This window comes from Poecile atricapillus, chromosome 1 (genome assembly GCF_030490865.1).
Source record: "Poecile atricapillus isolate bPoeAtr1 chromosome 1, bPoeAtr1.hap1, whole genome shotgun sequence".
Classification (NCBI taxonomy): Eukaryota; Metazoa; Chordata; class Aves; order Passeriformes; family Paridae; genus Poecile; species Poecile atricapillus.
The window spans coordinates 178,671,380-178,800,306 of NC_081249.1; the positions used below are offsets into that span (position 1 = coordinate 178,671,380).

Genomic DNA, 128,927 nt, shown 5'->3' on the forward strand with positions numbered 1-128,927 from the left:
GACAAAGACTCTCCTAAATCCCAAAGCTTACAAGGTCTTCCAGCACAGCCCAAACCCAAGGCCATTCCAACACATCATCAAAGATTTTTGGTGCAAGAAGTACCAAGAAAGGGTGGAATCACCCTTGCTCTATTATTGACGTGTTCTCAAACCCTGGCTTGGTATCAGGGAGTTGAGCCAGGGGATATTTAGCTTCAGGACTGGTTCTGACTGAAGTTCAAGCTCAAACCACTCTAATTCTGATTAGAATTAGTCCAGCATCATTTAAAGCCCAGGTTTGGCTGGGCTGTGGTTCAAAATAAAAAGCCCCCACTCCATGTTGTGCTTCCTGTGGAACGTGGCTGCTCCTGCAGCGCATGGGATCCGTGGGATGTAGAGGTGGATTTGTGGGCCACTTGTCTGTGAAGGAAGGACTGTGCAGTTTTTGTTTAGTCTGGTTATAAATGTCATACGATATATATCCTTCACCATTTCCTCGTAAGACCACTTCACTAATGGATATCTGCACCAGGAAACTTCTGTGGCTAGACAGCCAAAATTTTACCTTCTTCACTTTCAGCCCTTCCTTATAACACTGTAATTCCTCAGGATTTATGTCATTCCAATATTTGTTTCATTCTCCCCCAGTTGCTGCTCGCCAAGCCAGTGATATTTCATTTATTTTAATCTTTCTTCCAGAAATTCCATTTTTCCAAGCAGAACCTTGGTGCTGGTTTTTTTTTTTATTCCCCTGATGTTTATCTCATTTGCCAAGGGAAGGCTAAGGCACTATTGCATTATATTCCAAGTGAAAATTATTTTATTAGTGCAGTGCACCGGGCTAAGAGAAGAACTTGTCTTAAGCAAAAGTGAACACCCGCCTTGCCTTTTAACTTTGGTAACTGTGACATAAGAACTGAAACTGCTGCATCTGGTTAGATTCTAAAAAAAAAAGAAAAAAAAAACCAAAAAAGAATTAAATTGAGATATTAAATTGAGAGAGTTGGGGTTTTTTGGTCTTGCTGAAACTACTCATATATAAGCACCAGCAGTGTCATGTCACACAGACAGATCTATTTTTTGTGGAATAACCAAAAGGTCTTTTTTTTCAGGAACACGTGGATCAGTTACAGGCATTCTCCACTCGTTTCCATTTATACTTTTGTGTATAAAGAATTTAAACTCCAAGTTGTGCTGCCCTGAGTGGAGGGGAACACTGGCTGAATAAACCTGACAAACTGTTACATCAGACCCACAACAGGCAATTACTAATTATTGAGGGAAATTGCTTCATACATCAGTCGATACATCATGTTGTAATTATTTTAACATTAAAGGGGGAAAGATCAGTTTGGATAGGTGTGCAGCCGTGTTAATAAATTATTTTTGGGTGCTCCATTTGCATCAGCCTTTCCTCAGGGGATAAGATTTCTCTCTGAATTTTGCTGAAATATTGCCCAATACACCTATGCTTGCAAAGTATTTGGCTGGTGAAAGAGAAGGGAGAAGTCAAAAATTGGTTATGCTTTTTAGCAGTTTTTAAAATAACTTATAGCATTTAAAAAAATTACTAACAGAATTTGAAGAAATAAAGAAATCTCTCCATAAAACTGATTTTCTTTGCATGGCTAATTTTGCTCACTGGAAACTGAGTTTTCTGTAAGACACATTTGTTTTCTGGAAGCAGTACATTGATTCTGTGACAGACTTGGGGAAAATAACAAAACAGGTAAAACAACATCATGTAGGTCTCTTTTAAGACACAAAAAAATTATAATTTTTAGCACTTCTTTGAAACAGGTTTTGGTTTTTTTTCAGAAACTCTAAAATCCACATTTCCTTTTTTTGTCAGAAACAGAGAACAGTCAGGAAAACTCATGTTTTAAGTTGGATGCAAATTCCTGGATGGATTCTCCTCAAAAAACTGTACTGATAAGGAAGGACATCAACAACCTTTACATAGTGATAAAATGAACTAAATGACTTTATCCTTTCTTCTGTAAATAGGATGTGATTTGGGGCTCACACTTGGGAACAGTGTAACTCCCACCAAGATGAATATCCCTGTTAAGGAAGAAGACCTGGAATTCCACAGCAGGCAAAGGAGATTCCTTTCCAGGGAGGTTCTTGGTTTGTGGCATCTTGGTGCAGCACAACCGGGCTCCAGGTGTGACAAGGGACCTCAGAGTTTCCCCTGGGGTTGGCTCAGGGTGGGCGATGCCTGAACACCTCCCCAGCCCTGCTTTCCACATCTGCCCAGAGCTGTGTGTCTGATTTTCCATCTCTTCCACCCTTGGGAATGCAGCCATTTATCCTCCTGCTGCAGGAGGCTCCTGGGGAAGGAGCCCTACACACAGCCCCAGCCCCACACGCTCCCCCGGCCCCTCACCCCACACCACAATTTCTCCATCATCTTTCTGCCCCTCCCTTTCAGCTCTGTTCCCCTTTCATCTCCCATTTCTCCTCCCTCACGGGCTACCTTTGATTTTCAAATGCTCATATTCCAGTCCCTCCTTCTCTGGTGGAAACTTTAACAAATGCACCAACATCTGCTACAGTTAGTCATCACACTTAATGTACAGGATATTCCAGCTGGCTTCACTCTCCTTTTATTATGTATTGGAAAGAGGTTTCATCTGTGCTCCTCTGGCTTGGCCAGACACACACCCAGACTCACCTCCACGTGGTGTGGACACAGCTGGGCTACCATGGGGTGTCCCTTGGCCACCTGCCCATGGTTTCCCCCAGTCCAGCACCCCACCCGCTCTCCTGTCACCCACAGTGGGACGTGTTTGGGTTGTAAGGTCCTTCTCTGGGGAGGTGTGATGTCCCGTGAAGGCAGCCCGAGTTTGAGCAGCAGTAGAGAGAGATACCCACTGTTCCAGCAATTCCTGGTGGCTGGAGATGGCACCAGCCTGCCTGGCAAGAGCTTGGGGTTGGGTATGGAAGCTTCTGATGCCTGCAGGCTTTCCAGGGAAATCATTAAAAGCTCATGTTAGCAGGAAATCCGTCTCTTCCCAAATCTGAGGGCAGAACAACCGCTCTCCATCCCTGACCCAGAGAAGATGCTCCATGTATGCACAAAAGAGACACAAATTGGAAGAAACTCCTGTCCAAAGGCCTCATTTCATGGAAAAAAATGAGCAAGAATGACACCTCACAGGGACTTTATCCACAGCAGACTGAGAACAGAAAAGCTGCACAACTGCATTGTTGGGACCTGGGGTCACCTGAAGGATCAGGCAGGTGAGGGCAGCTGGGTAGAGAGGAGAACAAATAAATACCTTCAATTAAAAAAAAAAGAAAAAAGAAAAAAAAAAGAAAAAAGAATTTATTAAAAATCTGGTGTTTGGGTTAAAAAAACCAACATATGCTTCCCCTTTTTGTCCAGCACGTGTTCACCAGTGTTCTTACAGCACCGTGGTTAAGCACTGGCAGCCATGGAAAGGCTGTACGAATTTTGTTCAAAAAACCAAGTTACTAAAGGAAATTTCCCCAAGAGCAGCATGCAAAAATTAAAACACAAGAAGGCACTGAGGATTTCAAGACTTCAAGGTGCACGTCCTGACGTGAGGCCTGGCTGGAGAACAAGCAACTGCAGAGTGTTTGAATGACATTGGTCCCATCAGGTGTGCGCTGAAGAAAAACACAACAGCAACACACTGAGGCCATGAACACCCCAAAAAGGGGCTTGCAGCTGGCTTCACACATGATTTCTGTCCTTGGGAGTTTCCAGCTAATTCCCTTTGCAAGACGAGCGGTTTATTTGCTTTCCTAGATAAATATGGACCCACGTCATGCACTTGTTCCCCCGACAACACTTTACAAAAGGAGCATTTTTCTCGAGTGTTTGATCGTCCTTAGAAAAGAAATAGCAGATGGTTAACACAGTTGTCGGCTTTCTCTAATTGTAGGTGAAATCCCCAGGTCAGGAGGATTTCCAGCTGCTAATGGATTTTCCTCATTTTGGTGTGAAATCAGTAAGCGTAGGAACTGTGCTGCCAAACTCTGCTCTATGCCTCGGTTTAGGGTCTCTAAATGTTATCCTGGGTAAATAAAAACTGTGGTTTATACTAGATTTGATGGCAAATCTGTATATTCCTGCTGAAAAACAAATTTTCAGTCATATTTCCTTTCATTGCCCATGAATTTCCCATCTCCTTCAGAGACCAGCAGGTTACCCTGGCACAGGGTGCCCAGAGAAGCTGTGGCTGCCCCTGGATCCCTGGAAGTGCCCAAGGCAAGGCTGGATGAGGCTTGGAATAACCTGGGATGGTGGAAAGTCTGTAAAGGGTGGGACTGGATGGGTTTTAAGGTCCTTTCCAACACAAACCATTCCGGGATTCCATGATAAAATCAAAGACAAGGGTGATGTAAAAGCAGCATTTTTAGTTACTAGATACAATTAAACCTGCTGAAAATGAGTAGATAAGAGACAGACTCATAAAACTGTTAAGGTTGGAAAAGACCTTCAGGATAATCAAGTCCAGCCATCACTGCAACACCACCCCCATGTTCACAATTAAAACATGTCCTCAAGTGCCACATCCACATGTGTTTTGAACACTTCCAGGGATGGTGACTGCAACACTGCCCAGTCTGTTTTAATGTTTTAAATTTCATAAATTTCTTTCCATGACAATTTTTTTTTCCTAACAGCCAATCTAAACTTCCTCTGGTACAGCCTGAGGCCGTTTCCCTTGTCCTGTCCCTGTTCCCTGGGAGCAGAGCCTGATCCCCCCTTGGGTGTCCCCTCCTGCCAGGGACTTGTGCAGAGCCAGAAGGTCCCTCCTGAGCCTCCTTTTCTCCAGGCTAAAACATGTGGTGGGGTCCCTGTGAGGTCTGGGCTCACATCCTGGATCTGTGCTGGGATTTGGGGTGCAATGGAGGGGTACAAAGGAGGAATTTCTTGTCTGAGCTCAGACTGATGTGCAGAAGGCAGCTGGAAGAAATCCCATTTCTTTATTCCAGAAGACTGAGACTGTGGGACAACAAAATGATGGAGCTTATCCATGTGATGGATGAGAAAGAAATCCAAGTGGAATCCATTTAAAGTTGAGCTTGATAACTCCCCATTTGAAATATTGACAATAAGTGGAGGAGTCATTCCATTTAGTGAGAGTGACATCATCACAAATGGAGCTTGGGATGAGCTCCATAAATTTCCCTGCTTGCTGCAGGTGACAGACATTGTCTTCTAGGAAATGGAGGGTGTTCAGGGAAGCCGTAAATAACTCCTGCACTGCTATAACCACAAAGATTGACATGACAAAATATAAAAGAATCCAGAGCAAAATCATTGGGAAATGGCTGATTTACCCATGAAGAATTCTAGATATTCCATCAAAAGAGTGAAAAGTATTTGAAACAGATCATGGCAAAGAAGATCTTCCAACTCATTGAAATTCAAAAGCGAGAATAATTTCCATGTGGCTAAAATGATATGGTAAAATAAAGAGAATTCCACCAGAAGAAAGATTTATCTGTTCCTGAACTCATCTATACTATGAACATCGTCTGACACTTGAAATTTGGTAATTGTCTGGCAATCATTCAGTTTATTTTGGAAAATTCAGGATATTATTAATTCAAGTGTCCTGTAGTAGTGCCTCAGGTGTCATGATGAGTTTCACTTAATTTTCTGTTTTAATTTGGTGCTGGAATATGTGAATAAATGCAAGGAGAGTTTTCTCTTTAGTTCACAGCACATTTGAAAATAGGTTGCTGACTTAATGCTGTGTAGACAAAATGGATCTATTTTTTAAAAATAATCTTAATATGCTTCATCTATATCACTACCTAAAGTCTGGTATGTGGTAGGAGAAATCACAAGAATATGGAGATTTCTAATTTTTTTTAAAAAAAATGGAAGCTGATAAAACATGTGACAAGTGTTGATGTGAATCTGCCACTATACAGGTTGAATTTAGCCTTGCTCCCCTGCAAAAACAAACATTTAATCTTACACACAAGGAAACCGTGCTTATTTAAAAATATAAAAAGACTGCAAAACTTAGCACAGTGGTGTGAATTTCTTCTTTTAATAAAAACAACCCAGCGAGATCTGGGAGAGTGGCAAACCCAGGCAGCTTTGGGCCAGATGACCTCTGGAAGTGTCTCCCAACCCAAACTATTCAATTCCAGGTTTGGAGGGGCAGCAGAACGGGCTTGGTCATTTTCTGGTGTAAATCAGCTGCTGATCTGCACCAGCTCCTGCCTCCTCCCTGCACTGCCATTGTCTGCATGGACACGCTGTAATTTAAGCCAGCATGTTACTGTAATTAAAAAAATACACAAATGACAGAATTTAACTCAAACCCCACCATCCTTCATGGTTTACATTTCCTACAGAGGGAGTTAACTGGTAAGATGTACATGTTTATTGGTTTCCTTCTTTGTGCTTTAACAAGTATTTTTCTCTTTGATGATCTAAACCATATGTCGAGGTACTTTGGAGGATTATTTTATCAGTTTCTCTGCAGTATGAGAGAAATACCAGGGCACAGCCCATAGGTTTGCACACATCCAGGCCACTAAATCATCCCTCGTTCCCGAGCAGCCCAGCTGCCATATTGATAAATAGTCCATGTCACATTAATTTAATTCTGAATCACTCTGAGACATCGTTTTGTTACAAATATAAATTTTGTGGTGTAATGGAATGTGTTAAGCCTTTAACAAATGAACATTTAATGGCCGCTCATGAAAAAACATAAATAATCAGGAATAAAATTAGCGGGGTTGGTAATGAGAGGAAGGAGCAGCGTGGCCTGGCCCTGGGAGCTGGGATAGGTGGGAGCAGCATCCATGTTTATTCCTTCCCCTTGAAATGCCTAAACTTGACATATCAACTTCTTTAAACAAACTAAAATCTAAAAAAATCATCTGCTACACCATTTTTGGTAATAACTGAACATACCTGTCCTTCCCTTGCTTCCTCTCTACCTTTATTACAGTGTACATTCTATTCTATATTATGTTAATATGCATTATTATAATACTTACCAATTGATTCTATTATGTTATTGCATTATTATTATTATATTATTATTTAGGGATATGGTTTAGTGGTGGGCTTGGCCATGCTGGGTTAATTGTTGGGCTTAACAAACTTTGAGGGCTCTTCCAACTTAGATGATTCTATGATTTTACAATTCCATCCTGCCTTTTAGTTATTCACTTCCACTGAACCCCGCCAAAGTCAGAAAAAAATTAATATTCTCATTTTACATATATAAATACATATATAGGTATTTACTCTCTTTTTCACTGAATAACCTGTATCAATTATTTTTTATAATTGAATAATTATTATTTTTTATTGAATTCTTGCAGCCAGTACCTGTTAGAGCAGCAGATCTCCAGCTTCACTGGACTTATCCACACACCATTTTTTGGGGAAGCCACAACCTCAGCGTGCAGGAATGGGAATCCATTGGTCCCTGGGTCAACTCGAGGGCAAGATGTTAAGCACAAAGGTGTTGCCTGATAAGTGGCAGTCACTGGAAAGAAGTTTTAGCATCTGTGACTGTAGGCAGTGTGTGGAATTCAGCCAAAAGGCTCTCTTTAAATATCAAAAAAGTATCCCTAAAATTGCAAGCCTTTGGAGACCACGGCGCTGCACAAAGTGCCAAGAAAAACAACACGTAGTGCATAAATCTGGAACAATCACTTACTCCAGCCAGGAAGGGACCCAACGACAAAACACTTACCTAAATGCTTTTTATTTGCATTAACATTTATTCAGGAATGATCCAAAAGCCTCGGTCACTTTGCCTTTATGTGTGTGTGTGCGCATTCAGGGTTCCTGCATGGCTCCTGGATGGGAATTCCCATCTGTGCGATGGTGGGGCTGGTCAGACTCATCACTTCTGGGGACAGGAAAAATGGACAAAAAAGGGGACATTAAATCACCCCTTGGTTTCTCTGCTACTTCCCTTCCCACTAGGGATGGCAATTTGCATGTGGCTGAATCCATTCCCTGGCCTTAAACCCGAACATCTGAATGCTGAGGGGACCCCTCTTGGTTTTTAATTCATAATGATTAAAATTCACATGTGTTTGAGTTGGAAATCACCCCAGTTCTAATTCCAGCCTCTGGTACTGTCCTTCTCTGCACTGATCTGGCCAGAAAGGTGGTCCTGGTCCTGGTGAACACCCCCAGCTCCTGCTCTGTGTTTTCCTCACTGGAAGCACGGGATGGTGATACGTTCTCAAGCTCCACTGTAAATCAGCAAATCTCTCTCCCAAGGATTTGCTCACGATTTGAAAATCTGACTTGAAACAATCCCCTTTCCCCCAGGGCACCATATGCAACTTCAATATATTGGTGGCGAAGGAAAATATGCTGCGCTTGGCGTTTACAATTCCCACTCTAATTTACCAGACAGGTGTTTCTGAGGAACAGCTCATCTGGCAAGGAGAAGGAGGGTCACTAGGGTTGGAGATTATTTTTTTCCTCCCTCGTATTTTCATTAAGGGGGCAGGCTTGCAAACAGTTGGTAGAAGGAATTGCTCTGGGGAATGCTGTGCCCCCACATGAATGGAGGGTCAGGAGAAGATGGCAATGCTCGCTCAGAGAGGGCCCAGCCAAAATTCCTGATTTTGTATGAAAAAGCTCCCTCATTATCAGAGGTGACCAGTAAACCAGACTGGCTCCAGCGAGCACCAGGATCTTGCCCTTCCCCAGAGAAGCAGCCATTTCTTGAGACTTTCTCCGGGATGAGCAACAACTTTACTGGTCCTGAAACTTGTGACTTACATTCCCTGTCAGCCAGCCAGCAATTTCTTCCTTAGAGAGAAAAAAAGAAAAAGAAGAAAAGAACAAGAAGAAGAAAAAAATTCAGCTAAACTAAATGAATCCTGCTCTGAGAGCTAAATATGGTCAGGACATCTGTGACCTCCCCCGACTTCACCCTGGCTGAGCGAGGACAATAGCTGCCATGTGCCACCCTTTGTTGCTGAGCCTGGAAAAAGATTCCTAATCCCAGAATAACGCACGCGTGCACCCATGCACGTAGGCACACACACAAACACACACATGCCAGTGCTGCTGAAACTTGGATTTCTCATCCAACAGGGAAGAGCTGGCAGCAGGGCAGCGTTGGAGGGATGAAAGAGCCCCCCCTTTGCTCCATAAAACCCGTGTGTACACCAGGGGTTTCCTTTCGTCTACAGATGTCCGTTCCTAGTGTTACAAGGTGCAAATTCCGAGGTTGGGCAGGCGCTGGGAGCTGTGTTCTCGTGTTGAAATGCCGGTATGTGGTCCGCGTGCCTCTGATCTCCAGAGTTTCCTAGCATGACATCTTTCATCATCATCATCAAGCCAGAGGACTTGCGGATACATGTGGCCACCAGATTCCCTTCCAGCAGGAAGACGGGCCGCGTCCTTCACCTCCCTTCTCTCCTCCGTCCTTTAAAGCTGCTCTTTCCCGACTTTGCGGGATACCTGGGCTCACAGCACCGAGCCAAAAGCTCCTCTGTTAAGGGCTGGAAGGAGGTGGTTGGGGCCAGCACAGCTCTAACCTCTCCCTGCTTCTTTGAAGGGAACTGGTGAAGGTCTCCCCGCCATCCCCTGCTGCTCGGCTGGGCTCGTCTTGCCCCATGTCAGGAAACGTGGTGGCCTTTTCCTTGGTTTTTTTGGAAGGAAGTGGTTAACTCTTCCTTCACCGCCCCACGATGGGATTCATTTGCAAATGCCCTCTTCAATCAAGAGCAAGGCGACCACAGAGATGGTTTGTGTGGGAGGGAAGCAGCCTCACTGGGAAGCCTGTGGAGAGCGGCCGTGACCGCCTGCAGCGAGGGCCCCCTACCATGGGCACTCCCTGTTAAAGCCATCTCAGCCACCCCACTGCTCCTGGTCCCACAGGTGCAGGGTTCCCTGTGTGGGAGATCTCCCTCCAGGGCTATCACTTGCATTTGGGGGATGTTTCTGATTCACATCAAAGTGAAAGCTGCAGCAAGCATGCGTCAAGTCAGCTTTGGCAGGACTCGTGGCCCTCCCTTAATTTTTTTTTTTTTCTCCCCTTCCTTTTTCTTGTTGCTGCTCAGCCCTGCAGAATGTAATTAGAAAATGAGCCATTTATAAAACAAATGTTTCCGGGAGAAACTCCCCTGAACACCCATGTCATAAATTTATTGAACACAGCGTCTGAGAGCGTTCAGGATCCAAAATTTCCTTGGGGCTCACCCTTATCCATTATTCTGTCACTGCTTCAGCTGGGCGGTGACATTTTACTGGCGGCACCCTGTTCCCCTCCAAAAGAATTTGGTCTTTTGGCTGTTCTGCTCAACCCTTGGTGTCCTCCATCTGCTAAAACCATGGTGGGGATGCAGTGAGCCCGGGACTGCTTGGTTTATCTCTCACTCCCCTTCCCAGAACATCCAAAGGGACAGAGAGGGATGATGCTCCCCTCCACCCCACATAATGGTGGCATTTCAAGGGCTGAGCAAAGCAGTGTGACTTTCCCAGCTGGGATGTCCTCTCCTTTTAAAAATGCCCCTAGCTTTTGCTCAAGGTAAACACTCTAGGCTGGAACATCCCGTATTTCACCCTCTGCTGGGGCCAGTTTTGCCCAACGCCTCAGTTCCCACTGGAGCACCATATAACTCGCCAGAATTTCCAACACATTCTACAAAGTGCTTTGAGATCCCTGCCAGCTCCCTCTCTGGTCCTCTGGCGCAGTCCAAGAGACAGATATTAATCTTAACAGCTATATGCTGGCCGGGCCACGGTTGCCTAAGAGATTCTCCCTGAATTTATTTATTTGGATTTATTCAAAAGAGCATAAAAAGGAACACTCCTCCCAGACTCCAGGCTCACCAGCCATAAATTACAGAAACAACTACAATGAAACCACCCACAGCACCTCCCGCCCCTGACACGACTGTTTTCCTCCAACACCCAGCTCTGCAGCGGCAGCGTCCAGCTTCTCTGCGAGCCTCAGCATTCCTGCCTGGAGATGTTGACTGCAGGTGGCCCAAGGATTGCTGCTTTGGGAAGCCCCATCCTCACTCTGTCTTCAGAGCTGCTGGGGCAGCATTTATGTGAGAAGTGGAAGAAGCTGTTGATGTGATTTCCAGAGGACAGGATGATTCCCCAGGACTTTTAGAAGTCCCCATGGACAAAGCAAGAGGGAATTCACGTAAGACACGGTTGGCCAGAGAGACTTCAAGAGGTCCAATCCCTGCGGGTCTTCTCATCCACCAGTCTGTCCAGACACATGGCTAAATAACTTGTTCTTGAAAACCTCCAGTGATGGAGTTTCCACCTCCTCCCACACTAGGAATCCTGGTTCTCGCCCTTGGAAAACGTTTCCCAAAGTCTGACCTTGGTCACCCTTGCCCTTAGCCTAATCACTTTATCTGCTGGCCCAAGCAGACACAGAAGAACTGCTTCCTATCTCCCATCCAGTGGGGAAATCCAAAATACTTGAAGGCTGTTATCATATTTTCCCTCCGTTTTCTCCTCTCTAGACTAAACAACCCCACATTTCTCAGTGTCTCCTTGCAGGTCATGTTTTCTAGAGCTCTGTTCCCCTTTGTTCTTCCCCTCTGGATCCTCTCCAAGGGCTCCACATCTTTTCTCAAGTGTGGTGCCAAAAGCTGGATTCAATATCCAGCCGAGGTCTTCCTGGAGCTGTGCGGAGCAGATGGATAACTTTGCATGTCTTCCTGCAAGCCTGATGTGTGTTTTGCTCACAAAAGGCAGAGCACTGCTGGCTCCTCTTCAGCCCATGGTACCCTGTGCCCTCCTCCAGTGCACCCCAGCCCCAGACAGGGGCTGTTCTTATCAGCAGGGTCCCCTCTGATTGAAGGGTTTTTGGAGCTTTTTGCTGCTCGTGCTGAGCTTTGGCACTTTCAGCAATGTGGGAGCAATCCCTGGAGGTTTGAGTGTCCCAGGGCCATGCTCCTGCTGAGGGAAGGAAGACAGCCTTTAAGCATAACGTCATGGATTCCCATCAAACATTCCTTGGAACAGCCTGGTTTAGTGGAAGGTGTCCCCCCGTTGCAGGGGGTTGAACAAGATAGTCTTAAGGTCCCTTCCAACTCAAACCAGTTTTTTGCTTCAAAACCCAAAAAGATTTGGCCCAATAGGGTAAGAATTCTCCCAGGCCTTGTTTCCTTCCCTGGTGCAGCTGTACCCAAATCCCAGAGACATGCTATGGATGTTATGCTGGCTTGATTTTTGAGGCTGTGCTCATCTGGTCCATGTTTTCCTTGCCATGCCAACACATATTAAGGACAGACCTCAGCCCTGGAATGTGGAGACCCCTTGGATTCTGTCTGTTCTTCCCTTCAGGCCTGTCCTTGCCATAGAGAGCAGTGAATAAGGAGTGATGGGATGGCCACCATTGGCTGGGAACACTGATCTCTAGGCCCAGATGCCCAGGGAAGTTCACATCTGGGATCAGAGCACAAGATGAAGTTCTTGCACTTGCTATGATGGACTCCACCACATTTAGGGACCAAACTGAAGGAGTCACAGGGCGCATCAATTGTACATGGCCACATGGTCTGGAAAATTACGGAATGACAAAATAGTTTAGGTTGGAAAATACCTGAAGATCATGAAGTCCAACCCATTATCTGATAAAAACAAGTCCACTCGGTCTGAAAGGAGCATCAGGAGGCCCCTAATCCAACCTCTGAGCTCAACTCAGACCTTTATCCAGTTAGTCTTAAAAACTTCCAAGGATGGAGACTGCACAACCACCTTGGGTCACTCACTCCAATGGTTGACTCTTCTCATCATGAGGAAGGTTCTTCTCTGTATCAAAAAATTATATTTGTGGATCACAGTGTATTCTGTGTGTAATTTATTCAGTCCTCAAACCTAGACACAGGCCTAAATGAATCCTAAGACCTCAGTTTTAGCTCTACTGACCCTTCTGCTGCCATTTTAATTCCCTTTTATGTGATTTAGTGACAGGTGGGGATGTGCACAGTGCAGTGGGATCCAAGTCACCAGGACAGCAGAAAGATGAAGCAAAGAGAGAGCACTGAAGGGAGCAGGTGCCCGTTCTTCCACAGTGAGGTCTGGTCTTGGAGAGGGTCTTTGGATTTTGGGGCCCTGAGCAACTTGATCAAGTAGGTGGCACCCTTGACCATGGTAGGGGGATTGTAACAAGATGATCTTTATGGTCTCTTCTAAGCCAAACTGTTCTGTGATTCCATCATTTTGTTGCAATTTTGAAAAATAAGCAGTCTTAAACAGAGATCCAGGCTGAAGTGGAAGCTGCAGGTGGAGTAACACCATTACAGAGATGTTGGACTCATCCCAAGCCCCAGGAGCTAGGGTCAGAAAAATCAGAATTAAATTGCAATGGGAAAGAAATCCAAACCAGTCCAGGGTGTGTTCATTCAGGATATTCTTTCTTTAACTCTGCCCTACAGTCAAGAAATAATGACGCAGTTATAATTCGAGCATGGTTGTGTTTGTAGCCCTTGATTAGATTCAACTAATTAGATTCAACAAAGATTTTTCTTTCTCTCTTCTGTTTTCCTTTATGCTCTTCTAAGTTACAGTATCATTTTGGGTAGATGAAGGCTGCCAAACAGTTAATAAACCAACCAGCAAATTCTCATAAAGATCAGCTTATTCTGCCATGTGCTGTTCCCAGAGCTCTGGGGAGGTGGGGCAGGGCAGGAACAACCTCCACCTTGCTGACAGCATTGTCTAAATCCCCTGGATTTGTGTCTGGGTTTAGTGATGGACCCAGGAAGAGAAATTTTTATTTTTTTTTTTTTTTGCTGCTATGTGATGTTATGATCCATTTTTGGTATCAGAGTCCAAGGAGCTTCGGGCTGGAAATCCCAGCTCCACCGGAACCAAATACAGAAATCACCTGATCCTGTCCAACCAAGGTCTTACCTTGTTGAAATTAAAAGGCAAAACATGTTCCATAAGATAGAAAGGAAAGTGGTACTGTCTCAAGAAAGCCTCTTAAGCAAGTGTGGCTGCACTTTTTATTCCAGAGAAAGGGGAAGTTCAGGAGAAAATAAAAAGTGTTTTGCATGGTTGATCAAAGACATCTGGAAGATTTAGAAGAAAATCCAGCAAGCTGCTGCAATTGATAAAAAAAGATTAGTGCAGAGCAATTTTTTTGGAGATAGCCAGGAAACAGCAGAATACCAGAGAGCAGAGAAAGGGATCCACCCTGAGGTGTCCTGTCCATATCCATGACTGACTCCAACAAATCCAGGAATATCCTGAGCTGGAAGGGACTCACAAGAATCACGAGTCTGACTCATGGCCCTGCACAGGACATCCCACCATATGCCTGAGAGCCTTGTCCAAACACTCCTTGAATTCCATCAGCCTTGGGGCTGTGATCATTCCCTGGGGAGGCTGTTCCAGTGCCCAACACCCTCTGGTCCAAATCTGATGAGAACTCCACCAGGACAGAGTCCAAACCCAAGCACTAAGGAAAGTCTGGAGACCCCCTGGGAATCAGAGAGTAGCTTAATGCACTGAATGGCACAGCAGTAGATCCATGATGCAGAATGGGCAGTCATCAATGCAAGATAAACTAATTATGGGGGTCAGAAAGAAGCTGAACTGATATAAATTAAGGTTTTTGGTCTCGCTGAAAGGTGCAATGGCCACAAGGTTTCAACTGAGGACTCACAGGAAGAAATGTTAGATTTCCTAAATGGCCAGTTAAGGTTTTAGAGGATGGAGTCCACCAAGAAGTAGGAGAGGGGCTGAAAGGATGAATTCAGCAGGGACAGAAATGGGAGAAATGCCACACTTGCCAAGGAAATTCCAGGAGCAGTGATGGCAACAGCAGCACTGGCTCCAGCTTTCTCAGCTACTTCTCTAACTTGGGAAAGGAGAAAAAAGGGGGGAAGATGTTCTTAGAAGAAGGGAAGGCTTGGCACTGATGGGGCTGTGGACTCCTCACCCGAAACTCCCTAAAACGGTGACACTCGCTCAAACCACAGCAGTTTTTAATTCTGGTCTTGATTGCAAAATTTTGAGTCTTGAAAGTGATCTCAGGCTTCACACCTTATCTGAGAAAAGTTTTCAAACAAACACTGAAATTCTCAGTCACGTGACTCCAATAACTGAGATATAAGGGTAGGTGTTGAGAACTCCTTGATTCCCCTGGATCATGCATCTTATGATCAGATTAATAAAGGACGAATGGATTTAGGTGCTGGCTCGAGGCCAATTTTCATTAATATTTGTGGATGTGAATGTTGTGGCTGCCCCATCCCTGAAAAATGTTGAATGCCAGGCTGGATGGGCTTGGAGCAACCTGGGATAGTGGAAGGTGTCTCTGCCTGTGGCAGGGGGTGGGACTGGATGGGAGCTTTAAGGTCCCTTCCAACCTGAACCATTGTGGGATTCTGTGACTCCATGAACATATCCACACCCAGCCTTACTAAAACGTGTTCAGAAGGGAGAGAGGGTTGGCAGTCCCCAAACAACAGTGGGCAGGAAGAGATGAAGCTGGCACAGATTAACTGAGCTGCTTTTCCCAGAAAGAGCAGCAAGGGAGATTCTCAGCCAGGAGCAGCCACAAAGGGACACAGGGTCCTCCCTGGATGAGAGGGTGAATGCAAACAAGAGAATGTGCAAACACATTCCTCTGTGCATCCCTCACCTACAGCTGGGCTCGAGGAGGTGGCCAGCTCGCCGCCGAAGGGAAGGGTGTGTTTGTGCAGCATCCCAGCTTCCATGTGGGCCATCCCAGAGCCAAACTACTGTTTGATTAATCAATCCTTCGATCCAGCTCCCTGCCTCCCTCCGCGTGCAAGGAGCACGATCCGAACAGCACGCACTGCTGGCCTTCAAGGGCTGGCTGAGGCAGCTCCTGATAGCGCTGTTTATACAGCTTCCCGATGGAAACAATGTGGATTTTATTAAATGATCCCATTAGTGTTTCTCCATGCTGTCATTGCAGACTTCAAACGATGATTTATGTTGGCTCGTAGGTCTTTGTCCTCGCACCGAGAGCGGCATCCAAGGACAAAGTGTTCCGGGACAGGGCGGTGGGAGTCCTGCTGCTCTGGCTGCGCGGCCGTGCCGGGGTCTGAGCCCCCTGTGCCACACGCCAGGCAACAAAGGGGACCTCTGGCCAGCCAAGGACAGTGACACGAGGCACAGGGACACCTGGGACCGTCCTTCGTGGTGTCAGTCTCCCACAAGGGTGGCGTAAAGGGAGACAGGCACAGCCCATGGAGACACAACCACAGGCAAGTTTTTTATGCTATTTGAAGTGGAACGGATCCTTTTATCCCAGAAAAATTGCACCTGCTTGTCACCTGCTGGTTATTAGCCCTAAGAATTGCATTTATACTGCCAGGCTGTTTTTCCCCCCTGTTTTTGCCATTTTTCTACCCCATCATTCCCTGGCTGAGTCTATCCCCCAAACCAATGCTGGTTTTCACCTCAGGAGTGAAGCAAATAATCCACTCAGCAGAGAAAACACAGCTATGGAGTGGAGGACTGTCTCCTTTGGGACATAAAAGCCACAGACATCCACACTTGGACAAAGCAAGCTGTGGCAATGCCAGGAGTGACTGTGCAGTCAGTATGGATGGAGCCAGGAGTGTGTTCCCCAGGGAATCCTTTACATGAGCTTTGAGAGGTGTCAAAAATGCAAAGCCCGTTCTTTTCAGAGTACTCCCCTGTGTTGCTGTGCTGTGTGCTGAGTTTGTGCTGAGGTTGTGGGAATGAGGCAATCCTGAGATGTATCTTCCCATACTAAAAAAATCCAAGGTTTTTGCTGGCAGGCACCACTTTTGTGTGCGTGTGTGTGCGTGTCTGAGGGCTTTGCTCTCAAAGCTCACCCTCAAGATCCACCAGGTGACTTGGTCACTTTCTCTGCCAAGTGAGCAGAGGGCTCAATGCCCTCATGCTCATCACCTCTGGGTGAGGGGGGTCCCCAAAACACATCCAGCAACTCCATGGCCCCATGAGCTGCTGAAAAATCAGGCAAGAAACTCTGAAGCTGCTTTTTATGCACCTGGGATGGCTGAGTGAGCCTGCTCTTCACCCTCCTGTTTAAACACAACCTCTGCCCTCAGCTGCAGCGAGTGTTTCACTCTGTGGGAGTCTCCCAGGGAAGATCTTCCTCTTTGGGAAGCTGCAGTTGGAGTGGATGTTGTGAAGAGGTTCAAACCTCCTCTCTCTCACCCATGTAAGGTCACTGTAACCACTGTAAAACAGAGCTTTCAAGTTTTTGGAGCCCAGCGTGTGACTTTCCCACTGTTTTTGTCAGCACCTGCACACACCAAATGTTTCTGTGCCTTAAAACAGCATTACTGAGAGCTGAGTGATGTTGTAGAGAGGATTTGGGGAGAGCCTGTGCAGGATAGCAAAAGTGCAGCTCAGTTTGTAGCATATTTTTGGTTTAAAAATCATCAAATGCTGAAAGAAAAAGTCAGAATTAAACCAAACAAAAATGCATCTTATCATCCACAGCTAAATCTAAGATCCTGCAGCATCAAGAAGCATTCCTTGTCCCGCTTTAGAAAGATCACATCTCTGGCCTAAAACCCTGCTCGTTTCTTTTTTATTTCTTCATCTTTTTTTTTTTTTTAATTCTCCTCAGGACTTCAGTTTGTCAAGCCATCATCCAGCCAGGCAGGATTTGACATGCAGAGCACTGCAACAAACCAAAGCAAACTCCAGGAGCTTGTGGCAATGCCCAGAGCAGCTCTTCAGGGACTGGCTCGTGAGGACTGGGGTGGGGCTGTCACCTTGAAGAGGACAGGCACCAGCACATGGCTGCTCTGCTTTCCCTCTGTGCTGGCCACTCAACTGGGTGATGCATTTCTTCTGCTGGCTGCAGAGAATGAGGGTCCAAAATTTGGCAGCAGTAACAAGAAAATGGAACAGTCTTGCCTTTTTTCAGGGTGAGGGATGATGTGTCTGGATTTTAGCAGCAATTAAAAGACCACCAGGCCAGCACATCTCCTGCCACCCCAGTGGGAAATGGTGGAATGAAATCCCAAGTCTCAGGTGTCCACATGGACATGCTCGAGCAGGGAAAAAAATCAGAGAATTCCAGAACAGTTTGGGTGGGAAGGGACCTTAAAGATCATCTCATTCCACCCCTGCCATGGGCAGGGACACCTTCCACTATCTCAGGTTGCTCCAAGCTCCTTCCAGCCTGGCCTTGGACACTTCCAGGGATCCAGGGGCAGCCACAGCTTCTCTGGGCACCCTCTCCCAAAAGCTGTATCCAAAAAGGTCACAGAGGTGTCCACATGCACTTTGCAGGTCAATCCCTCACTTGGGCAAGGAGATGAGCTCCTCTCCGGTGGCTCTTGCAGAGAAATGTTTCCCCCAAAACAGCATAAGCACTGCCTGTGTTACTACAGGCTAGAGAAACCCCTAAACCAGCGAAATACAGCTGAAGGGAAGAATATATCGGGAAGGGAATCATATGGCTGGCTGGGAAACGCAGGGCTTTGAAAGGGGATGGGGCGGGACAGGAAGAACATTCCTTTCTCACTACAAAAGCCTCGATCCGCTTGGGGAACATCCGCCGAGGCCGCCCGCTCGCAGCCCGTGGCCGGCAGCGCTGCTCCTGCCGCCGGCAGATGCTGCGCCGTGCGGCCGCAGCTTCACGCCAGACCACCACCATGGATGGAGAGGGATGAGGTGCCAGGAAAGCGGCGGCCTCAGCCCCAGATGCTCCAGAGATCGCCTCGTGTGTCGGGTGCAGGTGGCTGCAAGGCAGCAGGGTCAGCTCGCCCTGTGGCCACCGCTGGGCTTCGCGCACGGAGGAGGAGGGAGAGGGGAGCGCGCTGCTGCAGGGGTTTGTTCTGCAGTTCCATGCGGTGCTCACTTCCCTCTTCCCTCGGAAAATGGGGAGAACTGCGGTTGTTTCGTGCTTTCAGCTCAACCCGGGCTCTACAGCCCCTTCCCCACCTGGCTGAGGGGCACAGAGGATTGGCACCAGCCTCACAGTAGGGCTCCTTTCCACCACCCTCTTACTCATCCCCCTGTTCCTGCATCTGCTTTGCCACACTGTTTAATTAATTTGTCTGTTCTTCCCCAAATTTCTGAATTACTGTCAAAACCAGGGCTTTTGTATACATGGAAGTGAAGGATTAAACCCCTCTTCTGCATCTCAGGCTGACAAAGTCATTACTTGGGATGTCAAGGCAAACCCAAATGACCAGATGAGAATAGGAACTGCTGAGCCGGCGCCTGGCTCCCCCTTAAGCAGCACAACCCCCTGCACTGACTTCTGCAGGCACCCAAAACAGGGGACCAGCCCTGCTCCCCCACTGCTGCATGTAATGCCACCAAAATTGGCATCAGGATACACCCCATCCTGCAGTGGGTTGTTTTCTTCTTATTTACAAAGAGCTGGCTCTTCCTTTTGATAATTATCAGCCACTCTTTGAAGTAATTTATCTCCACAGATGTTTGCTGCTGCCTGAGGACATGTTACTGTCCCAAATTGCTGCATGGACACCCATGAAGAGTCACAGTAGGGAAGCAAGACCACTGCCTCCTCCCTGGCACTAAACCACATGGGAAAGGTCTCTGCTCCTGCCTAAACCGGGACAAAACTCCCAAGTGCCAAGAGAATTTGTGTCCTGCAGGAACAATATTGAGTGAGCTCTTCTTGTTGAGAAAGCATTCGTGTCCTGAGCCCCAGAAAACCCTGAGGGGGGAAAAGAGCCTGATTGCAGCAGGGATGGGAGCAGGGTTTCATGGATCAACACCACCTGGGGCTGAGCTGGGTCCAGCATCCCCAGAGCTCCGTCTTTTCCACATCTGGAAAAAGGCACTGCAGAAGATGCAACAGCTGCCAGTGGGGATGGAGGCAGAGCACATCTCATCCTTGGCAGGCAACAGGTAGGATGCAGAATTTCTCCTTTTATTTTCTCATCCTGACCAGAAAGGAGGGTTTTTGGAGCTAGTGGGAGAGGCGTGATAGTTGAAATCAACAGGCTGCTCTGCACGTTACCTGGTAAACAAACTGTGCTCTGAGAAAGAAAGGCCTGTTTATAAAAGCTCCTCTTGACATTTGCCTCCTCAAACATAGCAAAACATGTGCTAGGAATAGATGCATGAATGATCGAGTCTGTTTTGAGTCTCCTCTCTTCAACAACCAAGGAAATCCCTATGTACAAACATTTAAACTGGAACATCTGGAGCACAGTAATTTTATCTTGAAGATCCACATCAAACAAACCTGCAGCTCAGCCCAAGAAGATCTACAAATACTTCCCCAAGGAGACCCCAGTCTTACAACTTGGGTATCACGAGACCTGATTTGAAAGAAAAATAATTCAGCATCTCTTTATCCACACCTGACAAGTATTCCTTAAGAAGGCATTAGCATGAAATTATTGCTCTTAGTCAAACCCAAAGTGAAAGAAATTTGTCCCAATTATCTGCTGCAGGCCTTGAAATACCTGCTTTTTAAATTTACAAGCCAGAAAACCCCATGCATCATTTGCAGGCAGAACTTTACCCAAGAAATCTCACTTTGGTTGCACTTCTTCTGTGCAGCTGAACTGCTAAAATAAGCACCCAGCCATATATAGCACAGTACGTTGGCACTCACAGCGGTGGGGAACGACTGGATTCAATTTTCCATGGAAGATGACAATTAAAATTGCTTTCTTTGGTATATCCCATCCTTTCTGTTGTTTTTTCTGTTCCCTCCAAGCACAGAGTAAATTTAGGACTCCGAGCTCCTTTTCCTTCAAAATCTCACTTGCAGTTTCCATCTTATTAAAGACATGACTTAACTTTAATGTGTGTAACATAAACGGTATCGTAAAGAGGAAGAATTAAAACAGCATGGGAACATTGGTAGTTTCAAGAAGGGGGGAAATGGCACAGCTTCTTTCCTTTTGGGTTGTTGTTGTTTACCTTAGTGGATAAACCTCGGCGTTCTCACTCCTGCCAAACACTTTGCCTTGCCTTGCAATAATTGGGAATTCCACGTTTTGCAAAGTTGTTACATTATATCCACAAATAATCCGTCCTGTCAAGTCCATCTCGTCCATCGAAGATAAAGTTGGAGCTGAGTCACTGCAGACATCTGGAGAAGGTTCATTACTTGTAATTGCGAGCCCCTCTGTTAATGCACCCCATGAGAAAGGAGCTGACAGGCTGCATATTTCTGCAAACTGTTCCCAGAAAGAACCAATTTCCTGACTTCCATGTGGTGTCAATAATATAGGCATGAGATGGAGCAGTGCTTATGAAATATTAAATCTGCTTACAGGACCCAGCTATAAGCAAATTCAGACCACCTGGGAGATGGAGGTTTGCACTGGGTATGTGGAGTTTGGCACTCACCTGGTACATGAGATGGGCTCTAATCTACACATTTTGGCTTATTTACCACAAAACTTCCTGACAGTAGTGGAGGAGGAAGGGAGAAAAAAAGGTAGAGGGTGGAGGGGGTAAAACACATTTCTTCACGTTTAGGACTCAAACCTTTCAAATCACTGACATTATTAAATTTACTATCACATGCAGCCAGAGATCTTATTATTCATCGGCAAAAAAAACCCTGATATTTCATGGCTTTTGAGTTAGATCATTTTGGTTCATGCCAATGAAAACAAAGCATTAGTGTTTTGATGTTTTAATATAATGATTTAATTCTCTCATTGATATTAGAATCCAGAAACACAACAAACACGAAGACCCCTTCAAAATCCTTGAGTCAAGAGCAAAGGCTCTTAAATCACTTCAGCACTCTGACCTCCTGTTTCACAGAGTGTATTTTATGCCAGGGACTTGGAGAAGAAGGGGTCCTTCCCAAACGTGCAGCATGACAGTGCTAACCTGCCTTCGGCGAGCTCGCCTGTGTAAATTGAAAAACATCTGGGCTCTTTTTGCTGGCAAAAGCAGCAGGTCCTTGACCTCAGAGCAGAGCCATCAGCTTGAGCTGCAAACGGAGCCTTTTCAACAATTCACCTCCAATTTTCCACCCTCTGGGGACTGCTACCCAGGAGGAAACCCAGCACCCATGGGCTGGGAGCAGACATGGAGATATGGGCATGGGGACAAAGAAATTTTAATGGCATTAGTCCATCACCTATGTTTTACTTCCCAGTGTTCAGGGCTGGGGATGAAAAATGGTCTCCATTTTCTTCAGCAGGAAATAAAAGACAGTTTTCCTTCAAGGAAGATGAAGGGAAGAAGCAGAGCAGGAACAGGCCTTCAGCAGAGCAACAGGAAGATGCCAGCAAGCCTAAAGAGGACATTTTGCTCTGTGCTACAATAGAAAATCATAAAATCTTAAGATGATAATCATGGAATGGGTTGGAAGGAACATCTCATTCCAACCCCTTACCATGGGCAGGGACACCTTCCACTATCCCAGGTTGTTCCAAGCCCCATCCAACCTGGAGTGAAACACTTGCAGAGATGGGGCAGCCACAGCTTCTCTGGGCAACCTGTGCCAGGGCCTCCCCATCCTCACAGAGAATTTCTTCCTAAAACCTAATTTAACCCTGCCCTCTGTCAGTGTGAAGCCAAGAATGTGGGTAAAACATTACATGGGACTTAGCAGAAACACCTTCCAGGAGGAGAAGCTCTCTGAAATGACGGGGACAGGCCCCAGAGGTGGTGGCAGATGGGAGATGCACGTAATGCTGCAGGCCAAGAGCTGGGACATATAGTGGGTAGATGCAGAACCAGGCCAGGCTGGCATCTTTGGACCAGCCTTGTCACATCCACCCTGTTCCTGGGAGGCCACAGGGAGCACCCCTTCCCTGGTGGTGAGCTCCTCTGCTGGGGCACAGCACAGGACACGGAGGTGTGGATGCACGTAGGCCTTCCCATCTATTCATTTCATGTGTCAGGGAAGGGGCTATTTTTGGGTTGCAGCCTCTTTGCTGCAGCCAGGATCTGTCAGCGAGACGTGACATACAGTGCTGTGGGACAGCTCTGCTCCCTGTGCTCCCCTCACACAGCAGGAATGTCTCTTGTTTTCTCTCCTCCAGACCATGTCGGAGCTGAGAGCATCCAGCCGGGACGGCTCAAGGCACAGGGAAATCAGGCAGCTTCCCAAAGCAGCCAGGGCCTCCCTGCCTGTGCTGGAACACCGCTGGGCTCCTGCCACTGAAGGAGGGCTGGGAATGAGCATCCATCACTTCCTGCACCAGCAGCCACCAGGGCAGCACATGAAGATCTTCTCCCACTCCCTTTCCTCGCCCTGACTCTCCTCCTGGAGACCAACAGGCACAGATTGAGAAGCTCTGAGCTGGATTTGTCCCTTGCCACACTGCTTAGACCTAAAGGTCTGGTGCTGCATGGTGGGTTTTTTTGGGTTTTCTCCCATGTCCATGTCCTTCATCCTCCATCCATAGGTGATTTCTGGATGTAAAGAATAGAGTGTATTTGTGATGATCAAGGCAAAATCTCTCCCACATCACATAGGCTGAGCCTGGGGTTGGACCCTTGTTACCACTGAAGATGAATAGATCACACGGACACAGGTCGAGGTGTGGTGAAAGAAAGAGAAAGTTTGGTTTTCCTCCCAGGATTTATAGGCTCCTGACCACAGCCAGGGATTGGATGGTCAGGATAACACTTTCTCACTGCACTGGCCATGAGAGATGCCCATCACAAGACGTGTAACAGAAAGAATGTACACATATCTATGTTTACAGTTACTATCCTGGGAAAGTCCTTAGAAAACTATGTTAGCAAGCTCAAAAGCTGAGTTTTCAGGGCGACAGACCCTATTCTTGGCCTGGTAAAGCTGGGCTAGACAGAGCTGGGCTGAGCTGGTGCAGGACCTTGTCCAGCCCCTGCCTCTGGCTGTGCACAGGATCAGGCACAGCTGAGGCTTTGCTGGGGCATTCTGGTCCCATGGGTTTGAGGTGATACTGGAGTGAGCACCTGCAGCTCTGTAGTCACTGAGATGCTCTTCTTGCTTGCCTCATCCCTGGCTTTCCACAGACATTCTGCTGACATCATCCAAGACCTGCAGAGAATGGCACTTGCTGGGTTTATCCACTGAAGTCTTCACTTTTTCTATAGTCGTCTCAATCCAAATGACCAAAGTGTTCCCTAAAACTGGATTTCTTTCCATACTTGCCTTCACCCTCTTGCCACCACATTTTCCCAGCAGGACACAGGTGATTCTCCCAGCCTTGCCTCCAGCCCTTGGCCGCTCAGCAGGGCTGTGTCTACCCAGGCCTCAAAACCAAACACTTCTGCTCCAAATTCCATCTGAGGTGGTGATGCCTCCTACAAAGCAGAGTTTTATCTGCTGAGGACCAGCATTGCTGCCTGAAATCTTGAATGGGTGCAACATACTCATGGAAACAGTCTGTCTCAGCCTGTATCAAGCCAAAGGTAAAAAGCACAGGAGCATGGCTTTGCCTCATTTCTGTTTTTAAAATCAAAACATGTACAAGCAGAATTGCTTTTACCCAACAGGGAAGCTCTGGCCATGACCTCTGTCACCTTCTGTGTCTGTGCACTGCCTGTCTCCCATCCCCTGCTGGTCACTAAAGAACCTGAGCCTGTGACTCCCACATCTCAAAAAGGAGATTCAGCATTTACATCTCATTGCAGGTGCCACATTGGTAACATTTGATATGTCATGCTTCTCATGCAGTGGGTGTCCTGCACTACCTAAACAAGATGATTTAAAAATGCTAATAAAATAAACAAGAAAGGTTCTTTACGTTCCTCAAAATAATAATCATCATCATCACATTCTGATTTAATGCAAGGTGGAATCTGTTGCTCCTGAGAGCAAAGATTCATGGCTGGAATAAAGAGTGTTCAGCCCAGCTGTTTCTACTATGAGACCATATTTCATCCTCCCTGAAAGTCCTTCATGTTTCCACAGACAACTGTCCTTGCACAGCCCAATAAATTCCATCACCTCAGCTGGCCAAACAACCACCATGGTCAGGTGGGGTCTGACCAGCTTCCAGGATCCCAGCCAACTTCAGGAACTTCATTTTACACCTCCTCTTCTTCCAGTGAATACCCAACACCATCATAATTATGCATCATTGGCCTGGCCAGCACAGGGCTAATTTTTGCACCAGCCAGGAGGAGCTGCTCTGCCTGGATGTTTATCTCAGTCTCAACACTGTGACCCCAAATCCCTCAGTTCTGGCCCCATCCTTCCTGGTGCCGAGCATAGTAAGTTGTGTAGACAAAAACAGGGAGGGAATCTTGCCAGCCATTTATCACCTCAGCAACAAGAACTTGGTAACAGGCTGTTATCTTTAACAGAAAGCAGCAGCAGAAAGGAGACACCAGATCAGCAGCCCCAGGTCATGCCCCTGGTGGGTGTCCTGACCAGTTATCAGTGTCTGCAGCTCTCCAGGAGCTGAGGGGACAGGGATGCTCCTCACCACCTGCAGATCATCTTACCCATGCACCCAAAACCACAGCCAGCTGTGTGCTCCTGCCCACCAGCACAAGCCAAAGAATAGAGTGGGGTTCTTGGGGAGGTGTCCTCTGCAGGGCCAGGAGTTGGACAATCCTTGTGGGACCTTTCCAACCAAGGGTATTTTGTGATTGTCAGGCTTTGGCCAGCCCAGGTTTGAGCCACCTCCCTGATCCATGCTGATTTATCCCAGAACAGGCCTTCCCTCTGTCCACCCTCCCAGTGCAAGGAATGTGTTGCATCAACCCCAGCCCCGCTGCTTTGTGTCTGATGGATCATGGTGACCTTTTCAACATATTTCTTGGAGTATTATAAAACATTATCTGACAAAAAACAAAAAAAAAAAACAAAACCAAAAAAACCCAACAATAAACCAGCCCAAACCAAAGCAATTTGGCCTTTTGTTCCAGTTTATCCTGCACCAAACTCCATAGATGGCAACTCTGAACATTTCCCAGACCTTCACAGTAGAGCTTGGAAGTGTCTCTCTGATTTATCGGTTGTTTCATGACACATGCATTTCTCCTATATAATCCCAGTGTTTTGCTTATAAGCCATATTATAACTGTGAATCAATCTTCTTTATTTGAACATGCAGGACAGATTCACACATCATTTCACCATTAACTAGGATAGACTCAGCCTTGCAGATCTTTCAGGTTTCAAGCCTGGCTGTGTTGTTTCAGTTCTTTGCTGCTGCCTGTGTTTTGTGGGGGGGAGGAAAAAGAAAAAAAAAAAATTAAAAAGCCAGACTTCAGGGCTTTCTGTTGCAGCTTGAAGAAGAACACAGGTTGTTTCATCACTGGTTGTGAGACATGTGTTACCCGGCTCATTAATTCACAACAGTTCTTGTTTTCTCTGCCTTTTTCATGCTGATGTGATACATTTGTGAAGTCCAGGGTTGTACTGCAAGTGATTAATGCTGCAGTAAAGTCTAACAAACTGAGATTCCAACAAAAAAAGTGTGAAAAATGTAATCTCTAAAGTTCTGAAAGCTCACATATGACAAAACCCATAAATCAACCCAGAAGCAGTCATTATGGTGAGTTACTAACTAGATTATACAGCTGCATTTGTCATAATTTCCCATTACGTAGAGAATAAACCTATCAGGCTGATTTATAGCAGAGGGCTCCACAATATGGGAACTGGGACCTGTGCTGTTCTATGGAAAACGATGAGAAATGTGTCTGCTCAAGTGCTGAATGGAAAAGGAAGGAGGGGAGATAACTATCATTAGAGGGCACTGATTTAGGGACAAAGACTTCAGAGAGGAGTCAAGCTTACACACATGGGATGGCAGGAAGAGCAGCCACCAACCTGTCCCAACACCACCAGCAGCACCAGAATGCATTTTCCACAGGTGGGGAGAAGAGATGAGATACGAGGTCTTTTGAGGGAACCAAAGTCGGTCATGGGGAAATCACAGAATCCTAGAATGGTCTGGGTCAGAAGGAATATTAAAAACTATCTCATTCCAACCCCTGACATGGGCCAGGACAAACTGAGCAGCTGAATGCCTGGCTACTCAGGGGATACTCAAGGGTTTGGATTCCATGACCGTGGCTCTACCTTGGAGCAGCTGGGTCTGTTGGGAGCAGATGGCATCCACCTGACCTCAGACCACAGGCAAAAGGATGAGCAGTTGTGGGACTCAGCAAGGCAAGGGACATCACTGCACACCAGGCCTCTGACAAGAGCAGCAGTGGCCTCCTCTCGATGGCCTCCCTGGTGCAGCAGCCACTGAGGACCATGGCAGCTACACAGACGCTTTTTGCTCTGCAATCCCTTTGTACTCAAAGGCCATGTGGGGCATTTCACCTGGGCTGGCAGGTCTGGCCACACAGGGAACAGGCAAGAGGCACTGCTGTTGTGACCTCCATGTGTTCACTGGGGATACAATGAAGATTCTGTTCACCCCAAACACTGCCTGGGCCCTGGCACTGGAAATCTGAACTTCTTGGAAATGCAGGAGACTCTGTTGGCAGTGGGAGTAACCCACAGAGAAATTCCCATCTGCAGCTGCTCATCCTTAGGAAATCTCTCTTTGGAATCAATGTCCTCTTCCGCTGGTACAGCAGAAACACAGGCACTGCACTGGTGCCCACACAGCAGAGACACACGGGCTCCTACAGCACTGCATCCCTCACGGCTGATGCTGAGGTTACATCAGCACACACTCTGCAACCAAACAGCTCCATGGAGGATAAAACCAGAGGGGTTTGTGCCACAGCAGATCCCTTCCGAGGGAAAGCTGTTCTTTATTCCTGCATACAGGTGTCCCATACAACATGGAGCACGTGAATGAACTTTGACACCAGATTCTTTCCCCTTGCTTGACTGTTCCCATACAACATGAGCAGCCAATCCCTGCTAATACACAAATGCTTCTGTTGTGCAAAGCAGCTCAAATGCTCTGCCAGAACCGACCCTCTGCTGCTTCTTGATCTAAAGGAGCTTGGAGGTGATCTGGCTGCAGCTCCTTATCCTTATCTATGGTGTCCAAGAATGGGAGGGTTTCACAGGGGTGTTAGAAGCGCTGCATACAGGAAGAATCAAACAGGAAAAAATTGAACAATGCTGACCCAGTCCACTGGTAGAAAAACCAGCGCCATCCCAACAGCACCTCTGGTGCTCTCCTAGTTGATATTATGGATCCTATTTGGCATTATTGGCTCTATTCTTTTGTCTCTGACACCAGGTCAGCAGGGGCTTCTGCCTGCTTTGTGAAGGGAGCCCCTGGGGCCCATTCCCTCCCCGAGGGGCTGCACTTGGCGGCTGCCGGGGCTTTCACGGCCGGGCCCACTGGGAGCCCTGGAACTGGGCTGGGGACAAAGGGTGGGGCTGGCCCGGCTGTGATGCCTCTGGCCCGTGTGACATCAGGGGAACGGGTCACAATGGGGGCAGCTAGAAAAGACCCTGGCAGGTGATGCTGGCCCAGCACAGCCTGGGCAAGTGCTGAGTGCACTCGTGGCAGGGCTGGGCTGGGCCAAGGCTGGGACACGAGCTCCACACCTGGGCCTGCCTTGTCCCCCTGCATCCAGGGCCAGCCCCTGGTGCCAGCGCCTTGGGAAGGGCACGGGGCTGCTGCTGCTGCTGCTGGCCCACTGGGACAGGCCTTGCTGCCTGCCAGCTGTCTGGGACAGCCCTCTGCTTCCTGCCCTCACATCCCTGCGCCTCTGGGCCTCACTTCAGCCCCCTGGCTCGCCCCACTGACACGCCTGTCAGTCTCCTCCTGCAGACCATGGAGCGCAGATCAGTCCTTGGCCTGGTGACGCTGCTCCTCCTCGTGTTCCCCCAGCCCGTACAGAACGGTTTGGATGAGGATGCGAAGCTGAGCGCAGAGGACCTGGAGCAGGCTACCCCAGAGCCCCCTGAGCCTGGCTGGGGACCCCTGCTCACGGCGGCCTTGCAGCAGGGACCCTTCTGGGCTGCTGGTGAACTTCTGCTTCTGCCTTTAGGGCTGTGGGTGAGACGCAGAAGAGCAGCCGTGAGGCTGAGAGCAGCGGCCCACAGAGCCCAGGCAGAGGCGAGAAGGCGCAGGAGAGAAATCGAGGCGAGAAGGCTTCGGTTACGGAGGACAGTCAGGGACTTGAGGGAAATGTGGAGGACCATGATAATGCTAAAGAAGAAAATGGCCAGGCTGATTCGAATGACTCAGACTGTGAGCAGGAAGGTGCAGGTAAGCTGGGCAGGATTTTGGAGGAGCCTGTGTGAAGAAAAGCTTCCTGCTGGAGGTGCTCTTTGCGCTGGCCAAGGGCTCTGCACATCTTTGTGAGCAGCCAGCGCACAGAGCTGCACTCAGTGCTGAGCACAGAGCTGTGCTGGGGCAGAGGCTCAGGGCTCCTGCCACACCCTGCCCCTCTTCACTGCCTCTCTTCCTTCTTTCTATATTATCTTCATCTATTAATGTTTCTCCATGCAGAGGTCTTGCACTTATTTGAGGGTGGTGGCATTTGAAGGAGGATTGGGCCGCATTGCTGGACATTGATTTAACTTCTTGATTAGTTTAGAAATATTTTAAGTATTTTAATTATTTTATCTGTGAATCACTTGAATGTATAGTAATACTATTATAGAATATAATAGTACTGACAAGCGGAACAAATACTAATTTTATTAGAACAAATACTAATTCTATTAACACAGTTATGCCTTCTATTATACATAAATTTTCATTCATAGAAATAATTACCATGAATTATATTAATAAAAACAGTTGAAATAAATTATGGCTGTATCATAACCAAGGAATTTTACATAATCTTCAGTGTTCAATTAAACTTCTTTTTTGTCTTAATATATCATATGTGAAAGTATAGAGAAGAATTGTTCATAAAAGAACTATTATAATTATTACTTGCTATTGAAAAAGTTTACAATACCTGATTGTTTTTTCAAAATGACACTGACTCCCTTCTCGGGGTCTTCTGTTCCCTCTGGGAGCTGCAGTCAGCACAAAGCTCTGATGAAGGTGGTGTTGAACAAACACTGTGTCTGTGAGTGTCCAGAGTGACCTCCAAGGTGCTCCAGTTCTACCCCTCTGCCATGGGCTGGCACACTTCTGGCCAGGTTCCTCCAAGGCCCATCCAGCTGTGTCTGTGAGTGTCCAGAGTGGCCTCCAGGGTGCTCCAGTTCTACCCCTCTGGCACACCTCTGGCCAGGTTCCTCCAAGGTTCATCCAGCTGTGTCTGTGAGTGTCCAGAGTGGCCTCCAAGGTGCTCCAGTTCTACCCCTCTGGCACACCTCTGGCCAGGTTCCTCCAAGGCTCATCCAGCCTGGGCTGGAGCGCTGGCAGGGATGGGGCAGCCACAGCTTCTCTGAGCAGCCTCTGCCAGAGCCCCACGGCCCTCAGAGCCAAGACTTCCTTCCCCAGAGCCCATCTCAGCCTGCCCTGTGCCTCTGGGGAGCCATTGCCCTGCTGCTGTCCCTGCAGGCCTGTTCTCAGGGCTGTGGATTATCTACATGGCAGAAGCAATGAGGCAAAGAGCAAAGGCCAGGAGAGCTTGAGCTGAGGCCAGCAGTGCTGAAGTAGAAGACACGAACTCAAGCAGAGGCTTACAGTATGAAAGAGAGGCAGGAGGAATTTTGCTAAATAATGAGTAACTAGACAGGGTGTAAATGTGGTGGTATAGGCCAGAAATTAGGCAGAAGGCAGCAAATTTTAGGCAAATGGATCAAGAAAAAAAAACACACAGAAGAAGAAACAAATCTTTCCTGGTCTTTCAATAACATGTGCTCTTCCAGAATCTAGATTGTGCAAGTTCTTCTTGAACTCAACCAGACCTACAGTGTTGAATTGGTTCTGATCTGAAATTAAGTGAATTTGCACCCAGCCCTTCTGCTCCCTGAAGAGCAGAAAAAAAATTAGGCAAAGGGAGGTGGAAATGAGACCATGCTGCCACTCAAAACTAGGAGAAGGTCTTTTAAGTACAATCCCTGAAGTGAGCACACTCTGTTTGTGCTCGCTCTAGTGACAGCAAGACCAGCAACAGGCAAGTGTAATCTGAGCAAAGCACCTCACCTCTGTGACACCTGGAAGGCGACTTGTGGGACGTTATCACTGAGCAGTACTTTGATCTACCAGGTGGGAGGAAAATGCAGTGATGCCACTTGTTTTTCAGGAGACTTCTTCACTCCAAGCTTTCCTGGCCCACCTGAACCCACCTGCGACATCCAGCTCTGTCTCAGAATCCCATCCCAGCCAAGCAGCTGTGGAGCTGAAATCTACGTTGAAAAACAACTGAAATAAACTCAAGCTGAAGAATAAACTCAAGCTGAGGAAGAAACTTTCTTTTGTGGCAGACAGAGAGGTTTGGCCAGACAGCAGAGCCCTCTTCAGTCCAGTGATAGGTAGTGAAGAGTTGGTCGAACCAATGTAACCTTGCAGGCACTGGCAAGATCCCAGTTGGGCCAAACTGGGGTTTATCTGGTATAAATTGGGTGCAGTGGGGACCAGTGTCTTCCAGACAAATGCACCAGTCATTGCAGCTCTCACTGTAGGTAGAAGACACAGATCAGTCAAAACCAGAGGGTGGGAAATGCAGAATATAATTACAGACAGCAATTCTTGGAAGAAACATTTCTGCATGGAGAAATCTTGGGGTGGAGAAAGAAAAAGAGGGAGGAAAGGGAGGAAACTCACACTCTAAAGCTAATAAATAAAATTTTTTTTTAAGTGATTTGGCAAAACATGTCATCATGTGACAAGGTAGTTTCTCTTGCAAACAGGTGCACCACAGTTTTAGAAATATTAAATTAAGAGGTTTGCATTGCACAATAGATGGCAGCCAGAAAGCATGTTGATGTTTTTTGGCAGTGCTTCAGATGTCATGGTATTTTTTTTTCTTTAAAGCTTCCATCAGCAGGAGGCAAAGCCGTGCCAAGGAAAAGGAATCAAATCTGGATGCAGCAAGTCTCGCATTCAGACAGAGGCTCCCTGCCAGATGCTACGGGGCCAAATCGGAAACAACCACACTGAGTTCATTATGAAAACTGCATAATCAAAAGACTGCAAAAAGGCAAAAAAAAAAAAAATCTATTTAATACTTAGCTAAGTTCTCAACTGTTGAAATAGATTTGAAGAAGAATTCATCATAATCCCGTCTTCCTTTTGAGGAATTCCTCCCTGTTCATGGGATGTCCATGAGATGGCAGGAGTGCACTGTCCTCCGGAGGTCGAAGGATCGTCACAATGGTGACATTTCCACACCGAGAATCTCACTCTGGCTGTGGGCTCTGCAGGCAAAACACTGATTTATCTTTCTATTTCTTGCTCATGGAAAGAGATAAGGAAGTGGCATCAATGGGCACATCTTCAGAGAAGAAACATCAGAAGTTTCCCAATGTGCGAATGACTGCTTCATAGAAAGATTTGGACATTGGAAGGGACCTTAAAGTTTGTCTTGTTCCAAGTGGGAGGGACATCTTCTACTAGCCCAGGTTGCTCCAAGCCCAATCCAGCCTGGCCTTTCACTCCTCCTGCTTTCAGCAGGATTCCTTTGACTGACAGAACCCTTCTCACTGCAGACCCTGGATCTACAAATTCATCCCATGCCATGCACAGGAATTTGTGACCAAGCACCAGAAAACTGAAAGAGTGCAATGAGAAAAGACTCAGACATCTGCCAGAAAGAAATCTGGAGGATGGGATTTAGAAATCACAGCCCTCATATTTATGGCTGGGGATGACTGTGGAAACAAACCCTCAGGGGTGTCCCAGTTTTCAGCTCTTTTTATGATCCCGATTTCTCCACACAATTGGGGCACAGCTGTGAGCCTGCCCCTGGTCAGACAGGATCCATGGCAGCCCAAGTTCTGTGAGCTTGGGCCAAAGGATGGACTGGCAAGCTGTGCAAGGGCTTCCCTGAGCCAGGCTGCAGAAGCAACATCCCAACAAGAGACAGATGCTCATGTCTGAAGAGATCTCAGCTGCCTCAACAGCTTCAAGAGAGAAGCTTGCATGATGGAGCTACTCTTTGCATGTTCCTGGTCTTAAGCCAGTACATCTTCCAAGTTTTTGTCCACTCTACCCGGACAGGAAAGCAAAAAGACAGTCTCACACTGGATCTGCTCTAGCAGAGGGTATAATTGGTATGTTACAGCCCACAGCTCTTTCCACTGATCCTCTCACTGCATCTGCCCTGGGGGAGCAGAACTGGAGCAGTTTTGCTGTGGTGGGAGCTCCCTGTGCACCTGTGAGCTCTCATCACAGGCACTGCTGTGCTGGAACAGGTCTGCCTCGTACTGAGCAGGGGGGCTTAGGAGCTGCTGAGGAAGACCCCAAAGTGGCATTTGATCTTTATATTTTAGCACAGCAAAGGCCCATTCCTTTTCCAGTGTCCCATCCCACAGCAAGCCAGGCATTCCCAGTGACATCACTGGAGCTCTGCTGCAGGGAGACACTGCCCTCTGCAATGATTAAGAGATGACATTGGTTAACTTTTCTCAATGCATCCTTTCCATTTCTTGTGGATGTAGCACTTGAGGACATGGGTTAGTGGTGGCCTTGGCCACCCTCCCAAGAGGAACCATGGGAGTCAATGATCTTTGAGGGCTTTTCAAACTTAAATGATTCTATGATTCCTTTCTTTCAAATTTTCAAAGTTTTATGGCTTTCAAAGTCCACAGTTCACAATCCCTGATGTGATCTATAATCACTTTCCTGTTTTTTAATTCCCTCCTTCTCCTGCGTGGGACATCAAGTAGTATCCCAGCTCCTGGCTGCAAAATCATTTTCACATCAAGACACATGGACCCAATGCATTCCATTGCACAGGTGAACCCTCTCCAGAAGCTGAAGTTTGTCTGCATGCATGGGCAGTTGATGGTTATGGACAATGCTCTGAAAGCAGGGGGACAGGAACAGTATGAATCCATCTCTGTGAGACCTGATTAGGAAGAAATTCTTCCCTGTGAGGGTGGTGAGGCCCTGGCACCAGGTGCCCAGAGAAGCTGTGGCTGCCCCATCCCTGGAAATGTCAATGCCAGTTGGAGCAACCTGGGATAGTGGAAGGTGCCTCTGTCCATGGCAGAGGGTTGGAATGAGTCCTTTCCAACTCAAAGCATCCCATGATTCTATGATCTGGCTCCTGAGAGCCCACAGAGCCCCAGGGACAGCAAGGGGGTGTCATTGGCATACAAAAGCTTTGATGATGAGGGGAGAATGGGGTGGGAATTGTCCCTTCCTCCTGAGGACTGTACCATTCCCAAGGTTAGTGCCTCATTTCCAAACTACATGCAAATCCACAGGTCTTGGCACTTTCCTTGAGTGCTAATCTTGAACCCTCAGCCTGAATCACTGCTGCTCTCTCCAGTGTTTATATAAATCATTAGAAAACCTCTCCCAAATGCATAAATCCCATCCTAATGCCCTCTGATGTCAGAGGGAAGGTGCCTGGTGACGTTGCTGGTTCTTGGATCAAGCCTCAGAAAAGCAGCTGCAAAATATAAACCCACAGGCTCTGAAATTCATCTTTGCTTTAACTTGGTCTAAACCTTTGTAAATGACTCACAATGGGTCAGGCAAAAGAGAATTGAACAGCTCTGATCTGGCTGTGTTCCCCTGTCCTATAAAATCAGCTTACGCCCTTCAGAAAGAGGAAAGCTCACTAAAATTCATCCACAGCAGTGGTAGCTCCCATCCCACAAACCAAATGAGAAGTGCAGAAATCACTGTGGTGTTTCTTCACCTTTTTTCAGGGCCCATAACAATTTCTTCCTTGTTCTGCTCAGCATTCCCCCTGCAACTCCTTCCTACTGCCTCTCAATTGCCAAGAAAATCCCTCCTGCTGCTGTGAGAAACATGAGAGTTCCTAGGAAAAATCTCCTCGTGGCATGTGAAAGCAGGGGGGAAAAGGAGCATGGATGTTTTCTTCTAGCAGGAGATATCATGGGCAATGTGGTCATCTTGGGGTGTCCTAGGCTTTAAGGGCTGAGTCTGTCCTAGCTTGGGATGTGGGTAAATCATTCCATCTTCCTCTAGCTCCGGTTGTGCCAACCAGCACAATAACAGGAATTACAGACTGGATACCATTTCCCTTTGTTCTTTAAGGTGGTTCTGAAGTGGCAGGTGCTGTTACCTGGCTCAGCTGAGAAATGGCTCAGCTTTTGTCATGATTATCAACTGTCCCAGCTGGGAGAACAACAGCTCAACAGGGAATTACAGAGCTGGAAGGGAGTAAAGATGGGCAGTGATGGTTGAACACCATGTGCAGATCTCCCACAGGCAGAAATATGGAAATTTTTGCATGTTTTCCATTATGCAAAGGGCAGAATTCCCGTGCAGCATTGGCATATGCAGAACAGCTGGGGAAGGTGGGGATGGGGTGTACCAAGCTGTCACTTCTGGGGAAAGCAGCCAAGTCCATTGACACTTCTCATGTAGGCTGGCTCCAAACCAAATGGCTTCACAGCAGGATTTCCAAATTACTACCTTGACCACTCCATGTGCTTCTCTCACAGTCTTAAAATTCACCTATGTAAACGTTCATTCCTTCCTTCTTCAGGATAATTAATTTCTGCCCTGAAGTGCCACTTTTCAGTTCACATTTCTCTGGTCCCTGTGAGGACCTTAACAAGGCTGACAAACCTCAGGCCTCACACTGCCTTCCTTGAGGTGTTGTTCAACTGCTTGTAAATCCTCTCCCAAATCTTGGTGGGGCATCTCCACCAGAGCTTTGCAGAGCCCGAGGCCAAGCAAATTGCATTGCAGAGATGAAGGGCATCCAAGGGCCTGCTTAAAGTGCTGCTGAAATGTGGTCACACATAATCAGCCATTTAAAGTCCAGCTCCAGAAGAAATTGCAGTCAGGAGTGGTGGTGGCATGAGGCAGGGAGAGCGTCTGGCTCTGGGTCTCTGTTGAATTAGGTGTCAGAGCAGACTGGATCCTTACAGCCCTGTTAGACCAGATGTGCTGCTGTTTTCATATCAGCAGGGATTACCTTGCTTAAAACCATTTATTTGATACTGACTAATCGAGGAAGGCTCAGAGGAGCAGGGAAATGAAAGGGGTAATCAGATATTCCAGAGCACACAAAATGTTCAAAGCCAACATGGTGCAGGTGTATATTCCCAAATGTGGAATGGGTTGGCAAATGATTTGGTTTTCCTTAGGAGCTACTGTGTCTGTAAAGGACTTCCCAGGCTCCAGCTGCCATCTCGTGGTCACACAAGACATCTGCCTATTTATTTTTTTTCCTCTGATTACCACCGTTCATGGCTCAAGCAGTACTTTTCCAAGATTGGTAATGTCAAAAATTTCTGGGAAATGTTTTCCCCAGGAAAGCCCTGGTCAGAAGCATTATATTCCCAAATCGCAGTGGGTTTGACCTTTTCACCACGCATTAGAGAGGATACTTTATTTTCCATTGTGTGGATAGTAGTGATGGTTGGAAAAGGGGGACTTCAAGGGAGGGGGAGTGTTTAACATCTCTCACCGTCCTTGAAATCTCCAAGGAGTTTCAAGCAGTGTTCAGCAACACTCTCAGGTTTGAATTTTGCTGCTGTCTTCCCCTGCTTCCTGATGGATCCCCACTTGCCCACCAGGCAGGGGGGCTCTGGAGGGATGTAGGATCTGCAAAACCAGCGGGAGCAGCCCCTCTGAGCTGGAGTCTCTGTTTGTTGGCTCCTTCCTCTGAGCACTTGCTCCAGCCCTGCTCCAGTAGCAGATCCCAGAGCCATCTGCAGCCCCAGGAAAACCAGCAGAGCTTTGAAGAAGATCAGAGGTGCATCTGCATGGAACAGCTTGCACCACGGAGAGTCCCAGAATAACATCCTGGAAGATGATGGGAGTTTGGCTGGGCTTGCAGCAGGACCAAGATTTTTTTTGTCTGGCCTTGTTCAGTATGACTCAGAGTGTCAGCAGGACCTACAGCTGCTCTGGGCATAAAGCAAGGCACGTTCCAAAAGCTGCTCTGGTCCAGAAATTACCAGTGTGAGTAAACACCATGTGGTACTCTGCTCCCTTGTCATGGAATCACAGAATGGCTTGGATTGCAAGGAACCTTTAAAACCCATCCCATTCCACCCCTGCCATGGCAGGGACACCTTCCACTGTCCCAGGCTGCTCCAAGCCCTGTCCAGCCTGGCCTGGAACACTTCCAAGGATCCAGGGAATCCACAGCTTCTCTGGGCATTCTGTGCCAGGGCCTCAGCACCCTCAGAGCCAAGAATTCCTTCTCAAAAGCCAAGCCAGGATCATGTCCTGGCAGGACCCCTGGGCCAGCTGTTGTTACAAAATGTTCATGGCTTGTTGTGCAAGGTCCTCAGATCAGAAAAGGCCACTTTCTTTTTATACAGTGTTCTTGTTTAGAATAGATTTTGGGTCAAACCTTCACAGCATATGATAACAATAAAATACAAACATTTTCCCCTGTAAAACTGGGATCTGAAAACAATAAAATTAATGGGACCTCCAGGCTGAAATAGGGCAGTAAATGTGTAAGGAGAGAAGAGGTCACTTAAAGTATCTTCTAATGCCCCAGAGAGCTGGACTGGGTTACGTGTCTTCAGAATTGGGTCAAATTTCTTCACACAGAGGGTGGCTGGGCACTGAACAGGCTCCCCAGGGAGGTGGTCATGGTCCAAGGGCTGCCAGAGCTCCAGAAGCGTTTGGATAACACTCTCAGGCACATGGTGTGGTCCTTGGGGTGCTCTGTGCAGGGCCAGGAGTTGGACTTGATGATCCTTGTGTGTCCCTTCCAAGTCAGGACATTCTGTGGTTCTAAGAAATTTCATTGTCCACCTCATGGGTAGGGCAGATAACGGGGTATATATTTTATATATATATAAATTTTGTTGATTTTATTTTGGTGTTTTGTGTATCATCAAAACATGCACACACACAAAAGAAAAAAATGCCAGAGACTCAGTCCCATCAAAATGCAGATGCACCAGATATTGTGGGGTGAGCCTTGATCATCTTCAGCCTTGATCTTCAGCTTCTCACAGGCTTCATCAGCCACCTTGTTTGTACAGGAGTGATGCAAAGGTCCTGTAATCTCCTTTGCATCTCACACTGGCCAACCAGTTCCTTCTTATCTCTTCTTATCCTTCTTACCTGCTTCCCTAGCAGATGAAATCATATTTCATGTGCTTTGCTCAACTCAGAGATAAGAATCACCAGTAAGAAAGGAGGTCAGATGCCAGGTAAGCAAGGTTTGCTGCAGGAATGGCTGGAAAAACCCTTATGACAACACCAGTGAATTTGGCTTTAGCAAAATACCTGCAGGGATGAGCTTCAAAGACAAAATATCAGCAAAAAGGTTTCGCAGGGCATTTCTGCCCTTTGGGTTTTTTGTTCTACCACTGGTCTTGCCCATGAGACCTCATCTTCTCCTGGTGATTTCCAACCACTGCAACAGCTCCAGCAATTTCTGAGCTACCCTCCTGCAGAGCTGAGGGGCTGGTGAGTTGTGAGGAGCCTCTTGGAAGACAGAATCATGGACTCCTTAGGGTTGGAAAAGTCCTTTAACATCATGGAGTGCAACCATTCCCCCAGCACTGCCAAGGCCAGCACAGACTCCTGTCCCCAAGTGCCACATCCACACAGCTTTTAAATCCCTTCAGGGATGGGGACTCCACCACTGCCCTGCACATCCCCCTCCAATGCCTGACCACCGTTTCCATGAGGAATTTTTTCCCTAATACCCAATCTAAACCTCCCCTGGTGCAATTTGGGGTCATTCCCTCTCCTCCTGTCCCTGTTCCCTGGCAGCAGAGCCCGACCCCCCCGGCTGTCCCCTCCTGCCAGGGACTTGTGCAGAGCCACAAGGGCCCCCTGAGCCTCCTTTGCTCCAGGCTGAGCCCCTTCCCAGCTCCCTCAGCAATCCTCCAGCCCCTTCCCAGCTCCCTCAGCAATTCTCCAGCCCCTTCCCAGCTCCCTCAGGAATTCTCCAACCCCTTCCCAGCTCCCTCAGGAAATCTCCAGACCCTTCCCAGCTCCCTTCCCTTCCTTGAACATACTCCAGCCCCTCCGTGTCCTGTCATGAGGGGCCCAAAACTGCTCCCAGGACTGGAGGTGCCTCAGCAGTGCCAGCACAGTGGGAATATGTGGGTGCACATCTCATCAGCATGTTTGGCTTTGTGCATCTTGACTTTGGAGCTTAAACAGGTGACAGAGGGAAAATCTGCCATTTTCCATTCTCTGTCTGACTGGGTGTGAAGTTTTAACCAATCTCAGCTCTCTTGCAGGGCTCTCCAGGTCAATGCCAAGTGTGGGCACTGGCTCAGCAGTTGCTGGGAACCTCTTCCCATTTCCCATTTCCAGCAGGGTTGTGCAAAGGCATTGATGGTGGGGAATCTCCTTTCTCCAGGCAAAATAGGCTTTACCAAGACACTACCCAAGAATTTATTGTAAAACCATGGAAGAGGGAGCCACGTGAGCAGGGCTGAGTGAATGAAATTCCAGCCTGGAAATGCTGCAGGCTCCCCACGCTGCTTTATGAGTTCCCTACACCGTGAGCCCGGTGCTGGCTCGTGCTGGCCAAGGCCACAGCCAATTTACTGCACCAGGCCCTGGCAGGCAATTCCTTCCTTTCCAAAGAGGTTTTTTACAGCAAGCTCTGTCTTGCCAGGTGCCACACACTCCCAGTTCCCATGAATTTCAGAGGCAGCTCTTGGTAGCCTGCAGGGCTTGGCTCATGCCATATGAAGGAATGTTTCAGCATCTCTGGAGCTTGAATTAATGGGCTCTGCGCTGCCAAGCAGAGCCAAAGCCGACTCCTCACACCTTTGATTAGACCAGCCTCAGTCTGATTAGTGTTGCCTAATAAAATAATTTCTATCTGTGGTCATTGACCTTCAAGAAATTCCAATTTTTGCACTCAAATGTGTCTGCATGCCCTTTGTGGAGCAAGGATTCAGGTGCAATTCCAATTCCTCAGGACTACAATGTATTTCTCATTATTTTATGCTGTACATGATGTCCTTAGGATGGATTATTTTAGGAAAAAACCTCCACAAAAAGACAGATTCTAATTGCTTGTATACTTCTTTTCTTTCATTTAAAGAGTCAGACTCCTGCAGAGACAAAAAGCACATCTAAAAAGCACAGATTTGTATGTGAGGCCCAGAAAAGTCACCATTTTTTATAATTAGCCCTACTATTACAATTCCTATATGGATTTCTAAAGGCTGTAATATTTCCTGCTTCATAGAAGCTGCATGGCATGAAAAAAATCAGCATTTTACCAACAGTGATGCAGGACTGTCTTTCCATGAGCAGTTCTTTCTGCCAAAGGGCAGATCTGGAAATGAAAATGTAGAGATTGGATGGGGAAAAAAAAGCAGTGTCTCATCATCACAGGATAAGTTTGAAAAGGCTGCTTTTAATGATTCTTGTAAGGAGCCACAGGGGATAGGAAGTTTAAATCTCTGATCCCTCCATCACATCCTTTTGGGCAATGTTGGATATTCAGTTGCTGCAGATGGGTTCCAAATGCTTGGGATGCTCTTGCTGCAGAAAAACTAGCAAACTCCAATACAAAAAAAAAAAAAAACCAAACAAAAATAAAACAGACTCCTATGGCAGTAATTTAAACAGTTGGCAGCTTTTTATCAATCACTATTTATCTACCATGGAAGTGCAGCCAGCTCTGCTGTACTGACACATGTCTGAGCTTGCTTTTTGTGGAGCATGGACACAGTTCCAACCAAAACCAACCAAACCTCCAGCCTGAGCTGGCTGGAAGAGCTGTGCATCCATCTCCTGCCTCCCCAGCTTTAATGTTCTCCTCCTGCCAAGAGGGGAGAGCACAGGGCAGGAGCAGGGCTGCAGGAAACACGAGCATTTTCCCTCAGCCCTTTCTTGCAGTGGTGCTTTCACCACGATCATTTTTCCCTGATCCTTCTCTAAGAGGGGCTCTGAAGACAGATGTGAGAGAGGGAGCAGCTGTTATTTGGCTTGGGGATACCTCCTGATCTGGATTTGCATCCAGACGCAGTCAGAGCCCCATGTGCCCTCCCACAGACCATTTGATCATTCAGTGTTTCACTTTACTCTCTGCCAGTATGTTTAAACATTTCCTTTTTCTTGATTTTTTTTTTAGTTTCTCCTTGGAGTTTGCACATTTTGGGGAGCAGACATGGTTGCACTTCTCTGTTTGGCACCACACCCAGGCCAGTGATTCTCTGTCTTGGTTAAAGCCTTTAAATCATACATAATCATATTTATTAAGAGCTATTAAAGCCTCTTGAGCATTCTAGATATAATTTGAGCAGGTATATCTGGATCATCAGCTATGTTGTTGCCAAAAAAGGGGGAAAGAATGATCTGAAATAAATAAGCCTCACCTGTACAAATCAAATCTGACACAAAGTTATTTTAGATCTTAAAGAACAGTGAATCCAGGCTGAAATTGAGCCAGAAAGAAGCTGAATTTCCAGAATTTAGTCCCTTGAGACGTCTTTTTAGTTGTGGTGGGTTGCAGTGGGGTTAAGGAGGAGGGGGCTGTATGGAAATGGTTTGGGTGATCTGTGCTGCTCTGCAGCATCAAGGGGTTTGTTTTCAGGGTGGTTGTGTTTGCTCTTTGCACTTCCCTGTGCTCCCTGGCTCCAAGGACCAGCTTGGTTCCTGCCAGCTCCCAGGGGAGCTCTCCTTCCTCCAGGAGCAGAGGCAGGGAGAGGGCTGGGTGCTTGTGGGGCAATCCTGTCTCCAGCAGGGGAGAGGGCTGGGTGCTTGTGGGACAATCCCTCCTCCAGCAGGGGAGAGGGCTGGGTGCTTGTGGGGCAATCCCTCCTCCAGCAGGGGAGAGGGCTGGGTGCTTGTGGGGCAATCCCTCCTCCAGCAGGGGAGAGGGCTGGGTGCTTGTGGGGCAATCCTTTCTCCAGCAGGGGAGAGGGCTGGGTGCTTGTGGGGCAATCCCTCCTCCAGCAGGGGAGAGGGCTGGGTGCTTGTGGGGCAATCCCTCCTCCAGCAGGGGAGAGGGCTGGGTGCTTGTGGGGCAATCCTGTCTCCAGCAGGGGAGAGGGCTGGGTGCTTGTGGGGCAATCCTTCCTCCAGCAGGGGAGAGGGCTGGGTGCTTGTGGGGCAATCCTGTCTCCAGCAGGGGAGAGGGCTGGGTGCTTGTGGGGCAATCCTTTCTCCAGCAGTTTCGTGCCTCCAAGGCACTGGATGGGGGATGGCTGCAAAGGGCCAGCTCTGACTTTTGCAGTGAGGGTGGAGGGAAACCCACAGCAAGCTGGGATGAAGGCAAAAAAAAAGACCCCCAAGTCATCTTCCCATCCCTGGAAGTGTTCCAGACCAGGTTGGACGGGGCTTGGAGCAAGCTGGGATAGTGGAAGGTGTCCCTGCCCACGGCAGGAGGTTGGAATGAGGTGGTTTTTAAAGTCCCTTCCAGCCCAAACCATTCTGTGGTTCTGTGAATCTGTGGTTCTATGATTCTGTAATTCCAGGATTCTGTTCTTCTCTCTTCAGGGTGCCAGAGGAGCCTTAGGTACCAACAGCTGAGTAAAATAAAACAGAGCAAGAGCCCATAGAAGCTCCTGGAGAGGGTCCTGCTTCCTTGACTGAATCAAACCCTCAGAGAAGCTCACTAATGGATCCACCTCAAGCCAAAGCATCTTTCCACTCGAGTGCCATCAACTGATTCATAGCAGGCACCTGGTGGTAACAAGGAGCTTCTCCTGTCTGCTCTGAGCAAAACATTTCCAAACCCTTTCAAACCCCAGAGGGGGTGAACTTCTTGTCAGAGGATGAGGCCACCCCCAAAACCAGGAGCAGCAGAGATGTGTGGGGAGAGTTTTGTTGACAAAGAGGCACAGAGATGATTTTTGTTCCCCAGTACATCCATGGGCTGAAGCATCCACAGGCCACATAGAGAGGAAAAGCTGGGTGTGAAGGAAGGGGAGGCCCTTGGAGAAAGTCACCAGGCAGAGGGATGTTTTCCCTAAGCAGAGTGTTTAGTTTGGATGAAATAACTCAGCTTGAGCAGACTAAGAAAAAGAGGAGAAAATTAATTTTCAAAGGTCTCTTGCACCTGTGTTTGCCATGAAGTGACCAATAAAAGAGGAGGGATAATGTGTTTGCACATTCCTTGTGTAACTGTCAGAGGATCCATGGAAAAAAGCCCAGATCCCTGCCTTTCCCCAGACAGTACTTGCAGTAGGTCCTTCCTTTCTTTCTACAAAAAGATTTGGTGAAAGCAAGGTAAAGCAAAGAGAAAAGATGGATAAAAATAGAAATTGCTGCTTGATTTCAACTGTCATTTATTATTTGGCTGCTGGGGAGAGAGATCCTTCCCCCATCTTATCAGCAGCCCTGAAACCTGACACATTTTTGCTAGCTTTGGCCTCTTTCCTGGGGTATTGCTTTTCCAGCATCCAAAACAGTTACAAAAGTTACAACAGTTGCAAAATGTGGATTCTTGGCTGGCTTTGCCTAGGCCTTGAGAAAGAATAGAAGGGAAGCATATGGAATTGATGGCAAATTTAAAACAAAAATCACAAGACTAGTAGCAATCCTAGAATTTGAGGATGGTGGAGCTTAGAGGAGACCATAAAGCCCATCTCATTCCAACCCCCCACCAGGGCAGGAACACCTTCCCCTGTCCCAGGCTGCTCCAAGCCCCATCCAGCCTGGCCTTGGACACTTCCAGGGATCCAGGGGCAGCCACAGCTTCTCTGGGTACCTGTGCCAGGGCCTGCCCACCCTCCCAGCCAGGAATTCCTTCCCAATGTCCCATCCATCCCTGCCCTCTGGCACTGGGAGCCATTCCTCCTTGTCCTGTCATCTCAGGCTCTTGTCCCCAGTCCCTCTCCAGCTCTCCTGGAGCCCCTTTAGGCCCTGCAAGGGGCTCTGAGCTCTCCCTGGAGCCTTCCCTTCTCCAGGCTGAACAATCCCAATTCTCTCAGCCTTTTCTTGTGGGAGATTTGCTCCATCCCTTTGGTCCTCCTTGGTGGACTCACTCCAAGATCTCCGTGTCCTTCCTGCACTGAGGACCCCAGAGCTGGACCCAGCAGTGCCCATGAGGAGAGGAAGGGCTCTCCTCGAGCAAGAGAAGTTGTGCCTCTCACTTTGAGCAGAAATTAATCATAGAAAGCATAGAAAAGGTAGCAGAAAGGGCAGAACCTTTTGCTGGGTGACTCTTACTGGGGTCTGGCTCAGGTGTGAGGCACTGAAAGGTCCAATCTTCTTTCCATTTTCTTGAGGACCTGAACAGAAAGTGATGGACAAATAAACCCTCTGCTCAGGGTTTTCTCTGCCCACAGAGCTCTGACTGCACCGTATCCACCTTGTCTGGCTGTGCTTTACCTCCCCAAGACATGACCTATGATCCTGGCTGCCCATCCAGGCCAGGATGGGGTGGGAATACACAATTTCATTTCAGTTTTATCCTCTCCCCATCCAGACCTGCTGCCTTAGAATCAGTGTGAAAAGAGAGAGAGGCACAATGGCCTGGATAAGGATGTTCACTTCACTCAACCTGTCACTGCTGCTCATGGCAGCACTGCCACCAGCTCTGGATGTGTTACCAGAACCTCCCTCATGAAACACAAATCCCAGGTAACAACCCAGAGATAAAAGAGCTGTGGCACAAACAAACCCTCAGATCAGGGCGTGAAATCAGATGCAGTGAGAGTGACACCGAATGCGTGCTCCTCCCTCACCCACCCGAAATTCCACACCTGTTCTGAGCCAATCTGAGAGGGCAGGTACCTGTTTTCCAGAGCAAGCACCTCTTTGGGGAGCAGGGAGATGATCATTAAAGACAACACTGCTTTGCAGATCCACCCTACTGTACAAACATGATTTACATGACTGAAAACTTCTAACTCATATATTGCCCTGGAGGGAGAGGGTTACTGTGACCTGGGATTTAAATAAATAACCAGCCTTTCCTTGGAAGCCTTTGGGATACTTTGGGGTATGATTTAACCCTCTAAAGAAGGGAAAATACTCCAAAAGGTTTTGGTTATTTCATTTATGCCAGCCCATGGGTCAGAAGCAGGAGGAACTCATCCTCTGAGTGGCCACACATGTCCCCATCCCTGGCACTCAGACAGGAGGTGTTGGAAATAGTCTTGTGTGTCATGATTAATTATATAAATGAGAAATTCTGGGACTGTACATGGATGGAAGTGAATGAAAGTTGATGGGAAGCAAAAGGTTTGCTTCATGGTGAGATGATTGTTTGCCTCTGCAGAGAAACAGGGAGGAAATCTCCTCAAGTGGCCTTTTCCATAATCCGAGTCCTTGGAAGTTTTCCACCACAGTCAGGTGTCAGATTTTCTGCCACAGGAGGATTTTCCACATCTGATGCTTGTTCTTTCTCTCTCTATTTTTTTTTTTTTTGTGTGTGTTTTTTGTTTGTTTATTTTTTTGGTTTTGGGGTTTTTTTCCCTTTTTTTTTCCTTTTTGATCCCTCTGTACCATATGAGCACAGACTGCCTCAATTCAGCCCATAGGATCTTCGAAAATGTGAAAGTTAAATAAGTTTAACTGGAAGGAGCTCACCTCTCCTGACTTTCCTTGCCAGGCTCCTCACTGCTTGCTAAAATAGAATTTCCACTATAAAAGGAGAACTCCACTATAGAAAGGAGATCTCCTGCCTGCCCCACTGGCCTGGCTGAAGGAACCTGGCCTTCAGTCCCTCCCAAAACTACAGCTCAACCCATTTCCAGCTATGACATAAAAGAGGGGACCTTTTAACACTGGAAGAGAAGTGACTAAACTGGCACAAGAGGCAGAACAAAGCAGCTGGAATATTCATCAAAGAGCAAAACTGGAGAGTCCTGTGGGAGCTGGAGGCTTCTGATGGAAGCGCTTCCATGTAAGAAGTGAAATATTTATAGCTGGAATGTGGTCCCAGCCAGCAGCTGACCATGCAGCAGCTCAGGACAGATGACAGCAGGGTGGCTTTGGCTGCAGAGCCCTCCTGCACGGTGACAAACTGCAGCCACAGGCAGCAAAGGGCTCTACATCCCAAACCAGGAGTCGCGAGAATGTTCCCTGGGGCAGTGTGACAGTGTCAGATGGTCCAGGGTCACCCACCTGCTATCAGGTGACACCTGACACAGACTGCAACGTCTTCATCTCGGCAGATTCCTGCAGGTTTAAAGGTCTTCTCAGTCAGGGGCTATTTGTTAGAGATACTGTAACTTTTCTCTAAAAAGTCTTTTTTTCTGTTTCTCTGTTTCTGCTGCATCTCTTCTGTATTTTTCTTTTTATTCTTGGGTTTCTCAGCTTCTTTTGGACTGAATTCTTTTGGGATCCTCCCTCGTGGGGAGCCCTGCTTATTTCAGTTCTTATGATTCGAAGAAAACTCCCAAGTTCGTTAAAATCTTGTTTCTGGTGTTTATTAACAGGTGATCACAAAACACAACAGGTCTGTCCAGGCTGGTTACACAAGGTTGATCTTTGCAATCTGGGACATTTCTTTCTTCTGATGGTACAAACAAGGCCTTGTGGCTCACTTCATGTCTGATGCACAAAATGGCCCTTAACTACGCAGTTCTTTTATTTTTATACTTATTTTTACTCAATTAACAACAGATACCTATATTATATTTCTTAATGACTCAATGACCCATCACCTCTGTGATGCACTGTGGCATTCTCTATTCAATCACTCACCCAAAAACCTCCAGGAGAAGAACATGAAGAAGAAAGAAGAAGGGACAAGGGACAACACCTTAAATCTTTTATCTCTTGTCTCTTGTTCTTTAAACTAACTTTTTTACCCAGTGATTTAAAAAAACTTTTTAATTTACACACTTACAGTTTTAGCTTTTTCTATCTAACTTTAACATTTGTTCTCATGTATCACCATGAAAACATGCTCATGAATTTCATATTATATGAAATTCAGTGTTTTTCTAGATTTTATAACTAAGTATCAGAAACAAGGGCACACACTCTGTATTCCAGACTCCAACAGATACATATGATATTGTTGGCTTTTTGCAAATGTTAAAATGAATGTTAGATGTATAAGGTTAGAAAACTTCATTGTATTAATATAGTTTCTTCTATTTCTGTTATTGATGAAACTTAAAAATAGTAGTATAATATACATATATGTTGAGCTATGGCATAGTATTAAAACAAAAACTACTTTTGTTTGTATAACCCAAAGACTGAAAAAGATAGTTAGAGACCCCCCTCCATCCTTAGATTTTCTTGTCCAGATGAAGACAGCAGTGACCAGAGCTCTGGGGGAGGAATTTATTATATTTCTGTTATCAAAGGACATAAAACCCAGTGACACCAAGATTGATCTATTGGGAAGGGGGGCAAGAGAAAACTAAACAGAAGAACCCCAAAAATCCTAAGAAGAATGTCTGAATATGTATGAGAATTTATGGATATGCAGCAGGGTTCTGTTTTTAAGGGACAATCCTTTGTTAGTAAGGTGAATGCAGAGACACTCGGCCATATCTGTATATTTTACTTTATTTTTATCTCCTAATTGTCTTTCTATTAAACTTTTAAATTCTATTAAAAATAATGTGAACCTCTTTTTTCACAGCATTGAAGTCATACCTGGCTTTATGTGAGTATTTCCAGGGCAGGTCTCATGCTGGGAGATATTTCCCTCGGTGCTTCCATCGAGGATGGGATGATGAGCATTGCTACCATGCTTTCCTGGAACAGAGTGTACCACAAGGGCTGGCTAATACATTTAATATCTCTTATGATTCACTGTGAGCAACAGTCACAGCAGGTTTGAGCCAGAAATACATCCAGTGCATTGGGATCAATTGACAATAATAAATGTGTGGGAGGGGAAAGGATGAACCCCAGAGAGCAGGTGAATTTTTAACCCTGCTGAAATCAATGGAAATTCTCACACCAGGGGCAGCAAAGCGAGGATTTCACACATGATCACGCTGACAGTGACCTCAAAGCCACTTTTAGTGCCAAGTGTTCCCAGGGTCCTGCGACTCCAGCAGTGCTTTTGGGTGTTACTATGAGACAAACCATTCGTGTGTAACCTTCCAGGCCTTGTGACTCTGGCCCTGAGGGCATTAAAATGTCATTTTTCCTCCTCTGACCCCACTCTCAAGATCCTCAGCTGTGAACTCTGGCACAGCCTCACACCCCTACAAAACCCTCCTCACCCTGGCCCTGTGTATTCCAACTCTGTTCCAAGGGAATGAGGGAGTAATTTTCATTTTTTCCTTTTTTTATCTCTATGTGCAGGAGTTTTTCACAACTTGTAACCATGTCTTGTTCTTGGCTTCTCAGCCACTCATCAGACAGAGGGTTTTGTGCAGAATAAAAGGGGTTTTATTTTTCCTTGTGGTGCTTCCAGCTCTTGCTGTGTGTGCTGTGTCCTTTCAGACGCCCGACAAGCAACGTGTGTGGGAGGGACAGTGACCTCCTACTCTTTACTTCAGAATCTGCAGAAAGGAGTCAGCTTCCCCAAGTTTTGGGATGGTTTCCTTTGGAGGATCTCAGTGCTTTTTCTCCTGGCTTAGTGCTTGGCACTGTGAAAATACAGAGCCTTTGTTTCCAGCCTTGATCCCTTCAAGTCCACAGGCAACACTGAGTGGAATGTTACACAACACCTCTCCCTTTGCCCCTAAAAATTATCTGTGTCTCCTTCATTTATTACTCTTGGACCTACAAAACTGATTATTTGCCTCCTTTGTGCCCAGATTCTCAGTATTTCCTCTGGAAATAAAAATAACAAAAAGAAAAACAAAAATTCAAAGAAATAAGTTTGCTGTCAGATTATATTTTTAAGGGCTTTGGCTAAATGAAAGACCTGAAGAAAGTGAAGCTTTGAGGAATTTCTGCATCCTGTTCCAACTGGTTGAAAACACCAGAACCACCTTTTCTTCATTATTTTCATCCATCTACTCACCATCTCTAGCAAGGAAAAATAAATCAGTGCTAACAGCCCCTCTAACCCTGGCAACTGCCCCAGGGCCAAGAGAGATGTGACAAAGATCTCCTGGAAGAGCAGTTTGGGAAGAGGGAATATCTTTGCAGTGAGATGGCATCACTTAACCCTGTTCACAGAGCAGTTGTTGGCATGCTTGGGACACCTCAGTGCTTTGAGTTTCAAACCTGAGTTTGAAGGGCTTTAAATTGCTGAAGGAGGGGATCTGAGATGGACCAGGCTCTTCTCAGTGGAGCTCAGCAACAGGACAAGAGGCAATGGGCCAAGAATGGAACACAAAATTCCATTTGAATATGAGGAAATGATCAGGTTCTGAACAGTTGCACAGAAAGGGTCTGGAGTCTCCCTCACTGGAGATATCCAAGCGTCACCTGGACACAATCCTGACTTAGAGGCTCTGGGGGGCCCTGCTTGAGCAGGGGGCTTGGACCAGGTGATTTCCAGTGGTCCCTTCCAACCTGAACCAGTCTGGGATTCTGTGACCCCCTGGTGCAGGAAATGCATCTGCAGTCCCATTTATGGGAGAGATATTTTAACCACCTCTGTGGGCCTACCTTGCAACCAACTTTTCTGTAGCAATCCTCAGAAAAATGCTCAAGAGGTCTTGGCTAGAAGATTGAAGCTTTTATACTTTTCACTTCTTTGTCCCCTCCTTTCCAGGGGGACAATGCAGAGCCATTTTTTTAGAAGAAGAGGGAGCAATAATTCATGTCCCACATCTCTCTGACTATATTATTTTCCAGGCTAATGGTCAGAAACTTGTCCTTTATCTCATCAATTTTGTCATGTTGGCCAGGTTACCTACCTCCAAGGACAAAATCCACAATCCTGGAGGTCCAGGATGAGGTAAGGAGGAGCCTGGAGTGGTGGCTGAGCCCACACCAGCAGCACATCTCCAGTTCAGCCTTTCCTTTGCCAGGAATCGCTCTGTGCCTGGCTTTCCACGAGCCTCACCCGCACAAAGGTGAACTCTTAACACCAGGATTTCGCCAGATCAAAGCCTGAAAAGGTAAATATTTCTGACAGGGATCATTGCTTCCTTTGTTTTCCCTGGAACAGTGGTGGGGAAAAAGGAGGAAGGAAAAGCCTCTACAATTTAACAAAGCTTTATTGAGAGAAATGGGATTTGATTTCTTTGATTTTTAAGACTGTTTTAACCACCAAAGTTCTAAAGTTTTTCTGTCTCTATGTTGTCACGTGTCAGAATGGTCAGGTAGTAGAAGATAAAAGAGTATTCTGGAAGTTTATTCTGGTGTTTTTATTCTTGTAGTTTTGTTAATAAACTTTCTTTATTCCTTTTAAGTTTTAAGCCTGTTTTGTTCTAGTTCTAATCCATATCTCAGAGCAAGAAATAAGTAATTTTTTTAGTTACTGCTTTAAAACCACGACACCCAGGAATGACCTTCTCCTTGCCCACTAATCCTTGTCTTTTAGAGCAAGGGGGATATTCTGCTGCTGCTTGGAGCAGGAGTGAAGGAATGTGGATCTGTGGCTTTGGAAGAACATTTCAGACCCAGCAAAAGGCACTTTGACCTTGGTATAAGAACAGTGCCAATAGGGCTGGTGTTCAAGGAAAAGAAAAACGTAAACAGACAGACAAGGCTCACATGTCTGGCAGCAGAGAAACACTCACAAAGGGGATTTTTAAACCAGTTGACCAACATCCCTCCTAAACCAGCCACACAGTTAATGTTCCACATTCAGAAATTATCACATTGTATGCAAAGACTTTTTGGAACTCTGCTTAATTTGATGAACAATATTTTAGCAGAGTTCAGCTACCGATACTCTTTGTGTATCCAAATATATGTGAATAGCTGTGAAACAAAACAAACCAAACAAAAAAAAAAGCAGAAGTGTTCAATAAATATTTCCTGCCTGTATTTGGGACAAAGTTGAATGCCATTTCCACGTTATATAATGATGATGAAATGCTTCCTACCCAAGCAACTTTAAAAAAAGAACATCAAAGGCACAAGTAATGTTTTAAAGCCAGCGAGTCTAGAGGACACGTGTGTCATCATTTGCAGAGCTGGCTCTTCAGATGGCTGTTCTCACACCAGGTGGGAATGTGAGAGTTTATGAGCAGCACAGGAGACCATTTCCAAGAAGAAAAACAGCACTGAGTCAATATTTGAAGAGGATGACTCAGGTAAGTGCACAAAGTTTCAGGCTGACCCTGGCATGATGAAGTGGTTTGTACCAGCTAAGAAGGAGATGGAGAGTGGGGATGTAATGGAACAGCAATCAGCAATTTTCATGGCAAATGGTTCCTGTCACAGGACAAACTTCATCTTGCTCTTTAATAAAATCACAAGCACAGTTGTTATCAGGAGTGGTGTTGACTCAGTGCTGTGCAATACCCTGATTTGAGGAAAGAAAAAAAAAATAAATAGAGGAAATCAATGTGAGTACATAACAAATGGTTTAAAAATAGCTAATGGAAAGATCTTAAAGTGGCTTGGAAATAAAGGATTCATCAATGAGTAAAGGCTGTTTCTAATGGACTTGTGCAAGCACTTTCACTTGTGCTATTCGTTGTGCACTATGTAGGAACTGCAGGAAAATAAAAGATGATCACATCATGAGAGAGTTTCCAGAGTGCAAATAGTTTCACTAAAAATTGCACTGATCAGAGCAGTTTATTTGTAAACAAAGTGCTGGGATGAGGAAAATTAGGAGAATGTGGTAAAATGAGTTCAGAGTCATGGAATCATTAAGTTTGGAAAAGCCCTCTGGGGTCATAGAGTCCAACCATTCCCCCAGCACTGCCAAGGCCACCACCCATGTCCCCAAGTGCCACATCCACATGGATTTTAATTCCCTCTAGGGAGGAATCCATTTTTTGTACATTTTATTTTTTAAAATAACATTTAAAATCAGTGGATATTCAGAGATGATTTGCAGTGCATTATTCTTTCAGTTACACACATTCTCACTACTCTTCCTTTTCCTCTTGGAGAAAGGGAGATCCTTAGGAGCTTCTCATGGACTTCCTTATCTTTTTCCCAGGAAATTCTCAATTGTATTAACTCTGCAGAGAGAAAAAATAGATAAATATAAATATAAATATAAATATAAATATAAATATAAATATAAATATAAATATAAATATAAATATATGAAGTCTTCTGTGAAGATCTCATTATAGAAGGATCCCAATACCCACCACTCTTAATCATAGGATAGAATATCTTGAGTTGGAAGGGACTTGTATGGAAATTCACAGTGCTCAATAAATGACTTTTCAAAATCAAGATCACTTGGCTTTAGGGCTTCCACATTTATTCCACTCAAAGGAAAATTCCCTCCTCAGATGGTAAATGAAATTTATGCTTTTGCTCTTATTTTTCATTTCACATAACTCTGTGCTGATGGAACTTGAGTCCCATGTTATGCCAGAAAGTTTCAAGCACCTCCATATCTGTGAGCTCAGAGCTACCAAAAGTAAAAATCAGGAAATATCCCATTTTTGAGTTCAAATTAGAGAAATCTGGGCTTCCAACATCTTTCATACCAGCCTGCCCCAGCCAAGACCTCCAAAATCAAAGTGAAATCCATCAGAAATCCTTCAGGAGGGGCTCCAGGCTCTGGAGTTCCCTTAATTTTGCCTTTAATAAACTGTTTTGGAGGCCATGTGTCCCCACAGGTCTCCAAGGGAGAACAGTCACATCACAACTCTCTGTGCTGTGGTTCAGCTTGATGATGATGATGATGATGATTGTGATGAACATCTGGTGCTCAGTTAAGTCCAAGCTTCTTCATCCTGGAGAATAAAAGGATCCAGGGAGAGCTCAGAGCCCCTTGCAGGGCCTGAAGGGGCTCCAGGAGAGCTGGAGAGGGACTGGGGACAAGGGATGGAGGGACAGGACACAGGGAATGGCTCCCAGTGCCAGAGGGCAGGGATGGATGGGAGATTGGGAATTGGGAATTGCTGGCTGGGAGGGAGATGAGACCCTGGCACAGGGTGCCCAGAGAAGCTGTGGCTGCTCCTGGATCCCTGGAAGTGTCCAAGGCCAGGCTGGACAGGGCTTGGAACAGCCTGGGGAAGGTGTTCCTGCCATGGCAAGGGGTGGAAATGGATGAGCTTTAAGGTTCTTTCCAATCCAAACCATTCCATGATCTGAAAGAATATTTAAGATACATAAAGAACATTTGGAATGCCCCTTGTTCATTTGGAAAATCTTCCCTTGATCTCAGACAGGGAGAAAAAATGAGAATTTGAGTACGATGACATGAAGGGTGAAACACTTCTCAGAGGAGAAAAGATGTTGAAATCACACTGGCATTGATGGAAATGGGGATAAAAAGTGAGAATCCTACAATCTGTGTCTAAAATTCAATCCACAACATAAGGAACATTCCTTTCTTCTTCCCTACTGTGGGGAAAAATCTGGGACAAGGCTGCAGGGTGAGGTTACCTCGTGCAGCTCATTAGAAATGCAAAGATAAGTTAAACAAACAGATCATGGTTGCCAAAACAATGGGGCTAAACACCCTGGCACAGCTTCCTCCCCTGGTTTCTTGTTTGTTCCTGGTTTGTCTCCTCTCTTTTCTCTCTTTCTCCATTTGAAAAGGTAGAAGAAGCAAGCTCAGAGCTCCTTCAGTTGAATTCACAATGTTCTTGGAGCTTTCAGGGTTGGAAAGCGCTGCTGATGCATCCAAGGATCCATGTGCAGGATTTTCATGACTCAGGGAAACACCACGCCAGCAGTGAACATTTTTAAAAGCTTCACCTCCCCTTCCAGCCTGAACTCAATCTGGCCTCTCTCTGGGTTTTAACACACTCCATTAACAGGATTCCCCGGCTGAAAGCGAACGTAGGAGGTGGAGCACAAACCTATTTTTGGACATCCAACACCATGCAATGCACAGAAGTCCCCTTGTGGCTGCAGACTGGAGGATGGAGACAAGCAGGACGTGTGTGAGAAGGGGGAATTAGGGAACACGTGCTCTGTACCCTGAGGTTTTTTTGCCCACAGCTGACAGTGGGGCTGTGAGAGGGGTTTTGCTGAAAATTCAGAGGGAGAATCACACACACAGACTTTTAGGGGAAGGTTCCCCATCCACCACAGGCCAGCTCAGGGTAATTCCCAGGCAGAGGTGACATCCAGTCATCCCCTTTCCCCTGTTGTCACCCTAGAAAAGGTGTGCAGGTGTGTGGAGGTGGGGCTGGGGGTACAACCAGCGCTCACCTTGAGCCCCTGTCAGGTCACAACAACCCCATGGACTGCTCCAGGCTGGAAAAGTGTCCTGTGGAAAAGGATCTGGAGGGGTTGAACATGAGCCAGAGCGTGCCCAGGTGGGCAGAGAGGCCAAAGGCACCTGGCTTGTGCCAGCCACAGAGTGGCCACAGGAGCAGGGCAGTGACTGTCCCCTGTGCTGGAAAGGACAAAGAGGGGCTGGAGCTTGTCCAGAGAAGGGAACAAAGCTGGGAAGGGTCTGAAGCCCCAGGAGAGGCTGAGGGAGCTGGGAAAGGGCTGGAGAATTCCTGTGGGAGCTGGGAAGGGGCTGGAGAATTCCTGAGGGAGCTGGGAAGGGGCTGGAGAATTCCTGAGGGAGCTGGGAAGGGGCTGGAGAATTCCTGAGGGAGCTGGGAAGGGGCTGGAGAATTCCTGAGGGAGCTGGGAAAGGAGCTCAGCCTGGAGAAAAGGAGTGAAGGAATGTGGATCTGTGGCTATGGAAGAACATTTCAGATCCAGCCCTTCTGGCTCTGCACAAGTCCCTGACAGGAGGGGACAGTCAGGGAAAGGAGGAGAGGGAAGGGCCTCAAGCTGTGCCAGGGGTGGTTTAGATTGGATATTTGGAAGAATTTCTTCACAGAAAGGTTTGTCAGCGTTGGAATGTTGTCCAGGGAGATGTTGGAGTCCCCATCCCTGGAGATGTCCAAGGAAGGACTGGACGTGGCACTCAGTGCTCTGGGCTGGGGACAAGGAGGGGACTCGATTGTCTTGGAGGTCTTTTCCAACCTAAATGATTGGAAATCCTGATTCCAGGATTCTGTGGGGTGTATCTGGCTCGTGGGGACAGAGCAGCAGCCTGGCCTGGCTGTGAGGTGTGTGTGGGGACATTGAACACACAGGGGACATTGCACACACAGGGGACACTGCACACACACAGAGGGGACACTGCACACACACAGGGGACACTGCACACACACACAGGGGACACTGCACACAGGGGACACTGCACACACACAGAGGGGACACTGCACACACACAGGGGACACTGCACACACACAGAGGGGACACTGCACACACACACAGGGGACACTGCACACACACACAGGGGACACTGCACACACACACAGGGGACACTGCACACACAGAGGGGACACTGCACACACAGAGGGGACATTGCACACACACACAGGGGACACTGCACACACACACAGGGGACACTGCACACACACAGAGGGGACACTGCACACACACACAGGGGACACTGCACACACACAGGGGACACTGCACACACAGGGGACGCTGCACACACACAGAGGGGACACTGCACACACACAGAGGGGACACTGCACACACAGGGGACACTGCACACACACACAGGGGACGCTGCACACACACAGAGGACACTGCACACACACAGGGGACACTGCACACACACAGGGGGGACACTGCACACACACAGGGGACACTGCACACACACAGGGGGGACACTGCACACACAGGGGACACTGCACACACACAGGGGACACCGCACACACAGAGGAGACACTGCACACACACACAGGGGACACTGCACACACACAGGGGGACACTGCACACACACAGGGGACACTGCACACACACAGGGGACACTGCACACACACAGGGGACACTGCACACACACACAGGGGACACTGCACACACACAGGGGACACTGCACACACACAGTGGGACACCGCACACACAGAGGAGACACTGCACACACACAGGGGACACCGCACACACAGAGGAGACACTGCACACACACACAGGGGACACTGCACACACACAGTGGGACACTGCACACACAGAGGGGACACTGCACACACACAGGGGACACTGCACACACAGAGGGGGACACTGCACACACACAGGGGGGACACTGCACACACACAGGGGACACTGCACACACACAGAGGGGACACTGCACACACACACAGGGGACACTGCACACACACACAGGGGACACTGCACACACACAGGGAGGACACTGCACACACACACAGGGGACACTGCACACACACAGAGGGGACACTGCACACACACAGAGGGGACACTGCACACACAGAGGGGGACACTGCACACACACAGGGGGGACACTGCACACACACAGGGAGGACACTGCACACACACAGAGGGGACACTGCACACACACAGGGGACACTGCACACACACAGGGGGGACACTGCACACACACAGGGGACACTGCACACACACAGGGGGGACACTGCACACACAGGGGACACTGCACACACACAGGGGACACCGCACACACAGAGGAGACACTGCACACACACACAGGGGACACTGCACACACACAGGGGGACACTGCACACACACAGGGGACACTGCACACACACAGGGGACACTGCACACACACAGGGGACACTGCACACACACACAGGGGACACTGCACACACACAGGGGACACTGCACACACACAGTGGGACACCGCACACACAGAGGAGACACTGCACACACACAGGGGACACCGCACACACAGAGGAGACACTGCACACACACACAGGGGACACTGCACACACACAGTGGGACACTGCACACACAGAGGGGACACTGCACACACACAGGGGACACTGCACACACAGAGGGGGACACTGCACACACACAGGGGGGACACTGCACACACACAGGGGACACTGCACACACACAGAGGGGACACTGCACACACACACAGGGGACACTGCACACACACACAGGGGACACTGCACACACACAGGGAGGACACTGCACACACACACAGGGGACACTGCACACACACAGAGGGGACACTGCACACACACAGAGGGGACACTGCACACACAGAGGGGGACACTGCACACACACAGGGGGAGGACATTGCACACACAGAGAGGGGACAGGGGTGCAGGTATCAGCTCCCTGCCCATCCAGGTGTCCCCAAGACAGCAGTATCACTCTACCCTCCTCCCTCTTGGGCATGTTGCAAAAAGGAGGGGGGTGTCTCAGCAACAGGTGACCTCACCCCAGTAAGCCAGGGTGTGTTTCTGGGAGTCTCTCCTTCCCACACCAACCCCCAGCCCATGGGAAAGGGTGCTTGGGGGGTGCTGGCACCCTGGAGGAGATCCATGGCAGCCCCTCTCAGCTGTGGGGTGTGTGTTGGGACCGGGAGTTGTCCCACACAGGTGTAAATCCTGGGAACCCTCCCTCGTCCTTTCGGGCTGCCAGGTGTTTTATCACACAGATAAACATTTCAACACCTCGTCCTGCTGATTACCAGGTGTGGATTGGGGGTGGAAGCAGCTTTCTGTCTCTCTCACTCACAAACAAGCAGAGGTGAACCCCACCTTTTTCAGTTTTGGGGGGGCATGGGGGATTTGGAGGAGTGGGGTTTCTCTCAAACAAGGGTGACTGCAGGTTCCTGTGAAGAGTGACAGCAGGAGGAGTCAGGAACACCCCTTGGCATCGGGATGAGTGCTGGGGGTGTTTGGTATCCCCCAGAAGGCAGCAGGATGAGTTTCAGGGGTATCAGGATGAGTTTTGGGGGTGTCTCACCCCCCCCAATCCCCCATGGGGCTGTAGGATGTGGTCCCTTACACACACACAAGGGCACAAAATGTGCTTTAAGGGCATCTGTCACCTCCATGGGGACACCCCCATGTCCTGGGGTCGTTGGCCACATCACAGAGGGTTGTGTTGGGAGCCATGAGCACACCAAGTGTGGGCTGTGTTTCAGGGCACACACACACACACAGGGTGTCTGTCAGGGGGTCTCGCCTGCTGTGAGGCCACAGGTCATGTCCTGGGCTGCTGTGACACTCCAGTCCCCAGCAGCGTGTCAGGGTGTGTCACCCACACGGGGTTCAGGCCATCACCACGGCCATGGGGCAGCAGGGTGGGATTTAGGGGTGTCACACACACAGGGTGTCCTTTGGGGTCATTCATGGAGCCCAGGGCTGTGCCTGAGGGTGTCACACACACCTGGGGGCTGCTCACCCTCACTGGGGGTGTCACACACACACAGGACACAGGCTGTGCCAGAGGTGTCACACACAGATTTACACGCTGTGTCTGAGTGTGTCACACAGTTTTACACTGAGTGTGACAGTTTTACACTGAGCACTCACACTCAGTGGAGTGTCACATTCCGTGTCCCACACTCCCAGTGTCACCTGCTGTCTGTGTCACACGCTATATCACACTCAGTGTCACAAGCTACATCACAGTGCCTGCCACACACTATGTGACACACTCGGTGTTACACTCAGTGCCACACTCAGTGTCCCATGCTCTCAGTGTCACACAGTGTCCCATGCTCCCAGTACCACAGTGTCCCACACTTAGTGCCACACTCAGTGTCACACTTAGTGTCCCACACTCCCAGTGTCACAGTGTCACACATTTAGTGCCACACTCAGTGCCACACTCAGTGTCCCACACTCTCAGTGTCACACACTCAGTGTCCCATGCTCTCAGTGCCCCACACAGTGTCACACACTCACTGTCAGTGTCACACTCAATGTCCCCCGCTCCCAGTGTCCCACACTCAGTGTCGCTCTCAGTGTCCCCCGCTCTCAGTGTCCCACACTCAGTGCCCCCGCTCTCAGTGCCCTCCGCTCTCAGTGTCCTGCCGTGTGTCCGTGTCCCCGTGTCCCCGTGCGGGTCCCGCCCCGCCGCTCCGCCCCCGCCCGTGTCGCGCCGCGCGTGACGAAGCGGCGCCGCCCCCGCCCGCTCGGAGCCGGCGGCGGCTGCGGCAGCGCGGCCGGGCCGGGGCGGCGGAGCGGAGCGGAGCGGGGCGGGCTCGGGGCGGGGCGAGGCCAGGCGGCCCCGCCGGGCAGGGAGCGCTGCGGCATGGATTACCCCGAGCCCGGCACGCCGCAGGGCGCTCGGCACCTGCCCGGCCAAGCCGGCGGCTACGGCAGCGGCGGCTACGAGCGGCCGAGCCGCGGCGAGGAGGAGGAAGCGGCGGAGGAGGAGGAGGAGGAGGCGGCTGCCCGCGCCCGCCCGCCCCGCCGCCCTCAGCCGCCGCCGCTCCGCGCCGCGCTCTCCACCTCCTCCTCCTCCGAGGGCGACCCCGAGCCGGCGGCGCCGCCGCGGGAGCGCAGCCTCAGCGACGAGGCCGCCGCCGGCGACTTCGACTCGGCCGAGTCCGGCGCGTCCCTGCGCTACTCGACGGGCACGGGCGGCGAGGGCAGCGAGGGCGAGGGAGCGGGGCTGGGCAGCAGCGACAGCGGCGGCAGCGGCTTCTCGCTGGCGGCCACCGCGCTGCCCGAGAGGCGGCGGCCGGGCGGCGGCCGGCCCCGCTATGAGGTGGTGCGGGAGCTGGGCGCCGAGGAGGTGCGCTGGTTCTACCGCGAGGACCGCAAGACCTGGAAGCCCTTCATCGGCTACGACTCGCTGCGCATCGAGCTGGCGTTCCGCGCCCTGGGCGGCAGCGGCGGCGGCGGCGCGGGGGAGCCGGCGGCCGTGGAGCCGGTGTGCGTGAGGAGCGGGCTCTACGAGGTGGATGTGGCCAGCGCCGAGAGCTACCCCGTCTATTGGAACCGTGAGTGCCGCCGTGCCGGCCGGGGGGAGGCCGGGGTGCCCCGGGGTCCGGGAAGGGATGTTGGGCATCGTCCCCCGTGCGCACGGAGCCACCGCGGGGTGACCCCACCGCGGGGACACCGCGGGGACACCGGGTGGCCCTTCTGCCCCGGCACACGGAGCGGGCCGCGCTCGCTGCCGGTGTGTGTTCCTGTCTAAGGGATATAGGAGAAATTATCCAGGGAAAGAGGAGCCGCTGGTCCATCTCCAGCACGTACCTGAGCGAGGAGGGACTGGGAATTCCTCTTCCGAGGCGCTGGGCATCGCACCCTGCCAGGGACACTTGTAAGGGAAAAGACTTGGGCATCCCTGAGGGAGGGGAGTCTGGCTGAGGATGAGCCGTGCCCCCCACTCAGGGTGTACTGAGCACATCAGACACTTCCAGCTGCAAAGGGAATTCAACATCTTTCCCCTTCTCACCTCCCCGTGCACACAAACCTGAAGGAGATGATCTGGGGCATGCACCTGGCACCAGAGACTTGGAAAAGGGAGGTCTGGGCATCTGCTTGTTTCTTGGCATGTGTGGAAGAAAGTGGGAGGGAAGGTGGCTGAGAACATTCTTATGCTCTGCTTTTCCGAAGCAGAGGGTGAGTGAGGGTGGATATTTGCCTTCAGCACTCTCCCAATTCCCTCCCTGCATACCTTTCCTTCAGAAGGAGCAGAGTAGAAAACATCAGTTGTTTGTCCACACCCTCCTCCCGACAGACCTGTCCTTGATCCCTCATCTTCAGTGAGGAATGATGGAAGAGAGGGCTGTCCCTGGCTTCCCCTTTGTGACCCTTGTCCTCTCCACCAGGGAAATTATGATCTTGTGCTTTATATTTTTCTCATCATCTGCCCAATGGGAGGAGGCACGAAGTGGAATTTCTCCTTTCTCTTGGAGGAATTGCAACAGGCATCTCATACATACATAATCCTTAATTCCTACCCTTCCAATAGAGCGAAATTTGTTTCATCCCCTCAACTTCAAAGTGAGGTGGGAATACACGCCCTCTGCCACCCTTCCCCTTGCATTTGTGTGTCCTTTTCTGGAGGACAGGAGACCTTGTGGAGCAGAAGTGAAAGGGGCAGAGATCCCAGCTCCCTGCACTTCTCCTCTGGTGGGAAGGGCTCAAGGGTCTTGGTGGACAAGTGAACCCCTGCTTTCCTGAGCCTGCCAAGCTGTGCCACTGCTCCCCTGCTGTTGCTGAGGGTTTGCTTTCCAGCTGCATTCCCTCAAGGACAAGGGAGATGTGGAGTAGAGTGAGCTGCAGAGGAGCTGAGCACATCCTGGCATGGGCTTGGCAGAGGGGCAGGCAGGTTTCTCTCATCTTGAGACTCGGGTGGGAGTCTCAGGGGAACAGCAGAGCTGTTTCAGAGATGAAAACCAGGGCTTTCTGTTGTTTTCCCTCTATTTATCATCCTCTTTAAAGGATAAATGTCCATAAATGACAATACTGTGTGGTACAGTTCGCTTGTGTGCCAGTTTGTCTTTCAAATCATCACCCTGGCAGACAGACACTGAGCTCCAGGAGCGAGCAGAGCTCTCAGTCCACACAAGCTCTGAGCTAGAGGAGCCTGGGCACAGCTTCTTGAGCAGAAACTGGAGCTGCTTCTCCCCTTCAGCACCCTGAAGCCCCTTGCTGCTGGCACTGGGTGCACCTGCCACACCATTCCTGGGAAGAGAAGATGCAGGACATCCAGGGGAGGAGGAAACTGCTGCCATCCCTGGAACTGTGCCATAGGGAGAGAAGGGAAAGAGCCAGCAGAGCTGTCAGGTGAGGCAGGATTGCTCCTGGTAATGGGAGCAAGAGACTGTGCTCGTCAGCAGCTTAAAGGTTTAATTTCTTGACACTGTGCCTTGTCCATTTTGAAAGCTGATTCAGTCTCATTAAGCTCGAGGAGCAGATGTTTCAGATGACAGCACAGGCTGGGCAGAGACGATTTCTGGTGCTGAAGGAGAGATTCCCAGAGGTTAGCAGCAGAAGCAGAGGAGAAATAAACTCCTGGGCCTGAGCAGACTAATGACGGGGATGATTTCTAGTCCTCAGAAAGCTGATTAAGGGGAATGCTCAAGTCTTTTCTTATTAGCAGGTCCAGTCCTTTGCAAGGCTCAGATCAACTTTTGGTCTTTCAAGAGTCTTCTGGTGCCTTCTGGTTTAACTTCCTTTGCTTAACTTCATTTGCTGGCCTCTATTTCCTGAGTGCCTTTCTCCCATTCTTCCTGACTGCTGCATCCAGATCTGAGAAAACAGCAAGCTCAAATCCCAAGATTCAGTCTGATCTGTGCCTTTGAAGGCCTTGGTGGAGCCATAATTCCCATATTATTCCCATTTGGTAGCGTGTGTGTAATTCTGGATCCAAAGGGTTGGGGGATCCAGGGCTGCTGCCCTGACATGGAATTGTCAAACCAGCTCTGAGTAAGGCAGGAGAATCCTGCTCTCTGACCACACAGGCATGAGGTAGGATGAGTACAACTGACTTAAAAATGTGCTGAGGTGCCTGTTGAAGAGTACAGAAACTGCTGGCTGGTTTTGCTGATTCATGGTTCAGCTCAGAGCAAAGGTCAAAAGCTTTTCTCTTTGTTATTTTGCCCTTTTTCCTGTGTGTGCTGGGCTCCAGGGGAGGCTGCTATCACCACGCTGAGCATTTGGTTCCTCAGCTGACAATTCCTGGGGCATCAAAATGCCAGGGAAATGTTGGTTAAAGCTTGGCATGTGCTGAAATATTTTAATTCTTTTATATCTGCATTTTAAGCTCGCTACAGGATTTGTCAGTAACATCAGGAATATCAGCCTGAGTTACAATTTGAGCAGATTAATTACTGAGAATTTTATCCTTACCTTGTGACCTGTGGGATTTATTTAATTAGTGCTGTAGAATCAGCAAAAAATGGTGCAAGAGGATGAAAATCATTAGTGTAGGCTTTCAGATATCAGTGATTTGGAGCAGGGCTGCTTCTTGTTTTCTGTGGTGATGACAAGTGTGATATTTTATACAGGGGTCTTCTGTTTAAATGTGAAATTATCCAGCCCTTTATAGCCCTCCTGGTCAAAGAAAGCTGCTTTACAACCATTTTGCTGTGGAGTTTTCAAAATCCTGTGTGAGTCTGTAAAATCCATGGCCTGTGAACTTTTGAGTGACTCTCTCCTGTTTTCTGGTTTGTGGATTTGTCCCATGCTACCATTGTCCTGTCAGGTATTTGCTTTTCCCAGCCTTTTTTTTCGTGGGTACTTTGTCAAGTTGACTATTTATTCAAATTATTCTACTCCCAGACACAGCTTTGGTAAGGTTGGGGGTTTTTTTGTTTGTTTTTTTAATGTATATTATTTTTCTACCTAACACTTGCTGAAATCTATTAAGTAAAAAGCCTATTTCTGTATTTAAAAAAAATAAATTGTTCACTAGAACCATCCCTGAGTGAAGATGTACTGATATAACAGGTATTTTACTGACATTAATCTAGCAATACCTGTGAATAGAGAGTGGACCACTGGGTCTTAATTTTAAGATCTCTCGGCTCAGGCGGGGATTGGGCTGCTTTAAAAAACCATTTTAGCTGCCTTCTTGATCGAGACGAAAATTCAGGGTATGGAATCAAGAGTTTATAATTGTTAAATTATAATTCATTCAAATAATTCATTTGGTTAAATCTGGTTTTAGCAGTGCTTTTAGTCATTTTACAGCACACTTAGAACGTTGGTTTTGGTATGTCAGAGAGTCTTTGAACTTGGTTGATAAAAATTTCCTTTATATGAAGGACCTTTTGATTAAAGGCTGAATTCCTGAATGTTATTTTATGGCTTTTTTTATCTCCAGATGTGTAATTCTTTTACAAAGAAAACACTTGGCTGTTTATTTTGTAAAGGTGAAACCTTGCTTTCACTACTCCAAATCTTTCTAGGTTCTCCTTTTTTGTGTCTGTTTTTACTGTACCATCCTTACAAAAACATCTTGTAGCTTCATTTTTGGCCAATTCCTTCCTGACCAAAAGGCCTGGAAGTGTTCCAGGCCAGGCTGGATGGGGCTTGGAGCAATCTGGGGTGGTGGGAGATGTCTCTGCCCGTGGCAGGGGATGGAATGAGAGGAGCTTTAAGGTTCTTTCCAACCCAAACCACTCTGGGATTCTGTCACCTAGCACACCTGGATGAAATAACTTAGATTTGCAGCGTTCCATGTATTAAATCACATTTATTTGTATGTCCATGGATTTTTTTTGTGGTCTCTCAGTAGAGAGAGACCTTGGGACTTTTGGGATGTTTTCATTAGGCCAGAGTTGAGGTGGCACCACTTGGGATGTTTCTCTGAGGGCAAATTTCTTCCCTGCCCTCAGCTTTTATGTTTTATTTAAGCAAAACGAATCTGTTTCTCCTTTAAATGGGACCAAAATACTTTTCCAGTGGATGGTTCAGCTACAGCAGAGTAGCTAAGGATGGACATGGCTTAGAAAGTTGTGTTCATCCTTTAATGTGGTCCAGCACTTTTCCTGCTGGATTTGGTCCACAAGGACGAAGGCAGAGGTGTGGGGAATATTTGGATTACAAGTTGTGTTTTCTGCTGTAACTCTGGCAGGAGGAAATGTTTGTGGGATGGGGAGGATCAGGAGTTGTGCTCTGACTTCATTCAGGCTTGAACATGGGTTGAGATCAAAGGAATAGGAGGGGATTTATTTGGAGTTGGATTAAAGACCGATGTCAGGTGAATTTTCGTGTGATACTCTTTTAGGGAAAAACAAGAGTGAAAGCAAAGACCTTGCCCAGAGCTTGTGGAGGAGCACAAGGATGTGTAAGAGCTGACACTGTGCCAGTTAGTGAGCAGAGGGCCTGGATGGAGAAAAACAAAATCTGCAAAAGAGCAGGAAATTAAAAGAATTGTGAGCAACTGTCTGAGATAGCTGTGAGGTGGAGAACAGGGAGGGGGCAGGAGTGGTTTGAGTGTTGGCCAGAGGAAAGGTCACTGGTGGGATGTGATGTGCTGCAAGGGGCTGCAGCCACTCTGGGGTGAAACTGGAGATGAGAAACTCCCCAGATAATAAATATTGTAGATATCAGAATTACTGAATGGAGGGGCAAGTGGGATCCCAGGCAGTGAAATTTACAGTGAAAGGAACTAAAACTGTTGCCAAGAGAAGCTGTGGCTGCCCCTGGATCCCTGGAAGTGTCCAAGGCCAGGCTGGATGGGGTTTGGAGCAGCCTGGGACCCTGGAAGGTGTCCCTGACATGGCAGGGGTGGGACTGGGTGGGCTCCAAGGTCCCTCCCAAACAAAACCATTCTGGGTTTCTGTGAGGATCATCTTGGTTTTCTGGTGGGGGAAACCAAACCCTTCAGGGTTAGAAAAAGTGGAAGGAAAATTGAAACACGAGGATGAAGGGGTAGGGAATTGTGGAGTTGGCCTGGAGTAGGTGGAAGAAGGAAGTTCAGGAGGAGAGCACAGAGAAATAATCCCTGTGGTGGAAAAGGGAGCAGACAAAGCCATCCAAGGGCACAATAACCTTTGCTGTCACCTTGTTCATCAGTGGCAGGTCTGAGGTGTGCACTGAGACAACCTTGCTCTTTATTTTGGAAGATGTTCCAGGAACCTGTTGTTCCCTGTGTTGGTGTGTGCTGGAGGAGCTGGGGAGCACAGCAGGGTGTTCAGGAGTCTGAGGTGTTCTGGGGGTGAGGATTGTGCAAAAGCCCCATGGCTGTGGGGATGGGCTGGGAGCGTTTTTGGGAGGTGCTCTGGTGTTGGTCATGTGGCACAGGAGTTGTTCTTTTGTGGTTTTAAAAAAATGCAGGTCTCCCTGAGGAGGGGAAAGAGCTGATAAAGGACAAACTCAGTGGTTCCAGCAGCAAATGCCAGTGGTGGAAGTGCTTCAGAGCACTAGGATTGAACTGTTTTAGTGGATAGGAATTCTATGAAAATACAATTTTAAGTTTAAAACTTCATGTTTCGACAGTCCAAGGGGTTTTTTTGAGGCGTGCTTCCTGCTTGGCATGGCCTGTAAAGTGAACTTTAGGATTTTGGCTTGGATCACTAGGATCAGGTCTGTGGAAAGAGCAATTAAACTGTTTCCTTAAACCAAGAAAATCCTTCCTGAAAAGCTTATGTGCTGGAGGCAGGCTGGGAGAGCTGGGAATGTTCACCTGGAGAAGATCCAGGGAGAGCTCAGAGCTCCTGAAGGGGCTCCAGGAGAGCTGGAGAGGGGACAAGGGATGGAGGGACAGGACACAGGGAATGGCTCCCAGTGCCAGAGGGCAGGGATGGATGGGAGATTGGGAAGGATTGTTCCCTGTGAGGATGAGGATGCCCCCAGAGAAGCTGTGGCTGCCCCTGGATCCCTGGAAGTGTCCAAGGCCAGGTTGTACAGAGCTTGGAGCAGCCTGGGATAGTGGAAGGTGTCCCTACCATGGAAGGGGGTGGAACAAAATTATCTTGAATTTCCCTCCCAAACCAATTTGTGATTCTGTGTTTTGGGATGATTTACAGCCTCAATGACTTGGAGCACATTTATGACTTTTTGTGGGGTTCTTTCTGTGTTTGTACTGGAAGTAGCCCCAAGGAGCAGCCTTTCATTCCTGACTGCTCGATTCAGAGTGTAAATGGATTAAAAACAGTTCAGGGGAAAACAGTTTTAGGCTGCTGCTGGCATACTTCAGGCAGTCGTGGTAAATCAGAGGCAATTCCATGTTTGCAGCAGAGGAAAACATCTTTTCCTGCCTCTGGGATCCAGCATTGGAGCAAACTGAGGCTCACAGGTTTAGCTGCTCTGGAAAGAAAATCCCACCTCTGCCAGTCAGATTGCTGTGAGCTCTCTGTGAAACTCAAATGTAACCTGGAATTTACCAATTGCTTCAACAAAACAACTGAGAATTACTGGATGAACCAAAAAAATGATGATTTTTACTCCTCAGTGAATGAAATCTCTTTTCAGCTCAGTCACAGGTTCCAAGTTTGCATCCCTCTGAAGTTTTCTGGGGCTGAGGCTTCACCCTTGAACTTCTCTGCAGGACTTGTTCCTTTTGGAGGAGCAGGACAGGTCACAGGTGTTGGTGGTTGGACAAAGGGAGGTCACCAGGCTGGCATGAAACAAGTGGCTCCATTTATTTAAAAGTCAGTCACCTGCTGTGTTCTGAAATAAGGTGAAGGAGAGCTAGAAAGGTGAGCAGTGTTAAGCTTTTTTTCAAAAAAAGAAAATAGTTGAAGTGTGTTGTGTCAGGTAGCAAATGTGAAATAATGCAGTTTTAGTTTGGGGCTATTTTATTACACCACCACCATCCTCACAGACAAGAATTTCTTCCACATATCTAAAGTAAATTCCAGTTCTTTCACTTTGAACTCTTATCTCCTTGTCCTATCACTGAAGTTTCTGATTAAATATATCCAAAACATGATCTTAGGCTTGATATAACAGCAATGGATAACAATTTTTTTTTAAATTCACCAACAGCACCCTTGATCTTATTCTGGAATATATTTTTATATATTTATTTATTCATATTTCTATAGATAGGCACTGCCAGAGGTTGCCCAGAAAAGTGTGGGTGGCCCATCCCTGCAAGTGTCCTGGAACAGGTCCTTGGTAAATGTATGAGCACTTCATTATTTAAGTAACTTTCAGTTTTAGATGTCACATTTGTAGCCTCAAAGTTACCTCCAGCTTGTGCAGATATTATTCTCACATGCTGCAAAATGTTTGCCACTGTAGTAGGAAGGAAATCAAATTTAAGGAAATGTTACAACACCGAAAATGAAGAATCTGGAATGACTGCACTGAAAAGGATCTCGACCTGGTAGTGTTTATAAACCTGTGTTTCTTGCTTAACTCCTTGGCTTTGGGCTTGGAGAGCTGGGAATTGTCAATTTGAGCAAAACACCAGCTTTAATTTAAATTTCTGAACCTCTGAATATTCTATTAACCTCTTAGATCTCATTTGTGGGTAAATCATCATAAGTGTCTTGGGAGTGATGGGCCAGGCAGAGTGCCTGGGCTTGGCCAGCAGTTGAGTTCTTATCTCTGATTTATCTTAGTTTTGTGGTCCTGAATTAAGGCAGGTGAAAAAGGGTTCTTTGAGCTGTGCAAAATTGAAATTTAAGGCTATGCCCTGTCCAGCAATGTGGTGGCAGGAACTCAGTGATGGAATTGATGTGTTAAAAGGGAAATTAAGGCAAATTCTGCTCAGTTAATACTTTGTTTTAATACTTATTTAATTAATAATAATTAAAAATATTAAATTAATATTAATACTGTTTTAACACTCAGTTAATACTTTGGTTTTGTGATGGATTAGCCTGTTCTTTATTCTAATTTATATTAGATATGAACACAGAGTTTTAAAGATCATCATGAGGAAGAATAGCTGGGTTATCCACATACACTACATACACATGCAGTTTATATGTTGCATATGGTTTTTATTTCAACATAATTCTCATTATTCAGAGGATTTTGGTGATTATCATAATGCAAATCACTCATGTTCTTATCACACCATTAATTACAGCACTCGTATTCTTTTATTCTTTGGATTTTCAGGGGGAAAAAAAAACCCCATTTGTGCAAAAATAAATGAATCCTTTGTTGCAGAGTAAATCTCTTAAAGTGATTTCCTCTAAAAGTGGTAAAATACGTGTGACTAATTAAAATTAAGTGGTTTTCATCTACTTTTAATCTCCACCATTCAGATTAATGTAGAAATTCTTTTATAAATAAACCATGGGAGTGTATAACCAGTAAAATATGTTGATATCTTTCAGTCTGAAGCACTGCCAGCTGCAGATTATATGGTGCAAGACTTAAGGCAGTAAAGAAATCAAGGCAAATCCTTTCCTAGGGATTGAGATTGCAGGGATAAGGATAAATAACGCTTCATGTTATAGATTTGGAATTCTGTATTGACAAAATAAAATTAATTACAACATGATGTAATTCCAGTGTCTTTAACTCTTCCATAAAACAAAAGTAATTGAAAGAATGTAGTTTAAGCTTTCTGAAATATCTGAGTTTACAAGACATGAATGAATTTATTGAAGGGGGATAAGTGAGTGCTAAAAAATTGGTGGAATTGAGTGCTGAAATGGCAATTCTGGTTCATCACTTTTTAATGCTCTTTACTGAAACAAGTTTGCATTAAATCTTCTGGGTTAAACTTGGGAGTTTTTCAGTGGCAGCCCCTGTGCAGGATGAAGCAGAGGAAATGTGGTGAGGAGCCTCTTTCCCAGTCACAGATTTCATTGCAAAATCTCTTGTGTGAAATTATTTCCCCGTCCAGAGTTCCATGGAATTACCACTGATGCACTTCCCTGTCTTCATTAACTGAAGTGTCACTTGCTTTCGGAGCTGGGGACCTTTGGAATTTGGTTGCCATAGAATTGGAGGTTCTCAGAGAGTCATGGAATGGTTTGGGTTGGAGGGACCTTAAATCCCATCCCATTCCACCCCTGCCATGGCAGGGACACCTTCCACCATCCCAGGCTGCTCCAAACCCTGTCCAACCTGGTCTTGGACACTTCCAGGGATCCAGGGGCAGCCACAATTCATCCTCCCAGCCAGGAATTCCCAATTCCCAATCTCCCATCCATCCCTGCCCTCTGGCACTGGGAGCCATTCCCTGTGTCCTGTCCCTCCATCCCTTGTCCCCTCTCCAGCTCTCCTGGAGCCCCTTCAGGAGCTCTGAGGTGTCCCTGGATCCTTCCCTTCTCCAGGTGAACATTCCCAGCTCTCCCAGCCTGGCTTCACAGGAAATGTTGGGTTTTTTTGTGTGATCAAAGATTTGATTATCTCACTTCTGCAGCGTTCATTTTTCTGTTTTTCAGTTTTCAAACCGTGCTGCTGATGGCAGGAAATGTCATTTTCTGGCTTCCTCTTCCTCCCAGGTGGTTTTCTCTTGAGGTTTCCCTGGAGCTCAGTGTTCAAACCTGCCCCCCAGCTTGTGATGGGAAACAAAAGCAGTTTGTGGTTCAGAGCATCCAACTGTTTAAAGGAGGGAATGGAGAGGGGAAAAAAAAAGCAACTTCTTGGTCCCCCAAAATCCCACAGAGCTGGAAAACAGAATTGCCTCAGGTTTTTCAAACCTCCATAATTGTCTTTGGATCTGAAAATAATTTATATTTGCATATGAGCACCCTTTCCAAAGCCAGATATATTAATTTATTCCTAAACTCAACTGTTCCTCAGAGATTTTATGTTAAAATTTTTCTTATTTCAAATAGCTTTTCCTGGCTGAGCCTTTCTGGGAAGGGCTCAAGTTATGTTTGAGAGCTGCTCTTGTAAGGAACCACTCTGGGAAAGTCTCTCTCAGGCAAAGAAAAAAAAAAAAAAGTTTACTTTATTACTTGATAGTTAGAATTTTAGCAATCTGTAGGTGGAAATTCCCATGTGAAAAACTTGCAGCCCTTCAAAACTGAAAAAGAGGTGTCTTGTGTTCATTCAGTTTGGAGTACAAAATAGTATTCATATGATTATTATTTGAAAAAACTTCTCTGTGCCTGTGGATTCAGTGAATGGAGCCTCATCAGGCTGCTTAGGCAAGAATTAAGGAATTGCTCCCAGATTTTTCCCAGTGAGGATTAACATCTGACATCACCCTGTCAGTGCTGCAGCCACAAAGGGAGTCTTTATCTCCCCTCACTTCTCATTTCTTCCTGCAGACACAGCTTTGTTTGGCAGGACAGCCTGGCTGCATCTGTGAGCATTGGATGGGCTGAAAAATGGGGGTTTCTGACAGGTGTAAAATGTCTGGGAATACAGCAAAATTTGGGGAAAGAAGCTGCTGTGTGTGGTGATGCTGCTGTGCTTAACTCTCAGTTTGTGGAAACTGAATACTCACCTTTCACCCTCCATTGATGGGATGTAGACTCCAAAGTTAGTCTGAATTTTCATGAAATATTGAATTTTCTGGAAATTTAAATATGAAAAAAAATATATAATTTATTATAATCTATTACAATAAAAATAAATATACAATGTATAAATATAGGAATATATTTTTATACAATATATAGTATAATAATATATTAACATATGTTTAATATATATTCTTTATATATTATATAATTATATATTTTAACATTATATATCAATGTATATCATATAAAATATTATATAAATATACAATATAAATATTAATTTTATATAATATATAAATTATATCTATTATATTAAAGTTACGCATTATTATATATTATATAATATTAATTATATAATATTATATAAAATTATATTATATATATAATAGTATTATATATAATAGTATTATATATAGTATAATATATTATATATTTTATAATATATTACATTATATATAATATAAATTATATTATATATAATGTTATATACAATTATATTATTTATTATATATCATTATATAATAGCATTATATTAATATTATATATAGTATTCTATAATATATTATAGTATATATTATATATTATATAGAATATTATATAATAGTAATATATAATATATAGTAATATATTTTATATAGTAATACATTATATATAGTAATATATAATAATATATATAATATATAATAAAATTAATCTATATTGAAATATATATATATAATAATAGAAATTAAATATTGGGGTTTTTTTTCTTTCTTAACTCGCAGCCTCTGTTGGCTTCTGCATTTTGTAGCCACTCAGAACTTTGGTTTTTCTGATATTTTTGAGGATTAATTTCCACTACACAACCACACCCTTAGAACACTCCAGCCTCTTTATTGGAGCTGATGGCTCATGAGCACCCAGAGCAGCAGGAATTCAGCTCCCAGCAATTTCACCTCCTCTATTTTAGGAGGGCAAAAGCAGCTGAATGGCAGAACTGGGTCTCAAACTACTTTTGTGTTTTGGTCAGGCCACCCCTGCTGGGCTGAGGCTGCAGGGGATGGGAGAGCTTGGGTGAGGAGGGGGAAGCAGCGTGTCCAGTGCCTGGGACAGCAGCTGGGATCTGTGGGAATGTGGGGTCCTGGGAATGTGGGATCTGTGGGAATGTGGGGTCTGTGGGAATGTGGGGTCTGTGGGAATGTGGGGTCTGTGGGAATGTGGGGTCTGTGGGAATGTGGGATCTGTGGGAATGTGGGATCTGTGGGAATGTGGGGTCTGTGGGAATGTGGGATCTGTGGGAATGTGGGATCTGTGGGAATGTGGGATCTGTGGGAATGTGGGATCTGTGGGAAGCTGGGATCTGTGGGAAGCTGGGGTCTGTGGGAATGTGGGATCTGTGGGGAGCTGGGATCTGTGGGAATGTGGGATCTGTGGGAAGCTGGGATCTGTGGGAATGTGGGGTCTGTGGGAATGTGGGGTCTGTGGGAATGTGGGGTCTGTGGGAATGTGGGGTCTGTGGGAATGTGGGATCTGTGGGAATGTGGGATCTGTGGGAAGCTGGGATCTGTGGGAATGTGGGGTCTGTGGGAATGTGGGATCTGTGGGAAGCTGGGATCTGTGGGAATGTGGGATCTGTGGGAATGTGGGATCTGTGGGAATGTGGGATCTGTGGGAATGTGGGATCTGTGGGAATGTGGGGTCTGTGGGAATGTGGGATCTGTGGGAGTGTGGGATCTGTGGGAAGCTGGGATGAGGGAGCTGGAGATGCTCTCCTGGGAAGTTTGTGTCAGGTGTGCACAGAGGGGCTGTTCTGCACTCAGGAGAGCTCAGGGAGAGGCAGGTGAAGGAAGTTCAGTGGGAATTTGGTCTCCTGAATATCTGCTTTATTCCCTGCCGTGAGTTTTCCTGCTGCCCACCTTTCCTTGCCGGTACCAATGTCAAGGTGCCATCACCCACCCGTGTGGCATCCTCCTGCCACAGAGGTCAGAGCTGATTGTCACTGCTGGGGCTGTGGAAATGGTGTTTTCCTGTAAATCTCTTACTGCAAAGCTTTCCAAATTGGCTTTGGAACCTTTGGAGTGTTCCTTGCCCTGTGGGGAGATTATTTCGAGGTGATTTTCCTTTTATTTTTGTGGCTTTTACATTCAGTGGTCTGAGGGATGAAAAACTCAGGGTAGTTCAGAGGTTCTGAGTAAATTCTGTTTGCAATGCTCTGGCACAATCTGATTTCTGGTGTGGAAATGACTTTTGGGCACAGCAAGCACTCGTGGTGTGTTTGTAGTGGAGTTTTTGTGACCTGAACCTCTGCAGGTGCTCACAGAGCCTTGGGACCAGGCTGAAAACCACTGCCTGTGGCTGGCTCACCTCAGCCAGCTCTGGTGACAGATCAGAGATCCCTTCTGTGCTCAGTAACTCTGAAATCTATTGTTTCATCTTTCATTTTAACCTCAATTCCATTTACTGCATGTTTGCATCTATTGTTTCTTTTCCAATTTGTCCTTACCAGCTTTTTTTCCACCCTCCAGGACAGAACAGATCTTGGAGCAGTGAAACCTATTTTTTTTTTTTCCCCCTCATCCCCCTTTTTTTTTTATTTTTTAAGCCTTTTTTTTTTGTGTGTGGTTGAGTTCTTATTTGCTTTGTAGAGCTAAACCTTTGTGGTCAGTGTAACACAGGATATTTGCTTTTGGCCAAGTCAGTCTATACATACATAAATATTATATATACACACACACTCCCAGTGTGCACTGGAGGTCACTGCTCCCACTGCTCTGCTCTCAGCAGACCCAAATTTGTGTTAATTCCATGAAAACTTGGATTTGGGGTGGGGGGGGAGGTCTTTGAGGCTTGTGGAGCACAGGCACACATTGTATTTCTCCTTGATTTTCCAGATGTAGGAGGAGAAATTCAAAACTGAGTTGTCACTGTCCCAGCTTGCTCACAAGGATGGGTGTAAGAGGGGATTTTTTGCTCTCTGTAGTTAATGTGGGCAAAAATTAAGCACAGTTTGATGTAGAATAAGCACCAAGTTATATTTTTTTAAGAGATTTCTCTTTCGCCACGTGCACAACAAATGCTGAGCCCCCACTTCCCTCATTTGGAGAACCAAAACTGAAACTACAACAGCAGCAACCAAAACCAGCCCTCAGAGAAACACTGACTTTAATTAAAAAACAAAAACTTGCATTTTTAATGTTGCCATTTATGCTAATTGATGTGTCATTTGGGTTGTTGGAAATGCCCTGGAAGTGTCCAAGGCCAGGCTGGACAGGGCTTGGATAAACCTGGGACAGTGGAAGGTGTCCCTGCCATGGCAGGGGGTGGCACTGGATGCATTTTAAGCTCCCATCCAACCCAAACCATTCTGGAATTCTGTTTTTCCATCCTCACACACAGCTGGAAAATCTGGCCTTGCTAAGTTTGCAGATTCCACTTACATTTCCTGCTCTAAGTTTGTGATTTGTTGCATAAATAAACCCCAAAAACGAAACCAAACAATTCTTTTTTTGTGGTTTTTTTTTTTGTTTGTTTTATTTTAGAAACAGAAAAGATCCCTGTAATGCGTGGACAGTGGTTTATTGATGGGACTTGGCAACCTCTGGAAGAGGAGGAAAGTAACTTAATAGAACAGGAGCATCTCAACCGCTTCAAAGGCCAGCAGCTGCAGGAGAGCTTTGATATGGAAATATCCAAACCTGTTGATGGGAAGGAGGGTAAGATTGTTTAGATCACTGTAATATATTTTTTTGGACACTTGGGGTCTGCTTTTCCTAAGTAAGAATGTGACCTGTGTTGGTTTTTCATGCTGTAAATTGGGGAACATCAGTTTGTTCTCCCATTTTCCAGTGTGGGGTTTCCTGCTGCAGCACGTTTGGGGAATGCTGTAAAAAGTAAATCATGGAGAAACATCTTGTTCCCATTGTGTTTCACATCTTTTAATTGTGTTTGAAATCTCACTTCAAACTAAAATCTCTTGATGGGACAAGAGGAGTCAGTGTCCAAAGGCAAACTGGCTGATAGTTCTCTGGCCAGCATCCCTAATTCTGCCCTAAAGGGAGTAGGATCATTTTTACAAATCACATTCCATTTTCCATTTTTATTCAGGCTGCATTTATTAGTTTTCAGCTGCAGTAAATCTTGAGCATTCATTCTGTTTGGGAAGTCCTTGCATTTTTACAAGCAGGCTGAGGATGCTCAGGTAGTGCTGCTGAGAATCTTGGTCTGCTGCAGGGAACATTTTTTAAGAACAGATTTCTGAAATCACTGATCTATTATTTCATGTACACAGTTTAATTGATTGCTCAGAGCAGGTGTTGCACAGCAAAAATTCAGTATTTTTTTTTCCTTCCCCCTTTTTTTTAGCTGTCACTTGCTTGAACAATCTACAAACCACAAACTGCAAGTACAGAGGGCCCTCAAGATATTTTAGTAGGGATTTGGTTGTGTTATTCTTTACAAAGAAACTTTATTTTTACAAAGCAGTTAGTGTGGGAATGGCTGGGTTTTGGCCATGACTTCTTATGTGTGAGCTGCAGGACCACAGAAATAAAACCTCGTTAATAAATTGGAAGCACAGCAATACTCAGGGTAATTCTGTAATTACTGTAAGGAAAACCAAAGTGTTTTCAACCATTTGTTGATTTAGGGAGTTTGTTTCATTATTAATTATTTTTTTTTCTCTATTCTGCTTTCAAAGATCTTTTCACCTGGCCAAGGCTGCAGAACAATCTTCTGCTTCAACAGCTCTGTCAGAAAGGTGCATGAAGTGGTGTGACCTGAGCCACAGCACTGTGCCTGTACAAACATCCTTCTGCAAGGCACTTCTACCTGCATTTCTGATTTATTGTCCCAGAGGCACAAAGCTCAGGGTTGTTAGTGGCAGTGGATTTATGGGTTTTACATGGAAAGCAAATTTTTCTAGTTCCTGAGTGCTCCCAGACTTTGGTAGTTTAATTTTTGAAGGAAGGAAGGATGGATACATGGATGGATGGCTACAAGTGGTACTTGGATTTTCCTGATAGAGTAAATAAGAGAGATCAGGGTTGGGTTTTTTTCCAGATAAAGTCTGGACTATGGAACAGAAATTTCCAGATTTGATGTTGGATGGACTGGGGAGAGTGATGAGAAAGATGTGACCGCTGATATTTATAAAAACATAAAAGATCAGAAAAAAACTCCAAATTCAGGCACCAGTGCCTTTTCTAAAACCAAAGTTAAAAAAGAAAATAAAAAAAGAAAAAAACCCAAACAAAAACCCAAACAAAAAACCCAAACAAGCAAAAAAATACTACAACAAAGAAATTAAAAAACTCAAACAAAGTCCCCAAGCTGTGTCAGGCATCACTTCAGTGGAATGTATGTCAAGTCACCAGCAGGATTCAACAGGGTTTTTTGGTAGTAATAGGAGAGTTGCAGGACAATTACAGCTGTCAGTGTGTGAAAAGTGGTTTTGTCATTCTGATTTGCCTCTCAGTTCCTCTTGGATCCTCTGGCATCCACAATTCCATCTGCAGTGGTGCTGGGAGAAACTGTGCCACTTGTATTATTGCTGGTGAAGTAAACATGGTTAGCTGAAATTCGGTTTATACATTTCTTAAATGCTCCAATTTGTTGTAATTGCATCCTGTATCAAACAGTTTTTGGTGCCATAAAGATTTACAGGTACCTTTTATTTATGATCAGTGAAAGTTGAGATAAATCTGGAAATATCCATTGGGAGGCAAAGTCACTGTTCCCAGTGCTGTGATAAAGCTTTGTGAGGGATGAAAAACTGGCCACATCCTCTGATTCCTCAGCAAAATTAATATAAGCTGTTGTAAAAGTCCCTTTGTACTCCAGTGATTAAATTTATTAATTCTGCTCCTGGATTGCAGCGTGTTAACAAGGAAATAACCAAGCTTCATCCAGGGCTTTTGGTGGTGATAGGAAGGATAAATGGCCCATTATTAAACTCTTAATCCAAACAATCCTTCCTCTGAAAGTGCAGAATTATTCAGGAAAAAGGTCTCCAACCTGCAGCCTACAAATAATATAATAAATAAAATAAAGCACCAGGAGCTTTAAATGCAGAAGGGAGCAGAAATCACAGATGACAGTGAATGATTCCCCAAGCTCTGTTTTCCATGGGGCAGCAGGGAGATCACTCCTTTGCTGAGCAAGCTCTAGTTGCATTTTGAGTTTCATCCTTGCAGAGTATTTTAATTTCATTTTAATTTCAATTTTAATTTCAAAGTGAGCTTGGTTTATGATGCCTGATGCCAGTGACTCCTCTTGGTGCCTAATCCCCCTTCAGTACTTCAGGTAAATTATTGTTATTAGAATGGCAGGATGCAGAAATGGGGCACTTGGTGACCAAAAGGAGCTTGGCCAGGGGGTGAAGGGAGGGGATTCTTTCCCTCTGCTCTGGTGAGATCCCTCTGGAATTCTGTGTCCAGCTCTGGAGCCAGGCTGGGAGAGCTGGGGGTGCTCACCTGGACAAGAGAAGGCTCCAGGGAGAGCTCAGAGCCCCTTGCAGGGCCTGAAGGGGCTCCAGGAGAGCTGGAGAGGTTCACCTGTGTAGCAGTGAATGAGCTTAAAATTTACAGAATAGCAGAAGATTTAGAAACTGCTTTTTTTAGGCAGACAGTGAGTTCAGGACCTGTCTGAAGTAGCCCATCAAAGGAGCAGCATTATCCAGAGATTTCTGACATATCCAGGCTGCTCTGAGATAAAACAAGACCAGTTCAGTTTCTATCATCCATTGCTCCATCACCTTTTTCAGGTATATTTGTTTAGTGATGATGAAGTGAAGCTGAAAGCTTTATTTATGGGGTAGGAAGGTAGGAACAGATACAGTTCTTTGTATTTGCACAGAGAGAAGCTCAAAACTCAGCTGGAAATCACCCAAGCAACCTGATTCAAACCTGAAATTGGATCTGGCTTTAAAGTTGATCCTGATCTGTGGAGAGGATTGGAACAGATCAACCCAGCAGTCCCTCTGCCAGAAAATATTGTGGTCAAGTCTGTGATTCAATGATAGAAATATAGGGAAAAAAAAAACCCTCCTTTCAGTTAGAATTAATATTTCAGTGCATTGATTTTGAGACAGCAGAACTCTGCTGGGTTTTTTCCTTACAGAATTTCAGCATGTGGTCAAGGCCACAAAACCTCGAAAAATTGCATTTGGAGGAGCTGATTTTTTTTTTTTTTGTCTTAGCTTTCAAACAGTATTTTCTCACTGTATAAAAAATTCATACAGATTTTTGGCTCAGCTGAGTTCACCTTTAAATGGGAAAGCCCTGTTCACAGAATTGGAGAGTTGTGCTGGACAGGAGGGATCTCTGAGGTTGCTCAAATCCAAGCTCAAGGATGTGATGAGAGCTTGGGATGTTTCCTGTGGGATTTTCAGTATCTCCAACAACAGACTCCACAGCCTCTCTGGGCACCCTGGTCAATATTTTACCACCCTCAGCATGAAAAGCAATTTTTATTCTATTTTTCTTGAGCTGCCTGTGTTCATTCTTCCTGAGAGTTGCTTTCCCACAGCCAGTAAAATATTGTAGATTAAATTATTCCGTGGATTCCCGAGTGCTGTAGCTCTGAGCCTGATTTTTCCAACCCCCCAGAGAAGTGATGTGCAGCAATAAATGCATTTAATTTTCACCTGTACTGAGGCAGCTGCTGACAGAGCTGTTGGGATGACTGTGGCAGGTGACACAAGTGTGGAATGTCACTTTACTGGATCAGGGAGTTCTGAGTCCTGCAGGGCAGCAGGAAGAGATTTTGTCTAATCTGACTTTTAACCATCCTCTTACACTCTTTGGGGGGAAAAAAAACCCCAAAAATCCAGAGCTGTGCTTAAAATGGAGGTTTTTAGTGTAAATTTAGGAAGGGTCAGTTTGTTCTACCCTGTACCAAGAGGGGGATGATGCTTTAGGTTGTGGGACTCTGGTCCCTCTTTCTTTAGCTCTGTTGTGATGCCATAACTGGTTATGAAAAGTAAAGAAGCTTAGTTTGGGTCCTGACACTTTCTGCTACAAAATCTGGGTTATTTTGGAGTTGTTTTTTTTTTAATACATACATTTTAGTTCTTTCTAGAAAATGTGACTTCTTTCTTTTTTTTTTTTTTCCTAAAAATGATGATACTAATGAAAAAAAAAAAATGACACCCCTTTTAAAAATTTTACTTTGAAGCTCAGTGTTTTTACTTTTAGTTCTCTACTACCTCCCTCCCTTCTCCCTCCCTTCTTTGTTCAAATGGAGAGGATATAAGGAGAAATCAGATGCTGCATGTCTTAAGCGAAAGCATTCCCAAGGTACAGTAATTGGAGATTTCTTTTTTTTTTTGGTAGTTCTCCTGGCTTAGGAAGCTTTAAATTCTAATTTGCTTCTCTCAGTTAAATGTTAGATTTACATGCTTTAGTTTTTTTTGAGTTGTATCCATGCCATTTCCTTCCAAGGGGAAGGAAAAAGCATCCTAAAACTTAGAGGAAAATTAGAAGCGTTGTGAGTCCTAGAGAAAAGTAGATGCTGATAGTGTCATGCAGTAATTCTTATTAGAATTGTTTGTGACTGATGAAAAGTGTGAACATTTGTTTCTTGCACTCTTTGTGTGTGGTTTGGCTTTTTCAATAAAATAAAAGTGACTTTTTTTTAGGGGTTGCAGCAGGCCTGGTATGAGATGAATTCTGTCAGAGCAGGAACGGAGGGTTCCTGCCAGATAATGTTTTGTTTGCTGCTTTCTTTTGGATAATAATCTTGAATTTTATGTTATAATTCATTTTTGCCTCGGCTTTGGGATGAAATGAGCCCCTGGACATGGGCTGCAAAAGGGGAAGCTGTGTGCAGAAAACAGCCCTGACCTTTGCAGCAGCTGATGTCGTGCAAATTTATTTCAGAAAGTGAAATCTTTCAGATTTCAGATCTTACAGGAGCCATTAATGATTGCAGAAGGCTCCAGAGTTCTTGTCACTGGGCTCTCTCTGCCACCATTAAAGCCAGGAGTGATTAAACTTTCACTGACTGCAGTTATTATGGAGCTAGACTTCTAAAACCTTTAATTTAAAATTTAAAATGTAAATGCACCTGTGTAGGTTTTGAGTTGTTCTTGTCATACTTTGTATTCCTGGAGCTCCTGGGGATGTTGTGAATGCTGAGAATTCATTTTGACATGAATGTTTGCCTTTTGACTTCCTTTAATTTTTTTTTTTTTTTTTAATGTGATTGGGTCCAAATGGAAAATGCCTGAAATCAAAATATTTTGTGGTAAACTTTTTCCTGCCTCTTCTCACACAAGGAACCCAGCTCTGTTAAAGGTGAATTGGTGTAACTCAAGCAATAAGGACTTCTGCCTTTCTATAAATTGAAATTTTGAAATTATGTTATGCATTTCCCCCCCCCCCTCAAATCATGTTCAGTTGTGGTAATGAATTAAAAAAAAAAAGAAATAAATGGGAATGAGGTGGTTGTGTGACAAATAGTGACACTGATGAATTGAGAGGTGGTGAAGTGCAGTGTAAATGTGACAGCAATGTGAGACATTTTTAATTAAGAGCAATGGCCTTTTTAATGGCTCTTTAAAAAAAAAAAAGAAAATAAGTAAAAAATAAATAAGAAAAGGTTCTTAAATCTACAGGTTTGTGTACCAGAACCTTAGAGTCATTTCAGAAGGAACAACAGCAGCCAAATTCTGCTCTCAGCTCTGTGTACCACGTGTCAGGCTTGTGTGGCACCTGCTGCTGGCAAGACAGATTCATTTAAAAATCCTTGGGGGAGAAAAAAAAGAAGGCAGGAGAGGATTTGGGAGAGTCTGTATCCTTCCTCTGCTCTTTATCCTGACTGGAATGACAGTGCCTTTCTCCTTGGAGGCAGGGTCAGCCCTGAGCCCTTCAAAGATGCTTTTCCCTGGATTGATTTTGACTTGAGCACCGTCAAACTCTGGAGGGGAAAGATCCACTCAGTGCTTTGGTGTTGGCAGGTGGATGAAAGCATCAGTTTGAGAAGCAGGGATTTAGTTAGGAAAGGTGTTTAATTGTGAGCAGCTGGCCCCAGGAGGTGTTCAGCTCCTGGAGATGGGAGGATGTTTCCATGTGAACATCCCTGGCGTCTCCACGGGTTCCATGAGCATAACCACAGCGCAGGGTTTCTGCTCCTCAGTTTTTCTCCATCTCTTTGACCCAAGATGAGTCAAAAGCCTGGCTGAGATCAGGTTCTGCAAGGCTTTAGGAAGATCTGTTCTGTGTTTTATGGTTCATTTCTCATATTTCAACTCTTTAGGGGGGTGTTTTCCCTCGGTGTTCATGCATCGTGGTGAAACTGGGGGTTTGTGTGATTTCTTTTTTCATTGATTTCTTCAGCTGAAAGAAATCCTTTCTTGATCCCATCTTCCATCTCCAGCAGGGTTGAGCTTTTCATACACTCACACTGTAGGTGTCTGTCTTGGTATTCCTGAAAAATGTTTCATTTCTAAGTTCTGGCTACAAAAGGACCCAGAATTCAGCCTCATCTCCAAGGACTTGGCCTTCAATCCCAAACTAAAATCCCAGAGTGGTTTGGTTTGGAAAGGACCTTAAATCCCATCTCATTCCACCCCCTCCCATGGGCAGGGACACCTTCTGCTATCCCAAGGTGCTCCAAGCCCTGTCCTTGGACACTTCCAGGGATCCAGGGGCAACCTCAGAGCTTCACCACTCTGAGAAACAAATTTCTTCCCTACATCTAATCCAAATCTCTCTTCCTTTAGTTTAAAACCATTCCCTCTTGTCCCAGCTCTGTCTCCCCATGTAAAAAGTTGTTCCCCCTGTTTTAAAAGCCCCCTCCAAGTTCTGGGGAGCTGCTGTAAAATTTCCCTGGAGCTTTCTCTTCTCCAGAAAAGTCTGCAGGGGTTTTCTGCATCTGGGGAAATGCACCTACACAGAGATGTCTGCAGGAATGCAAAGCAGCAGTGTCAGTCCTTGATATCCCACGCCTGCAAAGCACAGTTTGAATATTTTTTTTCATTTTTTGTTTGATTTTTTTCTTCATATGTTTGTTATTTTTGGGGGTTTTGTTTGGTTTTTTTGGTTTTTGTTTGGGGTTTTTTTTTTTGTTTGTTTTTTAGGATTTTTTTTCAGGCTGCTGTCAAATCCTCCCCAAAGACACATTTCTGTGTTCCCTGTCTCACTATTAACATCCCCTGGGGCTGTCAGCAGCAGAAGCTCCTTTGGGTTGAACTCTCAAGGGTTTTAATAATCTCTTCACTGTCAAATAATCACAGAATTGAATCCCAGAAATGTTTAGGTTGGAAAGGCCCTTAAAGCCCAGCTCATTCCACCCCCTGCCACGAGCAGGGACACCTCTCACTATCCAAGGTATTTCCAAGCCCCATCCCTGAGGCAAAAGGTTTGTGGGCATCACATCCAGGGTATGAGGATGAACAGACATCACAGTTTTTATAGAAATTAAAAAGTGAAGACAAGAATCTTACCGAAGATTTTTGGTAAAAAAAAAAAAGGCAAAAAAAGCTCCAAAGCAAAGCAGGGAATGTGTTGGTCAGCAAAATTTACTGAAAGGATCAAAATGAGATATAAATATGTCAGTTAAAATTGCAAAATTTATTGCCTTATTGGCAAATTGGTAGATTCTCTGGAAAGCATTGCCCATATTCCTCTTCTGGATCCTGCCACTTACCTAAAAAACTCCTGATGTTTTGTGGCTGAAGGAAAACTGAAAAGCAAGTACCAACACATGATTTTATTTTATTTTTTTTTGTTCTGTTTCTGAGTAGAAAGGAAGAGCTCATAGTCCAAGTGCTGTAAGAAATTTATCTGAGCTTGAATGCAATGTGTACATCAATAGCACATCTCCCAGAAGTTACTCTGCAGTCAGGGGACAGGTTTGGTCCTGCTGAAGGTCACTGCCACTTTCACCTGGTGTTTTGTTAACCAAATTTTTGTAGACCAAAATTTAGACTTTTGGGTTTTTTTGTAACCAAGTTTTGTAGGCCAAATTTTTAAGGAAGTCTTTTGAGAGCGTTACTAAATATTGAGAGAAATGGTGCTGGATATTCCCTGGAATCCCAGAATGGTTTGGGATGGAAGGGACCTTAAAGCTCATCCAGTTCCACCTCTGCCATGCCCAGGGACACCTTCCACTGTCCCAGGATACTCCAAGCCCTGTCCAGCCTGGCCTTGGACACTTCCAGGGATCCAGGGGCAGCCACAGCTGCTCTGGGAATTCTCTCTCAGCCCCTCACCACCCTCCCAGCCAGGAATTCCTTCCCAATATCCCACCTACATCTCTCCTTTTCTGGCTAAAAGCCATTCCCTGGGTCCTGTCCCTCCATCCCTTGTCCCCAGTCCCTCTCCAGCTCTCCTGGAGCTTCTTCAGGCCCTGGAAGGGGCTCTGAGCACCCCCTGGATCCTTTTCTTCTCCAGACTGAGCACCCCCAGCTCTCTGCTGGTGCCATTTCTTTGGCTGCAGACACACATGGCTGGGCTGTGTTGATTTCATCCACCAGCACCCCCAAATCCTTCTCCTGGGGGCTGCTCTCAATCCATTCTCCCTCCAGCCTGGACCTGTGCTTGGCATTGCCCTGCCCCAGGTGCAGGACCTCACACTTGGCCCTGAGAACTTCATTTGAAGAACTTTGGTGCTTCCACATCTTGTAGTTGAATGTTGATATTCCTTCAATGTCCACATTCAGGAAGAGCTGAGGAAGAAAAAGTGAAGGATAAAGGCAAGGAATTTGTTCTTCCCAAGTGGGAATAGTTAATGCAGAATAGGGGAAAGCTACTTGTTCCTTTTTGTTCCTTCCTGGACTCGATTCCAGAAGGAATTTGAGGACAGCTCCTCCACAAGCTGCTGTTTTACCAGTGCTAATAAGAGATTCAACCACATCTCTTCCTCTTCTTTGTGTTGGATATTGAGCACAACATCCTCTAAAGGCATCAAACTTCCATCCCTCCTCTGCCAGCTTCCCCAGGATCATACTCAGAGAGGGATTTTGCAGAATGCAGATGGAACAATTCTTGAAAACCTCATGGACTGACCATTTCTGCTCTCCAAAGTCAGGCTTATTTCTTTCCCATTCTTGCTCTGTCAGTGTAAAACAACAATGTAATTCCAGTTATTTTGGTGAATCAGTTGTTTACCACAACACAAGGGCTAATCCTCTCTTAATCCCCGTGTTCCTTACAGATTTTGTTTAGTTTTTCATCAGTCTACATCAAGTCTGTCTGCTTTGGCAAAGAAACAAAAAATACTGCAGGAGAAAGGTCACAACATCTGGCTGGGCATGGCTGGTTTGTGCTGTAGCAGAGTTAAAATTGGAAATTGTGGTGGCTCAGGCTTTCTCAGAATGATTTTAGAAGAGTATAAAAAATTCATCTGGGTGATTTAGGGAGGAGACAGATTAGAGCTCTGCTTGCTATGGAAAAAACAACCCCCAAAACAGCCCCTCTGGGTGTTTTCCATGACTTTGGACTTTCCAGCAAGAGCAGTGACACTTAAATCACCATTTCTTTGCTCACAGGGCTATTGCTGTTGTCAGCTCCCCAAATGTTGCACACCCCGCGTTCGACAAAACCTCAGCAGCGAATTTTGGTGAAATCCAAATTCCTGTAACTGAGCTGTGGCTCTGCTTGGCTCCTGCCAGCTCCAAGCCTAAGATTTTGATTTGCATCACAACATTCCTGTTGTTTAATCCTGACAGTCAGGCTGTGTGTCATGAGGTCAGAGCCCGGAGCTCAATCGGTTCCAAATCTGGAAAAACACAATCGGCGAACAGAAAAAAAAAATCCCAACCGCTGGAGCTCTTAGTGGCTTTTGAAAGAGCTAAATTCTGTTCTGTGCCAGAAATTGCTCATTCAGAGGCTCATTGAGCTGCATTTCCAGCTCTGAGATGTTTCTGAAAGGGAAGAAATGTAACAGAGCCTTCTAGCAAGGGAGCCTTGAGAGCCTCTGTGTTAGAGCAGAGCAGCTTTCATGGGAGAGAGGGCTGAAATTCCACTTTTTTTGGGGATGAAAATACCTGGGGCAGCCACCTGGTCATCAAACCCACCTCTGGTATTTCAGGTTCCATTATCCTGCCCCCTTTAAGGGAATATTTTGGGTATTTCCCACTCCAAAACGAGAGTGGGAGGGGAATGATGTGAAGCATCCTCACAGGTGGTCTTCAAACTGCTGCTTGTCCTGGCCAGGCAAAACCCAGCTGTAAAAATTCCTCAAGGTAAGAAATAACACAAATTCAGGCATAATGGAGCTCTAGATTTTTATTCTGTGTGTAAATCACCCTTCTCTGTTTTTGTGTTTTTGAAGAGGCTTTGTCTTTTCCCCCCTTTTTCTCCACCTAAATTCAGTGTTGTTCCTTTTTGCTGCAGCTATTCATAGTCTAAAGCTGAGCCGTAACCACGTGGACTGGCACAGTGTGGATGAAGTTTATCTGTACAGTGATGCCACGACATCCAAAATTGCAAGGACTGTTACACAAAAGTTGGGGTTTTCCAAAGGTAATCCTTCCCAGACTTCATAAAGAATATTATAAATGCCAGAATTTGAAGTTTGTTGCTTTAACTCCAAAAGGATATTTCAAGTTTTAATGGGAGTGGCCCACTTTGGCCATTGAATTATTTACTTTATATATGAGTATTCATTGTCCTTAGCTTGTGTAAATAATTGTAACCAGATGTGAATATTTTAAAATTTTATTTACCTCACATATTTGATTTATTATATTTTAATTTTATTCTGTATTTTGATGGGTTTGGATGCAGCAGTTAGCACTACAGAACAAATATATGAAAATATTACAGTGGCAGAGTCCAGAAGCTACTGTAAAATTAGAATTATTCCTGTAATAATGTAAGTATTACAGTTCCTTTTGCAACCTTAGTTTTACTGCTATGAGTATTTACATATATAAATATATATTCCTGAAATACATGACCATACCTTCCCTCTCCCCACCTCCATCCAGCCTTTTTTTCTGTTCATGAAACAGAAGGATGAGCTGACAGGAAAGGGCAGAAATTATTTCCAGTAGGAATTCAGGCTCGTTTAAGCTCAAAACTCCCAGTCAGAAAGGCAGCAAAGCTGAGATGGTTGGAAGAGAGGATGATGTCTCTCAAGGAGAAAACAGATTATTTCCAGCCTAGAAAATGGGGATTTGTGCTGTGCAGGGTAGCAGAAGAAGAGCCCACACAGCTGGTTTGTTCCTTGAAGGGACAGGGTCAGGTCATAGGTCTGACTTTAATCTGCATCCCTCTGCCCTGTAATTAATGCCCTCTCACCCCCCAGGACTCCTGGGTGAACACTTAATTAATGTTTGCTAAAAAAAATAATATCATTCAGTGCTTGAGTTCCAGAAGAAATGCAGTAATTTATCCAGAACACCATTGGGATAATGTGTAATAAATAATAAGATCTGCCCTAAACGATTTGTAGGGGAGGAATATCAAAGACAAGCTCACTTGATAAACAAAATCTGTCTTGGGGGGGGTGGAAAAATGCCCTTAGTGGGTTTGGGGTGTTTTTCTCCTCTTTAAAACCAAAATAAGTTGTTAGTTCCAGTTTTTGAGGGCAGCCCTGGTGCCTGGTGTGGTCCCCTGTGTGTCACTAGAGGGGGATGAAGACACATTGTGCCCGTGGGTTTGGCAGCACAGCAGGGACAAAACGCCCACATTTGCCCTGGGAAATCGATTCTGAGCTTGAGCTGGAGAACAAGGGGGGAAATTTCAGGTTGGATCAGCTGAAAATAAAGCAATTTTTCCCTATTGAAGTGATAAATTTTAAAGGTTTTCAACCAGCTCTCTTAATTGGGGTGGATAAACAACATTTAATCACTTATGTGGTCATTTCCATGATCCTTCTGTGCTGTGGGAGTAAGGTGGAGACAGAAGGAATTTCATTGATTGAGACACCCAGGAGGAGGGTTTTGTGTTGTAAAAGTGGCTGTACAGTTACACAATTGTTTTCTGAAGAATGTCCTTCAAAACATACCTGAAAATAATTCCCTTTGCAGTGGAAATGTCTGTTGATATCACCTGACTGCTCAAACCTTTCAGGGGGCTTTAAAAGTACTTATATTTAAAAATAGATGCTAATCCTCGAATTTTATGATTCTGTATGATATAATCTGATTTTCAATGTGTTGGCCTGAGAAAAGCCAAGCTTCTGTCAGTAGATGAGAGCGCTGCAGTTGGCAGGATGACGCTGATGGGGGAATAATTTTCTTCCTGCAGCTTCAAGCAGTGGCACGAGGCTACACAGAGGCTACGTAGAGGAAGCCACGTTGGAAGACAAGCCACCCCAGACCAGTCACATTGTGTTTGTTGTGCATGGGATTGGGCAGAAGATGGACCAAGGGAGGATCATCAAAAACACAGCCATGTGAGTGCTTTGGGATGTTTGAGGCAGCCTTGAGGTAAGGCTCTTGTTGTAAGTGACAGCAGAGCCTTTGGTTTGGGCTGAATCTTTCCTTCTTTTCCTGAGTCATGAAGTCATTTTTGTGGTGGGTATTCTATTTTTTATGTTAATTGGGATGTGTGGACTTAGGGAGAGCAGCTGTGAGCCAGAAGAGCAAAGATTTATTCTGATTTTATCACCAGCACTTGTGGCTTTTGGGGAACTGGTCAAGAGGACACAGCCTCAAGTTGCACCAGGGGAGGTTCAGCTTGGACATCAGGAGGAATTTCTCCATGGAAAAGGATTGTTAAGCATTGGATGGAGCTGCCCAGGGAGGTTTGGAGTGTCCATCCCTGGAGGTGCCCAGGGAATGCCTGGATGTGGCACTCAGAGCTCTGGGCTGGGGACGAGGTGGGGATGGGGCACAGCTCAGACTCGTTGATCTTGGAGGTCTTTTCCAGCCTAAAGGATTCTGTGTGAAGTCCTGGCTCCTGTGGTCAGTGATTTACTGAGCAGGGAGAGGTTTCTCATTTGGTCAGAATCGAGGGGAATGTTGTTTCCAAGTGGTGGATCGAGTGTGTAACAGCTGAGAAGCAACTGAGCAGAACATTTTTGGTTGAGTGGTATGGGAAAGATAATTTTGGAGTGGAATCTCTCAGAGCTGCTTGTTGGGATAGAGGGCAAACAAATTGCATCCTGTAAAAGAGGGGGAATGGGGAAATGCAGGAATGTTGTCATCCCTAACAGGACAGAAGCCCTTCATGGATGAAGCTGTTGCTGTGAGACTGCTCATGGAGTTCTGTAGCTGAAAAGCAAAATGTGACCAAAAGGCTGTGAAATCTCTTCACTGAATGACTTTTGTGGAGAGTGGTTTGTTTGCAGATGGTTCTTGGGAATGATGTTTCCCAGAGCTGTGGCTGCTCCATTCCTGGGAGTGTTCAAGGCCAGGTTGGGGCCCTGGAGTGGCATCCTGCTCATGCCAAGGGTTGGATCCTCATGGTCTTTAAGTCCTTTCCAACCCAAAGCAATCTGTGATTTTATGCACCTGAAAAGATGAGTTTGAATCTCAGAAAAGTTATCAAGTCCTGATGACAGCTGTGTGGGGGACAGGGTGGCATTGAGGAACCCTTCATTAGCTGAAAGAGGAGGCTGAAAAAGGTGTTAATTACAGATCTGGGTGGTTCAATAGGTGTGTCCCAAATATCTCCAGGTTCCATCAGTGCTGACAGGAACACCAGCAAGCCCAGTGGATGTGTGAGAAGAGCTGGGATTGTTGGGATTTTGTGGTGGGAGCTTTGTCAGCCTCCCTTTGCCTCCAGAATGACTCTCTAGGTCAGTCCTTGTGTGCTCTGTGCTGTCGTGTCATCAGCCTCTTATGTCCCCACAGCTCTTTGTGCCACTCCAGTGTCCTCTGGGCTGCCAGGGTAAACCTTTCCATGTCACTTTTGGGTCATTTGTCACCTCAAAGCACCAACCTGCAGATCCCCACCCTCTTTTCTGCCACTTCACTGCTCTGTTATTCACCTTGTTTAAGAGCCAGCAATCCAGAGCAGAGAGAAAAAGGATCCACAGCCCTTGGTTCAAAGCTAGTCACCAAAACAAATGTAAAATTTGAAATTTAAAAATTTAATTTGAAGTTTTAATTTTAAAAAATTTAAAAATGTCCATTTTTGTGGGCTGGAATTACACTGGGAATGCAGATTGCCTCAGTAAAAGCTGCTGTTTTAACAGTGACCAGAAATAAAACTTCAGCCTTGGAATCATTAAATTTTTCTGCTTTATCTTTCTCTTCCATTTTCCATAGATACAGGGGTTATGTGGGTGGATTAACTTTAGCTCAGGTCACAGGGCAGAGATGTTCATTCCATAAATCCTGCTCAAATTGGCAGAAATATTTTCTCAAAAAGGGACACAAGACTTCATGTGCTTCGGTAAATCTCACTCATATCCTCAAGAAATACCAGACAGCATTGCCTAGCCTTTTAAAATGCTAATTATTGGCATAAATTGTGCATTCTGCACTAAATTTGCAAATTGAAGCATCAGGTTTAGATTGAAGTATCTTTTTTTTATTATTTCTTTTTATTTTTTTCTTTTAAATAACAGCTTAAAACTTTTCAGTGAGGAACATCCCATATGTTCCAGGGAGAGATTTCAGCAGGAATGTCTGCCAAGCTCTCACAAGCCATACTGGCACTATCTGTTAGCACCTTTATCCATGATATTTGTGTGGTGTTTGGTTTCTGGGGTGTTTTTTTTTTACATGCTTTTCCATTAGGGACACAGCAATGCCTTTTGAAAAAGAAAATTAATAAGGAAAAGCAATTTTTTGACTGTTCACAGTTTGAAGTGGAAACTAAGGAGAGAAGATGTCAGTGGGGGATATTTTGCTTTTTAAATGCACATTTTTTTAGTAGGAAACCTGTGGCTGGACCCCACCAGAGCTCGTTTGACACGTTCTGTCCTCAGGTTACCACCTTGAGAAGAAGCTGGTGCAGCTCACACCATGCTGCTGCATCATTAGGCAGATCCTGCTGGTTACAGAGGTGAAAACAGAGCCCTTGTCCAGGGAAATTCCAAATTATCCGTGCTAATTTCATTAAGGACTGGAACTCAATCTCCTCATTAGCCTGGCTGGGTGCTGTGGTTGCAGGGTGTCCTGTGAGTAGGTAAATGGAGAAGATTCATCTTCTGGATGCTTGGATGAGCAAGTCTGTGGTGGATGTGACATAATTTTGTTTCTTCCCTGTGTAGTTAAACACATTTATTATCTAAATGTAGCAGGGCAGCTGGTGCAGCAAGCTGCTCCTGTCAGCACTGATATTCACTGGGAGCTTGTCTGGGAAGAGACAGCCCCTCCTCCAGGCTGGAACTCTGATTCAGCTGCCCCAGCATGAGCAGAATAACGTGCTCTGAGCTGTGCTGCTACCACAGGGATGCTTCTTTAAGGGAGAAGGCTTTGTAGTCTGTATTTCTGCCTAATAGAAACCAAAGCATTATGGCAGAATGTGTTTTAGTTGGAGGAGGTTTTATTTGCTCTCAGGTGCAGAATTCTTGGTTTATGATAAGGTAGAGTGTTAGCTTTAAAAATAAATCTCTTTGGGATGTCTTTTTGCTGTACACACTCCCATGTTGTTATTTGGAATGTATTTTTTTCATGGGGGTTGATCTGTGGTTTCATTGAATTTGGGGGTGAATGGGAGGGAGAGATGTTGTTCACATATCAAGAATAATTTAGAATCATGGAATGGTTTGGCTTGGAAGGGAGCTTTAAACTGATTTGATTCCTTTGGTAGGGACACTTTCCACTATCCCAGGTTTCTCCAAGCCTTGTCCAGCCTGGCCTTGGACACTTCCAGGGATCCAGGGGCAGCCACAGCTTCTCTGGGCACCCTGTGCCAGGGGCTCCCAGCCAGGAATTCCTTCCTCTTATCCCATCCATCCCTGCCCTCTGGCAGTGGGAGCCATTCCCTGTGTCCTGTCCCTCCATCCCTTGCCCTAAATCCCTCTCCAGCTCTCCTGAAGGTTCCCTTCAATGTCACATTTTTGTCACCCCAGAGCCTTCTCTTCCCCAGGCTGAGCAATCCCAGCTCTCCCAGCCTTTCCTCAAGTGAGAGGTGCTCCATCCCTCATCGTGGTGGCCTCCTCAGGACATCCAGGAATGTCATTATCCATGTTCCCAACCTTTTCCTGGCTCCTGTTGTTTTACCTGACCCAGGTGAAGGTCAGGCCTTTCACCTCCCTTAGGCAGGGTTCAGACCTTTAGGCTGAACTAAATTCCATCATCTCCCGTGCTTAGGGGATGAGTGGAGCGACTCTCCTGTGGTTTTCCATACCAGCTGCAGTGTTGTGTCACTTCTGGGCTGCTCTCAGCCTCAAGCTGGGCTCTGCCTCTGTCTGAATCTCCTCTTTGGACTCCAAAATCCCAACTGGACTCCAAAATCCCATTTTTCTGTGCTGCTGTTCACACAGCTGCCTGCACAAGCACCAGCATCTTGGCCTAATCAACAATTACATTATTATTGCAAGTCCCATTAGAAAGCATTTTAATTGTGGATTATCATTAGGATAATTACTTTGGAATAGCTATTTTGTACATTTCCATTGATATGTGAGCCTGGGCAGAGCCTCTCAGAAACCTTTCACTGCGTTGATGTGTGCTGCTGGAATCTCAAATGAAGATTTTCCTGTAAAATCTTTCCTGTAATTTTAGCTCTTCAGGTATTTGCTAGCTTTATATTCCATTTAAATGCTTGCATTGCCTTAAATACATATTAGATGCTTGTTTTTCATCCTTTCATGCAGGTATTAATTCTGAATTAAGCACCCAGCTGGTAAATTTTGGCTTACAGGTTTCAGCTTGAGCCTGTCTTGCAAGAGAAGTTCAGGTCGAGGTAAAAGGTGATAGTTGGGGCATGAAATGCTTTTGGAACAGCTTGTTTTGTGTGTATTTATTACCTAACACGTGGCTGCCTGTTGGACAGGAGCTGTAGCAGCCTGTTCAGGATTTGGGTGTATCCCCAGGGCTGTTCCCATTCCCAGCCTCTCCTCATCCCTTGTTTCTGCCCTTTCCCTGTCCACACCATCACAACTGGGAACTGGATCGCTCCAGCTGGTCTGAAAATGTGGGATTTTGTGGGGAAGGTGGGATTGGGTGGTGTGGAGTGGGGATGGGGAGTGCCTGCAGGGCTCTGTGCCAGCTCCTCCTGCAGGGCAAACCTTCCTGCCCTTGGAAAGCAGCGCTGGGAGAAACTCTGGAGCACCTGGATCTCCCAGGGTTATCCCAGGATCCTGTGATCGACCACCAAAACAGCTTCAGTTCCTCTGATCACACCAAATCCTGTTGTTCTTCAAAAGAACCAAGCATGAATGCCAGTGTTTGTATCCTGGAGTTTCCATCTCTTCCTCTGCAGCAGGATGAGTCTGTGTGTGTCGTGGAGCAGCAATTTTCACAGCAATTTTCACAGCAATCATTTTCACAGCAATTTTCTGAGAGCAGCAGTGGCAGAACATGACTTGTGTCTTGCAGTCGCTCTTTGAGAGACTGGAGTTGGCATTTCTGCAGCTCAGCTTTGGGAAACAGCTCCCTCCCATTTCCTCATCTCTCAGCACATCTCTGCTTTTGTTACTCATGGTTGCTGCTCTCACTTCAGCTTAGCAAACTCAGCCCAAGCCAGCCCTAAATTTCCTCAATAAAGTGGTATTGTTTCCTCAGAGGGGCAGTGACCACTGCCCTCTGTTTGAGGGAGTTCCAGGGTGTAACTTTTTAATCTGTTTTTTGATTCTTCTGTACCTCTTCTGCACTTCTCTTCACTCCTGGATTTCTCAGCTTCTCTGAGAAATATTCCTTTGGGATCCTCACTTTGTTTATCTCAGTCCTCTGGGTCAGGACAGAAACTCCAGAGCTCGTTAGGATCTTGTTTCTCGTGTTTATCAGGATTTTAGCACAGAACTTGGCAGGTCTCTCCAGACTCTCTGCACAAATTTAATTCACTACAACCTGGCACACTTTGGGTTCTGATGGCACAAAATGGCCCTGAACCATGCAGCCATCTCATCTTTATATCTGTTTTTACCCTATTAACTATAGACACCTGTATTGTTTTTATATATTAACAAATAAGTTTTCTATATCAACTTACGTTGACTAACTTTCAACCAATCACTCTTTGTGCTCTTAAAAACTGTAGAATTATGGAGAAGGAGGAAGAGGGAGAGTTAAAAAATACCCCTTTTTTCCTCTATCTTTACTCCATGTATTAAAGACTCTAAAATCTATATTTTTTCACTTCAGTGACATATTAAACATTCTGCTGCTTTCTACTTAATTTTTCATAAATCCTGGTTTACCCAGGGATATTTTGGAAGCCTTTCTGTCAGTGAAAAATAGGATTCATTCCTTTTTGGAGAATAGGACAAAGAGAGAAATGTCTCTCCATTTCTGGATTCCTACACAGGGGGGTGAGAGCAGTTGGGGGATGATTTAGAACATCATTCACCAGTTCTGTGACCAAAATCCAGGGATGAATCCACGTGGCTTTGCAGGGAACAGTGAGAGCTGAGGTGTTTTTTTCCTAGGGACATCCCAATGCCTCTTGGAATCAGGGTGATGGGCTAAAGGATTATGACTTTAAGCTGACAGAGGGCAGGTTTAGATAAAATATTAGGGAGAAATTCCCTCACTGTGAGGATGGTGAAGGCCTGGAAATGAATAGGAGGTTGCCCAGGTGGCTGCCCCTGTCCCTGGAATGTCCAAGACCAGGTTGGAAAAGGTTTGGAGCAACCTGGGAACGTGTCCCTGCCCATGGCAGGGGTGGAACTGGATGAGCTTTAAGGTCCCTTCCAACCCAAACCATTCTGGGATTCAATGATTTGATGAAATCAAGAGTTCACAGTAAGTAGTTGGCACATTTAAGGTATTTTAAATTAAAGACCATTCCCTATTTCTCTCTCATGGATCCTCTGACTGAAGAGAGTCTGCAAAGATAACTTGAAATTAAAACAGTTCCTTCAAGCTTTCAGGCATTTTGCTCTGTTAACATCAGCATCATTCTGCAAAATTTGGGAAGCAAATTTTGAGTTTGCTAACTCAGTTTGCAACTGCCCTGTTTTTGATGGAGTTTTTGTAAATATTACACAAAAGTAGGATCTTATAGTAGCATGAGATTAAAAAAACCCCACAGTGATAATTCTAAATATGTTAACAAATCTCTGGAATATACTCAATTTCAGCAAGGCTGTGTATCTGTGAAAATATGAATTTGTTATTTATTATTTTAATCAGAGAAAGGCAGCCAGGCACATTTTATTCATGGTGAATCTCAAAGTACCTATTTTCAGGCCGTTACTTCTTGCATAGAAAACAGCAATATTTCAGAATTCTTTTTAAGGTGTGCATTGCATCTGAGCATGAGTGGGTTTTTTTCTTAGAAAAACCATAAATTAGAGTAGTTTCATTCTGTTTCAATGCATAACTTCAAGTAATTGTTGCTCTGGGGTCAGTATTTCAACATGCATTTGTGTCAGGTGAATTCTCTGCCTGTTTTGATGAGGATTTATGACTTCAGTTGGTGTTAATTTAACAAGTGAGTAGAGGGATTTGCCATCTAATAAAATTTTAAAAAGAAATCCATTTGTAAGAGCCAGAAGAAAGGAAAAAAAATAAAATAATAACCCCATCTTTCTAGCAGAGCAGATTTTGGCAGGGGTGTGTGTGTATCTGTAGCTGCATTGCCTGGAAAATACACCCAATTTTTTTTTTGTCAAACTGCTGATCAGAATCAGTGGGGGATGAGGTGCAGTGCCACTGGCTGTGGATGGGATGTGCTGCACTGGGAATTTCAGTGATTCCTGTGAGCAGGAGGTGGATGGAGGGTAAGAGCAGCTCTGGCAGCTGGTGACAGGTGACAAAAATGGGTTGAAACAGAGCTTTTGTGCACCTGTACCAGGAGGAGTCCTGCGAGGCCAAAGGAGGAAATTTGCAGAGCTGGAGTTTGGTTTTCTCATGGACCTGAGTGATTCTGTTTGTTCAGGATCATTCCAGCAGGAGAAAAGGCTCCAGGGAGATCTGAAAGTCCTTTTAGGGCCTGAAGGGGCTCCAGGAGAGCTGGAGAGGGACTGGGGACAAGGGATGGAGGGACAGGACACAGGGAATGGCTCCCAGTGCCAGAGGGCAGGGATGGATGGGAGATTGGGAATTGGGAATTCCTGGCTGGGCTGGAATTCCCAGAGGAGCTGTGGCTGCTCCTGGATCCCTGGAAGTGTCCCAGGCCAGGCTGGACAGGGCTTGGAGCATCCTGGGACAGTGGAAGGTGTCCCTGCCATGGCAGGGGTGGAATGGGATGATTTTTAAATTCCCTTCCAAATCAAACCCTTCTGGGATTTTACAAGTTCAGGATTATTGTGCTGGAGGTAGAACAACCTCAGTTTTTCTGAGGTGAACCCACATCTGAGTAAAATCAGGCTTTGCATTTCCAAAGCTCTGGGTAAAGACCCAAAACCATCCCAGTTTTTAGGGGGGGAGACCTGAAGCTTTTCCCAAAAGGTTTGGCAGAATTGCAAGGCCACGTTATTTTCTCCAAACTCCTCTTTCTTGCTTTGACTTTTATTTAAAAATAAAAACCTCTCTGAGTCAGTTTGTGAACACCTTTAATAAGAACTGGACCCTTTCCAACAGCAGAAAGCTCTGTTGTAGTTGTATTTAAAAAATTAAAGATTTAGGGATGTCTAATAGCTGTTCCTCCACAGTATTTCCACCTGCTCCTGATGTATAAATAATGTGAATGTTTTTTCCTGCTCTAACAGGACCAGGTTATTTACCATTTCCTTCACTTCAGGTGGCTGTTGCTGTGTAAAAGATCTGTGCCTTGTTCATACTTAATATTGAAATAAATATTTCTATGTTTTTAAGCTGAGCAGCTTTAATTTGCTGCTTGGCTAATTTCCTCCTTAATTTAACTGTTTCTGAATTTCTCTTTGCTGGTGTCAGGCTTTAACCCCAGCTGCAGTGGGATGGGGAGGAGAATTAGGAAAAGATAAAACCTATGGGTTGAGAGGAGTTTAATAATTAAAGAGTTAATAATTAAAATTATTAACTTAAACAACAGTTTAATAATTAAAATAATAATAAAATAATAATAAAATAATAATTATTATGATAATAATAATGGTAATAATAATAATAATAATTCTCCTGGTCATATTCTTGTGCACCTCCTTGTTGGCAGAGCTTGGGACGCTAAAAAATCCCTAATTTAGGGTAAACACAACCAAAATATCAACATTATTCTCATCCTAAACCCAAATCTTGCTGTACCAGGAAGGAAATTAACTTTATCCCAACCAAAACCACCTCCTTCATGCAGAGAAAGCCAAGCTGACTTGGCAATACCAAGGAGCTGTGGGCATTTTCAAAGATCTCCTTTATTTTGCTCACTCAGGAACTCCAGGAATGTTCACATATTCACTGGCATTTTATCTCCTTTATAATCTAGAAATTCTATTTTGAAGTTGGGTTCTCACATGTCCTTGTGTGTGTGGGGGGATGGCAGGGAGGGTTTTGTGCTTGGCCAGGATGGTTCAGCTCAGGCCTTAAATCAACCCTGATTTAATCAGATCCTCATGCTGATTTTTATTTTCCCCTTATCATGGGAAGGATATTCTGCTTTATTTAAACATTTTGCCATCTTGTTGGGACAAGAATCCAGGAGATTAGGAGTGCAATCACACCAGGCTTTAAAAATAGAGATGCTGAGCAGTTGCATTTCTTGGCTGTTTGCACAGGCCTGCAGTAACTGCTTGGGAAAAAAGGATGTAGAGGATGCTGCTTCCCTTTCCTCATTTTTTTCTCCCTTTCCCACATTTATTCCTTCCCCTGCATTTTTACCTATCCCATTTTTCCCTTTCCCCCTTTTCTTCCCCTTCCCCTTTTTCCCTTTTCCCCCATTTTTCCTTTCCCTGCTTTTTTTCCCCTTCCCCTTTCTCCCTTTCCCCCTTTTCTTTCCCTTTTTTTCTTTCTTCCCCTTTTTTTCCCTTTTCCCCCATTTTTCCTTTCCCTGCTTTTTTTTCTCTTCCCCCATTTTTCCCTTTCCCTTTTTTCTTCCTCCCTTTTTTCTTTCCCTTTATTTTTTTCACTTTCTCCTTTTTTCCCTTCACCCTTTTTTTCTTCCCCCGTTTTTTCTTTCCCTTTTTCTCACCCTTTTTTCCCCTTTTCTCCACTTTTTCCTGTTCCCCCTTTTCTCCCATTTTTCCCCTTACCCCTTTTATTCTTTCCTCAGCTTTTCTTTCCCCCTTTCCCCGTTTCATTTCCCTTCCCCCTTTTTTCTCCCCATTCCTCCTTTTTTTTCCTTTTCTTTCATCAGAAAATAAGTCTCAGTGATGGAAAAGTGTTTCCACTGCCTCTCTCAAAAATGTGGTACATGATTAATCTGCTTTTTCAGTAGCATAATGAACTTTTCCTGGGGGGAAAAAAATAAGAATAAGAGATAATTGTAGATAAATATTTTTGTTTGGTTTTTTTTTAAACCATTGACTATCATACCCCTTCCTACCCCATCCTTCTCCTTTTCAAGACAGGGTTTTGGCAGAGTTATCCATATAGGATTTTTGGATAGTGCAGGAATTCCCAGCACATGGAGCAGCTGAAGCAATTCCTGTCCCAGGTGTTGGGAGTGATTTATCCTGAACTGTCTCATTTCTCCTGGAGAACAGAGGAGCATTAATACATCCAAGGAAAGTGCCTCAGCTCAGGGATTAAACTCATTAAAAAACATTTGTGCAGGTGGAAGATCAATGTGATTGTGCCTTTGGTTGTAGAATTAACTTACAAGGGGGTTGATTTGAAAAATAGGGGGAAAAAGCACATTGAAACACTGAAATAAAAAAAAAAACTCCATGTTTGGAACTGGGAACCAAGTGCTGGAAACCCAACACTGGAGCTGGATTTGGTTTGTTGTGTCATCTACAAAAATAGGAATATTGTTGGGGCCAGGATATTCAGGTAAAGGAAAGAAAGGAAAATAAAAAACTTCCTCACTTTGGATGCTGAGTGACATTGATAGAATGCCTGAATATTTAATATTTTGTCTGATCTCATGCTAGTTTTCCCTTCTCAATGATGGGCTTTTCACACAACACAAAATCATGTTTTTAAAAGAACATAACTTACCATTATTCCCATTTTCCCCCAAACAACAGAGAGGGTCAGAGATGCTTTGGGGTTGAGGTACTTTGAGTTTTTCTCATCCCTTGAGAGAGTTGCAGCAATGCTCATGTTCAGATATGCTGTAAAAATGTAAAGTTTTTTAAAAGCCTCTCCATCTGCTCCTGCAAGTTAAAACACTCATAAATGATCCTGGTTCTCACCCTTGGAGCTCTCAAGCCTTCCACTTCAGTATGTAAAATTAAAATAAAATTCTCTTTCAAGCCATATTTTTAAGAGTCTTCTCTCTGTTTAAAAGCACTGAACTTCCTTCTGTACTGATCAAATGGTTGATTTCAGTGGATTCTAGATTTCAAAAGCAGAGGTGAAAGTCTTAATATTCTATTTTCTGATTTTCTAATTCTTTTCTAATTTTCTAATCCTTACTTTTCACATTCAGCCCCAAATGCACCAGAAATTTACAAATACCTTTGAATTGAATTTAGGTGGATTATGTTAAGCCCATACTGTGATACATTCAGACTCTTTTGAGCATGCAATGAAGCATGCACAGAATTTTTTTATTATATGAGAGTTTAAGTATTTCATAACAAAAGCTTGAAATTGAGGGAATTACATGTTTTAGTAAGGATGGAAAAGCAGTAATTCAGGAAATGCGTTGTGCCAAGAGTAGTCTTTATAGAAAAACATGAATTTCTTTCTTTGTAGGATGCGAGATACTGCAAGAAAAGTGGAAGAAAAGTATTTTTCCAATCTTGCAACACACGTGGAATTCCTTCCAGTGGAGTGGAGATCAAAGCTGACCCTCGATGGAGGTACAGGACTCGGCTCTTTTGCTGTTCCAGCAGCTGCAGGCTGCAAAATTCTCCCCTGTGAATTCATCTGAGTTCTCTGCATGTGCCTTGCTTGGGTTTTTGTTTGGTTTTGTTGGTGCAGCTTTGAACATTTCCATCCCTGGAAGTGTCCAAGGCCAGGCTGGACAGGGCTTGGAGCACCCTGAGACAGGGGAAGGTGTCCCTGCCATGGCAGGGGATGGAACTGGATGAGCTTTAAGGTCCTTTCCAACCCAAACCATTCCATGATTCTATTTTATCATCCTCCTGGATGTAATTTAAGTCTCTTTTCTATTTTTTTCCCAGACACTGTGGACTCCATAACTCCGGATAAAGTGCGGGGTTTACGGGATATGCTCAACAGCAGCGCCATGGACATCATGTACTACACCAGTCCTCTTTACAGGGATGAGGTGAGTGTGGAAAACATGGTTTTAGGTAAATTTCACTTAGAGCTGGGCATAGAAGCCAAAAAAATTTGGATTTGGGAATGTCAGGAAAGCTCCCTTCTAAGGAAAACCTGTGTAAAGAGTGTTAACAGTGTAGGTGTCTCATGATCACTCACAGTAATCAGAGTTTTAAGACTGAGAGGAGAAGAAAGACAGCAGAAAGTACAATCCATATCATTTATTTAGAGTAGAAATGTGTAAAATGGTTCTGTATCAACAGCTGAGAAATGGGAAGGAGTTTAATGTTGTTCTCCTTAATTCCTGGATATTTAGAGCCATGGGAGACCAGAGAGCTGAAGTTCTTTGTACCCCTGACAAAACCCATGGATATTTGTCACTTCATTTTTGCTGTTTCTGAAGACAGATGGGATGGCAGCACGAGCAACCAAAGCCAGTCTGAATTTATTTGTGTGCACAAACCAAAAGGATCCCAAGTTACTCAGTTTAAAATAGGGGACTGTTCATATCCTGGATGCTCCCATCCCACCTTGGCCCATCATCTGAGTGACCCCATTAATCAGAGGAGAAAAGCCAGGAATTCAATCATAAATTATAGTGGCCTTTAAATAATGGTAAGCCTTGAATAAATGATAATAACCTGAATAAATGAAATAGCCCATGAAACATGGGCAGTGCCTCATGCCAGTGGCATCCCTTGTGTATCACACTTATTGGAAAAGCCCTGTGGGGCTGTTTTAGGGTTAATTTCTGTAGGAATTGGAGCTTTTTTCTGTGTTGGCTGTGTTATTTATGCAGTAGTGTTAATCCTTTTGCAGCCCTGGTACCCTGAGCACGGTTAGACTGGGGCAAGGTGAGACTTTTAAGTCTTACCTGGATATTTGATGCTACCTTTCAGTCAAATCAGGTGTGCTTAAGTCCTTTAGACTGGCAACACAATTTTCAAACTGGAATATGTACCTCTCTTCCTGCTTAGGAATGCAGAATTCATTGATCAGGGCTCTGTCTCTCAGGTTTCCCTGTCTGTTGTGTACCTGAAGCCAACATGAACTTTTGTGGCAATCAATGGAAATTTCTCTGGCAGCTTGAAAGCAGATATTTTTAAACTGCATTAGAGGCTTGGCATGCCTGTGGACATCTTATGGGAAATGGTTTAGTGAGTAAAGTTCAGGTGTGCTGGCCAGCAGTGCATGAAAATTTAATTCATTGCTCAGTAGAACTGCAGTTTTACAGGTTTATCACCATCCCTGGGTGTGAGAACTGACATAGGAGGAGCCTGCTTAGATCTGATTACAAAATACTGAGTTGTTTCTTTTCATCAAATTAATTCCCTTGAAAGGACTGCAACAATACACACAAGTTGGTCTTCCTTATCCCATTTTCTTTTCTGTGACCTAGCTTTGCAGAGTTTAGCACAACAGTGTCAAGTGGAGCATTCCTCTGGATGGTTTTCCCATCTTCAGTGTGTTTTTCTTGTGGCACTTTGCTCCTTCCAGCTCAGAAATGAGCCTTGTCTTTGAGGATTCACACATTGCTCAGAATTAATGTCTCTGCTCACTGCTTTGTCATCCCAACACAATTCTTTGTGTACTCCAGGCTCTTCCAGTGCTTTCCACCCAGAAATCCTCAAAGGATCTCAAAAGGAGCTTAATAAACTTCCCTTTGTCCCTGGGAAATAAATTGAGGAATGTGGTGAGCTCAGCCTAGAGAAGAGTGAAGCTGCTGCTGCTCAGCTGATGTCTCTCAGCAGCCACAGAATCCCAGCCTGGTTTGGGTTGGAAGGGATCTGAAAAACCATCCCATTCCACCCCTGGCATGGCAGGGACACCTTCCACTGTCCCAGGATGCTCCAAGCCCTGTCCAACCTGGCCTTGGACACTGCCAGGGATCCTGGGACAGCCACAGCTGCTCTGGGCACCCTGTGCCAGTGCTTCACCTCCCTCCCAGCCAGGAATTCCTTCCCAATATCCCATCTAAATCTTCCCTTTTCCATTTTGAAGCCATTCCCTGTGTCCTGTCCCTCCATCCCTTGTCCCCAGTCCCTCTCCAGCTCTCCTGGAGCCCCTTTAGGCCCTTCAAGGGCTCTGAGCTCTCCCTGGAGCTTTCTCCTCTCCAGGTGAACATTCCCAGCTCTCCCAGCCTGGCTCCAGCTCTTGGAGGAGCTCTGTGGCCTCCTCTGGACTGTCTCCAGCAGCTTCTTCTGCCTTTGGGAGCCCCAGAGCTGGCAGAGCATTCCAGGTGTGCTCTCCTGTGGCCAAGGCAGGGGCAGGATCCTCCTCCTCCTCTCCCTGCTCCCCGCAGTGCCCGGGTTGGCATTTTGGGCTGCGAGCACCCAGGCCACAATGCTTGGGTAGGAATTTTCTTCCCCTTTTCAAGGTTTTTTCCCCACACAGAAGTATCACAACTTCTTCTTTCAAGCTCCTGAGCACTCTTCAAGCAGCTCATTAAGGGGTTTGCACGTGGCAGCTCCTCTCTCCTTCCAGGACCTTGTCCTGTCAGTGTCACAGGAGAGCACAGAGCTGTCCCAGGGGTGCTCATTGGAGCCCTCCCAGAGCGTGGTGGGTGAGCCCCTCTCTGATTTCAGGCATTGTTTCTTCTCCAGTGTGGCAGGAGAATATCCAAAAGGAGCTTCTGGTGTGTGATGTGATATCAGGCAGGCATTACTAATTCAGCACAGCCCCGTGAACATCCCAGTCTGCTCTCAGATTCAGATTCAGCCGGGGTGTTTCTGTGGGAGAGAATTGTGCTGTGTCCTCCTCTGGACCAAATCCCTCTGTAAACATTACCCAGAGATAAGAAAAAGCAATAAATTAATATTGTGATGCACACAGGCCTATTTCTAAATGAGCAGTCATTTCTCATTCTGCCCCTGACCTTACTGGTCCATCTGTGGTAATGTAATCTTGGGTTTTAGTGTCCTCAGTGGGTGACTTTGTTTCACATCTGTGTCACTGTGGCTTCATATTTCTTTAATAATAAATGGTTGCAGATAAGAAAGACTAATTGTTGCATAGTAAATTCAGAGTTGTCACCTTCGTTATACTGTTAAGAACCAATTTTTTTCTATTTTCTGATCTTTCCTGTACTTACTTGCAGGCTAATTGTAATTCTGTAAATTATTGATATATGTCTTGGTAGAAAATGCCTTTAGTGCAGGATAATAAATAAATAATAATAAATAATAAATAAATAAAAATATAAATAAAAAATAATATATTTTTACAAATAAAAATAAATAATAAATACAATTTACATCCGTCATCCCAAGATTTCTAAGGATTTTGTGCAAATATTGCACTAGAAAAATGGAGAAGCTTCACTGTCCACTTCAGAATCATGAAATAATTTATGTTGGAAGGGACATGAAGAATAATCTCATTCCAATCCCTGCCATGGGCAGAGACACCTTCTACTAGAACAGGTTGCTCAGAGCCCTGACCTTGGAGTGGCTCCATGGTTTGCCCTTATACAGATATTTAAAAGGAGAATTAATGACTAACCTCGTGAAATTTGGGACAATTATTAGCTTTTGCCAGAGCTGTCATCCCTCTTGGGTTGTTTTGCAATGGAAACACCATTCTCTTGTGCACTCCTTTCAGCAATAAAAGGCAGCTGGTTCAGGTGTGTTTGAAAACAAGATGGGAAGCAGGATATTTTAAGCTGAGACTATTTCAGGACTGGTTTTGCATATCCTGTTGAACCTAATAGTGAAGGAGCTGCTTGGCAGCACTTCCATGGCTGCTTTAATTAATTTGATTGCCCTTGAATGTATTCTCAGCTTTATAAAGTGATTGGTTAGTGGTTGTGCCTGAGCCTAAACTTCATCTTGAGCACAGTGACTTGTTAGAAATGGGTTAGACTCAGCTTTTCATCAGCAGGAGGGGTCCTGGGAGAGAGACTCAGGCATTCCACAGATCCTTTTTCTGTCTCATCCCTAAGACACAGAGCCCTTCCCGTCTGTTCCCACAGGCACGGCTCGTTCTGGCCTCTCATCTGTTGTTGTGACACTCCTCTGGCACCCATCAGTGATTCCATCAGGGAATGTGACAACTGTTGTCTCCTTGGGGGTCAGCAGCCTCACCAGCTCTGCTGGCACCTTCTCCTGGGCCACGTGGAGCTACAACTCCTCATCCTCGCTTTCCCAATCCTTCCCAATCCTCCCTTGAGCTGCAGCTCCTCCCTTGGCTTTCAAGGACCCTCCTCCCCCTCCAGCTGGCTCACGCTCCCTGTTTTCTGCTGGCTGAATTTCAAACCAGTTTGCACTTTCTCCTGAAGTTCTCTTGACATTTGGAGAGAGCAGAACTCGCTGTTCTTCACATCTCCTTCACCTTCCTTCCCCACAAAGCCTGCAGAGACTGCCCTGCTCCTCAGGCTGGAGAGGGTGCACAGGTCAAGTGTCCTGCACTCCCTTTCCATCACCACCTGTCTCTTGTTTTGTTTTTTCATGGGCTTTAAACTGTGGGAAGATTGTCCAGTGGGTGAGGATCCCATGGAGACAGCACAGAGAAAGGAGCAGCACTCAAACTCTGTGTTTCTGCTCAGGTGCCAGCAGGGGTTTTCTGCTCCTTGTTTTCTGGAAAAAAACTCATTTCTTGGATATTGAGAGGAAAATGTCATTTTTCTACACTGATAATTTTGGTGTGCACTGAAAAGCCCCTTCAACCCCAGCAATCTGCCCAGAAAATGGACCAGGGGCTGGAGCTCTGGATTCCTTGGTGTGGATCCAGGGATCCAGGGATCCACACCATCCACACACACACATCCCAATTTCCTTCTGCTTTGCCAGGAACATGTTATCCATGGTTATTTATGCTGATATCTTCAAGGCTGCTTTTCCTCAGAGGAGGGTGAACAGCTGCTTGGGATGCTGGTGCTGGAATTTAGAGGTTTGGATTTTTCCAGCCCTGCAGAAGTTGCTGTTAATGCTCTGCACAAAAGGGCAGCACCTCTGGATGTCTCTCTCCTTCCACAATTTCTTGTTCCCATCATGATCCAGCAGTTCAGGCTCACCCAGCACCCAGGAGGTGATAAAAGACACGATTCTGCTGCCCTTTTTATCAGTGTTCTTCAGCCTGAGGTGACAGGGATGTGTCACCTGACTCAGACTCCCCATTTATCCTTACAAAACCCAGGCCTGTGCCCCCAGGATTCCTGAATGGATGGGATAAGCTGTTATTTTTTGATTTCTTGGAAGCCATGTGCCAGGCAGGCACATAACTGGGAAAGCAAAGGGAATTTTTGGCCTCATCCAGTTCAGCCTCCTGCTCCTTGATCAGCACTCTGATTTTTGGCTTCCCCCTGGAATTGCCCTCATGCCATGAATGTGCAGAGGGACCATTCCTTACTCTGCCTTTAATTTGGTTTCTGAAGGGCAGAGAGCTTTTAACCTCAGTTAGTCTGAATATGAGCTGCTGCCTTCGGAGCAACCTGATCCTGTGGGCTTGGGTTTCCTGCAAGGAGGATTTCTTGGCAAAACTTCAGCTGATAAAGAGAGATAATCTCAGAATGGTTTGTGTTGGAAGGGATCTTAAAGGAAGAGATCATCTCATTCCAAACCCTTGCCATGCCCAGGGACACCTTCCACTATCCCAGATTGCTCCAAGCTCTGTCCAACCTGGCCTTGGACATTTCCAGGGATCCAGGGGCAGCCACAGCTGCTCTGGGCACCCTGTGCCAGTGCTTCACCTCCCTCCCAGCCAGAAATTCCTTCCCAATATCCCATCTATATTCCCCTCTATCAGTGAGAAGCCATTCCCCCCTTTTCCTGTCACTCCAGGCCCTTTCTTTGAAATATTTCAGTGTCCTCAGGCTGATGCTAAATGAGCACTGAGGTAGGAGGGCCAGCTGGGATTTGATTCAGTTCTTTCCAGAAGAAATAGGAATTGTTCCCTTTGTTAGAGTGTTTGATCTGCTCAGAAACAGAGAGGTAGAGGTGCTGCATTCCCCCTGATCCCTCTGGATGAGCTGGGGGTGATGGAGCAGAGCAGCTGACAGGGAAAAACATCAACTCAGTCCACTGCTGCCTCTTTCATTCTTTTGGGAGGTATTTGAGCTTGTTTAGTCTGTGGGAGAAGCCTTAGGAGGTGGTAAAATGGGTTGGGCAGAAACTCGAGGAATCTCCAGGTTTTTTGTAGGGAAAGCCCTATAAAAATCCCTATATAAACCTGGGATGGAGAAACAGCTCCCACTGTCCCTGAAATCAGCTGAGAACCAGGAGGGAGAGTGGAAGAGGGGAGTTGGAAAGAGAGAGAGGAGTCTGGTCATGCTACATTCTGCTCTTCCCACCATTCCTGGGATTTTTTTGGGTGATTCCTGCTCTCCTGTTTTCAGGCAGAACCAGCAGGTGCTTCCCAAGCTTGTAACAAATCCCATGGACCAGCAGGTGTTGGAGTCTGAGACACAGAGTGTGTGCCCTTGGCTCTGAAATCCAGGAGAACACTGAATTTCATACAACATGAAATTTATGGGTGTGTTTTCATGGTGATACATGAAAACAACTGTTAAAAGTTAGATAGAAAAGCTGAAAGTGTGAGTGTGTAAATTAGAGAGTTTCTTAAGTCACTGGGTGGAAAAGTTAAAGTTTAGAGTTTAAACTAAACTCTAGTTTAGTTTAGAGAGCAGAAGACAAGATGGAAGACTTAGAATGTTGTCTCATTTCCTTCTTTCTTCTTCATTTTCTTTTTCTGGAGTGTTTTGGGTAGTAGGAGGTGATTGGACAGAAAATGTCACAGTGCAGCACAGGGGTGATGGGTCATTGGGTCATTAAGAAAAATAATCCACGTGTCTATTGTTAATTGGGTAAGGATGAGTATAAAGATAAAAGAACTGTGTGGTTCAGGGCCATTTTGTGTCTTCAAAGGTCAAAGTGAGCCACAAGGACACTTTGTACCATCAGAAAGAAATGAGCCAGGTTGCAGTGAATTAAATTTGTGCAGAAAGTCTGGAGAGACCTGCCAAGTTCTGTGCTAAAATCCTGATAAACACGAGAAACAAGATCCTGACAAGCTCTGGAGTTTCTGTCCTGACCCAGAGATCTGAGATAAACAGAGGGAGGATCCCAAAGGAGCTCAGCCCAGAGGAGACTGAAAAACCCAGGAGTGAAGAAAAGTATAGAAGAAGTGCAGCAGAATCAAGAAAAAGAAAAAATAAACAAAAAGGAATTAAAAAAATAAAAGAGCAGGCAGGAGCACCAGGAAAACCAGTGGGGAAGGGGCTGATTTCAGCAGGAATTCCATGGATGGAGGTGTCAGCAAGCTCAGGATGAGGCACCTGTAACCCAACCATGAGGTGCAGACGTGGAGCAGCCACTCCCCACTGGCTTTGGGAGGCTGAGGAGGGAATTGTTATTTTATTGTTTGGTTTTTGGGTTCTTTTTAATCTAATAGTGAGCCTTTAATTAAATCCCTTTCAAGGGAGTAGAAGGACTGTGCATAAAAAAAAAACCAGCTCTTAAAAATTTTATTATAGTGATGCCATTTAGGAGAAAAAAATGGATAGGCAGTCATATTTTTCATGTTTAAATCCAATGAAAAAATTCACTGATTTTAGGCAATATAAAGCCACTTGGTGTCTTCAGGAGATATTTTTACATGGATTTTTAGGATATATCAAGCTGTAACTACAAAAGATTTGAAAGCAGTTCACGTGGCATTTACTGGACTAAAACTCTGTTGAAACCAAACTTTTCTTTCACAAGTTGGAATATTTTATGTTTTTTAAGACTAAGAAAGCAAATCAGGATTAAATGATAGAATGGCTTGGATTGAACAGGACCTCAGACATCATCTAGTTCCATCCCCTAATAAATATTACCTTAACTTCATATACTGCTTAACCAAACAGGTTTTAAGCTGGGACTTTAAATGAATGTTAGTTTTCATTTTATTTTCTTTCTGTTTTTTCTGCTTTTCTTTTTTTTTTTTTTTTTTCTCTTACTCTGCACCACAAAGGTTCAGTTTCTAATCTTAGGACTGGCACAGGACTCCTGGCAGGACACCAACATGCATAAGTGCTCACTGCAGGTTTGGCAGAGCTGCAAACCAAACCATTCACAGTGCCTGGAAATCTGGAGCCTTTCCCACAGCAGATCTTCCTCTCCACAATTACCTTAGGGATTTGGGGTTTAGGAATGATCTCCATCAGATGATTTGGTTGAGTTCAGTGCTTGGACTCTGGTCTGCAAAATTGCAAATGTGCATTTGTTTGGAGATCCATGAATCATTTCTTAGTTATGGCCATGTTTGTGCTTCACTTCCCAGTCACATCAAGTTTTTAAAGGAGGAATTAATTTTTTTTAATTAAAAACAAGGCTGGGTTCAGTGTCCAACCAGGATTTTCCAAGAATATTCTGTTTTATGCCCTCAGATAGCAAAATCAGATCTTTATAATGGAAATGCCATGATGCCAGAAGATTATTTAAAGAATCCTGGCAGGAATCCCCAAACACTTTGATTTCAACTGATTCTTGCTATTTTGTTCTGGTTTTTAATCAAAACCTTTTAAATGGAGAAAATACCAGCCAGCCACAGCTCATCCTGATTGACATTTTCAGCTCCAGCTCTTGCTGAAACCTCTGCCTGTTTGTTCATGTGTGAAACTTTGTGCCCACAGTCTGTGTAGACCCAAATGGAAGAAGAGGCAGCATCACAGTCAAAAATAATTGAAAATGGGTGTTCTGCTACTCCTTTCTCCGAGCTGCTGCAAGGCTGTGTTAATCATTTCACAGTGCTTCAGGCAGAGGGTTTGTTGTGTGGATTCTCACTCAGTAAAATGTGTATCAAACACTGGCACTTCTGGTGCCATTCATATTTATATTCAGTAATGACTCAGGCTCTTGAAAAATCATGTTGAAATTATATGTTCCATAGCTTTAATTTCCCCTTGCTAACAAGGGAATGATTTGCACTCTTCTTGTTTGTCCTCCTCCCTGCCACAGCCTGGAAACATTGCTCAGCTTCCATGCTGAGTTTCACAGGCAAAGCTGCTTTTTTTGTTGCTGTTTTTTTGGTTTTTTTGGTTGTTTGTTGTGGGTTTTTTTGTGTTGGCCAGTTCCCAAATCTCATGGTTTCCAGTGTTTCTCTCTAAAATACTTTCTGGGAAGATATACCTTGTTATCCTACAGTGTAGGGTTTGCAGCAGATAAGCTTCTCAGAGACTCCATGAACACAGGACCAGCATTTATATATTTATTGCTGTAGTACTATAGGATTAGTCTGTGATCTTTAAAAACCATGTTGCACTCCTGCTTTTCCCCAAAAAATCCCTCCTGGAAACCTGTAAGCAGAAAACTGGTTTTTTTAAGCATTGTTTATATCAAATGTCCAAATTCTAGCTCTGTTTTTCTCTCTTTTGCCTTTTTTTCCTCCCATACCATCCTCTTACCTGAGATGAGGCTTTTTATTTTTTTTTTTTAGCAGCATCCCATCATTCTGATTCCTTGGGAATAATTTCCAGCAGGTTCAGGAAGGGAAGGAGGACAGGAAGCTGCCTCTCCTTTCAGCTGGGCAGTGGGGAGGAGAATGAAGGGCATGATGAGTTCAAGCCTGCTTTCCTGAGACCCAAAAAGCAATCTGAGGATATTTTCCCAGAAGCCATCCAGGCTCTCACTGCAGCACATCCATTTCAGTGGATTTCTCTCTTCCCAGCCCCCTGTTGCTCACAGTGACAGAGGGAGAAGGGGTATGAGCTGTTGGTGAGGTGATGCCAAGGTTATGGCAGAGATGAGTTGATTTGTGTGGCTCAGGCTCCTTCCATCCTCCTTAAATTAAAAAAGGAGCTGAACCTCTTGATACAAGAGGAATGCTCAATGCAGTGCTGCAGAAAATGGAAGAGAATGCAGCAAGAAGGGAAATACCATTGTGCCAACAATCATTGTTGTGCCAGGTGTTGCTCAGCTCCCAGGTGAGTCCTTCAAGCACAGCTGCCATTTATTGAAGTGTTTGTTTCAGTTTGATGCCTTGGGCTGTGCAGTGCAGCTGTTTTAGGGTCACCACGTGTCCTGTGTGGTGGCTCTGGAGAGGAGGGATGAACCTCTGGAGTCAGGGACCACCAGCCAGGACATGGGATGGAGCTCATCTTCCCAGCCTGATTTATCAGGAGCGGGTCAGAGTGGGTTGGGAACATCCCTGAACACCAACTGGAGCAACAGATGTTGATACTAAACCCTCTCTCCTCCTCCTTTGGCACAGCTGGTGAAGGGGCTGCAGCAGGAGCTGAACCGCCTCTACTCCCTCTTCTGCTCCCGGAACCCGGAGTTTGAGGAGAAGGGAGGGAAGGTGTCCATCGTGTCCCACTCTCTGGGCTGTGTCATCACCTACGACATCATGACAGGCTGGAACCCAGTCAGGCTCTATGAGCAGCTGCTGCAGAAGGAGGAGGAGGAGGAGCTGGAAGAGCGTTGGATGAGCTACGAGGAGCAGCGTTTGCTGGAGGAACTTTACATAACCAAACAACGGTAACGCTCCCGCTGCCAGGGATCAAAGGACAGAACCACATCCCTGGAAAACACCCTCTGGGTGTTTCCACAACCCACCAGGGCTCTTATCTTTGGTGGCTGGTGTTCTTCTGCTGGGGCTGGGTGGTAAATGCTAAACAAAGAATGGGAGCTCTGGATCCACACAGACTCATGGAACAGTTTGGGTTGGAAGGGACCTTCAGGATCATCCAGTTCCAGCCCCCTGCCGTGGACAGGGACACCTTCCACCATCCCAGGTTGCTCCCAAGTCTCATCCAACCTGGCCTTGGAGGGTTGGGGATATTTTGGTGCTGTGAGACACCCATTAGAGAATCTAAAATTAGCGACTTCAGTCGTTCAAGTGGGATGTGACAAATCACGAATCACAGGTTTCTGGTTCCTTCCTGAAACCAGTCTGAGTTTTGGTGATATTTGGGAAGCATTAATGCAGCAGCAGCCCTGCTGTGGTGGAATCAGGATGTGTCTCACTAGGGGTGGGTGCAGGATGTCTCTGTCAGCTGCAGGGCTGGACTAAGTGCAGCATTTCTGAGAAAAGGGAAGTTTAGAAACCTAATGAATTGTTGCAGTGATAAGATGACCCTTCAGGCATGTCACAAACGTATAATCAGGGAGAAATGGCCATTTTCACACCCCTGCTCCAGCTCCTTAGGCATCCTCTGAAGTGCTTCCACAGAAATCACAAGTATCATTTGACACTGGCACTGCTGCACAGAAAAGGTGGCTCTCCCTTCAGTGAGCAATTCCATGTGAAATGATGGAAAATAGACTGCTGACATCCTGTAACCTCTGGAATTTACTGGGACTGGGAACAGTCTGACCCATCCATATGTGTGCTTTACCTTGTAGCTGCTTTTTTAATTCAGGCCAAGTAGAAAAGCAGCTGAATGACCTTTTTTTCATGGTAGTTGAAAGGGTGAGACACCATCCTCCAGAAATTGCACCTCCATACAGAACTCCATAATGCCCAGACCTTTTCCTGTGGCTTTGTTGTTGTTTTGGGAGGTTTAAAACCAAAATAAAGCAGGTGATTTGGCTGAAAAATCACCAAGGAAACGGGAGGTGAGTCAGCTACTCCTGATGAAGGAGGGTGGGCAGATGCTTGGGGTGGTGAACAGGGGAATTGTCATGTCTTGATTGATCTCTTCTGTGGCCAGAGAAACAGGATTTGACAGACATTGATTCTTAATCAGCTGAGCTGCTGCAGGAAATACTGACACCATCACTCTCTCTTCCCAGCAGACAAAACTGTTGGACCCCACAGGAATGCCTGTTTGGATCAGAGAGGTTAAAGCTGCATTTTTTATTGGATCTCAGAAAGATCTCTATTTTCTAGGTTGAGAGAGATAGAAGAGAGGTTACATGAGTTAAAGGCATCCACCATATCAAAACCACCTGTCTTAAAATTTAAGGTATGTATGTTAAAGAGGTTTCTACTGAACTTTTCTGCTTGCTGTAAAAATACACCTGCAGTGTGAGTCATTCTGTTTATTTTTATTTTTTCCCATGTCCCTAGACATAGTTTTGGCAGAATAATTTGGATTTTGGATGAAGTGTGTGAGCATACATGCAAAAATGTTGTATTCACAGAATATTGTTATTTATTGAAATTCTGTATTTGTAATAAATTTTGAGCAACCTGGTCTAGAGGGAGGTGTCCCTGCCCATGGCAGGGGGTTGGAATGAGCTGAGCTTTAAGGTCCCTTCCAACCCAAGCCATTCTGGGATTTTATTATAGATGTTTATATAAAATTATATGTAAATATATGTGTAAATATATAGAATATAAATACATTTAATACATAAACCTAGTTGTTTTATTATAGACACACACAATTCTGTGGGAAGGTAAAAACTATTTGGCAGATGACATCAATCACATATTTTAAAGAGTTTCACTTCTACTCCATTGAATAATCCATCTTCCTTGGGGACTCCTTCTAACATTTCACATCTCTGAGCAAATCTGATTGAATTTCCTCCAGGAGTGGATTTTCCTTCCAAATCATTCTGCTCTGACAGTTAGCACACTTTCAATCTCAGGCAGCAGATTGCTTGCTAATCAGCTGTACAAATTGCTGGAATTCCTTATCTTTGGGAAAAGGCATTTTCCAGCTCCTGGGTGGGATGTGCAACACTTTCTACTCGCTCAACTCCATCCTGAAATATTAAACCATAAAAATGTGACATGATAGATGAGAATAAAATGGATTATTGTTTCTTAACTTGCCATTTTTCTTTCCTTATGAGTTCAGAAGGGCTCCTGGAAGCCAAGGTCAATGTTGAGCTGTAAAAAAAGAGGAAACCAGCCATAATTCACATTGTCACAGCCTTCTCCTTTTCATCACTGCTTGAAAGCATGTGTCAGGCTATTATCTCTCCCATCAAGGAAGCTGGAGTCAGGCTGGTCCTTCCCCAGCTCTGGGAAAGCTTCACTCAGTTGCATTTAAACTGAAGGACAGTTTCTGGACAGTTGCTTTTTAGATGGAGAGGAGAAAAGGGGGAAAAAACTTTAGATAAAGAGGACTTTATCTACCTAAATAGATGGAATATATCTGTTATCTTCAGGTGACATTTCCACTGCAGTTCATCCTTTTCCTTGCCCCTACTGCCAGGGAGATGTTTTGTTTCTCTGAAGCTTCGCTCTGGTGACTCCCATGGCTTGAGACAGAGCTCCAGAGGGAGAAGCTTTCCATGGAAATGAACTGAAACAGGATTGCTCAGACCAGTCCAGCTCACTGGGGGTGACTGGTTTGTTGAAGGAGAACAGCCTCATTAAGAAACCAACCACCCATCCCTTGGTTCTTCATGTCAGCTCTTTCTTGGACTGAAAAAAAATTAGGGTTTCCAGGATGGGCTGGAGTTGCCACATGAAGGAGAGTTGAGCTGGATGTTGAGCAAGCACTAAAGTTGCTTTTTGGCGAGACAAATGCAAGAAGAAGTACAGCAGCTTGCTTGGTTCGTGCTTAATATTAGAGGAAATTGAATTATTGACTCCATGGGGAGGAAAAGCCCCACAAAATGTGAAGATATGGGGTGTGTTGTACTCTAATAAATTGGACAAGCCACCAGGGTGGGAACTTGAGGGGGATCTTTGTCTCTTTGCTTCTGCTCAGACAGGATAATGGAATTACTGCTGGACCAACAGGAGCTGTGGGGTTAAAAGCAGAGCCAACACCTAATTAATGTTGTAAATTCAGGATTTAGAATCACAGCCTTGTCCCCACCAGCCTTGTAAGAGGAGCTGGAGTTAAAGGGTGAGGGGCTGAGGAACATGGGAACTTGGGGAATGGTGTGACAGCAACCCCTTCACGCCTCTGGTGTATGAAAATGGGAAATCTTTTATTGTAGGAGAAGAGGAGAGCAGGACCCTCAATTGCTCCTTAGGACTGACACAGAAATGCATTTAAATCTGGCTTTGCAATGTCCTGTCCAGGGTTCCTCAGCACTTCTCACTCAGCCAAAGCTGCAGAAACTCTTCTGGAGGAGGGTCCAGCCTGTCTCACGTTCCTCTGTGCCCAGCACAAAAGGGCTCTGCTGCCTCACTTCTGTTCACTCATTCAGCTTTTTTTTTTTCACTTAATTATGAAAATACTGCAGTGCTAAGTTGAATGGATGAGTACTTGGCTCAGCTTCTGCTTAAAATACAAATAAATTCATTAAGTCTTCTGTTTATGAATCATAACCAGGAGAGGAGTGCTGCTCTCCAAGGTCATTTCATAAACACATCTCCTGTGTTGTTGAATATTTACAGGAAAATGCCCCACTCCTGATTCCAGGAAAAACACCAAAATTAATAAATATTGCCTAGGAAGATTCTGATCTTCTATTCCCAGTAGGTTTTACAATACAGCAGCCTGATCTTCAGCCACCTTGCAGCAGCACTGACAGTCTAAGGGCTGCAGCTTAAAGGATTTGGTGTTTAGAATCCTAGAATTGGGGTTGGAAAAGACCTGTCCACCACTAAACCACATCCCCAAGTGCCACATCCACATAAAAATCCCTGCAGGGATGGGGACTCCAGCACTGTTTATCAACAGAAATGATGGGACAAAAGCCACACTCTGTGTAACCACTGAAACCAATTACCTTCTGAGGGTTTTCCCAGTCTCTTTTGAGTGTCCTCTGCTAAGGGCAAGCTGGCAGGCACTGTCTGATTCCTCCCTAAAGCAGAACAATGATAATTGTGCCTTTCAGATGCTTGACACAGGAATATCAGATGGACAGGGTTAGAGGTTACTTATTCAATTTAAATTTCAAATTCCTTTTGTTGTGTTTGAAGATGAAAAAGCTTTTTGTCCAAGCTGCCAAAACACAAGATCTGTGTAAAACTTGGGTTGAAGAAAGGAAAGGAGCTTTGCACCAAGTGGTAATTTTAATGACAGAGCAGTGCTGTGCTGCATGTGACATGAAATAACCATGTTGAAGGTCTAGTTTATTCTTTCTCCATCGAGTTGGGACTTCTCTTGGAAGGAAGAGGTGTGGTACCAGTGCCAAGACATTAAAGGAGGAATGTTTTGTGCAGCACTGGAATCAAAGAGATGAAAAGGACCATTATTCCTGTGCCCTCATTCCCTCATAGGGAGAAGGATCCAGTGATCCTCCACGTGCCTTTAGCAAGAATTCAGCAATTCCTCTTGCTGGCTGAGCATCTGACAATGGTAAAATTAATTTTTCAAGTAAGAAAATAAAGGTTGAAAGGCAATTTTGACTTAGGGAAATGTCTTTTACCACCGAGTTTTCTATTTGATGGTTTGGATTGGATTGGAAGTGGGGGGTCAGCGTTGAATTGTGACCTTGGGTTGGTTGTAATGACCCCAAAATGCAGGTTCAGTGACTTCTCAGATGTGGCAGCTCAGATTTACTCAGTTGGTGTTGAAGGCAGCGAGGTCCCAGCAGCTTTGGGTGACATCAGAGTGTCTCAGGGGGCTGTGCCTGCTCCTGGGACATGGTGGCACTGGTGGCAAGCAGCATTCTGGTCACTTAACCCCAGCTGTGTGTGGCAAGAAAATCATGGAGAACTTGGTTAGGATGAGAATGAAGAGGTCTGGCAGGTTTGGGAAGCTCCAGGAGAAATCAGACTCATTTCTTTAGTGTCTCCCAAACTCTTCTTTCTCCATCCTTTCCAGTGCTGGTGGACCTCTCTAAATTCATATACCCAACCTGATTTTTGGTTTTAGCACCCCAAAATGCAGCCAAGGGCAGTTTAACTCCCATTTATGGACGTTGTGGTGCTCTTCAACCAAGACTTGGAGTCCCTCTGTTAAAACCAATGAGGTGGAGAGAGAAATCAAACCCAGCAGTGCTAGGAAACATTTCCATCCTTATTAACGTGGATGAAATCTCTCCCCAGGTTGAGAATTTCTTCTGTATGGGATCCCCACTGGCAGTGTTCCTGGCCTTGCGTGGGATCCGTCCCGGAACCAGCGGCAGCCAGGATCACATCCTGCCCAGAACCATTTGTAACCGCTTATTAAACATTTTTCATCCAACAGATCCAGTGGTGAGTCTCTAATTGCAGTCTCAAGCTTTTACCTTGCCTGTTTTTAAGCTCTGGGATGATGTGGGATCTTCAAAGTGTGTGAGTCAACATGAGTGTGTTCCAGCAGAGGATTATTTGTTAATGGTTATTATACAATGGCTTGGGGTTTGGAACTGTAGAATTACATTTCCTACAAATAATTGCCATAAATAACATATTTTTTGCTTCTCTTTTCATAGTAATAAACATAAGACTTGGGATTAATCTGATTTTTTTTTTTGTTTTTTTAATAATCTTTTCTCAGACAAGAATTTTGTGTTTAACTTCCTGGCTTCCATTCAAACATCATCTGTCCAAAAACATTTTTGCTGTTAAAAAGGCTTCACAAACAGTTTCCAAGATAATACAGAAAAGCAAAGACTGAGGTTTTTTTTCCCCCAAAGGATCCTAAAAGTTTTTTGATAGTATTTGGGAGAGGATTATTGGTGTAGCTTTGCCTTTTCCTTATTCCACAGCAGCCTGTGTTGGCTGTCACCAAATCAGTTACTGGACTTTGATCTGCATCCCCTTGGTAACTTCTTTGATGTAAGTCTGGTTGGGAATTTCATGTACAGCAGCAATTTGGGGATATTTTCCTATTTAAAGTAGCTGAATTTAAGTATATTCAGACTTCAATCCAAACATGGTCACGTTCAGCTCCAGCTACTCCAGAATTTTCCTGGATTCTCAAGGACCATTGGTTCCACTCTGCAAATAGTAACTTCATTGTAGTTTTAAAATAAAGAAATGCAGGATGCTTTTCTACATCTAAATGGACAAAGAGAAATAAAAAATCAGTAGAAAAATATTTTTTAAAATAAACATAACTCATGTTTTGCACAGGGATCAACAAAGAGCCACCAAAAAGAATGTTTATATTTATTAGCCATTACATTAAATGGCCAATTCCTCTTTATTGTGTTAGAATCAGCTTAACTTTAAATTTGTTCTCTCAGTAAAACCATCTGTTAGTAACCTGTGTGTTGGTAACAACATGTAGTACAAATGTTGTAATACAGGTGTGTAAAAGTGAGCTCACAAGAACCTGTGTGGCTGATAAATCTCCCTGGTGAAACCAAAAGTGAATCAGACCAGAACAGCACCAGTGTCACCTTCTAGGCTTTGCTTAGGACAGGTGCTCTGGATTTGAGGTTGGAGACAGCTCTGGATGGGAAGGGAATGTGATTTTTTTTCCCCCCCCCCCAGTCTGGACTCCCAGGACTGATCTTTGCTCCAAATTCCCCTTCCAGGCCTACAGGTTAGAACCCTTAATCCTGAAACACTACAGCAACATCTCACCTGTGCAGATCCACTGGTACAACACAGCCAACCCCCTCCCTTACGAGCACATGAAGCCAAGTTTCCTCAACCCCAGCAAAGAACCTACCTCAGCCCCGGACACCGAGAGCGCGTCGGCGGCGCCCAGCCCCACCACGTCCCCAGTGATGGTGCGGCGCCACTACGGGGAGTCCATCACCAACATTGGCAAAGCCAGCATTTTGGGTAATGTCCCCTCTGTGGGCTGGGACATTCAGCATTTTGGGTAATGTCCCCTCTGTGGGCTGGGACATTCAGCATTTTGGGTAATGTCCCCTCTGTCCCTGAGCTGGGTTATTCAGCATTTTGGGTGATGTCCCCTCTGTCCCTTGGCTGGGACATTCAGCTTTTTGGGTAATGTCCCCTCTTTCCCTGGGCTGGGACATTCAGCATTTTGGGTAATGTCCCCTCTGTCCCTGAGCTGGGTTATTCTGCATTTTGGGTAATGTCCCCTCTTTCCCTGGGCTGGGACATTCAGCATTTTGGGTAATGTCCCCTCTGTCCCTGAGCTGGGTTATTCTGCATTTTGGGTAATGTCCCCTCTTTCCCTGAGCTGGGACATTCAGCATTTTGGGTAATGTCCCCTCTGTCCCTGGGCTGGGACATTCAGCATTTTGGGTAATGTCCCCTCTGTCCCTTGGCTGGGACATTCAGCATTTTGGGTAATGTCCCCTCTGTCCCTGGGGTTGGGACATTCAGCATTTTGGGTAATGTCCCCTCTGTCCCTGAGCTGGGTTATTCTGCATTTTGGGTAATGTCCCCTCTGTGGGCTGGGACATTCAGCATTTTGGGTAATGTCCCCTCTGTGGGCTGGGACATTCAGCATTTTGGGTAATGTCCCCTCTGTCCCTGAGCTGGGACATTCAGCATTTTGGGTAATGTCCCCTCTGTCCCTGAGCTGGGACATTCAGCATTTTGGGTAATGTCCCCTCTGTCCCTGGGCTGGGAGATGCTCAGGGAGTTTTGCTGCTCCCTGGGGTTGGGGTACAGCCCTAAGGAAACTCAGATCTGGAGATGGGAACTGGGGGTGTTCAGCTGGAGAAGAGAAGGATTCAGGGAGATCTTGGAGCTCCTTGCAGGGCCTGAAGGGACTCCAGGAGAGCTGGAGAGGGACTGGGGACACAAGGGGTGGAGGGACAGGACACAGGGAATAGCTCCCAGTGCCAGAGGGCAGGGATGGGATGGGATATTGGGAACTGGGAGTTGTTCCCTGTGAGGTTGGTGAGGCCCTGAGGTTTTCCAGAGAAGCTGTGGCTGTTCCTGGATCCCTGGAAGTGTCCAAAGCCAGGCTGGACAGTGCTTGGAAGAATCTGAGGTAGTGGAAGGTGTCCCTGCCATGGCAGGGAATTGAAACTGGATGAGCTTTAAGGTCCCTTCCAAGCCAAACCATTCCATGATTCTATTCCTGTCCCTTGCACAGAATCAGAGAGTGGCTGAGGTTGGAAGTGACCCCTGGAGATCATCCACTTCAACCCCCAAAATCCTCACTGGCAGAGGATGGTTTCAGTGAGTTCTGTAGGTGTCTGGCTTTAATCCCAGCTGACACTTGCTCTGAAATAAAAACCACTTGATGTGCACTGGAGTCAAAGCTTGGGGGAGATGATGTAGTTCATGCATTTGCTGCCTTATTTTTGTCTGCCTTATTGAAGTTACATCCCAGTGATTCAACAGATTCCACTCCACTTCATGGAAAGAATAAAAATTAAATTAAAACTTGTCCTCTGATTCCATTTTCTGGTGTGGACAAATAGTAGAAAAATCACACCATGTAACTCATTATAGTTACCTTTAACTCATGCTTCTACAATAGGAAATTCAGGCTGGTTGAGTATAAAGTCTGCTCCTTTCTGGCTTTCTGAGTCAAAATAAGCCCTGGTTTAAGTGAGCTTAAATTCCCTTCACTGGAGCTTATCCTTGATCATACACTTGCAGTTTTTGTTGACTCAAGGCTTTTCTTTAGCTCTCTGTGTGGGATTTGGGAGAAGCTTAGTGCCAGGAGTCTTCCCAGTCAAATAAGAATATAAAAGCAGTTTTTCCTCTAGTAGAAATATTTCAGAGCAGAGTGGCTTTTTTGGGGGGTTTCTATAGTAACTTTAATGTCTTGTCCATGAGGTGGCAGCAGAGTCAGGATAAAACATGACAAAACTACTCTTAACTTTTATATCCCTCTTCCTGAGCATGCAAAATAGTCCTTTTAAAGGATGCTGTAACATTTTTAAAGTTCTGTTAGGGCAATGGACCCTTAATAAGAGAAATGTGCTGAAGGCACCAACATTGTTAGAAAGCATTTTTGTCTTAGAATTTATGAAAGAGGAATCACAACATATCCTTCAAAGTACCAGATTTCTCTCTGCAGATTTTTTTTTTTTCCCACTAAATACAGCTCCCAAATCACAGCTTTTGCCTGTACACAAGTTTGGGGAAAAACAGAGCCCACTCCCACCCTCAGAAAGCACCAGGAGGGTTTTCCTTCACTCAGCTCTAATTAACGGGTGCTGCAGTGACTTTAATTTGCAGTGACTTTAATTTGCAGTGACTTTAATTTGCAGTTTGACTTTATTTTATTTGCAGTTTGACTGATGCATCTTGGGCTGGTTTTTTTTCCCTCTGTGCTGGATGCAGGAGCTGCAAGCATCGGGAAGGGCCTCGGTGGGATGCTCTTCTCCAGGTTTGGCCGGTCCAGTGCCACCCCCCAGAGCATGGAGACGGGAAAAGAGGGACCTGAGGGGGATGAGAAGAAGACCACGAGTGCTGGGAGCCCACCTTTGCCTCACAGCAGCTCGGGATTCCTCGAACCCACAGGTGAGTGGTGATCCTGTGGATCCAGGGAAACAAGAGTGGGGTGTGGGGCTGGAAGTGCCAGAACTGCACCTGACAGGATTTGCTGTTGTGGGTTTGCCACAAAGGAATAAATGTTGGATATCAAGGCCAGCTTGGACAGGGCTTGGAGCAGCCTGGGATGGTGGGAGGTGTTCCTGGTCGTGGCAGAGGGTGGAATGAGATGGTTTTTAAAGTCTCTTCCAACCCAAACCATTCTGGAATTCTGTGAATCTGTTCCTGGGTTGGATTTAAGCTTTAAAGCCCATCTCACCCCCTGGACACCTTCCACTGTCCCAGCTTGCTCCAAGCCCTGTCCAGCCTGGCCTTGGACACTCCCAGGGATCCAGGGGCAGCCCCAGCTGCTCTGGGCACCCTGTGCCAGGGCATCCCCACCCTCACAGCCAGGAATTTCTTCCCAGTATCCAGTCTAACCTTGCCCTCTGACAGTTTAAACCCTTTTTTCCACCTAAACTCCCAATTCCCCCATACATTTCCCATCCTGAAGCAATCTGGATTTTAGGATGTGTATGACTGGGAACAGAAGCTGCCCTTGTCCTGATCTGAACTGCTCAGAACAGAAAGTGCAATTTTAGCAGCTGGGATTTTTGAAAAGCATAGGTACTTCCTCTCAGGAAATTCATCCTTGGATTTATTTCTGAGCTCCCCCTTGGCACTGCTGCAGGACACGGGGTTTTTCTGCAATCTAAGGAGTCACAAGTGTCCTGTGACAGCATTCACATGATGGATTGCTGTCTGTTCATACGAATTTCAACAGATAACCTGTCTGAGTCAGTGTTTGAGGGCGGAAATTTTGGGTCAGACGTGAGGGAAGTAGAGAAGCGGGACAGGGAACATCACGAAGCAGCCGAGGGGGTCCTTTCAGGGGAGATTGGCACACTGAGGGTTTCCTGCATGGATCCCACATCCCTCCATGCTGGAAACCCATCCCTGCTCCATAGAAGGAGAAGGTGGAGCAGAGGCCAGCAGGGCTGGGAGCTGAATGATGCAATCCCCACCAAAGGCTGTGCTCGCAGAGGGCTGTGGTGGGGTTTGGCTCCCGCCCAAGCTCCCGTAACGGCCTCTCCCAGCAGCCTCCCTGCACAGCCACTGGGGTTTTTTTGGATAAACTCTCCTTCTTGGAAATGACTCTGGTTGTCTGCTGGTGTTCCAAGGCTCTGGCTCCCTGGCCTTGCTGCAAAGTGGGGCGATGCTCCTGGGGAAGCAGGGAGATCTGTGCCGTGTCTGCCGGCGCTTGTGCGATGCTCCCTTTCCGTGCTCCTCGAGCCAAGAATTAAAATTCCTTCAAACTGGCTTTGATAAATGGCTGCATTTTTGACTCAGTCTGGGGCTTTGGCTTTTTGTAGCTCAGCAAGCTTTTAGGGGTTTTTTTTCTCCTTTTTATTTTATTGCTCCTGGTGGAGATTTGCTGACTGCTGAAGCGCCTTAGCGATAGGTTAACATTGGCCCAGTTAAAATGCAGTGGTAATTGCTTAGAATGTGGCATTAATCAAAGCAGCCATTGAAATAAAAGGGTAACTGCTGAAATATACTTGGAATAATCAGGATATTAAAAGGGCAGAGCTGTGGAGGGACGACTTTGCAGGAAGGGCTTGTAGTGATGGGTGTAGTCTCCTTGTATAGACACTAAAAAATGCAAGAAATCCATTTATTTCAGAAAGTTTCCTAGTGGGGCCTCAGCATTTGCTGGATATTTCTCTGTAGTTATCATAACAAGTATAAATAAATATATTTATAGAGTTACTATAAGGAAAACAGCTGCTTGAAAATAAAAAAAACAACCATCTTTTCCCAAGTTGAGAATCACAGAATCATTCAGATTGGAAAAGACCTCTAAGAATAGGTTTGGTTCCATTTTTATTTTTTTGATTTTTTTTTTAACTGAAAAAAGCAGGTTTTTTTCAGCACCACTCTTAGGTTTGTGCTAAATGCATGAGGTGCATTGAAATGTTATTTCTGTATTATTAAATCTTGATTTAGTTGAGTGCCCTGTGAAATGTAAACATGAGGAGAGGCTGAGTGTGTTGTTTGTACTACAGAATCAGAACCCCAAACACTCTGATGTTTTTGCAGCTCTAACATCCCTCTTGCTCCTTATTTTTTTTGTTCATTTTCCAGTGGAACTGGAGCACAGGATCGACTTTGAGCTCAGGGAAGGTCTCGTGGAGAGCAGATACTGGTCTGCAGTCACATCCCACACTGCTTACTGGTCATCTCTGGATATTGCCCTCTTCCTCCTCACCTTCATGTACAAGCAAGACCAAGAAGAGACTGACAAATCCAATTTAGACACTGTGTGAATTTTTCACTGGGGACAGGAGAGGAAACTTTCAAAACCAGTGGCACAAAACGGATTTGACTGCAGAGCTGCAGGACCCGTGGCATGGAGGTTTCAGGTTTAAGTGCATGTTTGGGGGGGTTTTCCTGTTTCTAAAGAGGAGAGGTTATTTGTATTTCAAAGCACTTTATAGTTTTCAACGTTTTGCAGTGCTGAATTAGACCTGAAAGAATTCCAAATTCCTGTCAATGTGGACTGTACAAAGAGCCAAGACAGCATTGTAGCATCCCGTGAGCATTTGTGCTTGGGTGACATCCTTGTTAATGACCATAATTGCTGTTTAGTTCATTAAACTATTAAAAAAAAAAATAGTGGATTAAAAAAAAAAAAAAACAACAAAAAAAACCAACAACAACAAACCAAACCTGAATTAATTTGCATTAACAAAAAAAAAAAAAAAATACATGTTCAGTACAAACCTAAACCTGCCATGTGCTGATGTTTTATGTACCCGTGATTAACAAGCGGTGGTGTCATTTTTCCAGGACTTTATTCAGCTCCACATCCAATTATCCCCACTTTGGAAGCCCATTCTCACTGCTGGCTTCTGAGGGTCTATCCTATGTGATAAATTAAGAAACTAATGCTGAAGAGAAAAAAAAAAAGAAAAAATTATAAAAAAAAAAAAGAGCATGAGGCAAATATTTGAAATACTGTAATTATAATTTATTATTCTCTCTAATCGTTTCATTTTATTCCAGTGTATAAAACATTACTTTTTTACTGATTTCTTTTGACATAATTTAAGAACCACATTTATTTTCTACAGTGTTAAGACTTTTTCTCAGAAATACATATCTTTGTACTACTATTCAAATGAATATATGGACACTGTGGCACACTTTAAGTATTTTTTCATTAAAAATAAATATTTGTGGTTTCACACAAATGACATCAGTCATGTTCTTCTCAGAGGTAAGTGGCCTTTGCTTTTTCAGGTTCCAAGTGTTTCTCAGGCACATTGGATTGGTTTGCAGAGGATCCAGCTGTCCTTTGTTTACCATAATTAAATCCATACATGTGTGTGTTTGTATAAAAACATATGGATGTGTATATTTATGTGCAGGGGGAGAGACAGCACCATAAAATAAACTCTGTGAGGCCTGAGAATACCAACATTTAGATTAGGTTTGTATCTGAAACTAATTCAGAAGTCAAGAGGGAAGTGTTGGGATGAAAGGGAAATAAAACACTGGAGGTTCATTGCTGAGATTTTAGAACAACGTGGAAAGCTCTGGAGCAGAAGTGTTGGATATTTGCCCTCAGAGCTGCCTCTGCCTGAGGTATTTATGATCTGGATGGCACATGTGGGAGCTGCAGAGCCTAAATTTCAGTGAAAATAGCAAAAAACTCAGGCTGTGGTGTTGGTGAAGCGTTGTGTTCTCGCAGATGTGGCAACATCAGCCCAGAACAGTGTCTGGAAACTCCAGAGTTCCCTGTCTGGGGGGAGAGGGAGGCTCTTCTCCCAGATTATATTTATATATATATTTATATATTTATATATTTATATATTTATATATTTATATATTTGGGCTGCTCCTTCCGTGGAAGAACTGAGAGTTAGGATTCTCTGCTGGAGTTAGGGATTTAGGAATATTTCTGAAGGGGGAAAAACAAAGAAAGAGGGAAGGGAGGAGTAGCGGGAAGGGAAAATGGCACAAACTGCTCTGCAGTGAGCCAATATCCAACACTGACATGGTGGAAAGGACCTTGGTTCAGTGTGGATCTGTGAAAAATTCCATCTGGCCTCGGAGAACTGGAGCTCTCCTGCCTGACCTGTTTACCTTGGTGGATGAGCAATCCCAGGAAAGGAAAATAACCCCTGAGAGGAGGAGGAGGAGGAGGCCTCTGCTCCAGCAAACGGCCTTGTGTTTACAGGACTGGGCTCTCCAGATAAGTTCTTTAATCAGCTCCTCCTAATGAGGACAACTTAAACACACAAAAAAGGAGAATCTCCTTTTATATTTAGAAGGTGCAAAACGTTTCCAAATGTGAGTGGCTGGTGTTTCAGGGCTTTGAGCTGGGTTGTGGTGCTGCCTCCTTCTCCCTTCCCACCACTGCATCCACACTGGATCCTTTTTTAAGGGCTGCAGACAAAAGGGGTTAATTCCTGCAATTCTTGTGGTCTGTGGAAACCCTGCTGTTGTCCAGGACATGTTTCAGATTTATGGAATAGCTGCTCCCCTGGCCTCAGAACGTGCTGGTACTTGCTGACTGCTCCATATAAGGGAGGAGATCTGACTTTTAGGTCCGTGCCCCTTGGAAAAGCGGGGAGAAGGCAGAGCTGAGAGTAAATCAAATTGCTGGGAGGAGAAGGGATAATGAGAGCCAATACCTGATCATCCCTGTGTGTTTTTCCTGAGTTAATGGGTGTGTTTATTTGTGATTCTGTCCTAATTAGCAACTCCCTGGACCACCTACTAATCTCCCAAGCTAAATTCCGAATATAAAGCACACCTTGAAAGAATCACTGGAGGTTTATTCTGAATTGTATGCAGAGATGTTCAACAGGCTTTCATCTTTTTAATGCTCACAAACTGCCCCTCATCCTGCTGCAAAGGTGAAATCCTCTTTGCAAAGCAGATGCTGAAGGTGGTGGAAGAGTTGCCCCATTTCTGTTGTGTGGTGCAAGTAGGGTCACGTCTGCTGCTTCAAACTTTCTGCTCAGATGTTTTGTGGCATAACATGGAGCTGGAATGTCCTGGCTTCCAATTACTGACTTGTTTTCTTCTGCAAAGATGATGTTGAGCTTTCCAAGCTGTGTTGAGTGGTGTTTTTTCTTGAGAAGCCAAGATAAGGGGAGTGTTCCTCACTGCTGTCAGTCTTCTGCCTGATACCGACCTGCTTTCCAAACTTGGCCTTGAGGTCTTTGTCCAACTTTGTTGCTTACAATGGTTTTGCTACAAGGTCATTTTTGCAGATAATGAGCCTGAATTTTATTCTTTTTCTTAATTCTGTCCCTTTGCTCCTAATTATTCTGTCCTGGTTCCGCTACAGCTTCCTCTCCATTTGTGTTCACTCCCTCCCTGCTTCAGTGCCAGAGTTTCTGGAGTCAGACACCCTTTGCTTTATTTCACCATGGACAGTCTGGCTGGCCAACTTCAATTATTTTATCTCCTTTCCTAATTAGTATTATCAGCCTGAGCTGAAACATATTTCACATTCCCATACTTCTATTTTGCCTGGTTGCCACCTGGTTTTTTCCTGATTTCCTGCTGTCCTGGTGCTCCTTTCCCATGTGCTCAGCTCTTGAGCTGACTCTGCCGTACCTGAATCGTTGGGAATTGATTCTTTTTTTCAAGCTGGGTTCATGAATCACTGTGTCAACTGTTTGCACTGAGTTAGTTAATGTCTATTTGTGTGCCCTCTGCCAGGAGAGTTTATTTGGAATTCCTTGTTCCCCTTTTTTTTGTTATTAGCTTGGTGATGAGATTTCTGCTTCCACACATCTTTTTTTCTGCTGAATTTGGACTGCAGGTGATTGACCTGTACAGGGTCACCTCCCCAGGCTCTGACAAACATCTTCAGAAAGCTTTTACACACCAAGGCCCAGTTTGATCCTTATTTAATTATAATTTCCCTCAAAAAAAATAAAAATCCCCACCATTTCTCTTGTTTTGGCTTTCCCCCCCTCTTCCCCACGTGGTTTTTGTGCTTTTGTCTCTTCCCCACTGCACTCCAACCTGCTCTGAAGTGCTGGGATTTCATTCCTGCCTGCTGGAATCAGCGTTTGTTTTGTGCTTTTCTGAGCCATCCTCAAGACTTTTAGGGGAAATCTTGGAACCCTCGTGAACCCCAAGAGGCACATCCTGCTGCTGTGACCCCCAAGGCTTCTTCTGAAAGCTCAGCATCAGCAGATGCCATCTGGATGTGTTCAGCTCCCAGGATGGCTTTGCAATGTTCTCTCTCTCTGTGTTTGTGTCGCTCTGGCTGCTGCTGTCAGCTCAACCCCCAGCACTGACAAAGCACTTTCTGTCCTTGTCAATGAATTTTGGCACTTCAGCCAGCAGTGGGGCTGGCCTGGGCTCTCCCAAGGCTGATTCCTTGCTCCTCATGTTTCTCCCTCATCCCTGGGGAGCCATTTGACCCCCACTTTGCTATAGAAATCCAATGTTTTGTGTTTCCCTGCGTGCCTTCACAGAAGCTCCAAAACTGCCAGCACAGCTCAGAGTGTGTCAACACTTCTCCTCTTCCAAGAGAAGTCCCAATCCATGGAGAGAAATACCTGGCTATGAACTTTCAGCTCACCTGGGGGTCAATTCCTGGTGCCACTGGGAAGCAAATTCCAGCATCATCTTTTCCCCTCTTCCCTCTGCAGCTCTCCAGCAAACCTTGGCCAGTCCTTCCCCTTCAGGAGTGAGAAACTCCCTGCAAAAACGAGCTGTCCCAGGAGCCATCTCTCGTGGTTTTGAAATCCTCCATGATTCATCCAAAAAGAGAAGGGTTTCATTTGATGATTCTGCGAGCATCTGCCACGGATTAACTCCTCTCTTTGTTTCCTAAATAAAATACCGGTTCTTGCAGCTACGCTGCCCTTTCCCTGGGGCCTCACTGATCGTGGCCATGGACAGAGAATCCAGAAAGGTTTGGGAAGGGACCCTAAAGATGATCTGATTCCATCCCCCAGTGGGGCTGAAATGAGAGAGGGGAAGTCCAAACTTCCCTAGCTCACTTGAGTTCCAAGGACCACACATCCAGTTTGTTGTTCCTGCTCATTTTGTGGCTCTTCCAGTATCTCCAGAAAGTCAGGATCTCATCTCAGACTGGTCCCAGGCTGTGCTCTGACAGGGCAGCTCTGTCTCACCATTTCACTGCTCTGCTTTTCTGTTCCTGTTCCTCTGCCTGCAAAGCTCAGACTGGTTGGAAGCCAAAGCCATGGGAAGAGGGAAAGGAGAGCAACTCTGCTGCCCTTGGGTTTGTGTCTCATTCACCTGCTGGTGTCTCTCACACCTCCCCAAAGCTAAAATTGAGGTTGTGCTGCCACCAGAGAGTCCCAGAATGGATTGGCTTGGAAAGAATCTCAAAGCCCATCTCATTCCATGCCCAGGGACACTTTCCACTGTCCCAGGATGCTCCAAGCCTTGTCCAGCCTGGCCTTGGACACTTCCAGGGATCCAGGGGCAGCCACAGCTTCTCTGGGCACCCTGTGCCAGGGCTGCCCACCCTCCCAGCCAGGAATTTCTCCCCAGTATCTAAACTAAAGCTCCTCTTGTGAAACCTCTCCGTGGTTTGGAGCGGGGCTGCCCCAATCCCTGCCCTCTGTCCCTGGGAGTGCAGCTGGGCAGGAACAGCCCCCCCAGCTCCCAGCACCGGCGTTTCCTGTTGGAAATGCAAAATGGCAAAAAAAAAAACCTCTGAAAGATGAGAAGAGCCAAAACATGCACAGATGTTTTATCTTCCCACCTTTCCATCCCACTCCTGCTGTGCTGTGCTGAGCTGAAAGTCCAAATGAGGAACATCCATACTTCGAACCTTCTAATGCCAATGTCCTGCTCTGATGACTTTCCAGGATGTTTTTGACCGCAGGATTTGTCAGAAAGTTTCACATTCATAATTACTTTTAAGTGACCAGTACTGAAGTTTAAAAATAACTTGATGTACTTTCAGCTTTGCTAGAAGCACTTTCAGTATGGAAATTTAAGTTGGAGTAATTTGCAAAGAGGGACCGACCACTTCCAAAACAAACTCCACTTTCTAGGACAAAGGGGAAGGGTTTTAAACTAAAAGAGGGGAGATTTAGATTGGATATTAGGAAGGAATTCCTGGCTGTGAGGGAGGGGAGGCCCTGGCACAGGGTGCCCAGAGAAGCTGTGGCTGCCCCTGGATCCCTGGAAGTGTCCAAGACTTGGACAGGGCTTGGAGCAGCCTGGGATAGTGGAAGGTGTCCCTGCCATGGCAGAGGTGAGACTGGATGGTTTGCAAGATCCCTTCCAACCCAAACCATTCTGCAATTCTACGATTCCATCTTCCAGTTGCTTTTTTACAGCCATTTGTTCCAGCAATCCCACCACTACATTCCACCAGTATTTTCCCAAATAGTTTCACAGCTTCTGGGCTCTGTGCTCAGGGCAAGGTGAGATCCTGTTGGAAAAGCAATCCTCAAGGATCTGGGATGTGGCACTGAGTGCTCTGCAGGGAGGGCTCACACTGAGACAGCAGCTGAATATTTTGTGTATCCAAAGCCTGTTCAGATGGGATGGTTCTGTCTCTTGGCAAACTCCTTGGGAATTCTCCTTTATGCCTTCCAGGCTGCCCCTCCTCGCATGCAACTGAGTGTGGGGGGTTTATTTTCATATAAAACTGAGGTATTAAAACCCAGCAGGAGATAGGGAGGGAGGTGAGGCTGCTTTGTGGTGGCTGCAGGAAAGGGAAGAGGGCAGAAATGTTCCTCCCAGCGCTGCGTGTTCCACTGTCACGGATCCACCTTCGTGCTGGAGACACCACATCTGCCTGGGGAGGGGAGGAGGGGGAGACAGCCCAGGCAGGAGAGGAGCTGATTAAATCAAGGAGAAGTTTGGCAGCGCTGGGGAACAGCCTGATGTGGATCCAGCACGTGTGCAACACATGTCAGAGCTTGATGTTCCCAGGCGGAGCCGTGGGCGCGTGTGGAGGGCAGGGAGCAGGATGGGAGCCACGCACCTCCCTCCCACAAGGGCTCAGTTCTGCCACAGCAGCCTCTCACTCATGGAATCCTGGAATGGTTTGGCTTGGAAGGGACCTTAAAGCCCATCTTGTTCCACCCCTGCCATGGCAGGGACACCTTCCACTGTCCCAGGCTGCTCCAAGCCCTGTCCAGCCTGGCCTTGGGCACTGCCAGGGATCCAGGGGCAGCCACAGCTGCTCTGGGCACCCTGTGCCAGGGTCTCAGCACCCTCACAGGGAAGAATCTCTTCTCAATATCTAACCTCAATTACTCTCTTTTTGTTCTAAACCATCAACCTTCATCCCACCAATTATTCTCATTTTATTCTACTCACCGTGAGCACATCTGAGCTGAGGAACTCACCCAAATTCTGTCTCAAGGCTTCTCCTGGTGGCATTTAACTCCTGCAGTGAGCACACTTGGCCCAGGCACAGTCCTGCAGGGCAGCTCATGTTCTGTGTGCTTAGATGGCATCTCCCAGAGCCCACAGCACAATCTGGCTCCAGGGAGCTGCTGCTCTCTGCTCCCAGGGAACAAGCGACAGGACAAGAGGAAACAGCCTCGAGTTGTACCAGGGGAGGTTTAGATTGGATTTCATTGAAAGTTTCTCCATGGAAAGGGTTTTCCAGCCCTGGCACAGCTGCCCAGGGCAGTGGTGGGGTCAGCATGCCCAGAGGGATTTAAAATGTTTAAATTTAAAATGTGGATGTGACACTTGGGGACATGGGGCAGTGGTGGCCTTGGCAGTGCAGGGGGATGGTGGGACTCAGCAATCTTCAAGTGCTTTCCCAACCTAAACAATTCCATGATTCTGAGCCTGTCCCAGCCCTGCTGCATCATCTCCAGCCCATTTTCAGTGGGCAGCCTCTGAAGAGCAGCTGATTCCTGTCCCAGAGCCACCTAAACCCAGGCAATTAACTCTGATGGCTTAATCCAGAAGGGGCTGATGTGGCAGCTCCCACCCAGCATCTCCAGGCTGCTTTCTAGGGATTATTCACTTCCCTTCCCAAGTCCTGGGGCTCTCTGGGAGTTACAGCTTTGACATATGCAGCCACAGAGCCTTGGGGGGAAAAAAAAAACCAACAAAAGTTGAGGTTTCACTGCTTCTTCCTGCAGTGAATTTCAATTCCAAGTGGTCTCAGCCTGGGAATGCCTGGAAAATCTGCAGCCCATGTCAGTCCCGAGCCCTGCAATGCACCCCCAAAAAAAAGCAGAGTCATTTGGATTTTGCAGCAAACATTTTGCCAGTTTCTAGTTCTCCTTCATAATCCTGATGGCATTTTTGGCCTCCTTGGGTTCAGGATTTATGGGG

General features: G+C 45.7%; 1 protein-coding gene and 1 long non-coding RNA gene across 3 annotated transcripts; one reads left to right on the forward strand and one right to left on the reverse strand.

Moving 5' to 3' along the window:
• Positions 1–40,145: 40,145 nt before the first annotated feature.
• Positions 40,146–47,603, reverse strand: LOC131574649 (uncharacterized). Its single transcript, XR_009276554.1, has 3 exons — positions 47,320–47,603; positions 43,927–43,988; positions 40,146–40,312 (listed from the first exon to the last, which is right to left on the reverse strand). It is a non-coding gene; the product is annotated as an uncharacterized LOC131574649 (long non-coding RNA).
• An 11,002-nt stretch (positions 47,604–58,605) lies between these two features.
• On the forward strand, positions 58,606–121,317 carry DDHD1 (DDHD domain containing 1). Of its 2 annotated transcripts, XM_058829229.1 has the most exons (13): positions 58,606–59,404; positions 73,768–73,941; positions 78,421–78,522; positions 84,565–84,693; positions 86,425–86,572; positions 97,956–98,062; positions 98,387–98,493; positions 108,675–108,940; positions 110,295–110,370; positions 114,312–114,461; positions 115,730–115,982; positions 118,419–118,598; positions 120,753–121,317. In XM_058829229.1, exons 1-13 carry the CDS (start codon positions 58,711–58,713, stop codon positions 120,932–120,934), a joined length of 2,568 nt encoding a protein of 855 aa, XP_058685212.1. In that variant the 5' UTR covers positions 58,606–58,710; the 3' UTR covers positions 120,935–121,317. The 2 variants fall into 2 exon arrangements, with proteins under 2 accessions (XP_058685212.1, XP_058685213.1); XM_058829230.1 differs by lacking the exon at positions 78,421–78,522 and having other exon boundaries at positions 58,607–59,404.
• The last annotated feature ends 7,610 nt before the right edge of the window (positions 121,318–128,927 follow it).

Bases quoted from the DNA above. Each gene is read 5' to 3' on its own strand.
- DDHD1 (XM_058829229.1), top strand. From the start codon at position 58,711: ATGGATTACCCCGAGCCCGGCACGCCGCAGGGCGCTCGGCACCTGCCC. The intron at 98,494-108,674 runs GTGAGTGTGGAA...CCTTTGGCACAG, and splicing joins GTCCTCTTTACAGGGATGAG to CTGGTGAAGGGGCTGCAGCA. The intron at 118,599-120,752 runs GTGAGTGGTGAT...TTCATTTTCCAG, and splicing joins GGGATTCCTCGAACCCACAG to TGGAACTGGAGCACAGGATC.